The sequence below is a fragment of the Ascaphus truei genome, unplaced genomic scaffold, assembly GCF_040206685.1.
Source record: "Ascaphus truei isolate aAscTru1 unplaced genomic scaffold, aAscTru1.hap1 HAP1_SCAFFOLD_356, whole genome shotgun sequence".
NCBI classification, from domain to species: domain Eukaryota; kingdom Metazoa; phylum Chordata; class Amphibia; order Anura; family Ascaphidae; genus Ascaphus; species Ascaphus truei.
Window position 1 is genome coordinate 178,999 of NW_027456574.1, and position 144,179 is coordinate 323,177.

Here is a 144,179-nt window from a genome sequence, read left to right on the forward strand (position 1 = left end):
ATTTGTGATTTAGCTACTGGAATGTCCCTGTGGTCTGCAGTACCTGAGTATGACCACAAGACCAATAATACTGAGGCTCTAAGAGAACATATACAATATAAAAAGGCGTCTGGTCACCCATAACGTATCACGCCATTTTTTATTAGTTCACGGACAAAATCCACGGGGACTTGCATGTAAAGTTATTGAAGCATCCTCCCCACATTGGAGAGGAGGCTATAAAACCAACCTGCTAGCCAAAAATGGATCAGTTTGGATCTATGCATTAAAAAATCTGGTTGCAAATGGTTTGAACATTGAATTTGATTTAAAGGCTTTATTGAAGGAAGACTGACTGTTGTCCTTATGGACGGGGTCGGTAGTTCACCTATCTTTCTTTCCTCTGTATCGTAATATGTCTGATACCATGAGCAAGTGTGTCCTATAATTAAAGAGCAAGTATAAGTCAAACATATATTTGAATAATATCATTGGAGGCTTTTAGTCTCATATTCGATTTGAATCCAATAGTCTAGATACAGTATATACAAATATAATATCATGTTAGTAAATAAATATATTGGAAATAATAGTATGATAAATCAATACCGACATCTAAACATTTAGGTGATAATTTTGAAAAATACAAACAGTATTGTGAGGTGTATTGAACAACCCCACCATTGGTTAATTTCAAACTTGCATTCTAAATGGACGTATTTTGCTGTTGATACATTACTGTATATGTCTTCTTCAAATAAGTAATTTGCTAGTTTGATACATATTTTTTAGAACTAATTACAGTCATGGCACTTAAGGAAGATGTAAGCCTAATGAAAATGTAAGCACAATGTTAAAATGGTTAAAATTGTATTTCAGATGTTTTTATTGATTTATTTTTGAGATTGCCGTGACCAACTGAGGAAGAGTGTACTGCTGAAATGAATTTAAACTCCAGCCCATATCTTCCATTAAATCTCAATACACTTAAAGGGAAATAGGTTAAAATACAAATTTATTGCACATTGTTTATTTCCATTTCCCAGCATAGATCATTTTAGTTAGATTTAGATGTCCGGAGGTTTTAGTACAATGTGTAAATCATTTGTCAAGTGCACGTGTAGAGATGCACGCACAGGTTTATTGTATAAAAGATGGATTAAAGGGACTACTTAAAACTGAAGTAGCTATCCCTCTGTCATGCAACCCTGAAGAAGCGAGTGAACTTGCAAAACACGTAGCATTAATCCTGGTTGGCCCCGTACAGTCTAAGCAGGTATTCAGCTCATTGACGCTGATATTGACGCGCAGCCTCCTGCTGACTCCCCAAACACCGGAACTGGCTTGGTTCCTTTTCGCGAGATTTGAGAGTTAGAGCAATTGGAGACAGCAAGAGGCAGCAGGAGAATTTTCCGCAGATACCGGCACCTTTCAGCTCCTTCCTTGTGGGGAAACAACTTGCCTTCACCAGCTGGTCTGAGACACAGTAAACCACATTGGATTTTCCAGCTGTCATTGCCACGGTTGAGAGAGGATATTCTCTATTAACATATCCAATGCGCATATCCTACCTGCGTCTCGTAAGTAGGACTCACACTTTACGTAGCGGACCACCACCGGATCTTCAATTGCATTACTCTTTATTGTTGATGTTATTGCATTTTATTATCTAATTTTAAATAAATATACCCCCCCTTTTATCTCTTATCTATCATTTCCATGTTCTGATCTAACACCTCTGAGGCATCATATCTAGCACAAATCATTGTGCTTGCTCACTTACAAAACAGTATTATACTATGTTTTGTCAGTTTTTCTCTCTTTTTATGTGCGTAGACCACAATTACATGAATATCCGTCTGGAGTGGCTAGGACATCGGTCAAAACTCGGACTGCAAACGGTTCTATACAATACATCTGTACAGCAATTAACTATATTGAACTAAGACTAACTATCAGGCGCCGGAATAATTATCTATTTTTGAACAGTGTTAGGGACAGTAGGTAAAGGCCAGAAACTGCATTTGTGTTAATACATCCATTTTGTCTGTTCATAACCTGTTAAGATTCTGTAGTCAGCCTTTTGCTGAAATATAATTTCTAATGTACTCAGCTTCTGCCAAGTTACATTTCCTTTCTCCCTTGCTCAGGATATTGCTAAGATACTTTTTATGCTAAGATGCTTTTTGTATTGTCAGTTTCCTGCTGTTTTAGTCAGTAAACAATAAGACTGGTTCTTTTAGAGAGGCAAAATCGTATAACTTAGTTGCTAGAGACTCAAGTTTTCTTTTCATAACAGACAATAAATAAGCTATGTATTTAGACAGTGCCTGTATTGGGAGAATCACGTCCCAAAATCATGCCACTAATATGTCCTGCCCCTAAAACACGCCTCTAATCCAAGCCACGCCCAAGCCACACCAGGTTACACCTATATTACGCCTCTAACCAAACCTCTCTATTTTTCTGTATAAAATCATTACCCTATGCTTAATAAATTAATACAAAGGAATTTGAAATCTGGCTTGTGTTACGTTTCTTTTCCTTCATTTTCCAGGCCTGTAAGTTCATCAAAATTGGAGATAACAAGTGTCAGTGCGTGCCAAAGGGGGAGTCTGCTGCAGGGTGCAGATGTGTGTATCCAGTTACAGAAGCCTAGGCAGGGAAAAGGTTTCCTTCAGTTCTGGTGTCAAGAAGTGGGATTGGGTCTCACTGGGGTAGGTACGAGATATACATTTTATCCGTATTATATTACCAGTGTCATCCGATCCAGAATGAGACCCCTAAATTTAGTTGTCAGTTTTGGCTTCCAGAGGTGGGAAGTCACAGAGGTGGTGAGTATATATGTAATTTGTTTATATATATGTTGCCTCACCTCCTGTGGGAATTTAAAACCTAAATTGTGACTGTGGATTGGGTTAGAGGCCAGACAAAATTTGTTCACGACTGGACTGTTGTCTCTGATCTAGGTGAATGACCATTGTATATTGTGAAAAGTATAAGAAATGTATTATTATTTATCTGCAATTATTTGTCAAATTAGCTGTTTTTCTATAAGCTACTAATGGGTGCTTACATGAGTAAGAAGGACTCTGGAGAAAAGCCTAGGAATATACAAGTTTTTAAATGCGAGTGTAAACCTAGTCAGACTCATGAGGAATTTGTTGCTCAGACATCTGGTGATTATTATTGTGACCCGTTTGTAGATTATGCAGCAGGTTGTTCTCGGCAAGAGAATAAGGCAATGTATTTTGATAATGGACAACACCGAGGTAGGAAACAAGGGAGAGGGCAGAATAGACAGAGATCTTATGCTGGTCCCAGAAATCAATAGGGAAGAAGAGCTCAGAATAATGGTGCCTGTTTTAACTGTGGTTATTTTGGTCATTGGCAGAGGGAGTGCCCATATCAGAGTCAGAAGCAGGGAACTGCTGCTTCGCCCATGGGGGCTCCGAGTGCAAGTTCCTTTAAAAAAAAAAAAACACGCTACCTTATGTAAAAGAGTTTGTTTTTAACCCTGATGAATTTTTTCCTGAATGATTTCTTGTGTGAAAGATACTGTGGGTCATACTGATTATCATATGTGTATAGGTCGCATCCATGAATTTGCAGATAATTACAAAAAATATGAATATTACTGTAGTTGCTCATGATAATCTAAATTTTAAAAGGTTTTAAAAGGTGTACACCAATTATAGAAAGAAATACATCACAACGGAAAAGAGAGTATATTCAGCAAAGAAGAGATCAACTGGGCTGATATAATGGCCGGAAAGGAATGAAGTTATGCACAACTTGGATATCTTGGTCCAGCAGGACTATGAAATGGTTAACTGTTCTTTAAATAGACTGTGTCATAAGGATATGGGGGGGGACTGAGAAGACTGGATATGAGGAAGGTGGGAGGTCACTAAGGGCCGTGAGTCAACCACAAGGAAAGGATCACAAGTCAGCCATTTTTACCATAGCAGCCATTTTGGTCTATTTTGCCATTCTGAGTAAATGCAGTATGAAAGATGCATGCAAGAAGAATGTTTGTGCAGTCGCTCTTAGCAAAAATTAGCCCCCACCAATTCTCACAAATAGCTGACCCTTAAATTATGTAACGTATTGAGATGTAAGCCATTTTTTTCTAATCTGTAGAAATGTTTAATGTTATATATATATATATATGACTCTATTGGTCACTACAAGGCTCTAGTCACAGAGAAGAGTACCAAGTAAGGGTATTTGTTCTTTAGAGAATAAAAAGGAGGGAATTTTTAGGGACAGTAGGTAAAGGCCAGAAACTGCATTTGTGTTAATACATACATTTTGTCTGTTCATAACCTGTTAAGATTCTGTAGTCAGCCTTTTGCTGAAATGTAATTTCTAATGTACTGCAGGGGGCAGATGTGTGTATCCAGTCACAGAAGCCTAGGCAGAGAAAAGGTTTCCTTCAAACAGATACAATATATACTGTATGTTCAAAAAAAGGGGGGGATTTTTTTACAAAGGAAATGTTTACAGGGATATGCCTAATAAGTAAACATGGGAAGGATGTTGATCCAGGGAGTAATCTGATTGCCAATTATTGGAGTCAGGAAGGAATTTATATTTTCCCTTATAAGGTATCAGTGGATGATATTTCCCTGTTTCTTTTTGCTTTTCCACTGGATCAATATACTGTAAGTATAGATATAGGATAAAGTATCTTTCGTCTAAATTTAGCTTAGATTGAACTTGATAGACGTATAACTCTTTTCAACAACATCTACTATGTAACTATGTAACTATGTAATAGGGCTAAGATCTTGTCTGACAAGGGGAAAACACCTTCACAGCATATTCAATTTCAGATATTGATCCTTAAACATGCTACACAATAAATTTTTCTGGTACTCTTTAAATAAAACTCCTTCAGGGATGAAGGGTCCCGCTACCTCCATGGCTACGAACCCTCTGGCTCCGGCACTCTAATCATGTGATCACTGCTGATCTCTGCGTCATTCCGATGATGTCGCTGAAAGGAGAGGGTCCTTGCGTGCAGATCTACCCTTTGAAAAGTAACATAGTGCCTTGATGTACATTATACCGTACACCCAAAGGGCCCTAATGGGCTTCAACCATATTGAAATGATTGAATGTTTAAAAAGAGGTAAAACAGGAAGTCGCCATGTTGTCTCATTGGTGATGTGATATATGGTACAGGAAGTTATGGGTGTCAGTCATCAATCCTATTTCCCATTACTTTTAGCGCTTCATAAATAAGTGTAACAATGCGCACACCACAAACAAATGATTAAAATGCATAAATATCGGGCGAGATTTGAAGCTCTCTTTTCACCAGAAAGCAATCGCTGGATAAGGCCTTTTCGGAGAAGCGATCATTACGCCGACAGCTACTCACCCATTTGTGAATTTTGCTATCACAGGTAATCGACACTTTCTGAATACCGTGATAGCAATGCTCACAAAAACGGCGACGGGAATTTTTTTATGAACCCTTAGTGCATAGGCCCCTATGGCTTTATGGCATTTTGATCGCGCTGCATGCCCCATCATGCGCGCAGTCACGCTGACCATGGACGTGGCCTAACACAATGTTACTAAATGATCTAGCAGCTGTAAGGAATCAGAGAACACATCCTATCCAGCGTTTTCTCTCCTTACCTGCTTCATCACAGCCCTCTGTGCTGGTTGGTGAGCGTGCGTGTATCCCCGCTCTGTTTACAGAGCGTGCGCGCATGCGCAGCTCTTCAAGCCGTGCCACGGAGCCTAGCTCTGCCCACTGGATGCGCTGTGCTTCTCTCGCACATGGCGCGCTCATGTGATGCCTTGCACCGCACCCCAGCTGCATGGTAGCTACTCTGAGTGCCCCTTGTCTCCTGCAGCCTATTCTGACCTCCACAGAGGCCACGCCTCTGTTCCGCCCCCAGTCTCATTGGTTCCTGTGTGCTACTTAAGATTTTCACTTTCACTTCCTCATTGCTGAGCATAACTCTTGTGACCTTGTGTTCCTGCGTTTGTTTTGCCTTGCCTTGCTTTGCTTGTGCCTTGCTGTGTTCTCTATTGCTTTCCTGTGTACAGACCTGGCTTGACTATAGGACCACCTCTGGATAAGAACCCGGCTTGACTATTGGACCACCTCTGGATAAGAACCCGGCTTGACTATTGGACCACCTCTGGATAAAAACCCCGGCTTGTACATGACTACCCGCACCTCTCAATCCCAGACCTCGGCTTACGGACAATCTACCACTCTCCTGGCTCCTACCCTAGACCATGGCACAATGGACATTGACCACCCCATCGATTCCTCCCCTGACTCTGGCAAGTACTCACACTAATCCACTCTCTACAACCCAGACCCGGCTGCGCAGACTATCCAACCTCCAGGCGTGCTCCCGCTGCTGTGGGTGCGCAGTCTTGTACTTTCCCACCTCAGAACCGGGGTCCCGCCTTGTTCATGGTGAGCGCATGCATTATAGTATGCTCAGCCCAATGAACGTGGACTCCCCTAAGGTGGACCAGGCCTTTGCCTTTATTGCTGAGCGCTTTCAATATATTGAGAATAAGATTGATTCCCTGACGCAAGAGATTTCTTCTTTGTCTGCACGTCAGTCTCAGTCCAGAATTATCAGATCAGCAACTTTCTCTGCTCTTACCTCAGAGTTATCTTTGCCCTTGGAACCCCGTCTTCCCACGCCCAATCGTTATGCGGGTGATCCTAATGGCTGCAGAGGGTTCCTCAATTACTGCGAAATACAAATTGAATTAACCCCATTACGTTTTTCTTCTGATAGAAAAAAGGTGGCATACATTATTGCCCTGCTCACCAGAGACACCTGGGCATGGGCTTCCCCATGGGCATCTGGGAGCTAAGACCGGAGCTTACACAGAACTTTGCACGTTTTAAACAAGAGTTCAAACAGGTCTTTGACACTCCAGGCCGAAAGGTCACTGCAGCCTCCGCTCTGTTTCATATTTCACAGGACAATACATCTGTCGCAAGGTACGCCTTCTAATTCAGGACCATTGCCGCAGAAACAGGGTGAAATGATGAAGCTTTATCGCAGTGCCTCTCCGAATCTTTCACTTCCTCTTGACATTCCAAAACCTATGCAACTTGGAAGTCACCAGCTCACTTCTTCTGAGAAAACCCCGGAGGAATGGAGGTCTCTGTCTCTTCTACGGATTACCTGGGCATCTTGTACTTCGCTGTCCCACAAAGCCGGGAAACGCCAACACCCAATGAGGTATGAGGGGATCTCATTGGGTACTTTTCTTTCTACCCCTTACAGTAAAGAAACTCTACCAACTCGGATAATGCTCCCGGTTACTCTTTATGGTCCTGATTTTTTCGCTCACACTTCTGCCATCATTGATTCCGGGTCTGGTGGAAACTTTGTGGACCAAGATTTCGCCATGAGAAATAAAAGACCCCTGGTGAAAAAACAGGTGCCTGTCGGGTTGGAAGCCATCGATGGATGTCCTCTTCAGCCGGCCTTTATCTCCTTAGAGACTCTCACTCTTTCTCTTTGTACAGTATGCCGGATGGTCACAAGGAGAGCATAAGTCTTGATGTTATTCAGTCACCATCGGAGACTTCCGTGGCTCCAACAACACAACCATCAATTAGATTGGACAGACAAGAAACTCATCCGGTAGGGTCCCCTATGTACCGATTCCAGTATTGTTTCTGTTCAACATATCTGTGTTGTAGATACTCCTAAGCCAGACAAGCCCATTCTTCCTGAGATTTACTCAGAATTCTAAGATGTATTTGATAAGGTCCGTTCTGAAGTCCTTCCTCCTCACCGTCCCTTTGATTGTCCTATTGACCATATACCCGGAGCTGTCCTTCCTAAATCAAAGTCTTATCCACTCTCTATGCCCGAGACCAAGGCGATGTCGGAATATATTCAAGAGAATTTAAAAAAAAGGCTTCATTAGGAATTCCTCTTCCCCAGCAGGGGCTGGTTTCTTTTTCGTTAAAAAGAAGGATGTTTCACGCCGCCCATGCATAGATTACAGAGGGTTTACTAAAATCACCCTTAATAACCGCTATCCCCTACCTCTTATCTAGGAGCTCTTCGACCGTCTACAAGCGTCTACAATCTTTTCCAAACTTGACCTCCGTGGGGCCTACAACCTTATAAGTATACCTCATTGGGATGAGTGGAAGATGGTGTTTAGTACCACAGATGGTCATTACGAATATCTGGTTATGCCTTTCGGACTTTGTAATGTCCCTGCTGTTTTCCAAGAATTTGTGAATGAGATTTTTCGGGATGTTCTCAACAGTTTTGTCATTGTGTATCTGGATGATATTCTTATTTTTTCTTAATCTCTTACTGAACACATCCAACACACCAAACTGGTCCTGTCTCGTCTCCGCGAGAATCGCCTCTACGCCAAGATGGAGAAATGCATGTTTCACCAAACATCTACTTCCTTTCTAGATTATATCATATCCGATTCCGGTCTTTCAATGGATTCTGAGAAACTCAAGGCAGTTCTGGATTGGCCACAGCCGACATTTCTCAAAGCGATTCCTGGGCTTCGCTAATTATTATCATAAGTGAAAGGGTTAAAAGTAAAAGCCAAGCCTCCATCTTGTCAGGAACACCATTTCGGCCTGAACTTTTCCCCTTAACTAAGTGATATATGTACGCAAGAAACGACCTCTAAACATGCAGGCCGTTTCATCAGCTTTCGCTAGTTATTGTCAGACAAACAGCACTGTTCTGTTGTCTGGACACCAGTACTGTGTTTTCTTGGAATCGGCTTGGCCGCAAAGTTTTGCTTACAGAAACCAAGGCTATAGAGATAATGTGTATGAGTGGAAAATTTCCAACTAGACTGTTATTTAGTAATATGCTAATATTGTTACGACTATAATTTATGCCTCTAATTAACACTATTTTCCTGTATAAATAGCATTGCTTTTCCGTAATAAAGTTGTGATGAAGAATCAGAATCTCTGTCTCTTTCTTCATTTCCCGAGCGCTCGAATGTCATCAGATCGAGGTTCAACAGCCAAGGGCGTGGTTAAGTCTCCCCGGGTAGAGCATCACTGTTTCCAGTCACGGCTGGCTGACCGAGGAGGTCCCCAGGCCCATTTTAACTGGCAGGAACCTTACGGTATGTTTATGCGTAATTTTTCTCCACCGTGGCTCCTATAACAGTTCTTACTAAGAAAGGGGCAAATACCTCCTCCAGCTCCCTTTTTATGCCATCCTGACCCCAAACTTCCCTTCACGCTGGAGGTTGATGCATCAGACATAGGCACTGGAGCCATTCTTTCTCAGAGACAAGGTCCCCAGGACAAACTACATCCTTGTGGATTCTTTTCCAAAAAAAAATCCCCTGCAGAACAAAACTACGATGTGGGCAACCGCAAACTTTTAGCTATCAAGATGGCGCTTCATGAATGGAGACATCTATTGGAGGGTACCAAAAATCCCATTTCAATCCTTACAGATCATACAAATTTATTATATATTGAGGGGGCTTGTCGCCTCGGTTCATGTCAAGTTCGCTGGGCTCTTTTTTCCCTGGGATTTAATTACATTATTACTTATATTCCTGGAACTACGAATCTTAAGGCCGATGCTCTATCCCGTCAATTTGTCCCGGAGGACAAGACAGAGGACATCCCTGAAACCATCTTACCTCCTAAATACATTCTTTCACCCAATAATTTTGACATCATGGACAAAATTCTGTCTTCTCCATCACGCGTTCCTGAGGGTCTGGAGGTGCCGGAGGGTTGTCTGTATGCTGCTCCAACGTTCTGAAAAAAAATTCCAGAGTGGGATCACTCTTCTAAATCGGCCGGTCATCCAGGTACGAAACAAACTTTGGATCTAATCAAACGCACCTTCTGGTGGCCTAGCATACTCAAGGATGTTGATGATTTCATCAGAATCTGTTCCGTCTGTGACCGCAATAAATACTCTCGTAACAAGCCTTCGGGTCTGCTTCATCCCTTGCCTCTTCCTGACCGTCCATGGACCCATCTTTCAATGGATTTCATCGTTGAGCTCCCTGTTTCTAGTGGCATGAACACGATACTCATTGTAGTGGATCATTTTTTCGAAGCAATCACATTTCATACCCCGCAAAAGAAAAAAGAAAGGAACAGGGCGCTTCTATAAAGTGCAGTGAAAAAGTGTACACACTAAAATGATAGTATATATCACCCAATAATTGTATATAATAGTTAAATAATCATTCAAATTCAACTCAAATTTTGTGCAAAAATGATAAAACCTCCACCAAATAGTGATTAATAAAGTGATTTATTATATAATGAAGAAAAGCAGCTCTACACCCTTAGTCTGGACTGTTCACTAGTCCAAAGTCGTAGAATTTCATCTTCCTTGTAGGGGGAGCGCTGATGACTCACGAAGTGCAATATATTTAAAAAAATAGAATGAAAAATAATAGTGTAGCCAGTAAATACTAAACCATATCTATCATGTGTAAATGGTCTCACTCACAGATTGGACTATATATAAAAAGTGAATCAGAGATCCTTCTCTCTCTGATGGGAGCCCTTTAAGATTTTCACACAAGAAGCCCTGGATGGATGTCGATATTCGTGTATCCCTCAGTGGGTGATCTCCTGAGAAGTAAAACAAAGAGAGCCATTTTTTTTCACAGGTGATGACAATTGGACAGATGAGAGATACAGAACACTGAGCATGGCAGCAAACGGAAGAGAACCATGAAGTTCATTACTTGAAATGATTTACTTTGGTTAGTTGATTGATATTTAGACCTTTATTGACACCTTAATCTCACAAATTTATTACCACATTCTGTATAAAAACATTCAGATTTTTTTCCTACCCATGTATAGCCGGATATATTCAGTGGTAGAAGAAACAGCCAGAGAAACAAGATGGCCTCTGGGGTCACCAATTAGGATCTGCGACATAATTTCCTGAGTAAGGTTCACCCTGGTGACTATATTGTATGATTCTTGTCCTGGAATTTTAATTTCTCATTGCACTCGGTCTTAGCTTATAGTAAATCTGGGCCTTAGACAGGTTACTGCCAATTCAGCTCATTTGATTTTAAGATTGACTACATCTTTAACGTGCCTCAATGTACATGTTATAGAGCCTTGGGAAGTTCCCCAGGCCAGTCACATTGGGGGTGATGTCTATTTCTTCTGGAGGGAGAGCAGATTTCAGGTTGAAGCTCTGCAGAATGGTAGTGAAGATTAAAAAGAGCTCCATCTTCGCCAGACCCTCTCCGAGGCAGTTCCGCTTCCCTAGAAAAGACAACAAGAAGGTCATACTTTCCGATCTGTGTAGTGAATGGGAAAACTGTTTAGGAAAAAGGCATCTAAAAGGGATATGATTACAATTTACAAGTACAGTATATGTAAGGTCAAGAAAAGGCACCTTCAAGGGAACATCCCAAGTACAATACAAATGGCATGAGGTCGCCCCTTGAGATTAGAGAAAAGAAGATTTCACCAGCAGTAAAGGGTTCTATACAGTGAGAGCAGTGACCATGTGGAATGTATTACTCATGGAGACTGACAGATATAGTAGATATTTTAAGAAACTATTTGGGACCGTATTTGCTAAGCAGTGTTATTCCATAAGACCCCGTCTGGCACTGGAATACAGTTTCTGATGTGTATTTCAAGCTGCTGATCGTGTCATTTTCTGCCCAAAATTCCCCAATCAGCTACTTTGGTACATATAACATCAGCCCCTGTGACTTCAATGGGGTTATAAATTGTCTTCTCGTACCGGAAGGTGTTTTAAGGATTAGCACTGCTTACTGTCCCTGTCTAAAGCGGCTGCCTCCGCGGGTTAAAAAAAAGCCGCGGACGGCGCGCGGCTATCTTTGGCCGTTTTTCCCGCGCCTCGGGCACTTTCAATAATAAGCGCCATTAGCACTTATCTATTGAAGCAGCCGCCGCACGGGAAACTCTGATTCAATCGGAGAAAAGCCCCGAGGTTGGCCCGCATTTAACCCGGCAAGCTTTAGATTACAGTACATGTAAATATGGCTATTGATGTTTTTTACATAGAGGAAAAGTATACGGGGTATGCAGAACCGTACACAACATAAACAGAGCTTTAATACAGGGAGAAATCTGACTAAACAGGATAAAGCATAGGCAGAGTATTGATCCATTTACAGGCGTTAGGAAGGAATTCCTTTACCTTTTGAGACGTACAGATGCAGCTGCCAGTTTTACACCCCTTCCCTTATAAAATCTGTGGCTATCTCGCAGTAACTGGTGAGATGGGTCAGAGCAGGCTGAAATGGCCCATCGGATTAACACAGCGGGGGTCCCTGAGCTTAAATGGAACTCACAGCCCGGTTGGACTCACACAGCGTGATTCCCATTCAGATACAGGAACCCACGCTGTGTTAATCCGATGGGCCCATTAGTCTGGCTGCAGAAATCTCCCAGCGTTACTGCGAGATAGTCACAGATTATCCATGGCAAGTGGTCTAAAACCGGCACCTGCAGCTGTAATTGGCAAATAGTACTGGGATATTTCTTTGATTTAAAGATGTGCAAACTGGCCAAAACTCGGTTTGCTGGGTTCGTTTGAACTTTATAAAAAGTTAGAAACATTTCCAAATATTTTGAATGTTTTTGAGGCAAAACAAATGTACTATTTTGCTTTTTTTTTTAACTTGGCAAAATAGCAGAACTGCAACATTCATATATGTATGCTTTAATAGAAACACTAAATAAGCATGCCGGCAGCAGCTTCACCCTGCCAATGTTGTTTTTTTGTTTCAATTGGAGAGGTGTTCTGACAGTTCTGGCAGTGGGGGGGGGAGAGGGGAGAGGGTTGTAATGTTCTGCCCTGTAAAACTGAGGAGGGATTTTTGGTCACTTAGCTCAGCAGAAGGTGAGGGTGACATTGTAGCGGGGTAGGGGACATGTCCCAGTAATAAAGGGGTCACACCCCAGTTGGCCACCCCCTAACCCTAGTATGGGAAACAAGGGGTTAACTGGAATGATGTTCAGTACTGATTTTATGCCCCTGCTTCAGCACCAAAGGTGTATCCCCAAGTAAATGTGTATTTTCCCCATTCCAGTGTTTACTCCAACACATACACTGGGATCCGGTCGGGAGGGAAAGGGTTGATAGTATTTTTGCGTTTATGGCCCTTTGTTCCCTTTCCCGCCTTTTCAGTCTCCATTTTGCAGTATCTCCATATGTCGCCATTGGAGCACCATGTAAGCCTATGGAGATTCCACAGATTTGGACCCGATAACTGAGAAGACCTGCAGGTGGTGCCTGATAGGAGGAGCGGAACTTCCCCATTGAAAGTGAATGGAGTAATGTCTTTCAATGGGGATTTCTCAAGTCCGACCTCCGGAGACGAGCTGGCAGCCAGCCAGACCGCAAAACCACAAAAGCGGATACCTTTTCTATGAAAGAGCTTGATCTCTCAATTGGCGTGGGAACTAGGCTTCGGTCAAGTTCAACAACATTTAGCGTGAAACTTTTGTTCTAGGGCGATCAGAAATAAAATTATTTTTTGCCCCTAGCCCATAGAAACCCCCTCACTTGACCCCAACCGAGTCCGATAGTCAAGGGTCACGGTAAAGGGTCGCACGCGCCACGGGGGTCGCGCCATTGTCCACAATGGCGGAGAAAGCTTGCAAACACTAAGTGCAAAACGGTAAAAACCTGAAGTCCATAACTCCGGTTCTGTACGGACTAGAGAGCTGGGATTTGGCCACCATGTAGTCCTCGTTCCGGCACGGCAAATCCTGACCCTCTTTGAGCAACAGAACGGAGGCAGGTTAATTGTTTAATGTGGGTTTTTTCCATTGACTTCAATGGCAGAGAAAGGCCACTTCTGCAAAAGGTACATTTAAAGTCTTTATGGTAACTCCGGTTCGGTGGGTCGTAGCGAGCTGAAACTTGGCCACCATGGAGAGTCCCCACCGGCATGAGGGTCTGGCAATTTCCAGCCTGCTCGGCCCAACCGAACAGATTATTTTAATATGTTTGTGTTTTAAGAAATGTACTATATTTTTGTCTGGCATAAAAGCCCGCGAAGGATACTGGCTCTGCAGTTTGTTAATGTTCAGGGGGTGACCAGATGTCTACACCCGGTCTCCTGATCAAAGTCTCCCCCACCCTGTTTGTATATGCTGTATATGGCGAGCAGAACTTAAGTGGTTCTATAGGTGTTATAAATCACCCTTACAGACAAAGGTTTTCCTGTCCAGATCACCTTCTGGCAGATTCAGAGGCGCAACTTCTTTAGTGTGGGGTTACGAAAATGAGACCCCAAGCCAGAGATTGTGCGCATGTGCCAACAACCTGGGGGCATTTACCAAAATGCTTCCCACGTTAGCTGGCACAAGGGGATTGGGTGCAGGTAATTGTTAACCAATACCTGGCACCCAATGTTAGGGTATATTGTAGGGATTAAATCCCATATAAACGAGTGTAAACCCTATGCCCAGTGTCTTCGTTACAACATCTGAATGATACATGATTGCCTGATGAATTGCTAATCCGATCCAGATTACTTCATTGCCATTCCCCAAAGTAAGTGTATATATCCTGTGTGTTATTTGTATATTCTGTGTGTTCATTTTATTCAAGGAATAAACTTTCTTTATTATATTACGGTTGCATTCAATTCAAACCAGTGATTTTGGTGTATATTATATCCCTGCACAAGCTCCCGTGAGAGACATTCTTAGTGATGCTTAGTAGGGCTTGTCCTGGTGAAGGTGAGGTGTAGGAGAGTGGCCATTCCTCTCTGAGATGTGATGGCATTGGGCCTCAGGCTGGTATTCCATCCTGCCCTGAGCCCACAAGCATCACATAGGCATCGTTGGGCCCCCAGAGGATACACCTCCCTGATATGGGATAGAAAGGCAGGAGCAGGACAGGAGCATGTGCCACGTGGAGATACCTGCTCTGCAACACCATCTACAATGCAATCACCGAGACGTCTGGGAGAAGCACCATCAGTAATCCTCTATTTCTGAGTGTTCTTCTAGACATAAGGATCCTACTCTACTGTATGTCTCTGGTGGAGTTGCCACCACCAGCCCCTGAAGCAGGACGTCACCTATACCTTCTCCTAGTTGGCACAGACCTAGGTTTTCTCCACCATCTGCCCCTTCTAGGAGTTCTTCTCCTAGATGAAGTCCTGTCTTAAGTACCTCAGGTGCTTTTTCTGGACAGATAACCCAACTTGTGGACATCTTTTCCCTCCCCTACATTCACCACCACCCCAGAGACAATAGGGACAAGGAGTGAGAGCAAAACAGAGTGAGGAACTGTCCAAAATGCATTCGCAAAAATCTAAACCATTTTCCCCCTAATCACTTGCGAACATGGATTCAACTGCAGCTTTTTTCCTGACCTCATGTAAAAGTTTTGCATCTCTACGTAGCATGGCAGTGACAGGGCCATTTCTAGACCTAGGTAGTCACTTAGAGTGGTAATTCTGTGATCAGGTGCATTGTACAGTAAATTCTTCTGCATTTGATACAATTTTCAAATGACCAGAAAATTGCAGGGAACCCAAGGGTTCCTAGAAACCCTGGTTGAAAAACACAGTTAGGCAAAGGAGGGAACACAGTAATGGTTTTTGGGGGTACGAGGGTGCCATATATTATATCTTTCTTTCTTTGTCCTGTCTAGTTTACAAATACAATTGGTAATTATGTAGAAATAAAATAGGATGCCCGATGAAGTCATATCGGCGAGCATTGCAAAATTATGTATGCACACCTACTGTATTTATTTTTGGGGTATAAGTTAGATTGCTTAGGGCTATTATTTCAGTACCTTTGTGTTGGAGTTGAAACGGATCCGCACCTTAGTTTACTGCTTACCTTGCCTTCCAGACCTGTGTTTAGTCCTGCAACACTTCCCCTGATATTTACTGCAGCCTGGGTTCACTCATTAAAGCAATGCTGTCACACGCCCCTTCTGCTATTGGTTCACTGACCTTTAAATACAGCCTTCCCCACAATGCTTCTCTGCCAAGCATAATCCTTCCTGGATGTCACACGTGTTCTGCCACAAGCCCTAGGCTTGTCTCCTGGTATACTAACCTCTCTAGTTTTCTTCTCTAGTTCCTGAAGCCTGCTGCTAGTCTTCATGCAGGGGCCTGTGTTTCCGAGTATCCTGAGGCCAGCTACTACTCTCTACGCAGAGGCCTGTGTTTCCTGCTTTCCAGAGGCCTGCTGCTAGTTTAACGCGGAGGCCTGTTCCTGACTCCTGTGCTGAAGCATTTGGACTCTCCTGTGTTGACTTCAGCTTCCTGTTTCCTGAGGCCTGCTGACCTTCCATAACAGAGGTCTATCTACTGGTTCCTGGGGCCTGCTGCTCACTCTTCATTGCAGAGGCCGTGTCCTGGTTCCTGTGCTGAAGCGGAGGACTCTCCAGTGTGTACTTCAGCTCCCTGTTTCCTGAGGCCTGCTGTCCTTCCATAGCAGAGGCCTGTCTACTGGTTCCTGGGGCCTGCTGCTCTCTCTCCATTGCAGAGGCCGTGTCCTGGTTCCTGTGCTGAAGTGGAGAACCTCCCGTGCTTACTTCAGCTCCTTGTTTCCTGAGGCCTGCTGCCCTTCCCTTAGCAGAGGCCGGTCTACGAGTCCTGATGTCTGTAGCTCTCTCTCTCCTTGCACAGGCTCGTTGTGGACTCTTGCGCTGAAGCACTGGTTTACCAGTGCTGCCAGGCGGTGTGCCCACTCCGGTCTGCCTATCCCTTCCTGAGACCGGTACCATGGGCCATGGTCACCGCACTCGCAGAATCCGCTCCCGCCCTGCAGCTATTACGCTGAAGCGGGACCTAGTAGACTTCCTGTTACCGAAACTCCGCTCCGATAACGTTTACCCTGTTGTCTCCAATCCAGACCCTGGCCTGTCCACTGACGATTCTGCCTTCTCCAGTCACGACCCTGCTTTGTATGACTACGAACTGCGCATTGCAGAGTCCTTAGATACTCTTTGCTATAAACCCCCTGCTTCAGCTCAAGTTTCTGCTGCCGTGCCCCCTGGAACTTCGGCTAAATTTCTGATTCCAGTTAAATGTATTCTGGTACCAGGTTTTTCCCTAAGCTTGGTCGTAGAGTCCCCACTCCCGGGTATTTTGCTGAACCAGTCTGTCACCACGAGAGCGGTGATCCCTGCTTCTGCGCATAGTCCCCACGTCAGGGAATCTGCAGTCATTTCTGGTTTCCCAGACACTCCTTACCAAATACCCACTTCAGAGACCAGTACAGTTGTGATTGCCCCCCTTGTACTGTCTGTGTTCTCCTCTTCTCAAAGCTTAGGGTTAAAAGCGTACAGTGGTCATTACGCCCCACCTGGGGTTCTTGTTGTGTTCCCAGGAATGTTTGCTGACACACTGCTTTCACTCAAAAGTGACGCTTTTTCATATGTGCTAGCTAGAAGCCTGTACACAGTTTCCCCTCTCTCTGAAATTTGCCTTGTCAGTCCCGCTACTCTGAGAGGTAAAATCCTCCCTTCAGATTCAGAATCTCTTTCTATAGAGGCTGTCCTTGCTTTTGGTTTCCCTGATTTCTCTGCCCATGCAAACCCTCCAGGGATCAGCGTATATGTTGTCACTCCCTTAGTACAGTCAGAGACCACCCTGCCTATATTACAAGTCCTGGTGTTTAAATCTGAGCTATTTAGTTTTCCTGCCCTTGCTAAACCTCAGTCCCTCAGCATTGCATCTAAATGTGCTCCAGCAACCGTTGGGTTACTCTGGGTAAAAATTAAAACTCCTGTCTTAAAGGGTACTTTCTCACACATGTCCAGCAAACCTAGAACTTCAGTGATTGATTTTAAGTCACATCACTATATCTGATTTTCTCACTGGTCAAACCCAGACACCCTCACCATTGACTAGGAGCTCCGTTATCAGAATATTTGCACTAGTAAACATACCTATTTCTGTTTTTGTCATGACAAGCACCCCTGTTGTTAGGGCCCTTGCAGTTTTGGATAAGACTCCTTTTACTTCTAAGGTTTCTGCTATTAAGAGTTTCCACGGTTCCAACTTACCGCTTATTGTCTCTTTAACTCCCATCATTACTCCTCCACTAACCGTCACTGACTCCCAGGCACCAGCTCCAGACGCTAGTTCTCCTATCAGTACCCCTGCAGTGCTAGATGTTCCTGTTATAGATTCTAAGCCTCCAGCTCCGGAGTCTATTCCTCTACTCGCTGCTGCTTTTGTGGTCTCTCAGGTCCCTGTCACTGAAGTACAGCTTCTGATGCTAGCTCCCCTCCCTCTGCTACCCTTGCACTGTCTGATTCTCAAGTTCCTGATATTAAAGCCCCAAAGCCTGTTCCTACTCCCCAGACAATACTATCTCCCACTGAAGGTTCTACAGTATTTGGGAGCTCCACTGCTGATTGCTTCTCTGCCTCTGGGAACCCATGGTTATCCCTCTCGGAACCTTCTGTTGCCCCTGTTATTTCCTCTGTGTTGGAAATACTCAGTACCTATCCCAAGATTTTGGTCTCTAAGCCTGGTTTACTGCTTGCCTTGTCACCTTCCATACCAAATTACTGGAAATGCTCCCACCCACCCTACTGTATACCCTCGCTGACCACTACCTGGGAGACCTCTGGAGAAGTGCCTCTAAAATTCCTACACGCAGAGGTCAGCCAAGACTTTGTCTGTCCCGAAGGTCGCTCTGGTATATTCGATCAACTATCAATGCCGGTTATCTTAAACTCTGGTCCCATTACTAAAGACTGGGCTCCCAGCGGGGGTTCTTCTGCTGTTTCTGCTCCGGAAACCCCTGGTTCTTCACAGCCCTGGATTCCCAAGCCATTTCACGTGGCGAACCATGTACCAATGATGTCTCTACCACCACTCTCATATCCTAGAACAGTACTCGCCAAGGAACTGCTCGTTTACGGATCCCCTTTCCGCCTAAAAAACTTTAGGAACAACTCAATGTCCCCGAGACCCATGGATGGCCCTGTCTGGCCGCAGTTCTCACCGGGGGGTGAGGGTATGCAAAGGAGTGCCCACAAGTCTCTGGAACATGACTCTACTCCTAATCCTAGACAGTTCAGGAACAATTCCAGGTCCCCCAACTATGAGTGGTCTTATTCGCCCGGAGGTCTCACGTGAAGGGGGGGTACTGTAACGGATCCGCACCTTAGTTTACTGTTTGCCTTGCCTTATAGACCTGTGCAGTCCTGGAACACTGCTCCTGATATTTACTGCAGCTCCACCCTGGGTTCACTCATTAAAGCAATGGTGTCACACGCCCCTTCTGCTATTGGTTCACTGACCTTTAAATACAGCCTTCCCACAATGCTTCTCTGCCAAGCATAATCCTTCCTGGATGTCACACATGTTCTGCCACAAGCCCTAGGCTTGTCTCTTGGTATACTAACCTCTCTAGTTTTCTCCTCTAGTTCCTGAGGCCTGCTGCTAGTCTTCATGCAGGGGCCTGTGTTTCCGAGTATCCTGAGGCCAGCTACTACTCTCTATGTAGAGGCCTGTGTTTCCTGCTTTCCTGAGGCCTGCTGCTAGTTTAACGCGGAGGCCTGTTCCTGACTCCTGTGCTGAAGCGGAGGACTCTCCAGTGTGTACTTCAGCTCCCTGTTTCCTGAGGCCTGCTGTCCTTCCATAGCAGAGGCCTGTCTACTGGTTCCTGGGGCCTGCTGCTCTCTCTCCATTGCAGAGGCTGTGTCCAGGTTCCTATGCTGAAGCGGAGGACCTCCCCTGCTTACTTCAGCTCCTTGTTTCCTGAGGACTGCTGCCCGTCCCTTAGCAGAGGCCGGTCTATGAGTCCTGAGGTCTGTAGCTCTCTCTCTCCTTGCACAGGCTCGTTCTGGACTCTTGCGCTGAAGCACTGGTTTACCAGTGCTGCCAGGCGGTGTGCCCACTCCAGTCTGCCTATCCCTTCCTGAGACCGGTACCATGGGCCATGGTCACCGCACACGCAGAACCCGCTCCCGCTCTGCAGCTATTACGCTGAAGCGGGACCTAGTTGACTTCCTGTTACCAAAACTCCTCTCCGATAACATTTACCCTGATGGCTCCAATCCTTACCCTGGCCTGTCCACTGACGATTCTGCCTTCTCCAGTCCCGACCCTGCTATGTACGACTACGAAATGCGCAATCCGGATCAGCCTGCGCGGTCTAAGATCGGTGCTTATACAACCCCACCTCAGCCACGCGGTCCGACCCAGGTTTGTGGCGAGCACAACCGTGACAGGAGTCAGACAGAAATGTTTGATTTGTAATAAATGCACTCTTGCTAACAGCTGTTTGCAATAAAAGTCTATATTCAAATTGCTTTATTTGAAAAGACACGTGTGGAACTCAGTTTTTCCACAACAATTGCATCTTTAAACTGAATAATATGTTAAATCATAAATACAAACACATAACATACCTGCAGAGAAAGGCATAAAAGCGTCACTTTTCTTGAAGCCGCCACTTTCATCTAAGAAGTTCTTGGGGTTGAAATTGTCAGGGTCAGAGAAGCATTCAGGATCTTTTAGCACAGTGCCTAGCATGGCAAACACAGTGGTACCCTGACAGAATGAGAAGACAGACTCAAATTAGGTTTCCTCTTTATAAGGATGGTGGTTAAGAATGTACGCTGTAATCCACCTGCAAAACTCAGGGTTCACACTAAATAGCTTAGTGGGCTAAAGGGTCAGACCAGTGTGACCTAATGGCAGTGACATTTTGTAATGGATAAAAGTGTCCGTCCCACCTAGGACCACAGTGACCCAATCACAGTGGCAGGTTTACTGTAATGTGGGCCACATTCTCCCCCCCACCAGAAGCCTATATACATTTACCATATATAATACCTTATATATACACACCTTATATAATGTTAGTATCTTGCCCCCCTGAGTATGTCCTGTTTTTTCTTAAAAAGTACAAATCTGATTGTGTTCAAAATCATGATTTTCTCAGTCTCTAGAGTCTGAGGTTAGCATAGAAACCTTCCAGACACTTATTATTTCAAATGCATATATCTGCTGAGCCGAGCATCAAAAGGACAAGGAGAGAGACCACTTGAAATAAATAAAAGTATCAAATACAATCAGTGCGGACTGCTGCTTTAAAGTGTCAGACCCATATTGGACAAATATGCCCTAATAACAATGATAGGTTAAATCAGTGGAGCTCAACTCCAATCCTCAAGACTCCCCAATAGTCAAAGACTGAGCCACCGATTAGGCCACCTGTGCTGAATCGTGGATATCATTAAATTCTGACCTGTTGGGGGGGGGGGGTCTTAACTGCAGTTGAGCACCCCTGGATTAAATGGCCACTCCCACGTGTGGTTAAAGTGAACTAATGGCAGTGACCTGTGATGAAAAGTTCAGTCCGCGCTCTGGCTCTTTAAACTTGGAATGTTGATCCCTCTCTGTTCTTTTGCTGCTCTTGTGTTATGAGGTGTCTCCCCCACCTCCAAAAGTGGAGTCCACCAGAAACTCCGACGGCGATACCAATGTTAGCAAAAAAGAAAAAACACAAAAGCGCACCAAGATGAGAGATATATATTGTATTAGCAACAAATAAAAATAATAGTAACTTACATATAAAATTTCTTTAATAATCCCCGATTCTGATGTCTATCACAGGAGTAGGGTATCACATAGGAAATAGATGGGCAATCTCAGTTCTGGGAGATCAGACCCGCGCGCTGGGGCTGTCTCTGTTCTGTCTCCTATCCTCCACGTGTAGTGTTCCTGCGCATGCGCGCTACACTCCTCACCACGCTACTACACGTGGAGGATAGGAGACAGAACGGAGACAGCCCCAGCGCGCGGGTCTGATCTCCCAGAACTGAGATTGCCCATCTATTTCCTATGTGATGCCCTACTCCTGTGATAGACATCAGAATCGGGGATTATTAAAGACATTTTATATGTAAGTTACTATTATTTTTATTTGTTGCTAATACAATATATATATATCTCATCTTGGTGCGCTTTTGTGTTTTTTCTTTTTTCTTTTAATGGCAGTGACCTGTTTCATGATGTGAGGGAGTATACTTTAGCAGACCAAAAGAACCACACCCTAGCTTGTAGTCCTACTAGCTGATTGGAAAGGGGACGTTTAAAAGGAAGACAGCAGATTTCTTCCATGCTACTTTGCTCTCAACCTGTGAGGAAACAGGTTGCAGAGAGCCTGGCTGCGGGGAGAGTCTGGCTGCGGGGAGAGCCTGGCTGCGGGCAGAGCCTGGCTGCGGGGAGAGCCTGGCTGCGGGGAGCGCCTGGCTAAGGGGAGAGCCTGAACTCCCTGTGGTATACCTGGAACTAAGGACTATTGTTTTTGTTGCAGACTGATGCCATTTACTTTTATTGCTTTTTTCTCTGTGCAACTACAACCTGCTACCCTGGTAAGGGAAATAAAGCACTTTTAATTGCAAGAAAGTGGTGTGTAAGCTCTTTCTGAACATACCGACAAGGCCGCTTCCTCACACATGAGTTAAATTGTCAGCCCCATATAGGAACAAAGTGATCTAATAACAGTGACATGTTTAATGGGTTTAAATCCCAGTGTCAGCTCAGCTATCACTGTGACCTTGGGCAAAGTCACGTTATCTCCCAATGGATTCAATGGTAATGTTGCTGTAGAATACTGCAGTACACTCATGAATACTGTACATCAACTAAAGACCTCGTAAGTATCAGGTATCACAACCTACAGATGTAGCAGAAGTTACTGCTCCCGCGTGCACATTACCGTGAGGGGGACGGACAATGTGCCAGTGGAAGCAAACACCATTGTCTTTCTATTAGCCACGTGTGAAAAATGGGCTGGGCAAATGCATTATGGCTGCAAAAATGCCTGCTACACCTGTATGATGAATCAACACTTCTCCAGGACCAAACACGTACAGCTCAGAGAAGATGAGTGAGAGGGGGATATGATTACAAGTTTCAAATACTTTATGGGCTTAAAAAATGTGCAGTAGGGAAGTGCCAGAACAAGTGGTGATTCTCTAAGTTTGGAGGGTTGGAGGCTCAGGGAATATATGAGGAAGTACTCCATAAGTGATTAATGGAAAAGCCTCCAATTAAGTTATAAAGGCTCATTCAAAATGCAAAATTGCCTGAGATAGATATAAAGCTATCCCAAATATGAAAGTGTGACAACTGGGGAGTCACGCAGCCCTCGGTGTGCTCCCCACTCACCTGCAGCTCCGCCGGGTCCTCCCGCGGCACGCAGGAAGCCTCCTTCCAGGACGCCGATTGCCGCTCCACGTGGGCGCGCGCGCACGCCGGTGTCCCTCTTCTAGTGCCGGTCCTGCGGGCATGCCCGGTCACGCGCCCGCAAGCGCAGCCACGCAGAGGCGCGGCCACAAGTAGGCGCACAAGCCTCTTAAAGGCACAAGACCCCAAACTGTTGCTCCAATCAAATGCAGCCTTACTACTGGGCTCTATAGCTCCTCCCCCGGGATCCCTTCTGGACCTATCCCTGTTGCAGCCTGGCCTACCCACACACCCCCACCTTGCTACCCTGCTAATGGACCCTCTCACCTATATATACCCTGCGGTATCACTAACTCATCCGCTGAGCAATGAACCAGCAATCATCACTCTCTGCCTCCCTAGTCCTGTCTTGTCTTGTTTTGCAGTCTTCCTCGTGTACCGAACTGGCTTCCTCTTCGACTCTCCGTACCTCTGGCATCCCGAACTTGGCATACGGCAATACGACTCTCCACACCTCTGGCCCCCCGAACTTGGCATACGGCAATACGACTCTCCGCACCTCTGGCACCCCGAACTCGGCAAACGGTAAACGATTACGTCTCTCTCTCTAATCCCGGACTTGGCTAACAGCACCCACTACAGTGGCGGCCAGCATAAAGCTAATGCGGCTGCCTCCGCGGGTAATTTAAAACCCCGTTCAAAACCGGGCTTTTTTTTTTTTTTGGCGCCGCAGGCGCTGTCATTGTTCAGCGCATTAGTGCTGAATGGAGAAACGGGCCATGCGCGGCCGCAAGATGCGGCTGGCGCGCGACCAATTCCGACGGGAGAATTGAAAAGGCCGGGAGAAATGCGGGCAAGCTTTAGATTAAGCTTGGCCGCAGCAGTACCATCCGTACCTCTCCTGCCCCGACTCGGATACCCAGACCATTCTACTCTCAAGACGTGCGCTTGTGGCTGTGGGTGGCGTTATATCCTTTCCCACCTCAGCACTCGTTTGTGGTGAGCTCGACCTGACATTATGCTCAGTCCAACAAACATGGACCCCGCTGAGGTGGAGCATACTTTAACTTCCCACACTAATCTCTTTGCCAGGCTAGAGACTTATCTGGAACAAAATGATAGGCGGATGGATTTGCTTCAGCAGAGCCTTCATTCCCTTACCGTTCAAGCCCGAGCTTCCAGTCTGGGACCTTCTCCAACGGCCTCAACGTCCACCTCAACTGTCTATACATCTCCTCCGTCTGCTATGGAACCCCGAATTCCGACCCCCAACCACTACGCTGGGAACCCCCAAGGATGTAGGGGCTTCCTTAATCAATGTTTTATTCAATTCCAACTCTCACCCTCTCGTTTTGTCTCTTCAAGCTCTAAGGTCGCCTATATCTTGGCTCTTCTCTCCGACCAGGCGCTGGCCTGGGCCTCCCCCATTTGGGAACAACAGTCTCCCATCACACAGGACATCGACCTCTTCGCCCGTGAGTTCCACATAACCTAGGCAGATCGACCCATCGCCTGATACGCTGTGGAGTTCCGCACCATTGTAGCCGAGACAGGGTGGGACAATGAAGCACTATCTTCAGCGTTTTGGCAAGGGCCTGTCGGAGCCCCTAAAGGATGAGCTTGCGGCGCGGGAACGTCCTACTGACCTAGAGGATTTTATCGCCCTATGCATTCGGATGGACCAGCATCTGCAGGAGAGGAGGACTGAGCGTTCTTGTCATCGTCAACGGGTTTCAAGGTCTCCCGTCCCGTCGTTCGTGTCCCCAGCACCTCTGTCTTTGGACGTCCCGGAACCAATGCAATTGGGAGGGAATAAGCTGTCCTCTGCCGAGAAACAACGCCGGTGCAGTGCAGATCTCTGTATGTACTGTGGCAATGCCGGTCACTTGGTGCTCCAGTGTCCCCACAAGCCGGGAAACACCAAATCCCAATGAGATCCCGGGGAGTCTCGTTGGGAACACTGCCTCTCTCCCCCATCATCAAGGATGTCCTTCCCACCAGGATCCTGCTGTCAGTGACGCTGTCTGGAGAGGGGTTTCATACTCAAGCACTGGCATTTGTGGACTCCGGTTCCGCAGGCAATTTCATTGATCAATATGGAAAATAGCTGAAGCGCTCAAATGCAGGTATATCTCAAAATGATAATAAGCCAGACCACTGTACCAGGTTACTAACAATTGATATAGTACCTATTGTGTCATATAATGGGTACTATCCTCCTGAAGACAGGTGGTGTGTGGTGCAACCCACTCACCATCTGTCTCATCGGCAGGTTCCCCTGAAAAATATGCAAATACTCACATCCTGGTAGGGCAGGCAGGCAGGCTGTGCAGCTACTCAATGCAATACAGGGAAAAGGGAGACCAAAAAGCGCACCAGCACAAATGGAGCAGGAAGAAACCAGGACAAAAAAATGATTAAAAGGGCACTTTAATGTGGCAAAAGACCCATCCAATGCATTTCGAACGTCGCAGCGTTCTTTTTCAAGTGCCCTTTTAATCATTTTTTTGTCCTGGTTTCTTCCTGCTCCGTTTGTGCTGGTGCGCTTTTTTGTCTCCCTTTTCCCTGAATTTCATTGATCAAGCCTTTGCAGAACGGAACAATATTCCACTTACCTGCAAGAGGATTCCAGTGGGCCTGGAAGCCATTGATGGTCAACCACTACAACCGTCCTTCATCACGCTGCAGACAGTGCCTCTTCAACTACAGTTCGTCGGGGTTCATACGGAGACCATTACCCTCGATGTCATCCACACTCCTTCCGTCGAGCTGATCCTGGGCCTTCCTTGGCTCCAACTCCATAATCCTCACCTCGACTGGACCAACCAGGAACCTGTCCAGTGGGGTGCTCAATGTGCCAAAACCTGTACCAGGCTGCCCCAGAAGGTGGGAGGTTTGCGTACCATGCCAGAGGAGGTCAACTCCTTGCCTGTAGTACACTTGGATTTCCGTGATGTTTTCGACAAGGCATGATCCGAGGTCTTACCCCCGCACCGACCTTTTTACTGTCCTATCGACCTGTTGCCCGGGGCAGCCCTTTCCAGGGGGCGATCTTATCCACTTTCTCTTCCAGAGACTAAAGCCATGAACAGCTACATAATGGAGAATTTGGAGAGGGGTTTCATCAGAAAATCTTCTTCCCCAGTCGGAGCGGGCTTCTTTTTTGTAAAGAAGAAGGACGGGTCTCTTCGCCCATGCATCGATTACCGGGGCTTGAATAATATCACGCGCAAAAAACGCTACCCGCTGCCTTTGATTTCGGAGCTCTTCGATCGCCTTCAAGGAGCAACCATTTTTTCTAAATTGGACTTAAGGGGCGCTTACAATTTGGTAAGGATACGCGAGGGGGACAAGTGGAAGACTGCGTTTAAAACCCATGACGGCCATTATGAATACCTGGTCATGCCGTTTGGCCTTTGCAACGTGCCAGCAGTCTTTCAGGACTTCGTCAATGAAATTTTCCGGGACATTCTTAACAAATTTCTCATCGTTTACTTAGACGACATCCTAATCTTTTCTAAGTCCGTCCAAGAGCACATTAAACACGTTCAGCAGGTGCTGTTACGCCTCCGGGAGAACCATCTCTTTGCCAAATTGGAGAAATGCCAATTCCATCTGACGTCCGTGGCGTTCCTGGGATAAATTATCTCTGACTCCGGGTTCACTATGGATCCAGCGAAACTAAAGGCCATTCTGGACTAGCCTCGTCCGACCACCCTTAAAGCCGTGCAACGCTTTCTAGGTTTCGCAAACTACTACCGTCGCTTCATTCGCAATTTTTCCACCACGGTATCTCCCATCACTGCTCTAACCAAAAAAGGTGCAGATCCCTCATCGTGGCCCGGAACCGCCATTCAAGCATTTAATCTTCTCAAGAAGGCTTTCGTGTCTGCCCCGATCCTCACCCACCCAAATCCTAATCTCCCATTTACCCTGGAAGTGGATGCCTCTGATGTCGGGGCTGGCGCCATTTTGTCCCAAAGGACTTCGCCCTAAAACAGATTACACCCATGTGCCTTCTTTTCTAAGAAATTTTCTTCCGCAGAACGGAATTATGATGTCGGAAACCGGGAACTCTTGGCAATCAAGTTGGCATTAGAGGAATGGAGACACCTCTTAGAAGGCACGGAAACCCCAATAACCATCCTGACAGACCATAAGAACCTCCTCTACTTAGAAGGGGCACGTCCATTACCCATCCCAGATTGGCCTTGGAACCATATTTCTATGGATTTTATCATGGATCTGCCCACTTCCAAAGGGATGAATACTATCCTTGTTGTCATTGATCGCTTTTCCAAGCAGACTCACCTTGTTCCCTTGAGAGGTCTTCCGAATTCCCCCAGGCTCGCGGATATTTTCATCCAGGAAATCTTTCGTCTCCATGGTGTGCTGTCAACCACCGTCTCGGACAGGGGGTCCCAATTCATTTCAAAATTTTGGCGAGCCTTCTCTCTAAAAATGGGTATTTCATTACAATTCTCCTCAGGATACCACCCACAGACCAATGGGCAGCCGGAAAGAGCCAATCAAAACCTGTAACAGTACCTTCGATGTTTCGTAACCGATACACAGGATGATTGGGTGGATCTGCTACTTTGGGCCGAGTTTGCCCTCAACTCCCTACGTAATGACTCCACTCAAAAATCTCCCTTTATTGTAAATTTCGGGTTTCACCCATCCCGCTTACCCTCCAAACGTATCACCCGGCTGAAAGACTTATGGAGGAAGATTCAGGAGAACCTAAGAGTGGCCACCGGAAGACAGAAACTCCATGCAGATCGCCTTCGACGCCAGGTCCCAGAATTCTCTCCAGGAGACAGGGTATGGCTTTCATCCAGGAAAATTCATCTAAAAGTTCCCACCATGAAGCTGGCACCCAAGTTCCTCGGTCCCTTCCCCGTGCACAAGAGGATTAATCCAGTGGCTTATCGCCTACGTCTTCCACCCTCAATGAGGATTCCCCCCGTCTTTCATGTATCCTTGCTAAAACCAGCATTTCAGAGTCCTCGTTTTTCCAAGACCACTTCTCCTCCACTCCCTCTTCTGATCCAAGGTCAACAAGAGTACGAGGTCCAGTCTATCCTGGATTCTAGGATCTCCAGAGAAGGAATACAGTACCTGGTCCACTGGAGGGGGTTCGGACCTGAGGAATGCGCATGGGTTCCCCACCGAGATCTCCACACCCCTCGACTCATCTAAGCATTCCATCGTAGGAATCCCTCCAAACCTTGCCATGGACGCCCGGAGGTCGCCCCTGAGGGGGAGGTACTGTGACAACCGGGGAGTCATGCCGCCCTTGGCGTGCTCCCCACTCACCTGCAGCTCCGCTGGGTCCTCCCACGGCATGCAGGCAGCCTCCTTCCAGGACGCCGATTGCACCAGCCTCTTAAAGGCACAAGACCCCAAACTGTTGCTGCAATCAAATGCAGCCTTACTACTGGGCTCTATAGCTCCTCCACCGGGAGCCCTTCTGGACCTATCCCTGTCGCAGCCTGGCCTACCCACACACCCCCACCTTGCTACCCTGCCATTGGACCCTCTCACCTATATATACCCTGCGGTGTCAGTAACTCGTCGGCTGAGCATAGAACCAGTTGTTCTCATCACTCTCTGCCTCCCTAGTCCTGTCTTTTCTTGTTTTGCAGTCTTCCTCGTGTACCTAACTGGCTTCCTCTTCGACTCTCCGTACCTCTGGCATCCCGAACTTGGCATACGGCAATATGACTCTCCGCACCTCTGGCCTCCCGAACTTGGCATACGGCAATACGACTCTCCACACCTCTGGGACCCCGAACTCGGCAAACGGTAAACGATTACGTCTCTCTCTCTAATCCCGGACTTGGCTAACAGCACCCACTACAGTGGCGGCCAGCATAAAGCTAATGCGGCTGCCTCCGCGGGTAATTTAAAACCCCGTTCAAACGCGGGCTTTTTTTTGTTTGTTTGGCGCCGCAGGCGTTTCCATTGTTCAGCGCATTAGCGCTGAATGAAGAAATGGGCCGTGCGTGGCCGCAAGTAGCGGTTGGCGCTCGGCCAATTCCGGCGGGAGAATTGAAAAGGCCGGGAGAAATGCAGGCAAGCTTTAGATTAAGCTTGGCCCCAGCAGTACCATCCGTACCTCTCCTGCCCCGACTCGGACACCCAGACCATTCTACTCTCAAGACGTGCCCTCGTGGCTGTGGGTGGCGTTATATCCTTTCCCACCTCAGCACCGCGGTCCCGCCTCGTTTGTGGTGAGCTCGACCTGACAGAAAGAAACTGAAGGATGTAATAGGCTATAGGGTTGTACGACAGATAGGATCCTAAGCATACTGAGTGGACCAAGTGGTTCTTGTCTGCTATCAAAATCTGTGTTTAGTAAGGTTACTAGCACACACAACAACGTCTTTGCATGGTGTGTCTGTTAATACCAACCTTTGGAATGGTGTAACCCTTAAAAAGAACATCCCGAGTGACAGCCCGCGGGAGACCAAATGGGGCAAGATCACTGAATCTCTGGATCTCATGTATCACTGCATCTGTATATGGCATTTCACTTTTGTCCTGGATGTTTGGAGTTCGATTTTGTCCCACCACTTTGTCAATCTCCTCTTGAACCCTCTCTGTTTGGAAGGAAATAGAACATTAAGGTTGTTGGGAGAAATGTTATGGACCAATCGGAGGAGTTAAGGGGAAGATATAGGGAATTCTTATATGCAGCAATAGGAAGTGTTGTAGGGAGCAATAGACAGCATTAAGGACTGTTAAACAGAGCGGTTTTATGGAGCAATAGGAGGTTATATGGAGTCGTTATATGGTGCAATAGGTGGAATCATGGAAGAGTTCTGTAAAGTAATAGGATGTGTTACATATCATGTTATAATGAAGTATATAAAATTCTGCATCTCTTTGTGTCTTTAGAACTGGGAGTAGATAAATGTTTTTTCTACCACATTTCTTTATAACTAATTTATTGTAGATTACCTATAAACATGTAGCAGGGTAGTCCCCCTCACCTCTGGGGGGAAGCTGATGCAGCTCTTCGGACTCCTATGCGGAGGTGCGGCGGCCATGTTGGTACTTCCAAAGTACCGGAGAGAGGATATCCCCCTCTGGAACAGGATATCCCCTGGAGCAAGGGCAAGGTCAGAACTGTCGGAGACCGCAGAGTGGAAGGTTGTGTCCTGGGAGCCAGTCAGGCTGCCTAGGCCTAGGCTAGAGAAAACCCTGTAGGCCAAAGTTAGGCCCAGAACCACCCTAGCTAAATGTTGTAGGGACACATATACAGGGACGGCGATACCTCAGGTACTTGCCCATTAGTCTGCTTGCCAGCACAGCAATGGAGCAGGTGTTTTGAAGACCCATTTGGGATCCTGAAGTTTTTTTTTGCTGTAAGGGTTCTGTAGGATTATTGTGCACTTTGTCCCTGAGAAAAGTTCCCTTTTTTCTTTTTGTGTGAATTTCAGTTGAAGAGGCTTTTTTAGTTTCCAAAAGAAAACTCTCCACTGTACCCTCTGTAAAGATAGGGAAGACATACAGTATTGCATCTAAGACTTTTCTGCTAAAGCGGAAAATGTTGCTGCAGAGACCAGTGCACTTAACTTTGAGGTTTTTGTAGTGCCTGGATTAACTTTGCTGCTTTTTTTAAAAAATAATTGCCGATTGATTTTCATTTTTAATTAATTATGTCTGGTGTTGGGTAATGCTTTTAATGGTTGTGTTGCCGAGATTTTTTATTATTTCATTTTTTTGTTGGTTACTGTTTCAATTATTTTTTGTTTGTTTTATTAATTCATTGCTTTGATTGGTTAATGGTTTAATGAATTCCTTGTTGTGCTGGTTAGTGCTTTTATTAATTGCATTTGTTGGCTACTGTTTTTATTTCGTGAATTGGGGTGTTTCAGTGTTTTTTAATGTTTTATTATTCTGTGTTTTGTGCATTAATGTATTTTGATTTGGGTGCCCATTGAGTGCTATAGTAGCTTATCAGGCCCATATTATTATATGGGTATGATGTACCACTATACTATTCAATGGGTACACGGTGGGTAGAGTGGGTCTGGGGAGGGTGGTTAGGCCTCCCGAGTGGGTAGCGGGGCAGGGTGGGTTAACCCCTTAATTACTTTCGCGGTTATTAACCGCTAAGGTGATTAAGGGGCTAGGGGACATTAGAATGTATTTATTACTGTATGCATGTTATGTGGCAACGGAGGACAGGGACCTGCAGTATTCTGACGCAGACGCCCTTCATAATGCCAGGGGTAAGTTAAACGGTTTTATTTACTTTATTTATTCTGGATAATGTTGTGTTTAATAATGGGCAAATAATCTATTATCCATATCTGGATAATAGTTATTTTGCCCATTACTGTACTGTATGTGTTTGGTGGTGGTGGTGGTGTGGGGGGTGGGGTGTATTGATTTAAATAGAGGCCATGTTTTATTTTTTTACATACAGGAATGGTACGGCAGGCCTGCGGGGACCACCCGAGGACCCCCAGATGCCCACAGGTACCATCCGGGACCCTGGACACCCACGGGTACCACCTGAGAAACCACATGGGACACCTGCAGGGAATAACCGGTGGCACCACAGCTGTGGGGGCCCCACGGACCCACAGGGATAACCTGAGGGCCCCAGACACCTGTGGGAACCACCCGAAGGCCCCCAGACACACGTTGGGATGACCCGGGGATCCCCAGACACCCGCAGGGACCACCCGTGGACACCGTTGGGGCCCATGGGCACCCACGGGTACCACCTGTAGGCCCACAGAGCCTAGCGGGGACCACCCGGAGGCCCCCAGACACCCGGGTGTACTGTGGGGCCTGCGGACACCCATCGGGACCCCCGGGGACCCCCGCCGGCATGTTGTATTAATCGTGTGTGTAAAATAATAAACCATGGTTTTATGGGGGACATAGGGTGGTGAATTGGTGCTTACTAAATATTTTAATTTTATTTCTAGTGTAGATGAGCAGTGGTCTCCGGAGCAGAACCGCATTGTTTTCAGGTCCAGGGACCCCCTGCTTCCCGAGATACAGGCCCCATTATGGGGTGCTGGTATCTCCTATGCATGGGAATGTCCTGATCATGTGACGCAAGAAATTTCCATGCATAGGAGATACCGGCACCCCATAATGGGGCCTGTATCACGGGAAGTATAGGATCCCCGGACTTCAAATAAACAAGGTTCTGCTCCGAAGACCCCCTGCTCATCTACACCAGGAACTTAATTTAAATGTAAAAATATTTTTATTTCCGGCGAGATTTTCGCAGAGAGAGGCGGATCTCTCTGAAGCAGATACATGTCGCCAGATGAGCCCTTTTCGGAGGGCAAGTCCTATCGCCGCCGGCAACTCGTTATGATTGGAAAGGTTGCTCTCACTGGTATTCGGGCCTTTCTGCATACCGTGAGAGCAACTCTACAAAAACATTGCGAGTTCATAACCCTGCCGATAATTTCTATCGGCGCTTTCTGCGTAGGCCCCTTTGACTAGAATGAAGCAGAGATATAATCACTTTCGCACAATGAAAAAAAAAATCACTGGTTATTCAGCAGTGTTTCCGTCTGAATAATTTACTGCAATATCCAAGAAAGATGTCTCAGGATTCAGTGGGAGCTGGTGGGATCTCCGCCATGGTTGAGCTGCTGGAGATATTTGATTCTGAGCCAGACACAGATGATTACGCCAGCAACAGTGAAGAGATGACCGCACGATGCCTAGGACAATTCGCTGTCAAACTAGTGGAAGATGCGTTTGAGTGAGAAATCTTCTGCAGGGTTAAGGACAATAATTGCCCCACTGACTCATGTGAAGAGCCTGATGTATCCGTTCCTGAGGCCCATGCCCCTGATGTGATGTTAAACGCACCCCTCATGAAGATCCCTGCAACGCCCAATGCACCTGATTCTGATGCTTATGCTTACTCGTGTGAAAAGCCTGATGTACCCATTCCTGGTACCCATGCCCCTGCTATGAAGTTAAATGCAACCTTCGTGAAGTTCCCTGCAATTTCTGAAGTACCTGATGCTGATGCCCACGCTCCTGTGAAGAGGATAAATGCATCTCTCTCAGATTTCCCATCAGCACCTGACATTCACATTGAGTCGGCTTTCCATCGGGACATCCTGCTAAACCTGGAGGGTCGTCCAGAGGATCTGCTGGCTCTTTTGCTCCCGCTGTGAAGACAAGCACAATTTCTTCTGTTTTCCCATCAGAATCTGGTGCGTCCTCTGGCCAGTCTGTGAGCTCTTCTGCAAAGTCCAGTTTACTGCTCATGGATTCTCTGGCTTTTGGGTTGATGCATCCTGACACTCAGAGAATTGCATCCCTCTGTCGGCCTTCTGATGGACTTGTACAGCCTGTGCCTGTGGAGTCCATTCTGTCTGTCAACAAATCGCCAGACATGGGCCACCCCAAATCTGCCTTTAATCAAGGTCTCCCTGCTAAACCTGGAGGGTCGTCCGGAGGATCACCCTGGACAGGGGGGTGTAATGTCAGGAATAGCCCTATAGTGTCCTAAATCTCCCTCTCTCCCAGTTCCTTTCTCTGTCCACCGGGTGTGCTGCTGTTTTCTGTCTGTTCTGGGTTTCCTCTGTCTGTCTGTCTCCTCTTGGTGCTCCTATCCTCTGTCTTTATCGTTTCCTTTTTCCTGTACTTCCTGGCCTTTTTCCTGTACTCCTTCTGTTTCTTCCATGATCTGATCTGACCTGACCTGTTTCTTGTAGTTCTGGTAACATTATTAAAGGCCCTTGCTAGTATAGCCTAGCCTTCCGGCAGCTACTTCTTTTCCCTGGGCCTTTCCTCTGTCAGTCCTGTTAGTGCAGGCAGTGGAAAGGTTCCTTAAGCCTGTGTGTGTATTACAGCCTTGAATGATCTATCAGTATTCAAGGGTGGGCCTAGCAACTTCTGAGGATGTCAATCTGAGGGGTGGATACTGGTTGGAACACACCCTCTCTGTGTGGGCCTATCAGTATCCGGCTCTGGGTTGCTATGAGTCAGAGTTAGAGACACTCCTCAAAGATGATAAATTCTGACATCCTCCTAATATAGTTCAGTTCTGATCTGTTCAGTGACTTCCAGGAATGGAGTAAGAGGAGGAAGAAAAGGGAGCCTCTCCCTCCCACCAATGAGGGGATGGGACAGAAGAGAATTAGGCCTGAGTCAGGGTTCTGACCAGGAGGATAAAGAATAGCATGAGAGGTGAATATACATTTGAAGAAGGCTTGTGCTATGTCCTGTGTAGCAGTTGTGCTTGAAATAAAACATCAGAAAAGACCAGACTGTCTGTTACTGTCTCTGTGTATGGAGGAATGTCAGTAGGGGCCTATCCCCTGAACATCCCCAGAGGATCCCTGCTGGCTGGAGGAGCTGCACCAACTAAGACCCAGGTAACCTGTCCTTCCTGTCCTGTTTCTCCCCACACCACCGCACAGCGCTTAGCCCTCCTGTTACCTACAGGTTTGCACCAGCACCTAGAAGTAGCAGATAGTGGCATACCCACCCCTATCTCACTTGGGGGGGGGGAGGTGGAACAAGGGCTACATTTGGAGGCGCTGCTGAGATAGAACTGCTCCCAGGACAGGACAGGTTTTACCAACAGGACAGGTTTTCAGCAGACAGCAGACACTGCAGAAGTTTTGGGACTTTGTTATGCAGCACAGACAGCAGCAGACAGGCTCTTCAGTTGAAGGAAGATAAGGAAATCTCTCCCTGAAGCTTCCTCAGGGAGGGGGTAATCCAGAAAAGGACCTTTATGTGTTGGGGCGACCCCCTGGTCAGTATGCCAGGGAGTGTGGATACCCTCATATCAGAACTTGCTAACCTGTTTGGCGATTCCTTGAAGCAACACCAAGGAAGCGTGGATGCCCACATACACTTCACAAATAGGATTTGGTCGGGATTCCTTGAGGCACCACCAAGGAATCGTGGTTACCCTGCCTATCAGTAACCTATGAAGAGAATAGGGGACAGGTTCCTGAGGCTACACCGGGGAGCCTGTATCCTATTCCCTGGTGCTGCAGTTGGGGCGATTCCTTCATGCACCACCAAGGAAGCGTGGGTACCCTTCTATACCCCACAACGGAGAATAGCAGCAAGGGGACAGGGCCTCTGATGTGACATCAGAGACCCCTGTGTACTCAGTAATAAAGAGACTATTGCAATCCTGTTCGTGAGGTATTCCCTGAAGCTATACCAGGGTGCGTGGTACTCAAAGAAAAGAAAGACATTGTGCTTTATTTTGTGTGGCTCCTTACTGAAGAAAAGGGGTCATGCATGTGTTCACAAGTCCTCACAAGATGGTGGTTTTGCTCTCAAGGAGACCGCATGGTGCTGGACTTTGTGCTTTCAAAATGGCGGTTCCAGAGAACTGGAGACCGCATGGACGGTAACTACCTCAAAATGGCAGTTCCCGCCAACACCAGGGAAGCCGTGTGCTCTTTTGCAAAAGTTGTATCCAGTTGCAAGCTTTTGCTGGATTACAGTTGGCAAGAAACTGCGCAAACTGCTGTAACCCCTCTTCCTTCCCTTCTCATGATTGGACTATACTATCCACCAGGGGGAGGATCTGGGTGTGCCCAAACGGAGCAACGGGATGTGAGGAGCCAGATGCACGTCCCCTTCAAACACTGGTGATTGTGTATGCCAAGCTGCCTTACTTGCTCCACTATGAGAGAATGTGGCCTAGTATGAACTTCGGGCCAGTGTTCTGAGAAAATTTCAAGAAAGACCCCTGCTATACCGGCAGGCCCGTGCATCACCTCTATTGACCGCTTCTAGAGAGAGAGTCCCACGGAGGTGTTCACGGTTGTACCCAAAGTCTATCGGGGAGATGTGGACATAACCAAAGGATTCTGCCGAGACTCCCACAGTTATCTCGTGCACCACCTCTACTAACAGTCATCCAGAGAGAGAATCCAACAGAAACGTTTGCGGTTGTAACCAGACAGAACGTGATAATTTCCCTGGGTTCTGCCGTGGTCTATCGGCATCTACAGAGGAGTCTGGGTGAGTGCTTTCCCAAACCCTGGCGATATCCCCCTGCCCCAGAGCTGTCCCTCATCGTGTTCGGGGTGCCACTTACTCTGAGTAGCCAACTGTCTGAGCTCCGCGGAGACGCACCACCTTCATACTGCGAGATGCGCTCTTCTGCCGCTATGGTAAGCTTCTCCATGATGGAGAAATCTGCCGAAGGATGAGGCTGATACCATCCCCGAGGTATCTGCCGATACCTCCCACGTACACGATGTCCTGCCGAGCTTCTCTGCTGTCCCGCTGGGAGTGACGTCAGAGCCGCTCAACCCAGTGCCCGAGATCTACACTGACAGCAAGAGTGCTACAACCTCTGATGTACCGGTCGGGGCCTCCCACGCTCCCAAGTTGGCGATCGTGCTACTGGTTCCTGATCCTGAGGCTGACACCACCCCAAATGTCCATGATGCAACGTCAATTACAACTCCACCACCGAGAGAGAAGGCAGCCAAGCCGTCCGGCCGGATGGGTGTAACAGCTGCTCCTACCTCCCTGGTGAGTGCTGAGTCTGCGGACACTTTTTCCTTGCCGTGCCGGGGGAGAAAAGAAGAACAGAGTTTTCAAGGATGCTGCAGCCGCTGTTGCTGCTGAATCTATTGTTGTCATGGGCTGTGGTCTACAGAGCCTTGCCGGGACTGTGGACACTTTTATGGCTCCACTTCGGGAGGTTTCTTTAGTCTCCAGTATACAGGACTATAATGTGCCAGTTCCTCTATATCTTGCTTCTGTATCCCCTGATGCTGTCCACGCTAGTGCACACACTATTACACCTAGGGCATTGTCACCAATAATGCCTGATGTCCCCATGAGTAATGGTGTTGTTATATCTGCCCTGTCTGTCACACCAATGGTAAGGGTATCACCACAAGGGGAGGAGGGTCAGCGCAAGGCTGCAGAACAAGCTGAGAAGAGGAAGAACCCCAGGCCCTGTACCTATATGGAGCTATGTCCGAGGGGTGGTGTAGAGGGAGAAAGGGGGTGGCTCGGTATTAAAGGGGTTGCACCCCATATGGCCATCCCCTGACCTCACCAGAGAGACAAGGGGTTAACTGGACTCCGGTCCAGGGATGAGGTTTGCACCTTGTTATACCTTGAAAATGTATGTTCCCCTGTTCCCATGTTTTCATTATAAGCATGTATTTTAATGTTTTAAAGTTCATTTCTGTATCTCCAGTTCGGGAGGTCGCAGAGAGTTCATATTTGGCCAATATGTGGAGTCACTGTAGGCATTAAAAACTGGCAAAGGTCGACCCACTGAGTCCACCAGAATGGCACTTATTAATATGTGTAGATATTAAAGTGTATATGTATTTTATTTTTTGGATCTGTTCTGAAAATGCAGATGCCATTTGCTAGGCTAATAGCTCATGAAGGCCAGATGGCTGAGTAGCCTAAGCACTGTGATCAAAAAGTAACTGCCTTGATTGTTACCCAATGTCTAGGGATAAGGTATTAGTCAATCAACAAACTCTGTTACCTGAGGGCATGGATTAGTCTGTTAATCTGTTAGTCTCCAGGTTAGATAATTGTTCACCAATAGGCTGTGTTCAATGTTAAGAATAGGGTTGCACAGGTATATAAACTGTGTCAACCCTACAGTTTTTAGTTGAGCTTCTGATACCATCTTGAAAGTCACTGGATTGCTGGAGTTGTGCTGGAGTTATGCTTCTGATACCATCTTGAAAGTCACTGGACTGTTGGAGAATTGCTATTGGATACTTCTCCATCCCCCAACCCTGAGTAAGTGTTATCTTCTTGTCTGTTAATTGTACTATATTGCTGTGTTCACCTTATTTAAGGAATAAATTATATTTTATTATATCTAAGCCTCGTTCAGTTCAACCCAGATATTTGGTGTTCATTATATCTTGTCATAAGCTACCGTGACAAGCTCTATAATTAACTGGTGGCAGCGGCGGGATTGAACTGGACCTGTGTTACAGTATACTGCGGGATACTGTAACAAAGTAGGAACTTGATGGTAATTGCAAGTTCCTGGGACTAAAGATATTGAACACACAGTAGTGAAACAGTTAACACAAGTTGTAACACCACCTCACTGCTGCGACTGAACCATGAGCGAGGCTGAAGGCTCATCCAACATGTGGACCCGAGCTCAGCTGAAGGACAAGTGCCGTGAATATGGACTGCCCTATGAGAACCAGGAGGTCGCAGACATGGTTGACGCAAACGGTGACTATGAAGCCCGGCTTGCAAAGCCTCAGTATACAGCTCAGCTTGCCTTTATACAGCCACCCGGAGATCAGGGAAGGAACCCAGTGCCGGGGCGGCGGAATCTCAGGGAGGGAACGAGTGCACCTCCTGGGAGAAGTGCAACAGGAGGGGTACTGGTTGTTGCGGCTACCAGTCCGTTCACCCCTGAAATGTTGGCACTAATTACTGCATGGGGAGACAGAGGGAAACCGGAGAAGCGGCTGCAGTTTATCACTATGGCAGTGAACAGACCCGCTTATTGCCCCCCTGTCCAACCCAACACAGATGAACTCAAGCTGGACCAGCACAGTCTCACCAAGTTCGTGGAAGGCACTGACCAGATTGACAGTTTCTTAAAGAACTTTGAAACACAGTGTCGGCGGTACAAAGTGCTTCCCCAGCATAGGGTTGCACGTTTGGACCCCTTACTGTCCGGCTTGGCTAAGCAGACAATGATGGCGCTTCCAGATGAGTATGCTGATGACCACGAACACCTGAAAGAACTGTTATTGTTTCAGTACGGTTTTACCCCTGAAGCCTACCGGGGTAAATTCCGGCAGGAGGAGAGGCAGCCCCAGGAGTCCTATGTTACCTACGTGACCCGCATTGCTTTATACGGGATACGCTGGGTGGAGGGCTATGAGGCACGGACTTACCAACGCCTGCTGGACCTCATCTTTCAGGAGCAGCTCATGCAGGAGTGCCCGTCGGCGGTGAGGGCTTGGGTGTACGACAAGAAGCCCAAGACTTACCAGGAGGCGGCGAGGCTTGCAGATGACTATGTGGCCAGCCGAGCCCTGATGACCGCCAAACCAGTAGCCAAGGCGGCGGTGGCGGTGGCACCGGCCAGAAAGTCTGCCAATACCCCCCAATGGACTCAGAGGCCGCCTTCGGGCAGCAGTCCCCCGAAGGCGGGGGAGCTCCGGCACGAGCGCCGGTGCTACAACTGCAACCGCCCTGGTTACATCAGACCAGATTTCCCGAAACCCCTGCGTTCCGGCGGACCCCATCAGGGGCAACGCACCCCAGCTTCGAAGCCGGTAGCCCGCGTGCGGGTAGCTTCCACCAAAGACACCGGACCGGTCATGGAACCAACGCCCAGCAAAACGTCCCATGCAGCACCTGTCGCGGTGCCTACAGCCAGGAATGGAGGACATCTCAGCGCGGACCTGCAGCAGATGGACGGCCGGAGCAGACATCTCACCCCGGTAACAGTCGGTGACAGGCAAGCAGTCGGCTTGCTGGATTCAGGAGCTGCAGTTACCCTGGTCCGACCTGATATGGTCCGGCCAGAGGAATTGATCCCAGGCCCTGGGATACAGATTACTGTGACCGACGGAGAGCCACGTTTTTTACAAGTGGCCAGAATATTTTTGGATTGGGGGGAGGGCCAGGGTGTGCGGGAGGTGGGGGTTTTACCCGGTTTGGATGCCGATGTTCTTCTTGGCAACGATCTGGGACCGATGATCTGCACCTATGAGCGAGTGCCCAAACCCGCTGCAGTGGCGGCGGTTACCCGGATCCAGACAGCGGTAATGGCGGTGGCGCCAGTCCCCCAGCCTTTGGGACCAACGTTAGCGGAGGGCGCAGAGGAGCCCGGGGAGGTAAGCCAGGATCAGTTGCAACCACAGACTGACTTACTGTTTCCCCTCACCCTTCCCCATTCTCCAGACAATTACATGACTGGGGGGTGGCCAGAATTAGGAGCCCAGTTTAGGGAAGCAGTGAAGGCAGACCCTACCCTGGCCGGCATGAGACTTCGGGCGTCCGAATCTCAGTCAGGGGAAGGCACTGAGCACTGCCTATGGTATAAGGGACTCCTGTATAGAGAAGAAGGGAACCCAGGGATAGAGGAGGGATTGACGGGTAAGCGACAGCTAGTAGTGCCCCAGGGGTACCGACAGCAACTGTTACGGGTAGCTCACTCTATTCTGTTAGCGGGACATCAGGGGGTCAACAGAACGCGAGCCCGGTTATTACAGCGTTACTACTGGCCGGGGGCATCTCGAGATGTGGGCAATTTCTGCCGCTCTTGTGATGCCTGCCAGCGAGTGGGTAAGGCGGGCGACCGTGTGAAGGCACCCCTGAAACCCCTACCGATAATAGGGGAACACTTCCAGAAAGTAGCGATGGATCTTGTAGAACCCCTTATGATTTCTAGCAGGCAGGGAAACACTGTGGAGCAGGTGGAGATAGGGGCACAGTTGAGTGCTAGGCAGAAGGGAGAAGCCAGGGACATGCTAGCTAAGTATGGGGCCCTCTTTACTGACATGCCAGGGACCACACATCTCACAAAACACCCAGTGCTCACAGGGGATCTGCAGCCTCTGCATAAGCACACTTATAGAGTGTCAGCAGAGGTCAAGACCAGTATGGAGAGGGATATAGAGGAGATGCTGACCCTAGGGGTAATTACTCCGTCCCAGAGTCCTTGGGCAAGCCCAGTAGTCCTAGTTCCTAAGAAGGACAAGACAAGCCGTTTTTGTGTGGACTACCGCTTGCTCAACGCTGGGACGGTGTCAGATGCCTACCCCATGCCCTGCATGGATGAGTTACTGGATGAACTCGCGGGGGCAAAGTATCTGACCACTATGGATTTGAGCAAAGGCTAACGGCAAATCCCCCTGACCCTGGAGGCTAGGGAGAAGTCAGCATTCATCACTCCAAGTGGCCTCTATGAGTTTTTGGTGATGCCATTTGGGATGAAGAATGCCCCGGCTACCTTCCAACGCCTGGTCAATAGGTTACTGGAAGGGATGCAGAGCTATGCCAGAGCTTACTTAGATGACATTGCTGTCTTTAGTAATTCCTGGGACTCCCATTTAGGACATGTAGCTGCGGTGCTAGATAGGATCAGGGAGGCTGGGCTTACCTTGAAACCCACTAAGTGTATGGTAGGGATGGCAGAGGTCCTGTACTTAGGGCACAGGGTGGGTGGAGGGCACCTCAAACCAGATCCAGCTAAGGTAGAAGCCATAGTTCAGTGGCCTGTTCCAAAAACCAAGAAACAGGTCATGGCATTTTTGGGCACCGCAGGGTACTATAGGAAGTTTGTCCCACAGTACAGCACCGTGGCCAAACCCCTGACTGATTTGACTAAGAAGCAACTGCCTGTGCTTATCACCTGGACTCCTGCCTGTGAAACTGCTTTCCAGGCACTGAAAACTGTGCCTGTGCTTATCACCTGGACTCCTGCCTGTGAAACTGCTTTCCAGGCACTGAAAACTGTGCTTGCTGGGGCCCCCATACTGGCTGCCCCAGACTATACCAAACATTTCCTCATACAGACTGATGCCTCGGACTATGGCATTGGGGCTGTGTTGAGCCAAGTGGGGGACGACGGTAGAGAGCACCCTGTGGTGTACCTCAGCCGAAAACTACTTCCCCGAGAGGTGGCCTATGCCACCATTGAGAAAGCGTGCTTGGCCATTGTGTGGGCACTCAAAAAACTCCAGCCCTATGTTTATGGAAGGGCTTTCACGGTCCTCACAGACCACAACCCCCTGAGTTGGCTGCAGAGGGCATCAGGGGAGAATGCCAAGTTGCTAAGGTGGAGCTTGGCCTTGCAAGAGTTTGAGTTTACTATTCAGCACAAAAAGGGTAGTGAAAACAGCAATGCTGATGGACTTTCACGTCAGGACTATCCCTCTGAGACTGAGTTCATTAAGGGTGCCAGCAGTGCCCCACTCCCCGTTAGGGCCAGTGGGCCACAGGTCACCCATTAAGAAGGGGAGGTTTAGAGGGAGAAAGGGGGTGGCCCGGTATTAAAGGGGTTGCACCCCATATGGCCATCCCCTGACCTCACCAGAGAGACAAGGGGTTAACTGGACTGTGGTCCAGGGATGAGGTTTGCACCTTGTTATACCTTGAAAATGTATGTTCCCCTGTTCCCATGTTTTCATTATAAGCATGTATTTTGATGTTTTAAAGTGCATTTCTGTATCTCCAGTTCAGGAGGTCGCAGAGAGTTCATATTTGGCCAATATGTGGAGTCACTGTAGGCATTAAAAACTGGCAAAGGTCGACCCACTGAGTCCACCAGAATGGCACTTATTAATATGGGTAGATATTAAAGTGTATATGTATTTTATTTTTGGATCTGTTCTGAAAATGCAGACGCCATTTGCTAGGCTAATAGGTCATGAAGGCCAGATGGCTGAGTAGCCTAAGCACAGTGATCAAAAAGTAACTGCCTTGATTGTTACCCAATGTCTAGGGATTAAGTATTAGTCAATCAACAAACTCTGTTACCTGAGGGCATGGATTAGTCTGTTAGTCTGTTAGTCTCCACGTTAGATAATTGTTCACCAATAGGCTGTGTTCAATGTTAAGAATAGGGTTGCACAGATATATAAACTGTGTCAACCCTACAGTTTTTAGTTGAGCTTCTGATACCATCTTGAAAGTCACTGGATTGCTGGAGTTGTGCTGGAGTTATGCTTCTGATACCATCTTGAAAGTCACTGGACTGTTGGAGAATTGCTATTGGATACTTCTCCATCCCCCAACCCTGAGTAAGTGTTATCTTCTTGTCTGTTAATTGTACTATATTGCTGTGTTCACTTTATTTAAGGAATAAATTATATTTTATTATATCTAAGCCTCGTTCAGTTCAACCCAGATATTTGGTGTTCATTATATCTTGTCATAAGCTACCGTGACAGGTGACCCCTCATATATCCCATGGTGGCAGTAAAAATGGAGGAATCTAGCTCCGGATCCGCTCAAGAGGTTGCACCCGTGGCTGAATTTTGCCCATCCCAGCCAGGCCCCCGCAGACATGAGGCTAGTCAAGAGTCAGTTCGTGGCCGCCCGCCTGGTGGCAGAAGTGGCAGCCCATTGGGGGAACCAGCACTCCCGGAAGCGTCGCAGCAACTGGCTGACAACCCAGTGCAGTCATCACAGGCTCATCACTACCAAAAACTAAAGGCCTTTTCAGGGTAATGCCTACTCCATTGGGCGAAGGGGAGTTTGTGGAGTGGAAAGACCATATGCTCCAAGTAATTGATGAATGGTCTTGCTCTGAAGCCGTAAAGAGGCAGAGGATTGTTGAATGCCTGCGGCCCCCTTCTGCCAATATAGTCCGGTTGTACCGTGTGTGTCATGCTGGTGCCGATGCCTATGTCCTGGTTATGGCCTTAACTAAGGCTTACAGCACTAAGGCTGATGACATTGAACTTTTAGCCCAATTCCACGCTCTTAAACAAGATGAGGGGGAAGACCTGTCTGCATTCATCCGATGGTTACAGCTAGCCCTTTGGATGCTGATCTCTAAGAATGTCATTGCATTATCAGCGGTAGACACTGTAATGCCTGTATGCCCGCAGACCTGGCCAGTCCCCAGTACTGAGGTGGGTAAGGGTATAATACGCACCCACAGCAGTGAGGGCGTGCCCTACGTGACCCGCATGGCGTTGCCGGGCCTGGTGAGTAAGGGTTAATGTTATACTTGCTGAGTCCGGGGCGCCAGAGGTCGGAAGGTAGTTGTCCAAGAGCCAGAGTCCAGGGATAGGAGAGAGCATCGTGGTGATGTCCGAAAGCCAAGGTTCAAGGGCAGGAGAAGGCAGCGTAGTCAAAGTCCAAAGCAGAGTTCAAGTTTCAAACCAAGGGAATCCAAACAAGGGCAGGGACAGGAACCAGAGCTGAAATAGACAACGGAGCTGGGCATAGACACTGCACACACAGGAGCTACAGGAAAGCTATGCAGAGCGAGGAAGTAAAGTACAGACTGGGGTTATAAAGGAGGGAGGACAAATAGCAGGAAGGGGTGGAGCAGGGGTTTGTCTGGGAGCTTGGAGGGATAGGTGTGTGAGAGTAGGGGAGGAGACAGGCAGGTAGTCTAGGGTAATGGCCTGTAAGCTCCGAGGGGCGGAACCAGTATCAGGGGAGGATTGGTAAATTGAGCGGGTGCGCGCGCCCTCTGTAACGCGGTCACGTGTGCGCAATACGCGAGTGCCAGAGCGTGGGGGAAACATCGCGGAGGAGGTGCTCGGCTGAAGGGTAAGAGAGGGGGAAGGAGCGGAGGAAGTAGGTGAGGGGACGGAGGTACGCCGGGAACAAGCGCGCACAGCGGGAAAACCGCGCGAGTGCGCGGACCGTGAACGGGAGCGCGCCGAGCGCGCCGCAAGGGAGCAGGACAGGGGCCACGAAGGCAAGGAAAGGGAAGGGTTAGCCGGAGGTACCAAGGTGACAGGGACACGCTGGAAAGAGCAAGTCCATGATCCGTTACAGACACCTACCAAACAATACAGCTATTGCGAGGGGAATTGCCTTCACACCCAATAGCTCTTCTACTTAACTGCTCTATCTCTACGGAGAACCCTTCTAGTTTTGAAGAGTTAATGGATCAAGTGCAGGATAAAGAAGTCATCTTGCATTTCCTCACTCCCAAAAAGAACCGGGAACCCAGGCACCGAGAGGACATGGCCAGCCCCTCCAAGGGAGCTGTGGTAATGAGAGATCCTGGTGAAACTATGACTCAGGAGTCTCCCCGGTCGGCCACTCGGACTCCTTCTCGGGCATCCAGAGCCTGGCTCCTCTCTCTAATTTGGGACCCAAATGCGCTCTTCGCTGTTGTGATTGTGGGGACGAGGGTCACTTAAAAAGGGATTGCCCTCAGAAGGTAACCACTAGGTCAGCAGCGCTGACTTTTGCTACTCACTATAAGAATCAGTTGCCCAGCGGCGGAAAGAGTGAAACACCTTCGACCCCCAGAAAAGAACCCCGATCTGACCTCTCAAGTAGAATCGGTCCTATGTCACTAGTCCGGGTACTGATTGAAGGGATTTACGCTTCTGCCCTATTAGATACCGGTTCTCAGGTAACCATCGTTTACCGATCTTTTTATGATCTCCATCTTCAACATCTGCCACTGGAGTCAGTGGAGACAATGGCACTATGGGCCCTCAACATCCAAGATCACCCTATAGAGAGAGTGATCAAGGTGCGAATGGATATATCCCAGTTTAACACCAATATGACAAACCCTATGGAGGTTGAAGCACTGGTGTGTCCTGAACCCCGGGAACACCCAAATTCTCCCATCATATTGGGAACTAATGCCAATGTGGTGTGATGCTTAGTGCGGGATTTTCTTAAAAAGGCAGGAGAAATGTCTTTGTCCTCTATGAGAATACATCCAGCCTTCGCGGAGGAATGCCAATAGATTTATGCCCAAGAGCGATATGGATGGTTTTTCAATATGTAAAATGGAGTAACAGAGATTCCGCTAGGAGGAGTGAGGCCGTGACTGAAGTGAAACCCTTGGCCCACGTGAACTCTGCATCAGTGCAGGAGACTGATCCTGCATTACAATTCGATTTCAGGGATTCATCCATACCGGCTGAATGGAAGAAACGCCTCCACGCTAAACTGATTGAGAAGAAAGAAGTGTTCTCCACCAGTAAGGTGGACGTGGGTTGTACTAAAAGCGCCCAACACACCATTCATTTGAGTGATCCGACACCCTTACAGGAACGATCTAGGCGAATAGCTCCCAGGGACGTGGAAGATGTCCGGGATATCCTAAAAGATATGAAGGGCGCTTGCATTATAACGAAATCCCGCACCCCCTATTCATCACCCATCGTGGTGGTGCGGAAGAAAAATTAGTTTGGCGTCTATGTGTGGACTACCGCACCTTAAATCGCTGGACTGTTCCTGATTAATACACTCTACCCAGAATTGAGGAGATCCTGTGTGCCTTGTCCGGTAGTCAATGGTTCAGTGTACTGGATCTGTGATCTGGGTACTACCAGGATGCCATGAGCCAAGAAGACCAAGAGAAAACAGCCTTCATCTGTTCTTTAGGATTCTATTAGTTCACCCAGATGCCCAAAGGACTGTGGAGCCCCCTGCCACCTTTCATCGACTGATGGAGTACACCATCTGTGACATGTAGCCAAGAGATTGTCTTGTCTACTTTGATGACATTATTGTTTTTGTGCGGATGCTGGAGGAGCATGAGGAATGTCTACTGAAGGTCCTGGACCGATTGCAGCAGGAGGGCTTGAAGTTGTCCCTTGATAAGTGCATATTCTACCGAACCTCAGTCACTTACGTGGCCATATTGTATCCGCGGAAGGGGTGGCGACCGACCCTGCCAAGGTGGAAGCAGTGGTAAACTGGCCTCGCCCTGAGAACGTGGTGGAGCTCCGCTCCTTTTTAGGATTCTGCGGCTACTACAGGAGATTTGTAGAATGATATACTTGCATCACCAGAGCACTAAATAGTTTGTCATGAGGATCACTGTCAGAAAGCTATGAATTAAAAAATAAGTCTTACCAAAGACCCTGTTCTGGCCTATGCCGATCAAGATAAACCTTATGTGTTGTATGTGGATGCCAGCTTTGAAGGACTGGGAGTGGTACTTCACCAGAAATATCCTACAGGGCTCTAGCCTGTTGCCTTACAGAGTTGCAGCCTGACTCTGAGCGAGAAGAACTACCCAGTCCATAAATTAGAGTTTCTATCACTGAAGTGGGCCGTTGTTGATAAGCTACATGACTATTTCTACGGGATATCATTTGAAGTAAGGACAGACAATAATCTGCTTAAATACATTCTGACATCCACCAAATTGAATGCCACTGGTCACAGTAGGTTGGCTGCCCTATCCAACTACAGTTCACCTTAAAATACAAGCATGGTCCCATGGGGCCTATGTTCTGTAAAAGAGACTGGGACTAAATCCAGCCCTTGAAGACGAAGAATGGGCAGAAATACCTGGTCCCGGGATTCGCGATGTGTTGTACAGTGGCCATATTGGAAGGGAAAGTAACCTTCTCTGAACTTCGAGTTGTGGAATCTCTGGGATGTCGATTCAATGCGCTTCCGGCTGAATATTGTTATGCTGAGGCCCTGTCAATGGCGGGAGGATCTATAATAAGATGAAAGCATATAATTGAAGCTCCGATGCTGGTCCAGTGTGTGGCCCTCTGCGTCGGGCAGCACAAAAAAAGAATCCCACATTGATTAGGTATGCTCCTGGGAATATGCTTGCTCTTCTCATGAAGGAATGTGACAGATTCCAAATAGGCAATGGTCTGCTATACAGAATGGTCCATTTCCATTACCATCTGGATAGGAGACAGCTTGTTCTCCCAAGAAAACTGCAATATTTGGTGCTGAGGTCATTGCATGATGACTATGGACCTTTGTGAGTGTACAAGACGTTCGGGCTCATAAGAGACCTGTTCTACTGGCCCATGGACTTAGTGTGTATGAACATTCTGTGTATAGAGCGAGATTCAAGGGGCATTGGTGTTACGCCGGTGCTGCCCGCAGACCAGACCCGTCCCTTATACTGACGTGGGGACGTAAAGGAACACACACCCGCAGCAGAAGGAGCGTGTCCGGAGTGTGGTGTATTAGGCGTTGCCAGGCCAGATGGTGTTAGCTAGCAATACTTGCCGGTACCGGTTAAAGAAGTTCCGTAGTCGTTGCCGTTAGCCAAGGTCGGGGATAGGAGAATTCCGGAAGGTCGGAGTCCAAGCAGGGTTAGAGAGCCAGGAGTTGACGTCCGCAAGCCAAGTTGAGTCCTGTGTAAATAAAGAGAGAAAGTGCCAGAGTAGACCTCCGCAGTGGAGACTATGTAGAGCAATGAATGAGTGGCAGGACAGGCAATATAAAGTGCGGCTGACCACTAGGAAGAGCAGGCAGGCCTTGAGGAGTGCATGGAGCTGTCCTGGATAGGCTGCCTAAACGAGAATACAGGTGAGCAGTCTTTGAGCCCGATTGAACTTTGTATGTGTGTTGGGGGCGGAGCCTCACTGCAGGAGCAGTGAATAAATTAAAAAGATCTGGCGCGCGCTCTGTAACAGAGGAGGGCGAGCGCTCTGTAACCGAGGAGTGTGCGCGCCCGTGCCCAGCAGCAGCCGTCACAGCTCCAGCCACTTGCGGCTCAGCAACGGCCCGCCAGGGATGAGGAGGGAGTCCCCCAACCACCGAGACCGGAGGGAGCCGACGTAGGGGGCGCCCCGCAGTAGCGGCCGGAATACGAGGTGAAGGGAGGCCAAGGCGCGGCCGCCGCGACCCCCGGATCCTCACAATTGGGAACGTTCTGGTGGTAACCGATCATTATACCAGATATGCACAAGCTTTCCCCACCAAAGATCAAAAGACCATAACCATGGCTAAAGTATTGTGGGAGAGGTACTTTGGTCACTACGGATTGCCCAACAGGATGAACTCTGACCAGGGTCATGACTTTGAGAGCAAAATCATAAAAGAGCTGTTGAAGTTGCTACAGATCGAGAAATCTTGTACAACCCCTTACCACCATGAAGGTGATGCCTTACCTGAACGGTTCAATAGGACTCTGCTTGATTTGCTGGGTATGTTATGAGTCACAGAAAAGGCAAGTTGGAGCAAGCATGTAGGACACCTGGTGCATGCCTACAACTGCTTCTGGCATGAGTCCACTGGTTTCTCCCCCTACTTTATGATGTTTGGAAGAGAAGCTTGACTACCTATGGACATCCATCTGGGAATCTCTACTGATAGTGCCCAATGTGACACACTACCAATACATTAAGAGACTGAAAGCCAATCTCCACAGAGAATATCGCTAAGCTAAATCAAAATTATAAAAGATGATATGACTGCAAGGTGCGCTTTCAAGAACTTCGCCCTGGGGACAAGGTCCCCCTGAGAAATTTGGGAGTGCCAGGAGAACACAAACTGGCTGACAGATGGAGAGTGAGCCCTTTTGAAGTGGAATCCAAGCTGCTGGGATCCCTGTATACCGTATCAAGGTTTTGGAGGGTAGGGTAAAAGTCTAGCAAATAAGCCATTTGTTGCCTATCCCTCAATTAGATGAGAATGATCAAATGGACCCGTCAATAGATATGTCAGATGAGGAAATGGAAATTGCCAAAGAGGATCAAACTCCCAATGAAGAAGGGCCTAATCCTGTTTCTAGCAAACCCATGCCTGCACCATCTGGTTCCACCAACAGGTCTCTAAATCCTGGGAGTCCCGTGTTCACCCCCAAAAGTGACTGTTGCAACAATGAGAATCGCTCTATGAGAGGGCAATTGCCTCAAGGCACTGGAAGCCTCTCCAAGCAAGAAGAAGGGGAAGATATCTAAGGATCGATAGACATGCCGGTTCAAGAACTGAGGAGAAGTAAAAGAACCACACACCGCCCAATCGGGATTGCTTATGACTCAATAGGGCAACTCCACTATGAGTCTCTGCATTCATCTAGAGACAGATTTGCATCTATCCTCTCTGTGCTGACGGAAGTGTATAGTTCCATTTAAGATTGTTATAAAGTTAGGTATATTGTTCATGCACTGTATTTTCAATATATAAAAGTTGTTGGAATTTGGTTTCGCATGAGTGACGATGAGGTTTTTCGCCAAGGAGAGGATATAGCGGGGTAGTCCTCCTCACCTCTGGTGGGAGCTGATGCAGCTCTTCGGACTCCTATGCGGAGGTGCGGCGGCCACGTTGGTACTTCCAAAGGACTGGAGTGAGGATATCCCATTCTGGAACAGGATATCCTCTGGAGTACAGCAAGGGCAAGGTCAGAACTGCCAGAGAATGCAGAGGAGAAGGCTGTGTCCTGGGAGTCGGTCAGGCTACCTAGGACTAGGCCAGAGAGAACCCTGTAGGCCCGAGTTAGGCCCTGAGCCACCCTAGCTGAGTGTTGTAGTGATGGCCATACCTCAGGGACTTGTCCGGTAATCTGCTTGTCAGCGGAGCAAAGGAGCAAGACAAACTGCAGGGGAGGATTCCCCAGATCTGAAGGTACTACCGCACGGCTGCCGGAAGTAAGGAGAGAAGGGATATTGTTGGGAGGCCCTGCAATGTGGGATCACGGATGCTGCTCTTGTTTCTCTAAGAAGGACTCCCTAGTTATACCATTGTAACCAGAAAGGTACCCATTTGCACCACCAATACACAAAGGAGGGTAGTGCTACCCTCATGCATACATTTGGGGATTGCCTTTGCGGACACCTTGTGCTCTTGGGTGCCTGAGGGAACCATGTTAAAAATGGTTTTTGAGGCAAAAAGTGACACTGTGTGCTCATTTGCATGTCATTTCCCAGAATCCTTTGCTGCAGTGGAAGTGCTGTATGCTGGGTGATAATGGGGAAAGGCGGGGTTGCAGACCTGCCTAAGACATGCAGATGAGCATACAGTTGTATTTGCATATTTGCGTTCCTGTGGATGGTTTTTGTCACTTTTTTTACTCACCATAACTTAACTCAGTATTATGGTATAGCCTATCCCATAGCCTCTCATGCATATCCAGTTAAAATCAACCCCACACTGATGAGACCCATCAAGGTCGAAACAGCTGTCTGTGGGTGGTTTTCTGGGTATGCACCTTAACCCTGGCTGTGCTCAAAGCTGTGACCATGCAGCAAGCTTAAGCCTATAGGGAACCATGTTAAAAATGGTTTTTGAGGCAAAAAGTGACACTGTGTGCTCATTTGCATGTCATTTCCCAGAATCCTTTGCTGCAGTGGAAGTGCTGTATGCTGGGTGATAATGGGGAAAGGCGGGGTTGCAGACCTGCCTAAGACATGCAGATGAGCATACAGTTGTATTTGCATATTTGCTTTCCTGTGGATGGTTTTTGTCACTTTTTTTACTCACCATAACTTAACTCAGTATTATGGTATAGCCTATCCCATAGCCTCTCATGCATATCCAGTTAAAATCAACCCCACACTGATGAGACCCATCAAGGTCGAAACAGCTGTCTGTGGGTGGTTTTCTGGGTATGCACCTTAACCCTGGCTGTGCTCAAAGCTGTGACCATGCAGCAAGCTTAAGCCTATAGGGAACCATGTTAAAAATGGTTTTTGAGGCAAAAAGTGACACTGTGTGCTCATTTGCATGTCATTTCCCAGAATCCTTTGCTGCAGTGGAAGTGCTGTATGCTGGGTGATAATGGGGAAAGGCGGGGTTGCAGACCTGCCTAAGACATGCAGATGAGCATACAGTTGTATTTGTATATATATATATATATATATATATATATATATATATATATATATATATATATATATATATAAATCTCAAAGACCCTATTTCCCAGAATTTTTGTATTATGAAGCTGATTGGTGAGAATCACGGGGGGCTATTCATAATGACGTACATGTTTGGACAGGACTCAATAGTCTCCTGGTCTTGCTATTGTTTTTAATATTATATACTGTTCACATAGTATATGGGTTATATGTGAACAGAGATGGAGGATAATTAATATTGTTCCGCCCCAGGACTTGCTAAGGCAGTGGTAAACAAATTGTTAAAGGAATTTATTCCTAGCTATAGATAATATAATATTTACTGTGACAGGGGAATAAAAATTATCTCCCTATGAGACACTTACAGGAAGTATCAGTAGTTCAAAGGAACTAATTATTAAGGATCATGTTATTTGTAATGAAACAATTAGCAAGTATTGTATGCAACTAATAAAAATGTTGCAGTCTCTCCATGCACAGGTCATGGTTGCAGGTCAAAGTTGTAAAGTTTATATTCAAGAACCTGAAAGTGAACCTACTCGAACCTGGAGACTGGGTGATGGTTAAATTGTTTATTAAAGGTTATTTGTATTATTATTATTACTTTTTTTATCTGGTAACTAAACGAAAGAATTACGAAAATAGAACAATTAGGTGAAAACCGGGCGCAACAATCACAAAAAGCTAAAAACACAAGTCCAATTGGAATATACCAGTCCTCCTTGGGGGAAAGATAAGGAATGAAAGTCCAAGATAGTTCAAATCTCACTGTCACTTCTTTTCTGTGGGGTTTTCTTAATACTTCATGCTTGCAGGCTGTGCAGCCCCTGCTTGTGTGACCTGTGTGAGGAGGGGGCAGGGAGCAGTGCTGCCTTCCACCAAGGCACTGAGCGTTGAAGGAGAGATCCGGTAACAACGCAGAGTGTGGAGAGATTCAGCGTCAGCTGTAGTGACCTCACTGGAGGATTAAAGATACCAATCAGTACCTGTTTTCTGCATAATTGCTGTAAGTAGCTAGCTGCTGAGGGAGAATATTCCTAATGCTCAGACGATATTGCGCAATGGTTTTCTGTATTCTATTCTTCCAGAATCCTGCAAGCATGAAGTATTAAGAAACTCCCACAGAAAAGAAGTGACAGTGAGATTTGAACTACTGTATCTTGGACTTTCATTCCTTATCTTTCCCCCAAGGAGGACTGGTATATTCCAATTGGACTTGTGTTTTTTGCTTTTTGTGATTGTTGCGCCCGGTTTTCACCTAATTGTTCTATTATTGTATAGCAAGTCATTGGATAGACTTGTTTCTGCATTTGCTAGGCTGCCATCCCATTGTCCGAAGGGGTTGGGTTGGGATTGTTATCACAGTTATTGATTAGTCACAGATAGGTGTGATGTCACTCCCTACCACTTTTTCTAGTATTTAGTTGAGCGCAGTGTGTAATTCAATTTCTTTTTTGTTAAAGATTTACGAATATGAAAGGGTTCCACATTCTATTATATCTATGTGTGTGGATAGCTGGGGATAGCAGAGGAGAGGAATTTGTTGTTAGACAGCACATAGAGTGGCCCTCGTTATTAATATTATATTTTGTTATATCTGTGTATATATACTTTTAAGTGCCGCAAGAGGAGTGAGTTTTATACTCATACCTATTAATATTAAAGGCTTGGTCAAGATTCAATGTGTTTATTATTTATTTATTATTTATTTGTAAAATATTTTACCAGGAAGTAATACATTGAGAGTTACCTCTCGTTTTCAAGTATGTCCTGGGCACAGAGTTAAGACAAATAATACATGGTTACAAATACAGTTACATAAATGAACAGGGTATACATTATATACAAGATATTGCATGCACAGTTAAAGAAAATATATGTTATGGGCGTATGTAACAGTTACAGACCAGATTAAAATGTGAGACAGCCTTAGATTTGAAAGAACTTAAACTGGAGGTGGATGTGAAAGTCTCTGGTAGGTTGTTCCAGTTTTGGGGTGCACGGTAAGAGAAGGAGGAACGGCCGGATACTTTGTTGAGCCTTGGGACCATGAACAGTTTTTTGGAGTCAGATCTCAGGTGATAGGAGCTGCATGTGGTAGGGGTGAGGAGCTTGTTCATGTAGCTGGGTAGCTTGCCCATAAAGAATTTAAAGGCAAGACAGGAAAGGTGAACTTTGCGCCTAGACTCTAGTGATGACCAATCTAGTTCTTTGAGCATTTCGCAGTGATGTGTGTTGTAGTTGCATTGGAGAACAAAATGACAAATTGAATTGTAGAGGTTGTCAAGTTTGCTAAGGTGGGTTTGAGGTGCCGTGCCATATACTATGTCTCCGTAGTCAATAATTGGCATTAGCATCTGCTGTGCGATACGCTTTCTGAACAGGAGACTTAGTTCCTGTAAAGTACCCCTAGTTTGGCATAGGTCTTGGTTGTCAGGGTATCAATGTGCATCCCGAATGTTAAGTGGGAGTCAAACCATAAGCCCAGGTATTTAAAACTAGTGACAGGGGTTAAGGTGGTGTTAGTGTTGGATCTAATATGGAGCTCAGTCGCTGGAAGCTTTAAGAATTTAGTCTTGGTCCCAAATACCATTGTTACAGTCTTGTCAGTGTTTAAAAACAGTTTGTTTTATAACAATTTGTATAGAAAAGCTTAACTGGCAATGGTTTTATATAAGTTACTGTACAGTTAGATAGACTCCTCAATATAGTGTAGTTTTCCAATTAGGCGGAGCGCTGTGGTGCTCATAAACATGAAAAGAAAGAATATATAATGGTGCAGATAGTACAACAATTTAGAAAAAATATATATAGTCTCTGCTATGGTTGTACTCACAAATGATTAAGTCAAAATAGACATATCAGAGACTCATCTCTCTCTGATAGGAGCCCTTTAATGGAAGCCCCCTCAGGATGGTGTCTTGCTAGAAATTCATGAAGCTTGTAGTATGTAGATAATCGAATGGTCTCCCAGGGATGTATGTAAAGAAAAGAGAAAGCGCACAATAGTATAGTACGATCTAAATTGTATTGTAGCAGTTAAAAGTATATATAATGCACTCACATTTGAAATATAGTATACGTTCGAGGGAGAGGACAGCTGTAGTAAGTTGCAGAGTGCCGGTATCTTCAAGAGCGGCGGAGTTCTTCCGCGTACGTCACGTGTACCCGCGTCACGTCCTGTTACGTCTCAGGTCAGGGCGGAAGAAGCTGCCTGGTGTATCCGTCTCTGTAGGTTTGCCAGCACCTGTCTCGAGTGTTTTCCCAGCTCAGTCACCTCCCACAGCTAATCGATTCAACGCGTTTCGCTGTGGCTTCGTCAGGAATCAGAATCTGATTCCTGACGAAGCCACAGCGAAACGCGTTGAATCGATTAGCTGTGGGAGGTGACTGAGCTGGGAAAACACTCGAGACAGGTGCTGGCAAACCTACAGAGACGGATACACCAGGCAGCTTCTTCCGCCCTGACCTGAGACGTAACAGGACGTGACGCGGGTACACGTGACGTACGCGGAAGAACTCCGCCGCTCTTGAAGATACCGGCACTCTGCAACTTACTACAGCTGTCCTCTCCCTCGAACGTATACTATATTTCAAATGTGAGTGCATTATATATACTTTTAACTGCTACAATACAATTTAGATCGTACTATACTATTGTGCGCTTTCTCTTTTCTTTACATACATCCCTGGGAGACCATTCGATTATCTACATACTACAAGCTTCATGAATTTCTAGCAAGACACCATCCTGAGGGGGCTTCCATTAAAGGGCTCCTATCAGAGAGAGATGAGTCTCTGATATGTCTATTTTGACTTAATCATTTGTGAGTACAACCATAGCAGAGACTATATATATTTTTTCTAAATTGTTGTACTATCTGCACCATTATATATTCTTTCTTTTCATGTTTATGAGCACCACAGCGCTCCGCCTAATTGGAAAACTACACAAGATCTACTTGGACCTGGACAGTCCTCATAAAGGGTGTAGAGCTGCTTTTTTATTTTTGTATTTCACATTATATTTATAAATCACGTTGTATTGGTGGAGGTCACTAATCACAGTTTGTGATAACTATTATAATTTGCACATCATCATCACATATATTATATTGATTAAGTATTAGTCACTGTAACTTCTAGAAGCGCCCGGTTTTTAATTTTGTTTCTGCACATCCTCAATATAGTACCTTATATCTATTTAGAAGATACGTATATATATTCTCATCAAATGAAAGATCAGAGAGATAGTATGTGTGAAAATTATATTTATTCTGTCAAGGATTTCTGTATATTCAGTAATGAAGTAGCAAATAAATATTTAGTTATGATATATGCGAGGGGTTTATTTTGTTTGTTCAGGTTGCCCAAGTCTAGGTACTCAAACTCGACTATGATATATGTAGGCATATCAAATGCAATTACACTATGTATGTAATCTTTTTAATACTACTGGGCAATTACAGAATTTTTATAATAGCTCAGGAGATTTTATTCCCAGTATGTAACTATAAGAGCAGAAATGTTTGTGCAATGGTGGGAGAAGAGTGTTGTATTTATGTACCTGACAATATGGCTAATATTACCCATGATATACAAGGAATAAAAAAAATAGTGGCAAAATTGGAAGATTCTTTGAAAATAACATCTAGCTGGGACTTGGGACTAGGCACATGGTTTAGATCACTGGGAGCGAAACTGGTGCAAGGGCTGATTATATGTGTATGTGTGTTTGTTGTCATATTCATTGTTATCTCTTGCGTTAAAGGATTGATCATCAAGCTGACCGCTCAAGTCATTCCCTCAATTATCCTCCAAGATGATGTACATGAAGAACCGACAGAAACCTCTTTCTGTAACAATACGCTCCTGATGTGATCCAATGACAAATAAATGCTTGTCAGGAGAGGGAAAGACAATTGCGAATGGATATGGAGTGGGTGAGACTCCAAGAGATTGAGGATCCAAACCAAGGGTTAAATCAAGGAAATACCCTCTACGAGGACAAGATACCGTGTTTTCCAAGAATAAAGTTATACATTTCTCACTGAAGATTTTGAAAAGTATAAGAGCAGGGACTGATGAAGTAATATTGCTGAAATGAAGATACTTTTGATATTACTGAAATGGACTGGGGGGGGGGGTTCTTGAGAAGGATTGAATGCAATGTTCTGTTTCCATTTTAACTGATTTGTTATGTCTTTAGTATCCATTTTGTGTGCAAGAAGGGGGTGTGAGTGAGTTTTGCTCACAGTAGATTTACGACTGTGTCTGAAGTAATGCCCACATTCCTGGTGTAAGGTTGTACCTGGTCCCTATAGAGAACTGTTTTAACCAGGTTTTAATGATCTGTAGGATGATTGGTTTAAGAATTAAGGAGTGGTTATTATATTCTGCCTGGTAACCTATTTTGAACAAAGGAATCAAAAATGTATAAAAAAAAGGCTGTTTGGACACTCCCTGGCAGAGTGTCTTATAGACTTTTGAATGTGTATGGTCATACTCTGCAATAAACTTCTCATTATCAAAATTATCCATGTTTGTGAGTTTGCAAACAACGACACTGTGTTCTTACTGCATGTGTAGCTGGAGAGGCCCAGCCAGTAAAGCATATTGTTAACCGCTATTGTGTGTTGTGATTATTTGCTGTATACATATATATGTTCCCATGAGGAGCCATCCCATCTACGCCGGGATCCCCACGGGATGGAGGCGCTGCACATAGCACCCCCAAGCTTCCTATAAGTGGAGGCTCAAGCCTTCTGTGAGCCTGCAGGTTAGCACCATACCGTCCTGTGTATGCAAATCCCCCACAGGTGGAGGGAGAATGAGTGTTACAAATACATCTTACATTTTGACAACTTTGTACCTACAAAAAAACCACTGTGTGTATGCATACACACAAACAAAACCCCATACAGGTTAATACAGTTCTCTGTGATAAAACTGGTGCTGTTTTTTGCCTCCGTCTCTCCCTCCGTGCCACTCATGTCTGTCTCTCGGTGCCACTCATGTCTGTCTCTCGGTGCCCCTCATGTCTGTCTCTGTGCCCCCTCATATTTGTCTCTTTGTCCCCCAATGTCTCTCCCCCTCAGTGCTCACCTCATGCCTGTCTCTCCTTCAGTGCTCTCACATGTCTGTCTCTCCCTCAGTACTCCCTCCATATCTGTTTGTCTTTCCCTCTGTGCCCCATATGTCTATCTGTCTCTCTCAGTGTCTCCCATGCATCAGTCTCCCACCCTCATATCTGTCTCCATCTCTCTATCTCTTTTGTCTGCCTGTCTCCCCCTCTCAGTACCTCTAGTCTGCCTCTCTCTTTGCTCTTGTCTATTCTTCTCCTCTGTCCTGACCTGTGCCTCTGATTGGTCTCCCCTGATTCTGTCCTACCCCATACTCCTCCCTATGGCCCTATCCTTCTTTGTCCCATTTTTCACTTCTGTGTTTGGCTCTTCTAATGAGTCAATGGAATCTGTGGTAGAGTGCGGCACTCCTGAAAGCATGCACCTTGTGCAATAGCACCTGTGCCACTTGCTAAAAGCTGACTATGAGTAGCTTGGTGGTCAGCCCAATATTACATTTTAAGCTCTGCAGGGAAGGTACATTACTCACTGTGACTGCAAAATTCAATGCACAGCACTGCATACACTATCAACACTATATAATTAAAATATTACTTTTAGGAAGACAGCATTAAAAAAACCGAATTATTTCAACTGGAGTTTGCTTTATCATACATGGTTTTTTTATTTTAATTTTTTATTGTCCCAATTTGGCAATCAGAAGAATAACACATTGCCCCTAAGGGGTAGGACAAGGTGTGCAGTGCCTTCTTAAGTTACTTGCCTTGAATTGCTGGGTATCTAAGCAGTAGAAGGAATCCATAAGTCAGAGTTATACTGGTGGTATCGGAAGCAGCAGAGATGATCTGAGCAGTGCTACATAGCAAGTTGGGCATGGTGAATTCTGTGTCAGGATTCTGTTTTTCCTGTTTGAGTGGGAGAAAACAATGGATATCTCTCTCTGCGCATGCGAACGCACACATGGCTCAAAAAAACAACTTGTAGGTTGGAGGTGTTTTGTATAGGTAATGTCTGCCGGTGCTGCAGAATCTCTTCAGAAGCAGAGTTGTCATTAATGATACTTTCTGAAAGTTGTGCCCCCAATTCCTTGCATTGCGCTATTAGGGGGCATGACTTCGGAAAGCAGAGCGGTAAGTGACAGTTCTGTTTATGAAGGTTCCGCAGCAGCCGCCATCTTTAGTGAACCGAAACATTGGATATGATGTTTGTTCATTATAAATCTTTTTGATTGACATTCTTGGAGTACTGAGTCGTTCTTCATACGACCTGGTTTGGGAGAAGTATTTTTTTTAATTTATTTTCATAACATGTGCACATGTAGTCTCTGAACAAATGGAAACAGCACATGGATTCAATAAGTGTGAAAAACTGAATTTACTGTACAAAATAACAACATTTCGGTCCAGTACAAACGGACCATGGTGATAATGAACAAAATGTACAAAAGTTACAGCTGGACACTCATGAAAAACAACGAGAGGAAAAGCCATTTTATTACCCGATAACATAGACAGATCGTCTCTCAATGGTTTATTTGTGTGCAGTGGTTGCTATGCAATCGGCACCTAGGGGCCCTAGCTTTGCTGGCTTTTCCTCTCGTTCTACACTTGTTGAATCTGTGAGCTGCTTCCATTTGTTCAGACCCTTTGAGTGCTCTGGGACGTAGCTACTACATCATGGGTTCTGGTACCCTGGGTGCCTCATTACGTGGGACGTAGCTACTACATCATGGGTTCTGGTACCCTGGGTGCCTCGTTACATAGTAGCTGCGTCCCAAACATTCCTCCTCTTCCGTTCCATCATCAGTGAAGGTGCGATCACATGACCACTTTGGAGAGCGGTCACATGAATGTGTGTGCGAATGGGCACACAATCGGTTAACAAGTGGCACGATTTTTTGGGAGCATCTATTATATACACACATATTTAGATATATATCAACTTAAATCCTTATCTCACTGCCTCAAAGTGGCGGGAAAATGGCAACAGGTGTTCAGGAAGATGTATAGTGGCAATTGTGCAGGTAGGTTTAACTATACTATTGTCACACACCCTTGAAGAAGTCGGCGCAACAGCTGACGAAACGCGCAGGTCTACATCATCCATGTCCAACAGCTGATTGTGGGAGGAGTGCTGAGCAACGTGAGAGGAGTGAGAGTAACATTCAAGTCCATACCAGCTCAACAAAGTGAAAGGCTGCAATTATTTTGCTTGAGGGGCTGAGTCTGGCATCTAGTTTATACACCAGAAGTAACTTTACTTGGTGTTAACCTTTCCTAACGGAAGAATCACAGCTGCTGTGGAGGGGGGCTGATAGGAAGTTAAACAGCGTCTCCAGTGTTACCCGGATCAGCATCACGTGATATCTCCAGCGTGGCATCGTTGGTGTAGCTGACGGAGGATCACGGAGACCCCTTTGGGTCATCGCGGATACACTATCTGGTGAGACCGTTCCTTTACCCCTTGCTGCTTAATTTGCTGACATTTATTATTCCATCTAACAGAAGACACCCCTCAGCTACCAATACTATCTCAATATCCACCTTGATTCTCATACGGCTTTTCTCCACTCCCCAATTGTTGCTATAGTCACTGACTACCATACTAAGTGATATTTCATCTACTACAGCTATCAGTTCCTCATAATAAATCTATTAGACATGTTTTGGATTCACTTCATCATTTTTTCTCCTCCATATGATATCTTTTGAATTGTTTTATTGTCATATATTGTGATACTTTGCATTATTGTATTTGTTTGTATCTGTCTGTCCAGCAACCCAGCCTTTTCTGCTTAATAAATTATCCAGATTTTTGTAGCTATACAGGATTGCGCTTTTTTTCTTCTTTATATATATATATATATATATATATATATAAATACATAGCCGCGGCAGCTTTTATTTTAACACTTCTCAGGGGTGCATTTTCAGAATTCCACCCTCTTCACCGCGTTCATGCCGTATTCATGCTGCATTCATGCCGCCCAGCACCCGCGGTTGATCTGTTTAATAATAATGGTTTGGATTTAATTGGGTGCAATTCTTCGCGTATCCGCCAGGTGGCAGATATCCATGATTTGTAATGAATTCTAATGTGTACATCTCAGTGTACAGTACATGTGCTACAGTAATGTGTCGACTTGCAGGTGCTTAAAAAATACCACAGTGGTCCAATGTGAATTGACCTTAGTACTTAAGAAGTTACAATACTGTATCAATGTAGGCGTTTCATATTAAAAACTCAATGCACAGTGTCTGGTGTCCTATTGTTCAGACAGCTCTGAGATGAGTACACCGCCGCAGTGTGTGTTCAAAAATCCCGAAATAACATACGCTTATTTAATATGGTCCGCAATTAATGCAGCAGACGATAAGATGGCCACAGTTGGTCAAATTTATCAATATTTTATCGAAAATTATGACTTTTACAAATTTTCACCGGATGCTCATGTGTGGAAGCGTGCAATAAGGAAAAAGTTATGTATCGATCCGTGTTTTTTTCGTATTGATCCTGCACCCGGAGTTAGAGGAAGGTATTGGTGTGTTGCGCCAGATTTTTCCAGTATCTTTGATCATGGAGACTTCAAAAGGTGAAATGTCATGGTAAAACCAACTAAAATTCGTCAGTCCCAGGCCAGCAATGGCACAGCGCCGGCGCCAGCTTACAATAACGTTCTGGCGGTCAGTGAAAACCTGGTGACCGGTAACCCTTGCTATCTGTCCCCGCCTGGATACCTGCAGCCTGAGCAAGATTTCAAATACAGATACCAGAAAGCTTGCATGTAAAAAAAAGGTTTCCAGCTGTCACCTGTCAACTACGTGTTGTAACGCTCGGCCTGCCCACAAGCCAGACGAAACCCCGGGACTGAGATGGAAAGGAGTAATACCACACACCTAACAGTAAACGGGGGCACGGCCAGAGTCTGGAAATAGCGTGGATGGTCCTGGTAAACAAAAATAGAAATTATACCGTACTTGACAGCTCCGGCAACGAAGGGTAAAATTCGTAAGCCAATGGTCGTGGATTGGAGAGAGCAGCGTAGTTGAGTGTCCGTAAGCCTGGGCCATAGAGTGGAGAGAGCAGCGTAGTCGATTGTCCGGGAGCCGTGTCCAGGGGTTGTAGAAGTCTTGATGGCAGAAAATGTAGAAAATTCAGCGCTCGTGCTGCAGATGTGTAGCAGATTGGAATTGCAAATCCCCTTGCAGCATGTGCGCGGAGCGTCTCCCCAATAAGCTCCTAAGGCAAGGTGACCCCCAGAGGGGGGCACCTTGGAAGAAAAGAAAAAGAATGCACACAATGCGCACCAGGGATTAATGATGTGAATATTTATTAATTAAAAAGTAACCAAGGGGATCCAACCCCACCTCAGTACATATGAATAAGAGAACCCAGTACAATTAAGGAAAGCCCAACCCTAAGGTTAATGGTTGCTACCCAATTAAACTAAGTCCATCAAACGCATAACACACAGTAGAACAATAAAATAATAAAACGACAGTGTTCAATGTTCAAGATAACTGAATCCTGAAAAACCTATAATAAAGTTAAACAACTGTCTACAAATGGCAGGGGGAGACGGAGACTTACACAAAAGCCCAGAACGGGTGCCGCGGTGAACGTATGAGGATCCAGATCACGCCACCGCAGAGGTCTATCACACCGCCGGGGCCTCCTGCAAACGCCGTCTCAGCCTGTCAAGAACACGCGCAGAATGACCTGTCATGACCTCTGTGCGTTTCGCACAACGTGCTTCGTCAGGAGTTCACGCACAGAGTCACGTACGCGTATTTACATAACCAACAGCCAATAACATGCTTGACTGTGAATTTAAACAGATAGAATACCAAACGTAAGTGTCCTCCCGATTTCTATCTATATTAACATTAGGGCAACACTAATGCCCAAACTTAGCTATAGAATGATGGAAAAAAGAGATAAAAAGAATAAAAAGTAATCGTATATATAAAAACATATCTCAAAATCACATGCAAATCCGATAGATACAGTTATGGACTCAAATGTGGAGCATGCTACATAATACATCTGAAAATATTTAAAAAGTACCAATAAGAACCAAAAAGGAAAAAAAAAAAAATGAAGTAACATATTCAATGAACTTGCCGAGTGGTTAATAAACTGTTACACACATGTATTATTTCAGTAACGGTGCAAGTTCAATTAACTCATTGAATCCAGTGGGGTACCTTGTTTGGAATGTGTAAATACAATATTGTTCTCGCTTTAATAGGAGAAGATCTCTATTACCTTGTCTAATATTGGATGGTACACATTCCAATCCCTTGAATCTAATGCAAGAAGGGTCATTATGATGAACATCATTAAAATGCTTTAGTAAAGGAGTAAGAGGCATACCTTTTGCTAGAGTTTTTGGTATATTTCTCACATTACGTAAATGTTCTAACATACGCATTTTAAATGGTCTCTTAGGCTTACCAATGTACCGCGTCAGAGGAGGCAGAGTCTGAGGCCCGGCGCCAACTAATGGCGACCTGGGTCCGCGCGAGCCCGTAGGGGTGACGCGCTCGACCGGGATGTGCGGGGGTAGCCACCAGTGGCGAGGGACGCTACCAGGGAGCCCGGACGGCCTGTAATAAGGAGGCACTGGAAGCGGGTATACCCGCAGCGCGGATCCTTACAGTACCCCCCCCCCCCCTCGAGGGTCGGACTCCGGATGAACCAACCAAGGTTTGAGAGGAAGTTTTTGATGAAAACGTTTAAGTAGCGATGGAGCATGAACATCCGCATGAGAAACCTAAGAACGATCCTGAGGTCCACATCCCTTCCAGTGGACCAAAAATTGGAGTTTGCCCCTGGAGATGCGAGAGTCAAAGATAGACTGGATTTCAAACTCCTGTTGTCCAGGTACAATGGGGAGAGGAGGCCGAAGAGAGGGATGAGAGAACCGTTTGTCTTGGATAAATGGTTTCAAGAGAGAAACATGGAAGATGGGTGAAATATTCAGAGAGGGAGGCAGTCGAAGTTGATAGGTCACAGGATTAATTTGTCCCAGAATAGAGAAAGGTCCCAGGAACCTGGGAGACAATTTAGGGGTTGGGGCCTTCAATTTGATATTTTTAGAAGAAAGCCAGACCTTCTCTCCAGGAATGAACTTATGACCCTCCTGACGAAGCCTATCTGCTTGTTTTTTCTGCCTTAGCACGGATTTTTGAAGAACTGCTTGAATCCTCTTCCATGACTCCTGTAAGGAAGATACCCTCTCAACGCCTGCTGGAACTCCGGACCTGGAAGAACGCATGGGAAGACGAGTAGGGTGAAATCCGTAGTTTACAATAAACGATGATTCTTGAGTAGACTCGTTTTTGAGAGAGTTGATCGCGAATTCTGCCCAAGGAAGTAACTCAGCCCAATTATCCTGAGAGTCCGAAGAAAAACAACGCAAATACTGTTCAAGGGACTGGTTCATACGTTCAGTCTGCCCATTTGTTTGGGGGTGGTAGCCTGAGGAAAAAAGAAGGGTATTGCCCAACCTCTGGGAAAATGCACGCCAGAATTTAGAAACAAATCGAGTACCCCGATCTGAGACAATGGACCACGGGACACCATGAATGCGGAACATTTCCTTTACAAAAATGTCGTTCAAAGTACTGGAATTGGGTAGACCCTTGAGGGGACAAAAATGAGCTTGCTTGGAGAATCTGTCGACAATTACAATAATGGTAGTCATACCATTAGACGGGGGAAGATCCACAATGAAGTCCATAGAAATGTGACTCCAAGGACGGTCCGGAACCGGGAGAGGTTGTAGAAGACCGGAAGGTTTTTGACGGACAGACTTATTTTGTGCACAGACTGGGCACGAAGAAATGAAGGCTCTGATGTTCTTTGACATGTTGGGCCACCAGAAGGTTCGACAAATCAAATCCTTGGTCTTCTTAAACCCGGGATGGACAGCAGATCTGGAGGAATGGCCCCATTCCAAACATTTGAGATGAAAATGTGGAGCTGCGTAAAGACGACCATTGGGGACTTCCAGCCATTTAGGAACCTGTGTTTGAGATTCCAGAATCTTATCTAAAATGTCAAAGGAAGCGGCAGAGATAAACAATTGGGGGGGGGAAATATTCTCCGGGATATCTTGTGACTTTTCCTCAGTGATAAACTGGCGGGACAATGCATCTGCCTTGATATTCTTTGTCCCAGAAATATAAGAGATGGTGAAGTAAAACCTTGAAAAGAACAGCGCCCAACGAGCTTGACGAGGGCCAAGGCGACAAGAACCTTCAATGTAAGAAAGATTTTTGTTGTCCGTCAGGATCTAAATGGGTTCCCTTGGTTCCTTCCAGGAGATGTCTCCACTCTTGTAAAGCCATCTTGATGGCTAACAATTCCCTATTCCCCACGTCGTAATTTCTTTCTGCAGAAGAATTTTTTTTAGAAAAAAACCCACAGGGGTGTATTTGTCTTCGGGGGTGGTCCTTTGAGAGAGAACCGCGCCAGCTACTACGTCGGAAGCGTCAACTTCCAAAGTAAAGGGGAGGGTGGGGACGAGATGTCGCAGAATAGGAGCAGAGACAAAGACTTTTTTAAGAGATTCAAAGGCCCGAGTGACCTCCAAGGGCCATGAGGATGGATTGGACCCTTTCTTGGTAAGGGCCGTAATGGGTGCCACCAAGGTAGAAAAGCCAGCAATAAATTTCCTGTAATCGTTTGTGAAGCGGAGGAAGCGCTGAATCGCTTTTAAGGAGTTAGGTTGAGGTCATTCGAGTACGGAATTGAGCTTCTCTGGATCCATGGTGAAGCCTTGATCTGGGACAATGTATCCCAGGAAGGTAGTGGAGGATTGGTGAAAGACACACTCTCCATCTTGGCATAGAGCTTGTTGGCCAGTAAGCGAGAGAGCACCATCTTGGTATGACGAATGTGTTCTTCGAGGGTTTTTGAAAAAATAAGTATATCATCCAAGTAGATAATCACAAAAGAGTTCAATAGGTCACGAAAAACCTCATTCATAAAGTCTTGGAAGACTGCAGGGGCATTGCAAAACCCGAACGGCATCACAAGGTACTCATAATGACCGCTGCGTGTGTTGAACGCGGTCTTCCACTCGTCTCCACTGCGGATGCGAATCAGGTTGTATGCTCCTCCTTTGGTGATGGTCAGGGTAGCCTTCAGTTTCCTGTGCTGCTTTGCGGAGACACACTGGGTAATAAGATGTTCCTGCAGCACTTGTACTTCTTTAGCATCCTGCAGATTTTCTTCCTGCAGAGTTTGCTGCTTCTCTTCGGCATTCTGGAGGTGCGTACGCAGACCTTGCAGTTGGTTCTGCAGTCGGTGCTCTGCTTCAAACTTCTCATCTTCCAAAAGTTTCTTTATTTTTTCAAGCTTGTGCAGCTTTTCATTCTTTTTATTGACGTGGTCTGTCAAATCAGAATTTTCTTCTTCGAGTCTTAAATTTTCTCTTTTTACAGGCTATGTAATATTCAGGGCCTCCTTGTAGTCCTCCTTCCATTTATGCACTTCTGCTTTGAGAATCCTGGTCTCCTGGCTTGAGTCTTCCATCTCTAGGTTGAGGATCTGAAGCTTCTACTGAGAGACTTTGAGATCCATATTAAGACTGAGGATAGTTTTTTGAGAGATGTCCAGCTCCTCAGCGAGACTATGAAGTTCCTTTCTAGAGACTTCCAGTTCTGTGCGGCAACTGCTGATCTCTTGGTGTGAGGCATCCAGTGCTATGTGGAGAGTATGAACCTCCTTCTGGGATACGTCCACCTCTGTCCGGACACTGTTGACCTCCTGGTGTGAAGCATTCAGTTCTATGCGGAGTGTGTGAACCTCATTCTGAGAGACTTCCACCTCTCTATGGCACTTGCGAATCTCTTGCTGAAAGACTAATCTCCTTCAGTTCCTCCTCATACTTCTGCTTCAGATTAGCAATCATTCGGTCAGACTTGCTGTTTTTCCACCATGGCGGTATTAGTACCGTTTGCAGTATCTAGCTCAGTCTTGAGATTGTCCAATTCGGTCCTGGCCAAAGAGTAAAGTTTGAGCACATTCTTCTGTACCTCAACATTATTTTTCTGTAGCTCGCGTAAATCATCTTTCTTCAGTTTCAATTGTTCACGGAGCATATCACAGTCATGCTTGGCAGTTTGCTGGACAGCTTCAGGGCTGGTCAAGGGATTGCCACTCACTGGTTCCGGCTCCACTTCCTTGGTATGGTTGGTTCAGGGTTCCTCACTGTTGGCACCGGACAGACACTTCTTTGGGGTACCCGACACCTGCCTTGGGCCCTCTGGATATTTGGTCATTGGCAGGACAAATTCTCAATTTTCTCTAGGCTGCAGGGCATCTCGGACCCCCTTTTTCTACATTGTATCTGCATACGTGTCTGTTCCTTCCACGGTAAGTGAAGACCCTTTTTTTCTTTTTCCACCTTTTTGTTTTGGACGACTCCGTCCCACCAGGGATACTGGGGTCTCCATCTTTATTTGAAACTTCAGCAGCTTCACTGTATCCACCATATTTACCTTGCAGTTTCGTGAGGTGGCGTAAATTTTCAGAGATCTGCTGCTCCCACTCTTGCTCCTGCCGATCACATTTGTCATCATAGAGAGTGGACTTTTCGTTATGTACCGAGTTCAGACACCCCCACCATTCTTGGGGTGTTTTGTGGGTGTGACTCAGTTTGGGTTCCCCATAAGAGATGTCTTCCTCCTTATCAGACTGGAAGGGCCACTCTCCTGTGGGGTAGGGTTCATTACAGGAACGCCAGATCTTGTCCTCCATTTTGGGGCTATCAAGTGTATTTTTCTTCCTGACCTCAGGAGGTGCTATTGCAGCTGTTGTCACTGTATTCGCTAGAAACCCAAATTGTGGTAGTCCTACAGGTGGGCGGACTTTGCTTGTAGAGTTCGTAGCTCTCACAGGCATCTCTGTAGCATTTTTCTTTTTCTTCTTTACTTTGGTATGTGTTACAACATCAGCAGTGCTGTGCACACATTTTTTCTCCTCAGTGATATTGGATGTGCACTTGCTAAGTAAAACTTCTGCATCTTCCTTGGGTCCACAGCGCGCTGCAGTTCCTTGGCTTGTTGAAAACAATAGTCCTCTGGCTGCAGCCCTTTTTCTGGGGTCACGTAGGGGCCATCCTCATTGTCTGAATAAGGCCTGAAGGGACATTGCTCGTGTGGCTGGGCTCTTTACAACAGGAACACATTTTCTTCCCCATTCTTGCAGAGTCTGTATTTGACTTCAGCTGGGTGGCCATTTAAATTCCCAGGGTCTTTTTTTCTTTTCTTTTTTTCTTTTACCAGTGGTGGGGTAGATTCTGGTCACAGCATCAGTCCCTTGTATGGGTGGGTCTCCCAGTCCAACTGTGGCATTGTGGCTTTCTTCAGTGTAGTGTAGTGTGATTCTTTGGTTTTGTTGCTCAGGCTGTTTGCAGGAACTGTATGCAGGCAAAAGCACAAACATTTTCACAGGCAGTCTCCGGGGCCCCTTTGAACTTCAAGGGCCACCTCTCATCCCAACTTCTGACACCATATGTAAGAGATGTATGCAGAGGTACGCAATGGAAACCGTTTAAAGTGAAACTTAAATTGGGCTTTATAGTGCCTGTCCCTTTAACACAGCCAAATTCTTTCAAAATAAGTAAAAGAAAACCTACTCCACTTTGGAGACTATCTACACATGAAGTCCAGCCCTCTTTAACTGGGTGGTTAGCTAAGCTATTTACTAGCCCAAATATATATACAGATATATAACAGTCCCATCAGAAAGTCTTATCTGTTTCTTGTAGCTGTAGGGGAAGGCCGCTCTGCTCTCCTGGGTCAGCACCCTTGTGTGCTAAGGCAATGTCTGTCCAGGTATAGAGGTCTGGTCCCCTTTGTCTTGCTGTCAGCCTGCAGTCTCTTTGCAGCTCAAGACATCTGTTCTTCCTGGGTCCCCAATTATGAGACTAAGGAATCCTCTCCCTGTGTCTCACATGACACTATTTCACAGAGCTGTGATTAGGCAGGTGGAGTTGGTTGATTGCACACCAGCAATTAACCAGCACACTGCTGGACTAGAGGCAAGATCTGAACAGGGATAAGTCCCTGTTACATGGTCCTACTGTAGGTCTTCCCTGGTTGCGGCACCACAACCCCAAGATCGATTGGACAAGCAGTCAAGTGACAGCCTGGGGACAACATTGCCATGGATCTTGTCTTCCGGTATCTCGCACCATCTCCGAGGTTCGGCTACCCACAGAGACTTTCTCATCGTGCCTTCCAGGTCCCTACCAGGACTTTGCTGATGTATTCGACAAAAAGCAGGCAAAAGAGTTACCACCATACCAACCTTATGATTGTGCCATCGATCTGCTCCCAGGAGCCATCCCTCCTTGAGGTTGCACTTACCCCCTTTCAGAATCAGAAACCAGGGCAATGTGGGAATACATTTTGGGGAACCTCCAGCGAGGGTTTATTTGCAAATCAAGTTCCCCCGCTGTTGCGGGTTTCTTCTTCATTTCCCCAAAGACGCTTCTCTCAAGCCATGTATTGATTTATAGAGGCCTAAATAAAATCACTGTAAAATAATCGGTATCCTCTTCCCCTCATCCCTGAACTTTTCGACCGCTTATACCAGGCTATGATCTTCAACCTGTATCTTTGAGGAGCTTACAATTTAATTAGGATCAGAGAAGGTGATGAGTGGAAGACAGCCTTTAATACCAGTAACGGCCACTACGAATACTTGGTCATGCCATTCGGGTTATACAACTGGCCGTATTTCAACATTTCATCAATGAGATTTTCCAGGATCTACTTGGTATATCTGGACAATATCCTTATTTTTTCCAGTTTCTTTGTCCGAACATTGGGCACAAGTTAGACAGGTTCTCCAAAGACTTTGGGCTCACTCCTTTTTTGCCAAGCTGGAGAAGTATCAGTTTCAACAGAAGAAAAATTCCTTCCTTGGATACTTCATCTCTTCCCTTGGATTTGAGTTGAATCGTGCAAAAGTATCGGCAGTGCTGGATTGGCCCCTACCGACAGGCCTGAAACCAACTCAACAATTTCTTGGGTTTGCCAACTACTACCGGCGTTTCATCAGGAACTTCTCCAAGGTAGTTGCACCTATTACAACTCTTACTAAGAAAGGGGCGAATCCCAAGATATGGCGCTCTGAGGCTCTTCTGGCTTTCGAGAAACTCAAGTCCGCCTTTTCTTCCTCACCTGTACTGATCCATCCAGATCCTACGAAACGCTTCATGCTTGAAGTGGACGCATCTGATATGGTAGCCGGAGCTGCTCTTTCTCAAAAGAAGGATTTTCATGGGTAACTCCACCCCCATGCCTTCTTTTCTAAAAAAAAATTCTCTGCCGCAGGAAGGAATTATGATGTTGGAAATCGGGAACTACTGGCTATGAAAATGGCTCTAGAAGAATAGACACATTTACTTGAGGGGACAACTTCTCCCATAACAATTCTGACGGACCACAAAAATATCGAATACTTTGAAGGAGCAAAGAGACTCAGGACGCGTCCGGCGAGGTGGGCTCTCTTCTTCACTCGGTTCAACATTGTGATCTCTTATTGTCCAGGATCTAAAAGCAGGGGACCATCAATCCATCTTCTCAGATCATCTCTACAGTTATATCTTCACTTCTGCAACAGATTTCACTGGCTCAGGCAGAGGATCCCAGTCAACGTCCACTCGTTCGTCCAAACTATTTGTCCCCCCCTCAATTTCGAAGTGAGGCGTTGCAATGGGTTCATAACTCCAATATGTCTGGTTACCCGGGAGTCAGGAAGACGTGATTTCCTTGAATGGATCATTTGGTGGCCACAGATCCACAAAGACGTGAAGGAGTTTTTGGTAGCTTGCGTTGTATGCACACAGACTAAGGCCATACAGCCTTCGCCCGCGCAGAGACGTGAGAAGGCTGTGATGTCACCTGCATGAAGCGGGTACATTTTGTGTCCATGGTAGACGCGCCATGGGGGGCATGCTTAGGGGCGTCACGGAGCTGGTTCACCCTCATTGGGCGAACCGCTCACGTGACCTACCTGTCACGCCAAGAAATCAGTTTTAACTAATTTCTTGCGCATTGCGTTCCCCCTCCTGCTAGCGCCCGCGCGCATCTACCCGGTCTATGGGCATGATCAATGCCTTTAGTCAATGTTATCATTTCCCCCCAATGTGACCAATAAGGAATAGAAAATAGCACACAATCAATTCCAACCCGTTTCATAGCTGTTGCTACTTCATCAGTTTGCTGATGAGCTACGAAACACATTGGAATACATTGTGTATTATTTTCTATTCCTTATTGGTCATCTTGACCATTTTCTAAGCTACATTTCTATCACTTTATTATAGCTGGTTAGCAATATCAGGTATCAATTGCCTTTTTGGCTGCCGGCTGACCAAGCAACGCTGCTGCCTTGAGCTATTCTATATCAGCTGTTGTGGAAGTGCAGGCAATTTTGTCCACACACCTCCATGCTCAGCTGACGGAGACGTGTAGATCTCACTGCGGAGGACAGGAAGCGGGTGCATTTCCTACCGGAGCTGATCTTCATCTGCCACGCTGTGAGTGCCTTCCCCGACGGAGTGATCGTGAGTGTGGGTCATGTGAGGCTGAACTTGCGCCTCTTTCCTCCAAATTTAACGGAACTGTTCATAACACTCAGCTATGCCATCTATATATGTGTGGACATATAATCCTCCGCTAAAGCTTGGCATTCTTCTCCAGAAACCTTAATCCATCTGGTGGTGTCTATGGGAGTCTGGTAACAATGTATCACTGCCATTTCCACTTGTAGCACTTGCCTATGTGCTGTTTTATTACCGTAAATTCCGGACTATAAGCCGCACCTGTATATAAGCTGCACACATTGAATTTTAGAAAAAAAATTATATTGCACATAAATAAGCCGCACCTGAATATAAGCCGCACCTGAATATAAGCCGCACCTGAATATAAGCAGCACCTGAATATAAGCCGCACCTGAATATAAGCCACACCTGAATATAAGCCGCACCTGCACCTCACATCACTCTCCCCCCCTGCACCTCACATCAACCCCCCCTGCACTTCACATCAACCCCCCAGCACCTCACATTAACCCCTCCTGCACCACACATCAACCCCCCCTGCACCTCACATCAAGCCCCCAGCACCTCATATTAACCCCTGAGCACCCCACATCAACCCCCCAGCACCTCACATTAACCCCCAGAACATCACATCAACCCCCCCTGCACTTCACATCAACCCCCCAGCACCTCACATTAACCCCCCTGCTCCACACATCAACCCCCCCTGCACCACACAAAAAGCCCCCCAGCACCTCACATTAACCCCCAGCACCTCACATTAACCCCCCCCTGCACCACACATCAAGCCCCCCAGCACCTCACATTAACCCCTGAGCAAATACCTCTGCCGTCCAAGCAGGAGTGCACCCACGCTCTAGCAAGCAGCAGACAGGAAGTGCCTCAATGCTAGAGCGTGCTGCTACTCTGCGAGGGGGAGAGCAGGCTCGCGGGGGATGGAAAATTCATATATAAGCCGCACCTGAATATAAGCCGCGAGGTTCAAAGTGGGGGGAAAAAGTAGCGGCTTATAGTCCGGAAATTACGGTATGTGTTTATTTTATAGCATTGTAAGAGATGTGTGCAAAGGTAAGCAAAGGAGACCGTTTTTAAGGTGAAGTTAAAATAAGGCTTTATTGCGCCTGTCCCTTCAATACAGCAAAACATATGAAAACAACAAACGCCTATCCCTGTTTAAGGGCTAACTTACTTCCCCAGTCCCTTTCTCCAGGGCTGGAGGGATAATCCCATTACCACCCTATTCCCCAAAGTCTCAAGAGAGATACCTTAAAGCAGGTGGCCCTTCATGTCAGTCTCTGGTAGGTTCCTGGGTCCCCTGTGTCCAGGAATATGGGTCTTTGGGTGTCTGGATCTCAGCAGAGCCTTTCTGCTCAAGACCTCTTTCCTCTTGTCAGCACCCTTGTGTACTGAGGAAAATCTCCCCCCTGTTTCTGGGAACAGGCTTTTTCACAGAGCTGTGATAAGGCAGGTGGAATGGTTGATTGCAGGTGTGCAATTAACCAGCACACTGCTGGATTAGAGGCAAGCCTGTTAACAGGGATAAGACCCTGTCACAAGCATACTAAATAATCTTTTTTGAAGTTTGCGCCCTGGTATATTCCTTACATTGTATTGTATACTTTATTTCTGTACATCATACAAACATCATATAAATAAGTTTAAAATAGCATACATTTCACTTCTGTATTTTTATAATGTGTGTTGGATAAAAGAATCATATCAATAATTATAATATAGTCATTTGTATACAGTAAACAAGATACAGCTCAACCTCGTTATAGCGCGATCCGCTATAACGCGGATCCACTTATAACGCGGTTTGAGCATGGACCCCGAATTTAAAAAAAAAAAAGTTTTAATTTTTTTTCTTGCACACTGCACCAGCACACACTGCACACACTGCACACACACAGGACACTGCACACACAGCACACTGCACACACTCACTGCACACACTCACAGCATACACTCACTGCACACTGCATTCACTCACAGCATACACTCACTGAACATTGCACACACACCACACAACACCACACACACAGCCACCCCTCCCTTCCTTTGGTGTCACAGCCCACCTTTGGGTGCATCGTGGGGCTGCTGGGTGGGGGGAGGAACGTTGCAAGGCTGGTAAATAGGCGCAAAGCAGGGGGGGTAAGTGCTGCTGGGGGGGGGCACCTGCCGCTGCGATGCTGGGCTCAGGGAGAGCCCCCCCTCTCCCTGCCTGTACCTCTGTTGCTGTGGGGGGGATTGAATGGAGCTGATCCCTGGCCTGGACCTCAGAAACAGCTGACATCCCAGCAAAGACTGCGTGAGCTCTCCTCCCACTCGCAGCTTCTCTGCACAGATCAACTGTTGCAGATGCTGGGTAAGTGCTGATGTGGGGGGTGCTGCTGTTGTACTGCTGTGGTGGGGGGGTGCTGCTGTGGTTTTGGGGGGATGCGTGGTGCTATTCGTGCTGCTGTGGGGGGGGAGGAAATTCTGCTGTCGTTGCTGCTGTGGGGGAGGGGGTTGCTGCTGTGGGGGGTGCTGCTGTGGGGGGGTCTGCCGCTGCGACGCTGGGCTCAGGGAGAGCCCCCTCTCCCTGCCTGTATGTCTGCTGCTGTGGGGGAAGATTGAAAGGAGCTGATCCCTGGCCGGGAACTCAGAAACAGCTGACATCCTGTGAGCTCTCCTCCTCCTCGCAGGTACTCTGCACAGATCAACTGCTGCAGATGCTGGGTATGGTTAAGTGCTGCTGGGACGGGGGGTAGGGGCCTGCCACTGTGACGCAGGGCTCTGGGAGAGTTATCTCAGCTCTTCCCCTTCGGCAGCGCGGAGTCCCTGATCACGGCGGCCATTTTTAAAAAAAATTAGCGCAACCCCAATTATAACGCGGTCTGATCGGGTGGCCCCCGAGGACCACATTATAATGGGGTTCAGCTATATATTAACAACTGTACTACAATATAGTATTTATTTGTGTACTGTATACTGTATAAAGCATAATACAATTAAATTGAATATCAGTAGTGTGCATTTGTATACTATAGTTTGGTAAGGCACATTTAATAAAAGCATCAAATAAATAATTACAGTATAATACAGAATTAATTGGTATACTTTGCACAGAACACCACACAAATAACTATAATACAGTAATCATTTGTACACTGTCTTTTTGGGAAGCACTTTGAGGGGGAAAATGCATTATATAAATCAGGGGAGGCCAGCTCTAGTCCTCAAGGGCTACCAACAGGGCAGGTTTTTAGGATATCCCTGCTTCAGAAAAGGTAGCTTTATCACAATGATTGAGTCACTGATTGAGGCCCCTGTGCTGAAGCAGAGATATCCTTAATTAAAATCTGACCAGTTGGGGTCCTTGAGGACTGGAGTTGGCCACCCCTGATATAAATAATTATAATTTTACAAGTCAAATATAATCTAGGTTACAATACCTTGTCCATTTTAATGAGGAATGTGTCAATGTAATGCCTAGGGCTGCTTGGGTCCAGCGTCCGTCTGCTCATCTCCACTCTCTTTTCTATTATTGCTAAGAGGATCTCTAAGTTACGGAATATTTGGTGATGTTTACCGGGAAGATGCTTCATGAGACCTGGGAGCATTTCATACAGCTATGAAGAATAACATGGAAATACAGGGTCAAGCTTCTAAAGTACAACAACTGCACATCGCTGTGCTATGTATCTGCTTCTCATAGGAACCTTCATTAAAGGATCAGGTGACTAAAGGCACAATTCCTCCCAGGACCGATATGGAGCAATGGCAGTGACATGTTTAGACTGTCAAATTCCTTACAAAAGGTTGTTTTCCCTTCGGCTACGTGGGACTGCACCTAGAACATATCTATGTAGTTGTCTTCCTTTAAAAAGAACAAATTCCTTCCTCAATGAAAATGTTCACTTATTTTCATCTTCCGAAGAAATTAATTAAATTAATATTTTCTAGAATTATAGTATAGATACAGTAGGTACATTTAAGAAATAATTGTCAAAGTAATTAACACATGTACTACTGTATTGATGCGGGGAGATGTCTGATTAATCAGGATGAAACATTTGCAGAGTTTTGATGCAGGGAGACTTTTGATTGATCAGGATAAAACATAAGCAGCATATTGATCCAGAAATGTGATTAATCAGGGTACCACATAGACAGAGCATTAATTATTTTATTTCTTTATATTCCTCCGGATTAGAATTTAACGTAACTTGAACTGGATGGTCATGGATGTTTTTGCAACCTAATTACTATGTTTTTATGTTATCACTATCACAGTATAAATATCTCATCCCCATTAAGAACTGTGATTAACAAACTTTTTACATTTGAGGCACATTTTCTGTTGGTTAATTGCCAACAAGCTAATATATATAGTACATTACAATTCTGCCCCCACAAAATAGCACTTACCTGCCCCCAGGCAGAGCTTATGAGCTCAAATGACTCATGAATCACATGTACCATAGACAGTAGCTCCTTGTTGTCATATTCAAAGCGGTCACCGAACATGATAGAGCTCATGATGTTACAAGAGGCAAGGCTGAGATGAACACTTGGGTTGAACATTGTCCCTGGAAGAGATGCAGAGGATTAATCCAATACCAGTGCTTCAAAACCCTATTTTTAAAAGTAGCTATATTTTTATCATGTATATCGCCGTGCTCATGATGTAGGCATAACAAGTAATAGATCCTCCATAACTCAGAGTTATCAATAATAAAGCTCTATCCTGGATCTCATCCTACCTCTCTCATCGTACTTTCAGTGTCTCTTCTGCTAACACCTCCTCCTCCTCTATTGATCTCTCTGTGTGGGAACCCCAGGGCTCTGTCTTGGGACCTCTTCTCTTTTCTCTTTACACACTCTCTCTAGGTGACCTAATAACATCTTTTGGGTTTAATTATCACCTCTATGCTGACGACACACATTTACTTTTCAACCCCTGACCTTACACCTGCTTTACAAACCAAAGTTTCTGAATGTCTCTCTGCTATATCATCCTGGATGGCACTCCGCCGACATAAACTTAACAGGGCAAAAACAGCGCTCCTCATACTTCCTCCCAAACCTGGCCCTACTACCTCCTTCCACATTACTGTTGGAACTACGATCATTCACCCAGTAGCCCAAGCACGCTGCCTAGGGGTCACACTCGACTCCTCTCTCACATTCGCCCCTCACACTCAAATCATTTCTAAAACCTGTCGCTTTTTCCTCCGCAATATTACAAAGATACGCCCTTTTCTCTGTTGCTCGACTGCTAAAACTCTGACTCAGGCCCTCATTCTCTCCCATCTTGATTACTGCAACCTCCTGCTGTCCGGCCTTCCTGCCTCTCACCTGTCTCCCCTACAATCTATCCTAAACGCTGTTGCTAGAATCACTCTACTCTTTCTTAAATCTGTCTCAGCGTCCCCCTTATTTGGCGATTTCTTTGGCGAAGTGATACTTGCCTCATAGGCCTCCGTAGCCCATTACCTAGTCTCTTTCCATCTGACACACAAGTGAGATTTGGCACGAGTTTAGCTTTGACATGGGAGTTGCCTATTTAATAGGGTTTTGTTCAGAATACTGGTTACTCTTTGATAAAGCGTCTACCAGGCGAGAAACGTGCCAGGAGGACCCTGTTACCTTTTTTTGCTATTATGCATATTCAATAAAGCATTTTTTTATTAATATCAGCCTCCAGTCCTATTTCCCCTGCTGTGCTCAGCACCTACCCGATTTTTGCTATTTCTACCTACCAATTAGATTGTAAGCTCCTCCGAGCAGGGACTCCTTTTCCTAAATGTTACTTTTATGTCTGAAGCAGTTATTTCCATCACCTGTTATTTGTTATTTATATGATTGTCACGTGTATTACTGTGAAGCGCTATGTACATAAATAGCGCAACATAAAAAAAGACATACTAAACATACAATTATAAGTATAGTGTACAGAACATTGGATTTTTACAGACATGGTCCCTGACCAGATGAGCTTACAATTTATTTTTGTCATTTTACTCCTACGCTTATCTTTATAGGCTCTCTGATAAGGACAGGATGGGTTAAGGGTAAAGAAAAAACATGGTTGATAAATACTTTTGCATTAGTAGTCTCGTAGAAATGCAATTTAAAATTAAATCCTTAAAAAGATGAAATCAGACAGATCTTTGCTATTGGCATTTGTTTAAGAAAGCCAGGTAGACAAATACATTCTTTACAAAAAGTTGTCTTCTGGTCGGCTGTATGGATTGCACCTCTAAAGCTATTAATGCTATTTGCGATCACAGCCTCCGGTGGCAGTACATTCTAGAACAGTGGTGCTCAAATCCAGTCCTCAAGAACCCCCAACTGGTTGAGTTTTAAGGATATCTGAGCTTCAGCACAGGTGGCTTAAACTGAGCCATTGATTGAGCCACCTGGGCTGAAGCTGAGATATCCTTAAAACCCAAACTTATGTCTACAACACGCTCTTAAGCCAGAGATATCTTGCCCGCGATCTCACAATCTTTGAGGTTTTGGTCAGAGGTCCATCTGTGATTCACTCAAACCGCCTCTAAATCCACAATGTGTCCACTCTGGGGTAACCCCGAGTTTCTCCCAGGTTTCCCAGATAAAGCATTCTCTCAGTGGAAGAAGGCGGGAGTGGAAAGAATTCTCGATATACTCAGCGATAACAAATCGATTCTTTTTGAAAAATTACATGTGGAAAATGGTATTCCGAATAGTAAATTTTGCCGTTTTTACAACTAAGGGCCTATAGCTATAGTAGATCTCCTTTCCCTCCTCTCACGCAGTTCAAAACTCTGTCCCTGGGTCGATCAGTCCAAGAAAAATTGATTCCTCAATTACAGTATATACTTATCTACTCGTTTCCCAGGGAACAATAATGGTGGACTTAAATATATTGCCCAATGAGAGTCGGACCTCAATAAGGTTCTGGATGCGGAGACTTGAGAAGAGATTTGGGGGGCTACTTCTAAATGTTCTATATGCACCAAAATAAAAGAAAATTCTTATAAAGTTCTTATGAGGTGGTATTTAATACCCCTAAAGATTTCTAGGTTTGTTCCGGATTATCCCCCAGTTGTCCAAACGGTTGCAGAGAAACTGCTTCATTTTCACATATGTGGTGGTCCTGTCTGAAGGTTAAGGTTCTATGGACGAGGATCAGGGACTGACTCCAAGGAATTCTACAAATTACTGGTACAATCCTATTAGATTCTTGGCTATTTTTGCTGAATAGACATCTCCCAGACTTGTCCGGAGCCAAAAACAAACTTATTACATATATAGCCGTCGCCACAAGAATTGATTTGGCAGCACTTTGGAAGCAGAAAGATCTCCCTACACTTTCCAAAATAAAAAATAAGGTCTGGTATTTATGTAAAATGGAAAAACTGCCCTGGTTTTGTTCTATAGCCATTCTGGGTCTTAATTAACAGACTTCATTTATATGAATCCGCTCAGCTATGCTATTTTTGCTAATGCTATTTTTTATAGATTTGCTTGCAGGATCAATGTGGTTAGCAGGTATACCACTGCAAGCAAATCTATTAAAAAAATAGCATTTGCAAGCATTGGAGGGTGCTCCAAGCAGATGACTCTTTGGATCTTATCTGTAGAGAGCCACCCAGATTTGTGTATCAAAGGGGTCAAAATTTACAAGACATTCTTATCAAGGCAGATGACAATAAACATTACTGTATACTGCATCGCATTTCTTAAGCATGCCAAAGCAACGATGTTTTAAATGCTTTGGGTGCTCAGTATGTAATAGCCTCACTACAGGCAATGAGTTTTGTCACCCGAGGAATGGTCAGAAATATAAAATCAGAAGCAGAATCACATGTACTTCAACCAACATCATTGATCTAATTAAGTGCCCTTGTGGGCTTTGTATGTGGGCAAGACCAGCCGCATGTTAAAAACAAGGTTTACAGTGCACCGCAGCAAAATTAATGGGAAGAAAGAAGATACAGAGGCGACCAACTTTATTCTAACTCGGCTAGTTCTGCAAATTTCAGAATATCCCGGTGATGTTCGGTTTTGTATTGTTTTCGCCCGGAGTGTATTGCGTTATTTTCCCGGCTGTGATTTAAGCATTTTATTCCCGCTGGCTGCAATACTGCAATGCCGTGTAAAAACACATGGGGGCGTTTGCGAGCTGTTGTCTTTGAAGCCGTCCCCTATAACCCCTAACATACAGTACTGTACAGTTTTATTCATAGTGTACATGTGCAGGGGGTCTCCGGAGCTGAACCGCATTGGTTTCAGGTCGGGGGACCCCCTGCTTCCCGAGATACAGGCCCCTTTATGAGGTGCCGGTATCCCTCTGCATTTAAAGGTCCCGATCATGTGACCGCGGACTGTAAACAAAGCAGAGGGATACCGGCACCCCCTAAAGGGGCCTGTATCTCGGGGAGCAGGGGGTCCACGGACCTAAAACCACAGCGGTTCTGCTCCGGAGACCCTCTGCACATCTACAGTATGAATAAAACACATATATAAATAAAAACTCATTCCTTACCTTAGCGGCTATGTGCTACGGTAACGAAGCAGCATTTCTGTATTTTAATAATATTGTACAGTGAGCAGGGGGTTCCCTGAGCGCCAGAAATTAATGCTCAGGGGACCCCCTGCTCCTGCACAATATTATTAAAAATACAGAAATGCTGCTTCATTACCATAGCGTATAGCCGCTAAGGCAATGAAGGGGTTAACCCACCGTGCCCGCTTTATTGTGGGTAGAGGGTGTGGGTGAAGGGGGTATTTGGCCCTTGGTGTTAGTTTAGGACTTGCGGGGGGGTTGCGGGTGCACTTAACCCCTTCACGACCGTAGCAGTTAATACCGCTACGGTCATGAAGGGGTTAATACCTACCGCTACCCCCGCAAGCCCTAAACAACCACCGTTGGGGCTAATACCCCCTTCACCCACCCCCACTACCCACAATAAAAAAAACTCACACACAGCAGCCGCTCAGAAAATAAATAAATAAATCTAAATAAATAAATGAATATAAATAAATACATTTGAAATACATTTTTATTCATAGTGTACATGTGCAGGGGGTCTCCGGAGCTGAACCGCGTTGGTTTCAGGTCGGGGGACCCCCTGCTCCCCGAGATACAGCCCCCTTTATGAGGTTCCAGTATCCCTCTGCGTTTAAGGTCCCGATCACGTGACCGCAGCCTGTAAACAAAGCAGAGGGTTACCGGCACCCCCAAAAGGGGCCTGTATCTCGGGGAGCAGGGGGTCCCCGGACCTAAAACCAAAACGTTTCTGCTCCGGAGACCCTCTGCACATGTACAGTATAAATAAAACACACACATCAATAAAGAATCGTTCTTTACCTTAGCGGCTATGTGCTATGGTAACGAAGCAGCATTTCTGTATTTTTAATAATATTGTACAGTGAGCAGGGGGTTCCCTGAGCCAGAAATTAATGCTCAGGGGACCCCCTGCTCCTGCACAATATTATTAAAAATACAGAAAAAAGATACCATACTAATCACCCATATTACAGACTATAAACACACTGTGGCCTCATTAAAAATAATGGGGATTGAGCAAATTGAAAAATCTTCTCTGGGAACAGAGAAAGATATGTCCCTATTACAGAGGGAAGCTTTCTGGACTTTTACTCTGGATACAGTCTTCCCTAGAGGACTTAATGATTTTCTGTCCCTGAACTGCTTTTTGAACAGCCGTTAATAAGGAAATGTATGTATTTTGTGCATTTATCTCATCCACAGAAAATTATTGCTGCTGCTGTTGTTCTTACTAACCTTATAAGATTAAGGTATAAACTCTGCAAAAGAAACAAGCCTTCCATATTTTAAACCTTTTATTTTCTTAGGGTATAGTGGCACTGTATGTGTTATTTCACTGATGAGTCTTTTTTTCTCCCTGTATATGACCGTCCTCTTCCAAAATGATGTTCTGTTTGCATGCCAGAATATGTCCACATCCCCCAATACATCTTAGCAAAGAAATCGGAGGACTCGCATAGACGCGCATTGATACCGCGCATGCGCGAAAAATGGATAGACAGCAAGGACAATGCAGGAGAAGAGAGGACAAGCATCTACCAACGATGACATCACTGCATTAAGGATGTCTCATGAGATCTCGGGAGAACACAGGAACCCCACAAGATGGAGGAGCTTGTTGATGACGTCAGCGCGACCTAACACGGGAACCAGATCGGATGCAGAGGCTTCCGGATGACGTCACTGCGACCAGACAAGGAACCAGCGCGCGCATTACACGGAGGACTACAGGGTCATCTGAAGATCATCATGGGATTATTGGGGGTGATTGTGTTAAGTGTATTCACATGAGTTATTGATTATATATACTGGACATTTCTCCTCTTTATGCATGCCAGTCACTTGAAAAAGTCCTCATAGAAGGACGAAATGTTGTGTTTTTTGTGCTACATTAAATTTTGAAAAAAGCCGATGTGCCCTGGATCATCACTTCTTATCCTTTCACCATTATCACCCAGCACACAGCGCTTCCACTGTAGCAAGGACTTCTGGGAAATGACATGCAAATGAGCACACAGTGCCACCTTTTGCTTCAAAACCATTTAACATGGTTCCCAACAGTCCAAAAATATAGTCTTATCTTTATCTGGGGTTTCTGTAGGGGAAGGCCTCTCTGTACTCCTGGGTCAACATCCTTCTGTGCTATGGCAATCACTGTGTCCAGGTATAGAGGTTTTGTCCCTTTGTCTTGCTAGCAGCATACAGTCCTTCTGTGTGCATCAAGACATCTTCTTTCCTTAATTCAGACCAGGTGTGGGCTAAGGAATCTCTGCAGTCTTTCTTTTCCTTGGTCAGCTCCCTTTTGAGCTAAGGAATCTCTCTCCTGTTAGAAACAGTAGACTTTTCTAAGAAACTTAAATGCCCAGGTGGAGTCTGGTTAATTGCCTGCTGCACTTAACCAGATCCCTGCTGGGTTTTAGAGAGAGTTTCTTCAACAGGGATACGTCCCTGTTACAGCTGCGCCAGCCTTTATTCTAAAGCCTCGCACGCCGTACCGCTCTGAATACCGGATCCTGACGCGCTATGTTTTCCAACCGTATAGCAATTGACTCAGGTTTCTATCAGTTTTCTATCAGGCGCAGAATCCAGAATCCATTTATCGTGCGCAGAAAATTGCATTTTAGCATTGTCTGCAATACCATCTAGAAACTCAAGTGGGCGATCGCAAGCTGTTGTCTTAAAAGTCTAATAGCAATTCAACCTACACAGTACAGCCGTACAGTTCTGCAGGTCTCTGTGTGTGTACTGTACAGTAATTGTAATTTGAAGATTTATATTTGAAGCAGAGATAGACGTTACGGGTTCATACTGTATACAGTAGTCTGAGGCTCCTTAGCCAAAACATAAAAAATATGAGGACACATACTGTACTGTATACAGTACAGTCAGGTCTTTTGCACTGTGGTGTACTCATTGCGTCCGTCCAGTTGGCAAATGGGGAAAAAAAGACACAGCACATTTAGTTTTTATTAGGAAACGCCTAAATTGATACAGTAACTTTTTCAGTACCAAGGTCAATTCACAATGGACCACTATGTTTTTTTTAAACACCTGCAAGTCGACACATTGCTGTAGCACATGTACAGTAGTGTACACATTAGAATTCATTACAATTCATGAATATCTGCCACCTGGTGGATACGCGAAGAAATGCTCCCAATTAAATCTGAACCATTATAATTAAACAGATCAACTGCGAATAAACCGCAGTTCAACCGTGGGTGCCGGGAGACGCAAATGCAGCATGAGCACGGGGGATGCATCATTTATTGCGCGTGGAATTCAGGACATGCAACCACAACGCCCCTGAGAACTTTTAGAATTAAGGCTGGCACAGCAGTACATAACTTCCCTGTTTGTGGTAAGCTCGGGCTTACCATGGGCGAAGCCCATCCTTCCACTCTCACTCGAGATATCACTGCGGCTCGAAAGATAGTGGATGGAATAAGAGAACCCTCAGTCTCATGGAGATTGGAGCCCTTTCTCCAGGTTGTTAGTGTCTCTTCCAGAAGGTGCTTGAGATCAGCACTCTTCATTAGCTTGAGGAGGACTTTTTCCAAGAACAGTCTTTGTGTGCGGGGGTCCCCGCGGGCCTGCGGTACCAATGTTGCGCCTCCAAAATTAATAAAAAATATTTATAACTAAATACACCCCCCTAACACATACAATACAGTAATGGGCAAAATTACTATTATCCACATATGCAATAATTTTAAATACATATAACTTTCAATAAATACAGTAAAAACATATTACACTTACATTTTAAAGGCACCCACGATGAAGGCCGTCTTCATCCTCATCTTTATCCTGCCATGGCCCCTCCGATGCTGCAAAACATACACAAGAATAAAAACATCCAATGTAATGTCCCCTAACCCCTTAATCACCACAGCGGTTATTAACTGCTACAGTCATTAAGGGGTTAACCCACCCTCACTCATCACTCGGGAGGCCTACATACCCTCACCCACTAACCCCCCACCCCGTGAGGCCTAACCACCCTAACCCACTACCCAGCCGGGAGGCCTACCCACATACCCTTGGGGCCAATACCCACTCCCTCCACTCCCAGTAAAAACAATAAACTGCCCCACAATAAACATCATTCTATTTATTAAATACATAACCAACCCCCTGTGCCCCCCCATAAATACATGATTTATTCTTTTACATAAGGGGTTCATACCCCAGGCCCACGTGAGTCCCTGGTGGGCCTGACGGGTCACCTCACAGACCTACAGGTTGCCAGCATCATGTTTCACACAGGGTCTGGAGGCCTGTTGGTTGGTCCCGCCAGGCGCCATGGCCCACCAGGTGGTCTCTGCGGGCCACAATTGGGTCCCCACGGTAGGCCCGCGGATGTCTGGGGGCCCCAGGTCAGACCCACAGGTGTCTGAGGGGCCTCGGGTGGTTCCCACGGGGGTCTGGGGACCCACGGGTGGTCCCTACAGGTAAACGGTGCCCCCACAGATGTGTGGCCACCGGTTCTTCCCCACAGGTGTCCCCCGTGGACCCGCCAGCCTGTTACCCGTGAGAAGCCCGAGAATACCTCAGGTGGTCTCCAGAGGTCTCTTGCAGACCAAAGGAACCAACCCTGTATGTAAAAAAAAATAAACCGGACCTATACATTCAATACATCAATCCCCCCCCCCCCCCAACACATACAGTACAATAATGTGCAAAATAACTATTATCCAGATATGGATAATAGATTATTTGCCCATTATGAAACACATAAAACATGCATAAATCAAAACATTAATTTTTAATCTTAAAATCACCACATTGCATGTTACAATAAATCCAGTATCGATTGTAAATATAAACCAACAAACCAGCAGCTACACAAATGTATATGAAATGTCACACATTTGCATTGAGTGTGTACATGATGCAATTAATCTGTGCATCATGTAACACTATGCAAAATATATGTAACAATAAAATACACTATGAACAATGTCCCCTAACCACCAATGCCATCATGAAAATCAAATAGAAACCAAGCAACATCAATACAATTACCATCAATCAATTAATCAATTTCTTAAAACAATTACAATACAATACAAATCAATGATCCAATTCCCTATTCAATTCCTAAAACCAAACCATTGCCAAAACAATTCCAATTCAAAGTAACAACCATCATTCTAATCTAACTACCAGAAATAAGCCATTAAAAATAACCTGTAACTAAATACAAATTACATGATTCACACCAATGAAAAAATAAAGCTGATAAATACATTAGCCATACATGAAAAGAACATAAAAATTAGCAAAACAATCAATTATTATCCCTGTATGTCTATCCATATAGATAGATACACAGAACATACAGGGGCAATAATAGAGCATACAAAACAATGCATTTACATTAGTGAATAGCTTCCCCGGCCTCACTTTTTAACGAACCTGCTTTTTTGAAAAATCAGAACGCAAAGCCATTGAGCTTAGTGCATAGCCCCCATAGTGTAGACCAGGGGTGAGCAAACTTTTTATGCCGAGCCCCCCTTTTCATCCATGAAATTTCTCGGGCCCCTCCTGCCTGAAAACCTTTATTAAACGGTATACCATGTAAATACAAATATGTTTAAATACTTATTTCAACAGCTTGCACTTGCAAAATTAGACTGGGTCCACACTGCCGCTGAGAGCGGTGACATCACCAACTCTCCAAGCATGAGCACACGGTGTTCTGCATAATTTTGCAAGCACAAGCAGGGGGGCATGGATCTGGGCTATTCTGTGTGTGTTTGTGTGGCTGTGAGTGTGTGTGTGTCCGCGTGTGTCTGTGTGTCTGTGTGTCTGTGTGTGTGTGTGTGTGTGTGTGTGTGTGTGTGTGTGTGTGTGTGTGTGTGTGTGTGTGTGTGTGTGTGTGTGTGTGTGTGTGTGTGTGTGTGCGTGCGTGCGTGTGTATGTGTGTGTGTGCGCATTGACAGCTGCTGAGCGTGCGTCAAAGTCAATTTTGTTTGTCTCCCCAATCGCCAAGCTTGGGAGAGCATACGCCCCCCAGTTTGTGCACCGCTGCATTCAATCACAACACCCATACACACACACACAATCACAACACAGACACAGCACACATACTCAATCACAAAACACACACTCAATCACAACCAACACACACACCATACACAATCACAAACACAAACACACACATCACAACACACACTCAATCACAACACACACACACACAATCACAACACACACACAATCACAACACACGCACACCACACACTAATATCACAACACACACACTCATATCAAAACCAACAGAGACAACACCCACTCAATCACAACACACGCAACATCACAACACACACACCACACACACACCACGCACACAATCACACAAACACAATCACAACCAACACAGACAACACACACTCAAACACAGACACAATCACACACAATCACAACACACCACACACATATAACAACACAGACACACACAACATCACAACACACACTCAATTACAACCAACACAGACAACACACACACTCATATCACAACCAACACAGACACAACACATACTCAATCACAACAACACAGATCCCCCAGGTGAAAGTACTACTATTATTTCTGTACTGCATGCTCTGGAGGGCTTTTGGCTGTGTGCAGGGAATTCCCTGCCCCCGCTGCAAGCACAGGGAAGCAGCAGCACACGGAGCTTGAGCTGTTTGGCTGTCCGTGCACTGCTCTGCCCGCCCCTAGGTTTCGCCGCACAGCCTGCGCCCCCCCCTAAATAATTTGGTGCCCCCCAAGGGGGCGCGCCCCCCAGTTTTCACACCACAGGTGTAGATTGTAACGCAAACTTTTATCTGCAGTAAAATAGTGCAAAATCCACTCACATGGTTTCAAAGTATAAAGCGCAGTTTGATCTATGATCTACGCCATCGCCGGAGGTCCTGAAGCGGTCTCTCTGCTCGGTACACTGGAGCAGTCACGTCTCTCGTCTCCCACACTTCCGGGTTCGCGGGAACTCTGGCGATGGCTCGGGATAGGCAGGTTGTGCTGTGTGGAGCCTCCCTCTTAGTGTCACTCAACGCGTTTCTCCACATCCGAGGTTTCTTCATAAGATATTTGTCCATTTCTCCATTTCTCCATATATTGTATTGTATTTTTTTATTCATTTAACTTTGTTTTCATTGGTCTGACAGTATACTGTATGTTATACGTGTATATTCTGTTTTCTTCTTTGTAATTGTTTTTGTATAAAAATTCAGTAAACATTGAGTATAAAAATAAATAAACTGTTGGGGGTCTTGAGGACTGGTGTTGAGCACCCCTTTTCCATAGGTTCATTTTGCATAAGACGGTCCATGCTGGAAGATAACTTACAGCCCATTCATTTGAATCGGCTATAAAGGACCATATATACTACTGTAAGTGGTCTTATAGAAAAGCACTACTTGGAGAATATGGCCCTCTATGAATTCTAATCTTTGTATATGCGCCGGATTGCCAACTTTAATTATTACCCATTTATCTTAGAAACAGACTAGTTTTGTCACGAGAACTGCAGCTACAGTATATTTTTGCATTGATATTTAATATTGAATACGGTGAAAACTCCAGATTTGTATTGCTACTAACAGTGTTCTTTTGGGGAGATACTACACTTGATTGGGTCCCATTGTGTCTACAAAAATTCTTCATGCAGTGTTGTATAATTTGCAAAAAATATATATTTTAATTATGTTAGGTGACAACACCGCTATTGAGGTTTGGGATATGCCCCATATCATATATTGTTGCAATATTATTGAAAGCCAAACCACTGTAAGAGTATTATTTTTACATACAACAGTATAATTCATAGATTAAATGATAGTGTACAGAGCTTCCCAAAAACAGAGCTTTCTTCTTCAAGTGTAGAATAAACATTGAGATTTGGAAAGCTCTGTGTGCTATAACATAGAACGCCAATATTGGTCCGCTAAAAAGATGCTGCACTTAACCAGATCCCTGCTGGGTTTTAGAGAGAGTTTCTTCAACAGGGATACGTCCCTGTTACAGCTGCGCCAGCCTTTATTCTAAAGCCTCGCACGCCGTACCGCTCTGAATACCGGATCCTGACGCGCTATGTTTTCCAACCGTATAGCAATTGACTCAGGTTTCTATCGGTTTTCTATCAGGCGCAGAATCCAGAATCCATTTATCGTGCGCAGAAAATTGTATTTTAGCATTGTCTGCAATACCATCTAGAAACTCAAGTGGGCGATCGCAAGCTGTTGTCTTAAAAGTCTAATAGCAATTCAACGTACACAGTACAGCCGTACAGTTCTGCAAGTCTCTGTGTGTGTGTACTGTACAGTAATTGTAATTTGAAGATTTATATTTGAAGTAGAGATTGACGTTACGAGTTCATACTGTATACATTAGTCTGAGGCTCCTTAGCCAAAACATAAAAAATATGAGGACACATACTGTACTGTATACAGCACAGTCAGGTCTTTTGCACTGTGGTGTACTCATTGCGTCCGTCCAGTTAGCAAATGGGGAAAAAAAGACACAGCACATTTAGTTTTTATTAGGAAACGCCTAAATTGATACAGTAACTTTTTCAGTACCAAGGTCAATTCACAATGGACCACTATGTTTTTTTTTAAACACCTGCAAGTCGACACATTGCTGTAGCACATGTACAGTAGTGTACACATTAGAATTCATTACAATTCATGAATATCTGCCACCTGGTGGATACGCGAAGAAATGCTCCCAATTAAATCTGAACCATTATAATTAAACAGATCAACTGCGAATAAACCGCAGTTCAACCGCGGGTGCCGGGAGACGCAAATGCAGCATGAGCACGGGGGATGCATCATTTATTGCGCGTGGAATTCAGGACATGCAACCACAACGCCCCCGAGAACTTTTAGAATTAAGGCTGGCACAGCAGTACATAACTTCCCTGTTTGTGGTAAGCTCGGGCTTACCATGGGCGAAGCCCATCCTTCCACTCTCACTCGAGATATCACTGCGGCTCGAAAGATAGTGGATGGAATAAGAGAACCCTCAGTCTCATGGAGATTGGAGCCCTTTCTCCAGGTTGTTAGTGTCTCTTCCAGAAGGTGCTTGAGATCAGCACTCTTCATTAGCTTGAGGAGGACTTTTTCCAAGAACAGTCTTTGTGTGCGGGGGTCCCCGCATGCCTGCGGTACCAATGTTGCGCCTCCAAAATTAATAAAAAATATTTATAACTAAATACACCCCCCTAACACATACAATACAGTAATGGGCAAAATTACTATTATCCACATATGGATAATAATGCATTTGCCCATTTTAAATACATATAACTTTCAATAAATACAGTAAAAACATATTACACTTACATTTTAAAGGCACCCACGATGAAGGCCGTCTTCATCCTCATCTTCATCCTGCCATGCCCCCTCCGATGCTGCAAAACATACACAAGAATAAAAACATCCAATGTAATGTCCCCTAACCCCTTAATCACCACAGCAGTTATTAACCGCTACAGTCATTAAGGGGTTAACCCACCCTCACTCATCACTCGGGAGGCCTACATACCCTCCCCCACTAACCCCCCACCCCGTGAGGCCTAACCACCCTAACCCACTACCCAGCCGGGAGGCCTACCCACATACCCTTGGGGCCAATACCCACTCCCTCCACACCCAGTTAAAACAATAAACTGCCCCACAATAAACATCATTCTATTTATTAAATACATGAAACCCACCCCCTGTGCCCCCCCATAAATACATGATTTATTCTTTTACATACAGGGTTCATACCCCAAGCCCACGTGAGTCCCTGGTGGGCCTGACGTGTCACCTCACAGACCTACAGGTTGCCAGTATCATGTTTCACACAGGGTCTGGAGGCCTGTTGGTTGGTCCCGCCAGGCGCCATGGCCCACCAGGTGGTCTCTGCGGGCCACAATTGGGTCCCCACGGTAGGCCCGCGGATGTCTGCGGGCCCCGGGTCAGACCCACAGGTGTCTGAGGGGCCTCGGGTGGTTCCCACGGGGGTCTGGGGACCCACGGGTGGTCCCTACAGGTAAACGGTGCCCCCACAGATGTGTGGCCACCGGTTCTTCCCCACAGGTGTCCCCCGTGGACCCGCCAGCCTGTTACCTGTGAGAAGCCCGAGAATACCTCAGGTGGTCTCCAGAGGTCTCTTGCAGACCAAAGGAACCAACCCTGTATGTAAAAAAAAATAAACCGGACCTATACATTCAATACATCAATCCCCCCCCCCCCCCCCCCCCAACACATACAGTACAATAATGTGCAAAATAACTATTATCCAGATATGGATAATAGATTATTTGCCCATTATGAAACACATAAAACATGCATAAATCAAAACATTAATTTTTAATCTTAAAATCACCACATTGCATGTTACAATAAATCCAGTATCGATTGTAAATATAAACCAACAAACCAGCAGCTACACAAATGTATATGAAATGTCACACATTTGCATTGAGTGTGTACATGATGCAATTAATCTGTGCATCATGTAACACTATGCAAAATATATGTAACAATAAAATACACTATGAACAATGTCCCCTAACCACCAATGCCATCATGAAAATCAAATAGAAACTAAGCAACATCAATACAATTACCATCAATCAATTAATCAATTTCTTAAAACAATTACAATACAATACAAATCAATGATCCAATTCCCTATTCAATTCCTAAAACCAAACCATTGCCAAAACAATTCCAATTCAAAGTAACAACCATCATTCTAATCTAACTAACTAAGCCATTAAAAATAACCTGTAACTAAATACAAATTACATGATTCACACCAATGAAAAAATAAAGCTGATAAATACATTAGCCATACATGAAAAGAACATAAAAATTAGCAAAACAATCAATTATTATCCCTGTATGTCTATCCATATAGATAGATACACAGAACATACAGGGGCAATAATAGAGCATACAAAACAATGCATTTACATTAGTGAATAGCTTCCCCGGCCTCACTTTTTAACGAACCTGCTTTTTTGAAAAATCAGAACGCAAAGCCATTGAGCTTAGTGCATAGCCCCCATAGTGTAGACCAGGGGTGAGCAAACTTTTTATGCCGAGCCCCCCTTTTCATCCATGAAATTTCTCGGGCCCCTCCTGCCTGAAAACCTTTATTAAACGGTATACAATGTAAATACAAATATGTCTAAATACTTATTTCAACAGCTTGCACTTGCAAAATTAGACTGGGTCCACACTGCCGCTGAGAGCGGTGACATCACCAACTCTCCAAGCATGAGCACACGGTGTTCTGCATAATTTTGCAAGCACAAGCAGGGGGGCATGGATCTGGGCTATTCTGTGTGTGTTTGTGTGGCTGTGAGTGTGTGTGTCCGCGTGTGTCTGTGTGTCTGTGTGTCTGTGTGTGTGTGTATGTGTGTGTGTGTGTGTGTGTGTGTGTGCGTGCGTGCGTGCGTGCGTGTGTGTGTGTGTGCATTGACAGCTGCTGAGCGTGCGTCAAAGTCAATTTTGTTTGTCTCCCCAATCGCCAAGCTTGGGAGAGCATACGCCCCCCAGTTTGTGCACCGCTGCATTCAATCACAACACCCATACACACACACACACAATCACAACACAGACACAGCACACATACTCAATCACAACACACACACTCAATCACAACCAACACACACCATACACAATCACAAACACAAACACACACATCACAACACACACTCAATCACAACACACACACACACAATCACAACACACACACAATCACAATACACACACACCACACACTAATATCACAACACACACACTCATATCAAAACCAACAGAGACAACACCCACTCAATCACAACACACGCAACATCACAACACACACACCACACACACAATCACACAAACACAATCACAACCAACACAGACAACACACACTCAAACACAGACACAATCACACACAACATCACAATACACACTCAATTACAACCAACACAGACAACACACACACTCATATCACAACCAACACAGACACAACACATACTCAATCACAACAACCCAGATCCCCCAGGTGAAAGTACTACTATTATTTCTGTACTGCATGCTCTGGAGGGCTTTTGGCTGTGTGCAGGGAATTCCCTGCCCCCGCTGCAAGCACAGGGAAGCAGCAGCACACGGAGCTTGAGCTGTTTGGCTGTCCGTGCACTGCTCTGCCCGCCCCTAGGTTTCGCCGCACAGCCTGCGCCCCCCCCTAAATAATTTGGTGCCCCCCAAGGGGGCGCGCCCCCCAGTTTGCACACCGCTGGTGTAGATTGTAACGCAAACTTTTATCTGCAGTAAAATAGTGTAAAATCCACTCACATGGTTTCAAAGTATAATACGCAGTTTGATCTATGATCTACGCCACCGACAGAGGTCCTGAATCGGTCTCTCTGCTCGGTACACTGGAGCAGTCACGTTTCTCGGCTCCCACACTTCCGGGTTCGCGGGAACTCTCGCGATGGCTCGGGATAGGCAGGTTGTGCTGTGTGGAGCTTCCCTCTTAGTGTCACTCAACGCGTTTCTCCACACCCGAGGTTTCATCATAAGATATATTGTATTGTATTTTTTTATTCATTTAACTTTCTTTTCATTTGTCTTACAGTATACTGTATGTTATACCACCCCATCACGCGAGCTGACCCAGCGAGAACGGCGCCAAAATCGGCTATTTTCCCCGCGGTGACGTCACCAACCCGGAAGTGCTTGCACGGAGGGGAGAGAGAGAATCCAGCTGGCGTGGAGCTCCGCTTTGCTACGGCATTGTATGGGACAGCAGCACACGGTTTACTCTTGTTTTGGGAGTAGAACTTTCAAAGGCTTCCTACCTACCCTAACAGGACCCTGTACCAGAGGCACCAGTGTCCATATCCATGCGAGGACATCTGTTCCGGTTTCCTGTGGCGCTTGGGTAACATTATCCCGAAACTGCTTGTTTTACACCTTATTGATGTACGCACAATACTCACCTTATTCTATTTTATGTCAATATAACTTTTATCACACTATGAGCGTTTTGCGCTGTGTCTTCTCTGTTTTTATATGTTATACGTGTATATTCTGTTTTCTTCTTTGTAATTGTTTTTGTATAAAAATTCAGTAAACATTGAGTATAAAAATAAATAAACTGTTGGGGGTCTTGAGGACTGGTGTTGAGCACCCCTTTTCCATAGGTTCATTTTGCATAAGACGGTCCATGCTGGAAGATAACTTACAGCCCATTCATTTGAATCGGCTATAAAGGACCATATATACTACTGTAAGTGGTCTTATAGAAAAGCACTGCTTAAAGAATATGGCCCACTATGAATTACAATCTTTGTATATGCGCTGGAATGCCAACTTTAATTATTACCCATTTATCTTAGAAACAGACTAGTTTTGTCACGAGAACTGCAGCTACAGTATATTTTTGCATTGATATTTAATATTGAATACGGTGAAAACTCCAGATTTGTATTGCTACTAACAGTGTTCTTTTGGGGAGATACTACACTTGATTGGGTCCCATTGTGTCTACAAAAATTCTTCATGCAGTGTTGTATAATTTGCAAAAAATATATATTTTAATTATGTTAGGTGACAACACCGCTATTGAGGTTTGGGATATGCCCCATATCATATATTGTTGCAATATTATTGAAAGCCAAACCACTGTAAGAGTATTATTTTTACATACAACAGTATAGTTCATAGATTAAATGATAGTGTATAGAGCTTCCCAAAAACAGAGCTTTCTTCTTCAAGTGTAGAATAAACATTGAGATTTAGAAAGCTCTGGGTGCTATAACCAAGAATGCTAATATTGGTCCGCTAAAAAGATATCACAACTGGGAATAAATCTACAGTTCTTCAGGACCAATACTACTAGAACTTTGAAATATGTACATGCATGTAGGATAAATGAGTTTGGGTTCTACAACGTTACAATATATTTTTAAGGGATTTCATGGAGTCACTATACGGATGTGAAGGGTTCCACAGGTCTTGAAGGGTTGAAGACCACTGGCTTACACTATACCATTTTACAACCTTTGAACAATGTACCAACCTTTGGTCTTTCTCAATTCAGATATGAGATACCGAATCTCCTCTTTGATTCGATCCTCAATCCCTCTCTTCCCCATGCCGAAATCCCTCAATGTGACAAGAGTGAAACGGCGCAACTGCCTCCAGCGTTCCATGTTGTCAGTGAAGGCAACCCCTAGAAAAGTATGAACCCCAAGTTACAATTCAATATCTTCTCTACTTCATAGGACAGGATATTAACCTGTTGTAGGAGAACTGCTCATGCTTCACTTTGTCAAATTGATTCAGGAGCTACACAGTCTGCAAGAGAGGCCACGTCAGGTACAACACATGAAAGCTTCTATAATGACGGGAATATGAAGGGCTCAGTGGAAATGTTGCTGCCATGAAGCGGATGATACTGTTTCAAATCCCAGTGTCAGCTCGTACGGACCTTACAGCTCACTTTTGCTCCCTGTACATAAGACATCAAAATGTGATTAATAGATGGCAAACTTTTGGCCTAATCATTAAACTGCAATAAATGCTTTTATGGGTGAAAACATCTGTTTTTTCATGGTCCTGCATATCCTGTATTCTTTAAAGCAGTTATCGCCTAAGTTAATCTATTAATTGGTGTATCTCGCTCTCCAGCAAAAGCCTTATTTTGCGTACCTCAGGAAAGTGGGATTTTCAGATGGTACTGCTGCAAATTGGGCAAATGTGCAAATGAGATGTCAAACCGTGGGATTATTACCCTTTAAGAATTGATTTATCTTCTAAGACATTTCTCTTAAACACTACATCAGGAATCAAATTGTTTACAAATGTGCAGCATGTACAGTAGGTTCTTTCTGACTAACGATGTCTTTTAGATGATGGTTTTACAGTGTACTAAATTGTTTTAGATTTGGGTATCTTTTAATGGGCAAACATACAATTTATTTATCGATGTAATTGTGTTTATATTGCCTTACAACCTCACAAGTCTCCACTTCATGTGTGTAGTCAGGACCCCTCTTACCTCCAGGCTGCGGGAAGGGGACGGCTGTGTGGTTGCTGCAGGGAGATTGTGAACTGGTGAGTGGGCCTCAGGGGCTGCAGACCGTGGTACTGAGGTGGGATAGTATGAAACTGCGCACCCACAGCAGCACAGGCACGCATGGAGGGTGGTTAGTCAAGATCGCCGGGTCTGGGCTGGAGAAAGTGGGTTAGTCTTAATACTTGCCGAGGTCAGAGGTGCCAGGAGAGTAGACAGTGTCCAGAGTGCCGTGGTCTAGGGTTGGAGCCAGTAGGAAGGTAGTTGGTCCGATAGCCATGGTCAGGGATGGAGAATAACAGATGGTTAGAGGCAAGCCGAGGTCGGTAATCCAGAGAGAGGTCCTAAAGTCAAGCCGGGTCGGTACACAGAAGAGATAAGCAGCAGAGGGTTAAAGAACAACAGGAACAAGGCAGGGATGTGGGAACACAAGGCTACCATGAACTACGCTCAGCCAAAGAATGGAAGGAAAGGCTGAGCATATATAGGAGAGCTGGACGAATAGGCCTGAGGGGAGGAGCGGAGGCGCGGCCTCCACGGAAGCAGGGATAGGCTGCAAGATGCAGGAGACAGGTGGGAGAGATTAGTGTTGATGCGCAGCTGGGGAGCGGTGCACGCGTGTCACCAGTGGAGGGGTGGAGCCAGGCTCCGTGTGATCCTTGAAAGCCCTCCATGGGCACGCACGCTCTGTAAGGTGCGTGGGCGGCTGTACAGGAGGAGGCAAGGAGGAAGTGTGCCACGAGGAACGCACTCTCTGACCGCTAGCAGCGGGATGCTGTGCAGCAGGAGGTAAGGAGGGAACACACCGCAGGGGTTGTGTTCCCCGATTCCTTACACCCTGCACCCAAGTACTGTGGGTAATACACCGCAGGTCTTTATAAGCTATACTGTATATGTATATTGTGTGTTCATGGTTATTGTTTTGTACCTTCCAGTAAATACTGTTACCCATAATTTGTGTGTGTATTATTGGGCATATTGTCTTGGGAAGGGCCATCCTACTGCATAAGGATCCCTCTCAGGTGGAGGTGCTGTTAGTAGATACTGATACACACACCCCAGGCTCCCTGTGGCGAAGGATCAGGCCTCCTGTTTGCCACACAGGTATAGCAGCGCACATAGTCACCCTGACAAAGGGGGAAAGGGGGCTACATTTGGAGGCGCTGCTGAGATCCAGACCAGGGGTGCCCTATTTAAATTTAAGATATTCTCATCCAGAGTGAAAATGTCCTTACCCTCAAGCCACAGTGTTCACAAGTTGGCCCTAAGATGCCAAGTGACGCCCAGCCACTTGGTTGCCATTAGCCAAGTTCCGGCATCCCTACCCTTGCCTGACCTGCGCGCCACCCTTAGACAGAAACAGGGGTTTGCTAAAGCCAATATCATAGACATCAAATGGGATGCATCCAAACAGTGGAGTAAACTGTTACTTGACTGTCAAAATGATGTCCCAAAGGACACTGCGCTCCAATTTCTGCCGCCCCCAAAGCTCCACCAGGGGGAATCCCACTCATATACCCCAAACGCTGCATGCAAACTGAAATGATTAGAGTCCTTCCCAGCGTAGCCGAATGTCGGTTCTCTTCACCTGCTTCCTCCCAAGAGAACACTCGCCAGAGCCAGGTTAGCAGTCGGAAATCCGAAGCAAGCCACCTCAGTGCCCGCAGTACAGATGGCCCGCGGTTACTCATAGGAGCCCTGCAGCAACTGACCATCTGTTACGCCGGTGCTGCCTGCAGACCAGACCCGTCCCCTGGGCTGAAGGGGGAGGTAGGAATACACAAACCCGCAGCAAAGAGAGCGTGTCCGGAGTGTAGTATTAAGCGTTGCCAGGCCAGATGTAAGTAATGTAGACAATACTTGCCGGTACCGGGTATAGGAGTAGAATAGTGATTGCCTTGCCGAGGTCAGGGAGCAGAGAGATGAGGAAGGTTGAAATACAAGCCATGATCGTGGGATGCCAGAGAATACGTAGTCCAAGGAGAGCCGAAGTCGAGAGCCAAAGGGGGTAGTCGTACGAGCCATGTCAAAACCTGTAGTAACCGAGAGTACACCAAACACTTCCATACAGAGACTATGTCGAGCGATGAGAGAGGGCTCAGAGATGCTAGATAAGGCTGGGAGACCAATCAGGGATGGGGGCAGGTCAGGAGGACTGCAGGGAGCCTCTCTGGATTGGTGTGGCGGATACAACCCAGATGAACACTGGTAGTACTCTGTTTACACCTGTGTGGTGTACGGGGGCGGAGCATCACAGCAGGAGTGGAGGTAGAAAGGTGGATGCTGGGTGTGCGCTCCGTAAGCTGCATGTGCACGTGAGCAGTGTTGGGGGAGAACACACGTGTGCGCACGGGACGGAGGACCCGCACCTGCCACTGAGAAGGACGAGAAGCGGCGGAACCGCCGAGGGGAGGGAAGCGGCGACGGAGGAGCTGACGGCCTGTGGAGGCAGGTAAGCGGAGGTTGCAATGTGCGCCCTGAGTCTCCCTGAGGGTAGTCTATATGTTGCGCGGACGGTGCTGAGAAATAAGATTCCTAACAGTACCCCCCTCTTCAGGAACAGCCTCTGGACGGTCCTCAAAAAGTTTCTCCGGAATCCTCCTTCTGAAGGATCTAAGAAGAGCCGGAGCGTGAATGTCCTTTAAAGGAATCCAAGACCTCTCCTCGGGTCCAAAACATTTCCATTGTACCAGGAACTGGAGTTGACCCCTGGACACGCGGGAATCCAATAGAAATTGAACCTCATATTCTTCATTATTTTGGATGGTAACTGGATCTGGCTTGCGAGTCTGGTCCGGGAAGAAATGACTGGAGACAAAAGGTTTTAAGAGAGAAACATGAAAAACATTGGGGATCTTCATACTGCATGGTAGCTGGAGACAAAATGCCACAGGATTGATCTGTTCGAAAATAGAAAAAAGACCCAGGAATTTAGGTGCCAATTTTGGTGATGGAACCTTTAAGTGGATATTTTTAGAGGAGAGCCATACCAAATCCCCTGGCCTGTACCTGGGCGCAGAACGACGGCGGCGATCGGCCTGAAGTTTAGCTCTGCGGGAGGAGTCGAGAAGGGTAGTCTGAATCCTGGACCATGCTGCTTGGAGAGAAGAAATGTGTTCGTCTACGGCCGGTACCCCAGAAGGAAAGTTGGAGATGGGCAAGCAGGGAGGGTGAAACCCATAATTTATAAAAATAAAAAAAAGGGCGACTCATGGGTGGCTTCATTCTTAGCAGAATTAACAGCATTCTCCGCCCAAGGAAGGAGTTGTGTCCAATCATCCTGGGAATCAGAAATAAAGCATCTTAGGTACTTTTCCAGGGACTGGTTGATTCTCTCCGTCTGTCCATTGGACTGAGGATGATAAGCAGAGGAGGAGGAGGAAGAGATGCCCAATCTCTTGGTGAAAGTTCTCCAAAATTTGGACACAAACTGGGACCCTTTTGTCAGAAACAATGGTGGAAGGAATCCCATGAATCCGAAAAATTTGATCCGTAAAGATATCAGCAAGGGCGGGAGAGGTGGGCAGTCCTTTCATTGGAATAAAATGGGCCATCTTCGAGAATCTATCCACGACCACCAAGACTGTGTTCATTCCTCTTGATTTGGGCAATTCCACGATGAAATCCATCAAAATGTGGGACCAGGGACGGTCGGGGACTGGTAGAGGCAACAGAAAACCTTGGGGTTTTTGACGGAGTGTCTTGTTCTGAGCACAGGTAGGGCAAGCGCGAGTAAACTCCAAAATATCCTGGGACATTTTAAGCCACCAAAAATTGCGACGAATAAGGTCAATAGTCTTTTTAACACTTGGATGACCTGGGTATTTAGAAGAGTGGCCCAAACTCAAGACTTCAGGAACAAATTTGGGGGGTACGATGAGTTTGTTGTCAGGAACCGCCAAGTGCTTAGGAATGCGTCTCTGAGAATGCATGATCTTATCAAAGTTCTTGAAGGTAGATGTGGCGAGAATCCTCTCCCGTGGAAGGATGGTCTCCAAGGACTCCTCTGGTCTCTCCTCAGAGGAATGTTGTCTGGAAAGTGCGTCCGCCTTTAGGTTCTTTGTCCTGGGAATATAAGAAAGGTGAAAATCGGATCTGAAAAAAAGAGACCAATGAGCCTGTCGTGGACCAAGGCGTCAGGCATTCTCGATGTAGAGAAGGTTTTGTGATCTGTGAGGATAGTAAATGGCTCTTTCGATCATCCAAGAGATGTCTCCACTCTTGGAGAACAGTCTGTGGCAAAACTACTAAAAGCTCAAAACAGAGAGTCACAAAAAATGTATAAAATAAAGTTAATGGTATTGTGGACAACTGAGGAAAACAATGAGGGGGAATAAAAACGTGGGTGTCAATGAGTGTTGCTTGAAGAGGTGACCGAGGACAGCATAAGGCAATGTAGGAGCTCCAATGGACACCGCTACCTGGGATGAATATATACCAGAGAAAAAAATGTAAATACCTCTGTGAATCCCTCTTGTAGCACTCCGTTTTCTATGCCTTGTTGTCCAACTAGCAGCGTAGGCGACGTTGTCTCCGAATCAGCTGCGGCTCTTCTCACCAACTCTGTGGAACTCCCGAGTGCCGGTAGTGCATGCGAACACTTCCGGTCCGTCCGGTGAACGCTCCCCTCACTCCGCTAGGTCCGCGGGAAAAGCGATGGCATACACAGACTCCCATATGACGTACCCTTTTTCTCTCAGTGCGTCTATCCAATCGATAAGCAATGCAGGTAAGAAAGTGGATTGGCGAAAGACTGCAACGTCCAAAAATGCACCCTCAGCTCACCAGATGTCGAGGATTAAAAAAACGTTTTTTAAACTACATAAAAATGAAAAGAGGACAAACAAAGTACAAAAACACACAACCTCCTACGCGTTTCAGGCTCTAAGAGCCCTTTCTCAAGGGGGATAGTTGGGACTGTGAGTTAAACTCCTTAATATAGCCCCTCCTGTGCACTTAAAACGCAGCTTTAATGGATAATCATTAATTGTAAATACATTGGTTATAATCCTAACATCACATACACATGATATAAAGCATCATACAAATCAAAGATCTTAATAAAATACAAAAGGATACATGCATACATTTCATATAAAGTGTGGTAATTAATTAACTATTGAGATTCTAAAGTCAAAAACCTCAACAGTACAAATCTATGGAAGGGACAAAGAAACCCTATATGTTAGAAAAGTAACATACATGTATCATAAATGCAATAGATACTCCAATAAGGTGTAAAAAAAATAAAGTAAATACATAAAGGGACTATGTACAGAAAAAGAATAAGAAAGTTACAAGAGGTATCATATATATTTTGTATAGATGTTAAGTAAAGCATGACATCAATTAACAGTGATCCATGCATCAAATAGTGTATCATCAAAAGAGATAGCATAAACACACTTAACTGTTCATGACATGGTTCTCTTGATATAAAGGATCAGGGATTGTGGAAAACTGATAAATACATTACCTAAGTGGAGGATCTATATAAATCAATTATATTAAAGAAAATATTTCAGATCCCACTCTGTGTTTAACCCCTTTGGGATCAGTGTATCCAATGTAAAGATCCAGTGAGCCTCTGTGCGGTAAAGTGTATTAACTCTATCTCCGCCTCTGTAATGCATAGGAACCTGTTCAATAGCAATACATTTGAAGTTATTGAGAGACCCATCCTAGCATACACTGAAATGTTTGGACACAGGGTGTACACTACCGACACACTTTATTGAAGTGCGACCGGTTCCGCAAGCCGGGAGATTTCCCGGCTTGCTAGTGGCAGCCCCTCGGCGTGCCGCGCGTCACCGACGCGCGGTCACGCGTCATCGGGAGCCTGCGCCCCCTGCACGCGCGTCCAGGGCTCCCCGAGGGAGCCCTGGTGTCCCGCGATGTGGGGGACGGCGGCAGGGGGTTCCGGGGGACCCGGCGGACCCGGCAGCGGGAGTGAGAAAGCCCCGATCGGAAAGCGCTCCTCCGCAGCTTCGGCGCGCGCCCGGCACCCTCCGGCGCGCGCCAGGTTACTGCTGCGGCCGAGAACGGGCAAATGCTCGAATAAACGCAGCAGTATCTGATCCTTTTTTAGGATAAGTCTCATATGTTCAAGTATTCTTAGCTTAAACATACGTGTCGTGAGACCTACATACTTCTTTTGACACCCGCAGATCAACATATAAATCACGTACTCTGTCCTACAGTTTACAAAAATAGAGATATTGTAAGATCTAGTGTTATCTATATTGGTGAACACTTCAGACCGTAAGACATATTTGAAAATTTTGCATCTCCCGCAAGCAAAACACCCGACTAGTTTAGGAAAGAATTCTTTTTTAGTACTTAATCTATCTTTCTAAATTACACTTGGTGCAACCATGTTACCTATAGTCTGTGATCTTTGAAAAACAAACCTAGGTCTGGTTGTGGTACTGTAATACTTCTTAGTAGGGGGTCAATGGTCAAGACTGACCAGTGTTTGTTCACAATATTTCTGATTGCATCTGCTTGTCTGCTGAATTTTGTGATAAAATATGGAGTGTCCATATTAGAACGGTTTACATCATATTTGACTTGAGTTTTATGATTTCTAGTATTATTCTGTTCTATCGATCTACATATAATATCATCTCTGTTCTGTTGAAGTGCATTTTGATATGCTTCTTGTAAGATATCCTTATTGTATCCTCTAGCAAGGAAACGGTTAGTTAATTCAATAGATCTCAATTGGAAGTCTTCCAAGTTTGAACAATTCCTCCTTAGGCGTATGAATTGCCCATAGGGTATACCTTTAAAAAGACCCCGACTATGTCCACTGCTTGCATGCAATAAAGTGTTTTTAGCATTATCTTTTCGAAAAATATCCGTGTGCACCTGTTGGTTTTCAGGGACTTTCTACCTCCATACGCGTGGGACTGCCATGGGCACATGCTTCGCACCTTCCTATGCGAATCTTTTCATGGGTTGGTGGGAAGCGACCCACGTGTTTAGAGATAGGAATCCCTTTCGATATCACATTCACTTTTACCGTCGCTTCATCGACTATCTATTGATCATTTGGAGTGGTACTGTTGAAGAGCTAAATTTGTTTATTGATTACATTAATTTAAATACATTGAATTTGCGTTTTACATCACAGTACCACTCCACCTTTATACACTATCTAGATTTAAAACTTTATGTAGGTCTTGACCAACAGGTGCACACGGATATTTTTCGAAAAGATAATGCTAAAAACACTTTATTGCATGCAAGCAGTGGACATAGTCGGGGTCTTTTTAAAGGTATACCCTATGGGCAATTCATACGCCTAAGGAGGAATTGTTCAAACTTGGAAGACTTCCAATTGAGATCTATTGAATTAACTAACTGTTTCCTTGCTAGAGGATACAATAAGGATATCTTACAAGAAGCATATCAAAATGCGCTTCAACAGAACAGAGATGATATTATATGTAGATCGATAGAACAGAATAACACTAGAAATCATAAAACTCAAGTCAAATATGATGTTAACCGTTCTAATATGGACACCATATTTTATCACAAAATTCAGCAGACAAGCAGATGCAATCAGAAATATTGTGAAAAAACACTGGTCAGTCTTGACCATTGACCCCCTACTAAGAAGTATTACCACAACCAGACCTAGATTTGTTTTTCAAAGATCACAGACTATAGGTAACATGGTTGCACCAAGTGTAATTAAGAAAGATAGATTAAGTACTAAAAAAGAATTATTTCCTAAACTAGTCGGGTGTTTTGCTTGCGGGAGATGCAAAATTTTCAAATATGTCTTACGGTCTGAAGTGTTCACCAATATAGATAACATTAGATCTTACAATATCTCTCTTTTTGTAAACTGTAGGACAGAGTACGTGATTTATATGTTGATCTGCGGGTGTCAAAAGAAGTATGTAGGTCTCACGACACGCATGTTTAAGCTAAGAATACTTGAACATACAGTATGAGACTTATCCTAAAAAAGGATCAGATACACCCTGTGTCCAAACATTTCAGTGTATGCCAGGATGGGTCTCTCAATAACTTCAAATGTATTGCTATTGAACAGGTTCCTATGCATTACAGAGGCGGAGATAGATTTAATACACTTTATCGCAGAGAGGCTCACTGGATCATTACATTGGATACACTGATCCCAAAGGGGTTAATCACAGAGTGGGATCTGAAATATATTCTTTAATATAATTGATTTATATAGATCCTCCACTTAGGTAATGTATTTATCAGTTTTCCACAATCCCTGATTCTTTATATCAAGAGAACCATGCCATGAACAGTTCAGTGTGTTTATGCTATCTCTTTTGATGATACACTATTTGATGCATGGATCACTGTTAATTGATGTCATGCTTTACTTAACATCCATACAAAATATATATGATACCTCTTGTAACTTTCTTATTCTTTTTCTGTACATAGTCCCTTTATGTATTTACTTTATTTAATTATTTTTTACACCTTATTGGAGTATCTATTGCATTTATGATACATGTATGTTACTTTTCTAACTGATAGGGTTTCTTTGTACCTTCCATAGATTTGTACTGTTGAGGTTTTTGACTTTAGAATCTCAATAGTTAATTAATTACCACACTTTATATGAAATGTATGCATGTATCCTTTTGTATTTTATTAAGATCTTTGATTTGTATGATGCTTTATATCATGTGTATGTGATGTTAGGATTATAACCAATGTATTTACAATTAATGATTATCCATTACAGCTGCGTTTTAAGTGCACAGATGGGGCTATATTAAGGAGCTTAACTCACGTCCCAACTATCCCCCTTGAGTAAGGGCTCTTAGAGCCTGAAACGCGTAGGAGGTTGTGTGTTTTTGTACTTTGTTTGTCCTCTTTTCATTTTTAAGTAGTTTAATAAACGTTTTTTAATCTTCGACATCTGGTGAGCTGAGGGTGCATTTTTGGACTTTGCAGTCTTTCGCCAATCCACTTTCTTACCTGCATTGCTTATCGATTGGATAGATGCACTGAGAGAAGGAGGGTACGTCATATGGGAGTCTGTGTATGCCATCGCTTTTCCCGCGGACCTAGCGGAGTGAGGGGAGCGTTCACCGGACGGACCGGAAGTGTTCGCATGCACTACCGGCACTCGGGAGCTCCACAGAGTTGGTGAGAAGAGCCGCAGCTGATTCGGAGACAACGTCGCCTACGCTGCTAGTTGGACAACAAGGCATAGAAAACGGAGTGCTACAAGAGGGATTCACAGAGGTATTTACATTTTTTTCTCTGGTATATATTCATCCCAGTCCATGGAGCTCCTATATTGCCTTATGCTTTCCTCGGTCACCTCTTCAAGCAACACTCATTGACACCCACGTTTTTATTCCCCCTCATTGTTTTCCTCAGTTGTCCACAATACCATTAACTTTATTTTATACATTTTTTGTGACTCTCTGTTTTGAGCTTTTAGTAGCTTTGCCACAGACTATTCTACATTATTGCTACTTGTTTGCTCACAGAGAGACTGCACCACTACAACTATTAAGTAATCTGGATTTAGTAGTATTTCAGCTCACCAGTTATTCTTTTTTTTTTATGCTAATATTCATGATTGTAAAGGATTTTTTCTATTAAAGATTTTTTTATTTTTGACTACACGTAAGTTTTAGATATAGTTTTTCTTTTTTTGAAAATATGGACTTTCAATCTACTGGATACCATTTGACTGCAGTGTGTTTGGATTAATCATTTTGTTAAAGGGACTTTTTTACAAGGAACTCATTTGATTCAATTAACTTTCCCACCAGGCGATAAGATGGATTCAGAAACAGAGACTGATGCTGGTAAAGAGTCTACGCCCAAGACACATTTTGCATTGAATTGCTTTGATCTAACTGATAGACTCAAGAAGGCTAACTCTGTATTGGATAAAGATCATGATTTATTATGTGAAGATGCACAAGATCTGAAGAAATATTTTATGCAATTAGAGAAATTGATTTCACATGATCGAAGGGTTTGGTGGGAAATAACCACACTTGAGAATTATAAAATGACGAAGAGAATCCCAAGAGGTTTAAGAATGAAGAAAACCCCTACCTTTGGTTTTGAAAATGATGAGTTTGAGAGACAGTGGAGGTTAATATTAGATGACTGTTCTCTCAGACTCATTGATTTGATTATTTCCCATAGACAGAAAGAGAAAATTTTGGCTAAAAAAGAGGTGCAGAAACTCCAAGATAAATTATTAGAGTTCACACACATGAATGAATTTACTGAGTTCGATGAAAAATTGGCTGTGAATATTACTAAATTTGAAAAAAAAAATTATGCAAGCCAAACAACTCAAATATGATCAAGATAGACTTGATTACGAACGTAATCAAGTCTATCTATGGCAAAAAACACAGCCGGTTCAAAAAACTCAGAAAAAACAATCTGGTGAATATACAACACAGAGACAAAATAAACCCACTAAATCTATCTTGAAAAAAGCACAAGAACAAAAAATGAGACAACAGAACAGGGATACAACTGATATAGATACTACAGATAATTAATCTGGTGCACATGGGTTGTCCTTTTCAGAATATGATTCACTAGCTTCTTCTACTGAAGAAAGTTCTATAATAGGACACACAAGTAGTAACCCTAATTCCATCTTTATATGCCAGACTAGGTCAAAAAACGGAGAAAGAAGAGATACAAATCCAAAGCCAGACACAGGGGGAAATCCATCGAAAAAGAGACGTCAATAAATATCAATGATACTAATGTTATTAATTTATCCCAACATGTACTTACAATATCAGAACTGCAAGTCTTGGATCTGGGTTTAACATTTGCGCCAGATAAACATTTCGATCTTTTCTCTACAACAGTTGATTTGTTTAAGTTTATTAGAAAGCTTTCTTTGAAAAGATTTTTTAAACAGAAAGAAAACAATGTAGAGAACTCATTTGAAATGTCCAAGATAAGCAATGATAACCATGATGGAACACAGATAAAAAAAAATTGATATAAATAACCAACTTACGTTTAAAGATCATTGTTTTTTGAATGATATGATGGGATTATTAGACGAAAATACACTGCCGAGTGACCCTGATTTGAACTTTTTGGGAAGTAAGCCATCAGGATTGCACAATAAGTCCAAATTCTGTCCAGATAATTTAAAAGGTACAGCCATTGAACTGTTCGGTCAAGCAGTACAGAGAGATTTGCTCTTACTATCAAAAGGCATACAATTTACTAAACAACCCAGAAATCATGATAATATGCATCCAGAGCTGAGAAAAGCAATATCTACCCTTAAAAATAATGAGAATATTGTAATTAAGAAAGCGGATAAGGGGGGCGCGGTCGTAGTTCTGGACTATGCATATTACCAAAGAGAAGCATTGAAACAACTAAATGATAAAACTTCTTATGAAATTCTGCCTTCTGATCCTACGAGCAAATTCCTGTATGAATTAAATGAGTGATTAGAAGTAGGTAAAGATCTCTATGTTCTATCACAAAAGGAGTGTGACTATTTGCATTGCTTGCATCCGATTATCCCTGTTTTTCATCACCTCCCTAAGGTACACAAATCCCTTGATTCACCACCTGGATGTCCAATAGTTTCAAGTATAGGGGCACTGGGTGAACACTTATCGATTTACATTGATTATTATTTACAACCCATTGTACACACCCTTCCCTCTCACTTGTTAGACACTTCACACCTTCTCACGTTGTTCCAACACTATCCATGGTCCTCTGATTTCCTTTGGGTCACTTTAGATGTTTCTTCTCTATATTCTATTATTGCACATACAAAGGGTATTATAGCCACAAGACACTTTTTAGAATTAGATGCATCGCTATCACCATTACACATAGCCTTTTTATTAGATTGTATACATTTTTTACTTACACATAGTTTTTTTTTATTTTCAGGGACTTTCTACCTCCAGACGCGTAGGACTGCCATGGGCACATGCTTCGCACCTTCCTATGCAAATCTTTTCATGGGTTGGTGGGAAGCGACCCACTTGTTTGGAGATAGGAATCCCTTTCGACATCACATTCACTTTTACCGTCGCTTCATCGACGATCTATTGATCATTTGGAGTGGTACTGTTGAAGAGCTAAATTTGTTTATTGATTACATAAATTTAAATACATTGAATTTGCGTTTTACATCACAGTACCACTCCACCTTTATACAATATCTAGATTTGAAACTTTATGTAGGTCTTGACCAACTGGTGTACACGGATATTTTTCGAAAAGATAATGCTAAAAACACTTTATTGCACGCAAGCAGTGGACATAGTCGGGGTCTAGAGGATACAATAAGGATATCTTACAAGAAGCATATCAAAATGCGCTTCAACAGAACAGAGATGATATTATATGTAGATCGATAGAACAGAATACCACTAGAAATCATAAAACTCAAGTCAAATATGATGTAAACCGTTCTAATATGGGCACTCCATATTTTATCACAAAATTAAGCAGACAAGCAGATGCAATCAGAAATATTGTGAACAAACACTGGTCAGTCTTGACCATTGACCCCCTACTAAGAAGTATTACCACAACCAGACCTAGGTTTGTTTTTCAAAGATCACAGACTATAGGTAACATGGTTGCACCAAGTGTAATTAAGAAAGATAGATTAAGTACTAAAAAAGAATTCTTTCCTAAACTAGTCGGGTGTTTTGCTTGCGGGAGATGCAAAATTTGCAAATATGTCTTACGGTCTAAAGTGTTCACCAATATAGATAATACTAGATCTTACAATATCTCTCTTTTTGTAAACTGTAGGACAGAGTACGTGATTTATATGTTGATCTGCGGGTGTCAAAAGAAGTATGTAGGTCTCACGACACGTATGTTTAAGCTAAGAATACTTGAACATATGAGACTTATCCTAAAAAAGGATCAGATACACCCTGTGTCCAAACATTTCAGTGTATGCTAGGATGGGTCTCTCAATAACTTCAAATGTATTGCTATTGAACAGGTTCCTATGCATTACAGAGGCGGAGATAGAGTTAATACACTTTACCGCAGAGAGGCTCACTGGATCTTTACATTGGATACACTGATCCCAAAGGGGTTAAACAAAGAGTGGGATCTGAAATATTTTCTTTAATATAATTGATTTATATAGATCCTCCACTTAGGTAATGTATTTATCAGTTTTCCACAATCCCTGATCCTTTATATCAAGAGAACCATGCCATGAACAGTTCAGTGTGTTTATGCTATCTCTTTTGATGATACACTATTTGATGCATGGATCACTGTTAATTGATGTCATGCTTTACTTAACATCCATACAAAATATATATGATACCTCTTGTAACTTTCTTATTCTTTTTCTGTACATAGTCCCTTTATGTATTTACTTTATTTTAATTTTTTTACACCTTATTGGAGTATCTATTGCATTTATGATACATGTATGTTACTTTTCTAACTGATAGGGTTTCTTTGTCCCTTCCATAGATTTGTACTGTTGAGGTTTTTGACTTTAGAATCTCAATAGTTAATTAATTACCACACTTTATATGAAATGTATGCATGTATCCTTTTGTATTTTATTAAGATCTTTGATTTGTATGATGCTTTATATCATGTGTATGTGATGTTAGGATTACAACCAATGTATTTACAATGAATGATTATCCATTACAGCTGCATTTTAAGTGCACAGGAGGGGCTATATTAAGGAGCTTAACTCACAGTCCCAACTATCCCCCTTGAGAAAGGGCTCTTAGAGCCTGAAACGCATAGGAGGTTGTGTGTTTTTGTACTTTGTCCTCTTTTCATTTTTATGTAGTTTAATAAACGTTTTTTAATCTCGACATCTGGTGAGCTGAGGGTGCATTTTTGGACGTTGCAGTCTTTCGCCAATCCACTTTCTAACCTCCACTCTTGGAGAGCCATCTTCACGGCCTGGAGATCCCTGTTACCCACGTCGTAATTCCTCTCAGCAGATGAGAATTTCTTGGAGAAGTATACACAGGGATGTAACTTGTCTTGGGGCGTAGGTCTCTGAGACAGAACTGCCCCTGCACCGCAATCGGAGGCATTGACTTCCAACACGAAGGGAAGATCAATGTTAGGATGACGGAGGATAGGGGCGGATACAAAAGCTTCTTTGAGTACCTTGAAGGCGTACAGAGCCTCGGGTGACAAAGCAGCTGGATCGGCCCCTTTCTTCATAAGAGCTGGGGTGCCACAATGGTAGAAAAATTACGTATAAACTTACAATAGTAATTTGCAAATCCCAAAAAGCGTTGTATGGCCTTGAGGGTATTGGGTCTTGGCCATTCAGTCACTGCCTGAAGTTTACCGGAATCCATCATAAAACCCTCGTCAGAGATGATGTAGCCCAGGAATTGAGTAGAGGTCTGATGAAAGGTGCACTTCTCCAGCTTGGCGTACAGATGGTGTTCACGGAGACGAGAGAGAACGTAGGAAGTGTGATGAATATGATCCTGCAGATCCTTGGAAAAAATCAGAATGTCATCCAAGTAAACTATTACAAAAATGTTGAGTACCTTACGAAAAACGTCGTTAATGAGGTCCTGGAAGACTGCTGGAGCATTAAATAGGTCGAAGGGCAGTACAAGTTACTCGTAGTGGCTGCTACGTGTGTTGAAAGCCGTCTTCCATTCGTCCCCCTGTCTAATGCGCACCAAATTATAGGCCCCACGTAGATCCAACTTGGAAAAAATCTTAGACCCCTGTAATTTATCGAACAGTTCGGTAATAAGGGGAAGGGGGTAATGATTCTTAATGGTGATGCGGTTCAAACCGTTGTAATCAATGCAGGGTCTTAACGAGCCATCTTTCTTTTTCACGAAGAAAAAGCCAGCCCCTGCTAGGGAGTTGGAAGGGCGAATGAAACCTTTCTTGAGGTTCTCCTGGATATATTCATCCATGGCCTTTGACTAGGGTAGTGATAAGGGGTAGGTCTTGGACTTGGGCAAGCAGTAACCTGGAACAAGATCGATCGGGCAATCGTAGGTCATGTGAGGCGGCAAAAGATCTGACTGTACCTTATTGAAAACGTCCCGGAATTGGTGGTAGACAGGGGGTAGGGTAATCTCATGGACGGTGGTATTGGCCAAGAGTTGGAAAGCCTCGCCTTACCTCGGATTCCAAGTAACGGGGGAGGAGGAAGTCCAGTCAATCTGCGGATTGTTAAGCTTTAACCAGGGAAGGCCAAGGGTAATGGGTGTTCCAGGAGCATGGATGGCATCGAGGACTAAGGTCTCCTTGTGAGGGTGTGAGGTCAGAAGGAGAGGGACCGTCTCTAAGGAGATGTATGCCGGGGTAAGAGGAAGTCCATCTATACCGACCAGTGCGATGGGACTTTTCTTTCTCACGAGCGGTATGTGGTTCAGCCTGGCAAATTCTAGATCCACAAAGTTTCCTCCTGCTCCAGAATCAATGAACGCTGCGGTCGAGGTCTGAAACTTATCGCCTGTATGAGAGATGGGTGTGGTGAGTTTCTTAGGGAGTTCTCCTTTATGGAGGGGACGAGGAGACATGATAACCAGAGAGAGCCCCTCCGTACTCATTGGGTGTTCCTGTTTCCCAGCCGCAGGGGGCATTCCCGGATCAGGTGTTCAGCGGATCCACAGTAGAAACACAATCCTCCGGTATAGCGGAATTGCCGTATAGGTGTGCGGATGCGTTGTACCCCCAATTGCATCGGCTCTGGTGGGTCCTGGGCCGGACGAAGAGGAGTGATAGCACTTGTAACCGCAGGGGTACTGCCTGGAGTACTGAGGAAAGGAGGTTGAAAATTATGAAAGCGAGTGCGCTGAGGCTCGAAGCGGCGTATCTGGATACGTTGATCCACCCGGACTGCTAGTTCGATGAGAACCTCCAATTGATCTGGCCTGGGTTGACGAGCGAGTTCATCCTTGATGGGATCTGCCAGGCCTTGCCAGAATACAGAGACGAGAGCCTCCTGTCCCCAGTTAGTCTTGGCTGTGAGGGTCCGAAACTCCACGGCATACTGCGTCACCGTTCGTCACCCTTGGGTAATCTGTAGGAGAGAAACAGGTGCCATATCCCGGCGCGCGGGAGAATCAAACAGTTGCTGGAATTCAGCCTTAAAGCCGGGTAATTCTGGGTAAGGTCAGAACGTCGCTTCCAGACCGGGGAAGCCCAAGCCAGGGCGCTGCCCGTTAAGAGATTATAAATGTAGGCTACCCCCTTACGTCCAGTATTGAAGAGATAGGGGGCTATTTCAAACTGCACACTGATTGAGGAAACCCTTACATTCTTGCGGTTCGCCTGCGTAAGGCTTGGGGGGTGGAATTTTTACGTCAGAGCTGCTAGCTGCGCTTGCGGGCTGGAGATCAACAGCAGTAGAGGAAGCAGCTGGTACTCGGGCCGAGAGTACGGCGACCTGACGTGTAAGTGCGACAATTTGATCCGCCATGGCCTGGTTTTGCTGAAGCAGATCAGAGAGAAACTGCCTTACTTCAGTCTGGTCTGCGTCTTGTGGGCTCGACATAATGTTACGCCGGTGCTGCCCGCAGACCAGACCCGTCCCCTGTGCTGAAGGGGGAGGTAGGAATGCACGCACCCGCAGCAAAGGGAGCATGTCCGAAGTGTGGTATTAAGCGTTGCCAGGCCAGATGTAAGTATGTAGTACAAGGAGAGCCGAAGTCGAGAGCCAAGTGGGGTAGTCGTACGAGCTGTGCCAAACCTGTAGTAACCGAGAGTACACCAAACCCTTCCATACAGAGACTATGTCGAGCGATGAGTGAGGGCTCAGAGGTGCTAGATAAGGCTATATACAAACACACTGAATGGAGTAAGCACGTTGAAGCTCTGCTGCACACATATAATTGCACCCGACATGAATCCACAGGATATACCCCGTATTTTATGATGTTCGGACGAGCGGCACGACTGCCTTTGGACATCTGCCTCAAGGTATCTACCGATGGGGTACCCAATACGGTGCATTTCAAGTATGTTCAGCAAATCCAAGCCAGCTTACAATGCGCATATCAATTAACGGGGAAAGCCTCAGCTCAGCTGAACACCGGCAACAACGCAAGTGGTATGACCACAAGTTCCGTTATCAGGAACTAAAGCCTGGAGATGCTGTTCTCCTACGCAATCTCAGAATACCTGGCAAACACAAACTGGCCGACCGCTGGCGCGATGGAGCCTTTGAAGTCGAGTCCTAGATGCCAGGCCTCCCGGTCTACTGCATACGAGACGTGAATGGCCATGTAAAGGTCTGGAACAGAAATCACTTGTTGCCCATTCCCCAAGTAGACGACAGTGACCCCGAATCAGAGACAATAGTAAGGACCAGTGAGCCAGAGGGGTCTGAAAAGCAATCAGATCCACAAGATGAGTTCAATCAGGATCCCATGGAAGGAACCTCCCCTGATTCCAATGGAGACTGATGGGCACATCCCGAAGAAGCACCGGGTAATAGGCATGCCCCTCAGGTACCTACACCCGTGCCTCCACCAATCCGACCATTGAATCCCAGGAGTTCAAGTTTTATGCCTAATAGAGACTTTACAGAGACTGAGTATTCACGTAGGGATGGGTCAGGCCCCAGAACTATGACAGACCCTCCTCAGTGGGAACCACAGAAGAAGAGCCTCGCAGAAGCCAGCGAGAAAGACACCCTCCTACTAGAGTGGCATCTGATCAGTTATGGGAACCCCACTATGTGTCTCAGCAGCTGGCTAAGAAAAAGCTGGCTTCCGTTATCAACATGTTTGTTGAATTGCATAATATTATTTAGAGTCTGCATTTGTTAAGTTATATACATGTACAACATTTTCTTATATAACTTTTTCAACCAATAAGGCTTCTGCATTTATAACAGTTAGAACAGTTAGAACAGTTATGACAGTTAGGGCAGTTGGTGAGTCGGGAGCAGGACAGCAAGAGGATAGGTAAGGTCCAGGGAGAAGTGCTCCGCTGGACTAGGCCAGAGTATACCCTCAGGTCCCAGCTAGGCCCTGACCATCTCTAGCCTGTGGTGCTACAGGCAAGGCCCCTCAGATAGAGACGCGCCCCTTAGCCTGTTAGTGCTAGTACCATTGTACTGGTGATGGATGCACACGGTGCGCGTGGCCTGCATCAGGGAACAGTAGAGGTCCTCATCTCAGAGACTATCTAAAGGTGGGACGCCGAGGCGGATGTTCGGTTGAACAGACTGACCGTAACTTGGCCTTACGCAGCGACCCCCGGGGCTGGAGCTCTGGGCATGTATTTTCCACAAGTGCACCAACACATTGTGGGACAGCGCTGTCTCACACTTGGGGTGGGAAACGCCTTCATGGCTTGGACACTGAGACACTGGTGCCCCTGCACCCAAGTACTGTAGGGAATACACCGCGGGTCTGTATAAGCTATACTGTACATGTATATTGTGTGTTCATGTTTATTGTTTAGTACCTTCCAGTAAATACTGTTACCCATACTTTGTGTGTGTATTACTGGGCATATTGTCTTGGGAGGGGCCCTCCTACTGCATAAGGATCCCGCTCAGGTGGAGGCTCTGTTAGTAGATACTGATACACACACCCTAAGCTCAACGTGGTGAAGGATCAGGCCTCCTGTTTGTCACACAGGTATAGCAGCACACATAGTCGCCCTGACACATTGGGACAGGGGGCTACACGTGTACAGTGTTTTATAAACCTTATAGGTCTCTTTTTTTTTAGTTTTCCCGGTCTTTGACATTTAGTTGCAGCTGTTTTGCCGCGACCAGGTTGCACTTGCTGTTTAACCGCCACTTACCTCGCCGCAGTGACATCTCTCCACTGGCCCCATTGCCGCAAATGTAAGACACTAACCTTATCCCTTACCGTAAAAATCCCTAATGTTTACCCCTAGTACTGATGCAACCCCTTACCCTAAAACACCTTATCCTAACCGCTTAGGCTAAAACCCCCTCTCATTCCCCAAACCTGACCGCTAGCTAACTTATCTTATTGGCGATATGGCCGGCAGCTGAGTGTCCAGCGGCTGCGGGGAAGGGTCCCTCATGGCCAAATGTAGAATCTACATTAAGTTTGTGGCTTCCAGAGTTAACCAATGCTCCCCTCTTCACCAGCTTCTCCCCACATGCTCCCCTCCTCCCCCACATGCTCCCCTCCTCAGCAGCTTCTCAACCACATGCTCCCCTCTTCACCAGCTTCTCACCCACATGCTCCCGTCCTCACCAGCTTCTCACCCCCATGCTCCCCTCCTCACCAGCTTCTCGCACACATACTCCCCTCCTCACCAGCTTCTCACCCACATGCTCCCCTCTTCACCAGCTTCTCACCCACATATTCCTCTCCTCACCAGCTTCTAACCCCCATGCTCCCCTCCTCACCAGCTTCTCCCCCGCATGCTCCACTCCTCGCCAGCTTCTCACACACATGCTCCCCTCCTCACCAGCTTCTCACCCACATATTTTCATCTTCACCAGCTTCTCCCCTGCATGCTCCCCTCCTCACCAGCTGCTACCAGCATGCTTCCCTCCTCACCATCTTCTCACCCACAAGCTCCTCTCTCACTCTCTCTCCACACCTGCATCTCTCACTCTTCTCTCTCTGCCCAACGGCATATCTCTCTCTTCTCTCTCTCCCAAGCTGCATATCTCTCACTCTTCTCTCTCTCCCCACCTGAATTTCTCTCACTCTTCTCTCTCCTTCTTCTTTATCTTCCCCCTGGAATCTCTCCCCCTCTTCTCTCTCACCCCACCTGCATGTCTCTCATCGTCTCTTTATCCCCACCTGTTTGCTCTGCTCCTGCCCCCCGCTTCCTCCTTTGCCCTCCCTGCTGCAGACGCCACCAACCCCCAAAATGCACCGTGGGCCGCAGGCAACCATCCCCTAGACCACAGTTTTCCCACTCCTGGTTCAGAGCATTCCAAACCTCACGCATCTGGTCTCCATATGTACAGGACTTTCTATGTCCCTAAGGTCTCTTCTTCATAATTTTCCAAATCTCGCATTTCTCTTCACATGTACATTGTTTTCCAAACCACACCGGTCTATTCTTATGTGCTAAGCTATTTGAAACCTCACAAGTCTGTTTTTCATGTATACAAAGCTTCCCAAACCTCACAGGTCTCTTCATAAATTTTTCCAAAACCTCACAGGTCTCTTTTTCATGTGTGCTGAGCTTCCCAAATCTCACAGGTCTCTTCTTTGTCGCTCCATTAAAGGTGACACAAGTTACAACCAACTCACATATCTCAAGGACCAATACACCTACTGGAACTATCCACTACTAGGTGATGTTTAATCATTGGGGTTGAGGCTGATTTCTTACCATAGTTTTTGTAGGTTCTGTCTATGGTGGGAATTTCACCTCGACCACTGAAATCATCCGCTTAATTCACCAGAGCTTCTTTCACCGATTGGTAACCTTTCAGCACCACCACTCGCCGCATCCCCAAGTAGACCGTAAACACACTGCCATACGTTTTACTCAACTGTAATAACATTGTCAAAGAGCGCCAAAATTAGATTGTAACCTCTGCTGGCTAGGGACCCATTGGATCGGCACTCAGAGTGTATGTTAAAGAATAAAAGATACAGCAAAATCTTATAGTACAGTGTAGCTGGACTCTATTCACTTTCATTGTGCAATCCGTATGGATAATTTTTTCATCCTTATGGAGGATTTCACTGATACTGTAAGTTTTGGCTTTATCTTTTATTCTGTTACATATATTCTTTGAGTGCTGATCCAGCCCCTTGTTGTTCCTGTACTATCTGAAAGCCGGCTGGTGGAGGCAGTGGATCTGGGCACCAATCCATAAGAAATAAGAACATTTTAAGAAAATGCTATTGGTAAGTTCTTTTTATTGTTTTTTTGTATATTATATTTTTTAAGCAAATGTGATTGAGGACTATACAGTTCATGGAAATACTCTGCTGAATTAAGGGGTGTAACAACTATGTAGGCAATTCTAATTACAACATCAGCAGAATATGTGTGTGCGTGTTCAGATAAGAGAATGAGTGGCTCAGTGAGTGAAGACACTGACTAGCACAGAGTTTCAAGCAGGGGAACCTGGTTCAATTCCCGTTGTTGGCCCCTTGTGACCTTGGGCAAGTCACCTTATCTCCCTGTGCCTCAAGCACCAACACATAGATTGTAAGCTCCACGGGGCAGGGACCTGTGCCTGCAAAATGTCTCTGTAAATTGCTATGAATATATAGCAATGATATACAAGAACATATTATTATCTGAGTATTTTGTTCTATATGTACATATGTGCAGGAAGAGCAAGAACATTATTGATGTGGCTCTAATAAGGTTCTCCATCTTTGCCCCTTAGAGCGTGTGTGTGTGTGCATAATTGTGTTATTGTGTGTGCTGGTTGGGCATCATTTTTTTTATGTGTGTTAAGGTGTATGTACTATGTGTGCATCAATGTGCATTAATGAACTTGTGCAGTGGTTAAAAAGCATCAGCTGCTGGCATTAGGGGTCAAATGTCAGAGGTCACCATTAATACCGTTATATGCACCTACAAAACAATTTTCCTGCCTGACTCCTCCGTATAACACAACTCACCTCTATTAATGACTCCACCAGCTTCCCTCTCCTAATCTGTAATAAATTCCCCAAAAATGGAAGAGGTGTCGGTCCTGGGGGCAGATTTCCTCTCCTTCCCCGTGTCTTCAGAGCTGAGTAGAAGAGCAGACAGGAGATGCAGATCACAATAGTCAGCGTTACAGATCCAGTGATATCCATTGCTAACCATGAGCTGAACAATACTCTTCAGATCTTTTAGACGTGTTAACTGTAAGTCTGAGCTGTGAAAAATAGAAACAGTTTAAAGCACACAGTGTATCTTGAAATGCTTCCAATGCTAATACAGTTTCTGGCTTGACCTATTATTCTTGTCTGACTCAGCCCTCATTTTAAAATGTACTGTTTTGTGTTTGTTTAGACACAAAATAAAGTAAGCATCCAAATAAAAAATATTCAGTGCAGTTCAACATAAAATAACGTGTGTGTGTGTGTCTGTGTACAGATGCCGTGTTATTTAAGTTCATTTTGGGCGCAAGGAAACTGCAGCTGAACAGAGGGTTAAGTGTATTTGTGGGGGAGGGGGGGTTGGGTTGGTAAGTGTATTTGTAGGGGAGTGGTAAGTGTATTTTGTGGGGGGGTTGGTAAGTGTATTTGTGGGGGAGTGGTAAGTTTATTTATGAGGGGGTGGTAAGTGTATTTGTGGAGGGGTGGTGGTAAGTGTATTTGTGTGGCAGTGTATTTGTGGGAGGTACAGTAATAAGTATTTGTGGAGGTGGGGGATTTTATTTGTTGAGGGGGAATTATATTTAGGGGGTGGTGGTGTTTGTTTCTGGGGGGGTGTAGTGGTGCCCCCGATGAAGCCACAACGGTGAAACATATGTTGGGCAGGCCAGGCGCTACTACCGGGTGCGCAAGCTAGTCGGAGAGGTCTGGTGCTTTCCTCGCTGTCAGAGCGTTTCGGAGCCTTCGTCATGTGAAGCACAACGCTCTGACTATCTCCTAATTTGTTTATATTTTGAGTGTTAGACCCACAGAGTGTGGTCTAAGAGGGCTATGTTCATTCTTTTTTAAGAGCATTTGGCTATCATATGTTATAGCTGTTCACCAGGACAGACCTATAGGCTCAGCTATTTCTGAGCCTGGTGGTCTGGTATCACTGTGTATGTGTATATAGTGACTGTATTCACAGTACTCCATTTTCAGGCAAAGCCATTGATACACAGAGCTCATTACCCTCTTAACAAACCAACACTCTCATCTACTTAGGAATAGTTGTCGGACGACCTAGAATTGTATTTAATAGCTATTACCATGGTTAGTATAATCATATAACCATGGACATAAATAGTAATCAATAGCTATTTCATTATATACACTGACGTCTTTGACAATAAGCACACAGACACCTCCATCATTTTTAATTTGTTTTAATCATTTGGTTCATTGTATATTTTGCTGCAATAAATATATTTTAATTAACTCATTAATAAATAGTACTTTTAATTCAAGTGTGGGGTGCTCTCTAGTGCGACACTATAGGGAGCTTACTTTCTTTTCTTTGTTCATCTCATTTTAAAATATACTGTTTTGTGTTTGTTCAGACACAAAATAAAGCATCCAAATAAAAATTATTCAATGCAGTTCAACATAAAATCATGTGTGTGTGTGTGTGTGTGTGTGTGTGTGTCTGTTTACAGATGCCGTGTTATTTAAGTTCAACTTTTTATTTTCATCGTTTTCCAAGCATACAGCAGTGTAAAGACATTTTTTGGCCAATATTAGCTGAAGTTGCCACATAACTTGCTGATTCTTTTACACATAGCACATCGACTCAGGGGGTAAGGGTAGTGACACATTGGGGGAGACACATGTGGGAAAAAAAGGGGGGGTAACATGAGGGGAGGGACAGAGGTGGGGTAGGGGGGATGGGAGGGGGGGTTGACCCGTATTCCACAACTTCTTGCAACTCCTTGGAGCACTCGGCTCATGTTGTGCAGCCCAGTGTTGGGCTGTTCCTTCCACGTCACCTCTCTGGTCTGTGTCTGGGGCTCGTACTCCGCCTGTTACCGTCCGGAACGCGTCGAAGGAGAACTCACCTTCCATTATTACAGCCAAATGGTGGCATTGCTCACCCCTGTAATGTCAGTTTGTACCAACCAGGGGAGCCAGACTTTTTGGAAATTTGCGCCAGTGTCGTTGACCAAACTAGTTAACTTCTCCATCTGGCAAATGAACCAAATTCTGCTCCGAATCTTTTCTAACGATGGAGTTGGATTTTGCTTCCACAATGCTGCCGTCTCACACCTCACTGCCGTCGCAAAATGAGCGATCAATTTGTTCCCCGCTCTCGACAGACCCTCTAGTGGCCGATTTAGGAGAAATAGCCAAGGGTCTAGAGGAATTTCGAGGCCCAAGATCCTCTCCAGCCAATTCTGAATCTGTTCCCATATTGGGCGCAGTCGAGGGCAAGACCACAGCATGTGCAGCAGGTCTCCGGGCTCTCCACATTGTCTAGGGCACAAGGGGGAGTAACCCGTGACAAATTTTGATAATCTAACTGGAGTGAGATACCACCTCATTAACACCTTATATGAGTTCTCCTTCAACGTCGTGCAAATCGATGTTTTTGCCGTCGCCTCGAGTATGTCTGTCCAGTCCTCGTCCTCTAAAGTCTCCCCTAAGTCCCTCTCCCAGTGGGTCATGTAGTCAAGACGTGTGTTGGGGCCGGTCCCAGGATCGACTATCTCTCTGTACAACCTAGATGTAAGTCCCAAGGTGTTGTGCCCTCGTGCACAGAGCGATTCGAAATTCGTCACTTGAGGACGGTTCTTGTATTTGGTGTAAAATGCCCGGATCTGGAGGTATCTAAAAAATTCTGTGTTGGGGATACCTTTGTCAGCCTGAATTTGCGTGAATGTTTGAATAGTGCTTATGCCCTCCAGATCCCTCAACCTCCCGTATCCCTTCTGCTTCCAGACTATAGAGTGTCCCTCTTCCAGCCCTGGAGCAAAATCTGGGTTGCCGAATAGTGGTGTCATCAGGGAGTATCGCTTGGTTAAGGCGCATTTAAATTTAGTGGCTTCCCAAATCGAGAGTGAGTTAGTCATTGAGGATAGCGGTCTCGAGATTTTCTTTAACCTAAGTTTTGGGTACCAAATCAGATTCTGAATATCCAATGGGGCACACAGCTCGCTCGCCAGCTTCACCCATCTACGGCGCTCAGGATCTACGTGCCATTGGATAATTTGGCTCAATTGTGCCGCTCTGTAATATGAGAACAAGCAAGGTACCGCCAGTCCGCCTGCTGTTTTGGGTTTTATCAGTGTTGTTGCTGGTATCCTAGCTTTCCTATTGTTCCAAATAAATTTAAAGATCTGAGCCTGCAAGTTACTGATCTCCGCTCTATCTATGGGTATGGGGAGTGTCTGGAAAAGGTATAAGAGTCTGGGCAGAAGGTTCATCTTTACGCTATAAATTCTTCCAATCCAGGAGATACCGAACGTCGCCCATTCCTTCAGCTTCTTTCTCAAAGATTGTAAGAGTTTGGGATAATTTGCCTTATATAGTGTTTTGACCTCCTTCATGAGATTAACTCCCAGGTATTTAATCATCTTGGGTTGCCAATTCAGATTGAAGTTAATCTCTACTAGTTTTTCGGTAGTTTTGGGGAGGTTCAGGCTTAGCGCCTCTGATTTTGATTGGTTGATTTTAAACCCCGAAACTGAGTTGAATTTGTCCAGGAGGTCAAAGAGGTTGGGTAGGGTGACTAGGGGCTTTGACAGTGTCAGGATAACATCATCGGCGTATAACGCGGTTTTGTACTCCTGCGACTGTATGTGGATTCCCGTGATGTCTTTATTACTTCGAATGTGGTTTGCAAGTGGTTCCATGCATAAGGCGAACAACAGTGGCGAAAGTGGGCAGCCCTGTCTTGTACCACTTCTAATTTGCAGTGAGTCTGACGGGTACCCTTGATGGATTACCCGCGCTGTTGGATTTGTGTACAGTGCTCTGATTGCCCGTATCACCGTGTCCCCCATTCCAAATGCTGCAAGCGTGGCATCCAGGTATGGCCAGTCGATTCTGTCAAAGGCTTTTTCTGCGTCTAGGCTTACAATCATCCCCGGGATCTTGTTGGCATTTATGTAATCTATAGTATCAATTATCCTTCTGGTATTATCGGCCGCTTGCCTACCTGTGATGAAGTCAAACTGATCTGGGTGAATCAGCCTAGGCAGAATCGAACTCAATCTATTGGCCAGTAATTTGGAGTAAATTTTAATATCTGAGTTAATCAAAGATATTGGCCGATAGCTTGGACAATTGGTGGGATCTTTGACCTGTTTATGGATCACTGAGATGGACGCTTGCAGCATCATGTCTGAGAAGGAGCCCCCTGTCAAAATATGGTTGAACATCCTCAGCAAGTGCGGGGACAGGATTCCTATATATTTTTTATAATACAAGTTAGAAAATCCATCTGGGCCTGGAGCTTTAGCAGGTTTAAGGTTGACAACTACCTCTTTTAGTTCCTCCGCTGTGAACTCCTTACCTAGGAACTCCCGCTCCAACCTTGTCAGTTTTGGTAGGTTTGCTTTGGCTAAAAATTCGCCTAAAGCCTTACTTGTTTTAGCGTTATGCCGAACCTTCTGGCCATCGTATAGCTTTGCATAGTACGCTCTAAACTCCTCGACTATGTGTTTGGGATTGGCTGTTAGCTCTCCCGTTCTAGTCTGAATCGCATGTATTGTGTAGTTGTGTTGTTTATTGCGAATTTTCCTCACTAGCATGGTATCTGGCGTGTTCGATTTTTCAAAAAATTTCCTCTTTGTCCAACTCAGTTCTTTCTCAGCCTGGGAAGTGAGGAGGAGGTTAAGCTCTATTCTTATGTCCTTCAACTCCTTCAATGTGTCTGAGTTCCCGGATTGGGTATGCTGTATAGAGAGCTCATGGAGCCTCTCCCTTAATGATTTTGTTTTAGCTTCCCTCGCTTTTTTCTTACCCGCTGCTATATTTATCAGGACCCCTCGCATAGTAGCCTTGTGAGCCTCCCACAAGGTGACATGGGATTCCACACTGCCGGTGTTAGCTTTAAAGAATTGTGAGATCTCGGCTTTAATTTGTTGCGCGGTCTCTGGGATCTTTAATAAAGACTCATTTAGTTTCCAGTTTGCTCCAGGGCTGATCAGCTTGATCTGGGAGCACCTCAGCTCAATTGGTGCATGATCAGACCATGAAATATCATGGATCTCTGAGTAAGTGATCTGGGGGACCAGTCTAGCCGACACCAAGAAATAGTCGATCCTGCTGTAGCTGTCGTGTGGGTTTGAGTAAAATGTGTAACTCCGCTCCCCAGGGTGTTGTTCCCTCCAAATATCCACCAGCTGATTCTCTCTGATTCCCTGTCGGAGAGCTGTGACCCATTCCGCTCTGTCTCTATGTCTCGTCTGTGTTCTGTCCATATCTGGGTCCAATCGTTTATTAAGGTCCCCAGCAAGTACTATACAGCCTTCTGCGATCCTGTTTAGGATAGCGAAGAAAGATCTAAAGAACTGCGGGTCGTTCTCGCATGGGGCATAGATTGAGGCCAAGGTCAGTTTACTGTTTTGTATTGTCCCTATCAGAATAAGATATCTGCCTTCCACATCTCTTTTAATCTTATCTATTTTGAATGGGAAGTTGTTGTGTAAGAGTATAGCCACCCCTTTCTTTTTTTCTCTTGCTGAGGCTAAATAAAACTGCCGGTATTGGGCATCTAGATATTTGGGGTTGTGTCTGGCCCTGAAGTGTGTTTCCTGTAGGAACAAAACATCTATCTTCTTTTTCTTATATTCAGAAAAGGCAACCCTCCGCTTCTGCGGACTATTAAAGCCTTTCACATTTTGAGATAACCAGGTTACAGACATTGTGGTGTGTATATATCTGCTTACCCTATTCTGTGCACTGATACTGGTGATTTTGCCGGACGATGGCTGAGATGCCGTTAGACCGCGTGGCTCCGAATGCTCCTGTAGTCGCTCCATGTGGGGGGTCGGGATAGGGGGGAGGGGGATACGCACAAAAACAGACAGGGGAAACAACACAACATGTGGTATAGACAGCATCATAATAGACAACAATATCAACTGTTCTGAGCTTTTACCAGACCTTGCTGGCCTGAGCTCATATGCCCGGGGACCCCGGGCGTCCACCGCACCGTTCATCACTGCAAGGCTCCAGTTCTGGAGGAAGTCCACATTCCCCGGGTCTTGCCCAACTGACCCCAATGTACCCTGATCAGTGTGGTTGAGGCCCATGCCTACCGCCAGGAGAGCGGAGCTACCTCCTAAACCCCCACGCATTATCCTATGTAAAACTAAATACTCTTATAGTGTATACCATTGCGTAACCCTTCCACTCAGCTTTCCTGGGAAACCCAACTTGTTGTAAAACTTCAACTTAAAACTTTATCTGCTTTCCCCCCTCCACACCTTTGTATGGATTCATTAATTAACCTGTTGTGCTAACCATGTGTTAACTTGTTTAACTGCCTATCCTCTTTCCTGTGTTATTATTTGTTTTATTATGTTGTACCCTCTTTTGTAGTTTTACTCCTCCTATGTGTGTTCTTACCTCCTCCTTCCTTTCGGTCGCCCATCTAACTGCGCCCCTCCTAGTCTCTTGTTGTTCCTCTCCCCCCCGGTAAGCTCCTCTTCAAACTCCCCTTCTGCTCTACTTCCCCTCCCCCCTACTCTCCTTCCACCCTCTACCCCCCGCACACTCGTCTTGCCCTCTCTCCCCCCTCTTGTCCTCTCCTCAGCTGCCCCCCTTCTCGTCCTTCTTCCACCTCCCCTCCATCCCCGCCCCCTAGATATGGAGCCTGATGCTCTGTGTGATAGCCTCTTCCGCAATTGCAACCTACTGTAATATGGGGCTGCCTTGTACATCTTGCCGCCAAGCCTCTCCTCTGGCCCCCCTCCCATTGTCTACACACCCCTCCCCCTCCCCTCCGCTGTCCGTCAGGTCCCTCGGCTGAGGAATGCGCGTACCTCTGCCTCGGGTCCCCGACAGTTCCCCTCTTCACTTCCGGGTGGTGCGCTGATGATGTCATATCCGGGCGCCCTGCCTCCGGCTGACGTCAGATCCTGCTGCCTGTGGATCGGGTAAGTGGGGCCTCCCTCTTCCTCCTCTCCTCCCGGAACTCCGCCTCCGCCTCCTCCCCTCCCACCCACTTGCCTGGCAGCAGTCTGTTCGCGCCATTTGTAGGGGCGTCATGTTTACCCGCGAAAAGCTCTCGCTTCTCCCTCTGCACCTCGATGTATATGCAGGAGGCGCCATCTTGGTGGCCATTGTCCCTGCACATGAACACGATATTTCTCCCGCTGCTAGCAGGGGTTCGCCGGCTGTGACATCACAGGAGGATGACTTTAAAGCTGCTTCAAACTGCAGCAACAGGTTAGAAAGAGAAACTTTGTCCCTTCAGCCAGGATCCGTGACATCCCAGGGGGCAACGTGCCGCCCGGTCATCCAGGAGCATCAGGGGTATAACTAGGGGGCATTATCCATGCCGATCCACCCTCCCGACCTCAGGGTTTGTTTTTGTTGTTGTTGGTCTTCCTGTTCTCGGCCGCCCTGCCCACTCGTGTCCCGGAGGTTTCTGCAGTCGGGCGCTGCTCTGGTTGCTGCGGGAGCTTGTCCTTAACTCCTAGGGTTTGTAGGAGTGCTGCCCCCTTGTCCATATGCCGTATGCTGTGGGCTTTGCCATCCTTAATGACGAGGAGTCCAAAGGGGAAACCCCATCTATAACGTATGCCCCTCTCTCTCAGTATTTTTGTAAGGGGTTGCAGTGCCCATCTTCTATTTAGTGTAGTGGGGGATATGTCCTGATAGACAGAAAGCTTCACTCCCTCGAACTGGAGTGTGGGGGATGCCCTTGTGATTTTACTAAGCGCCTCTTTTATTTTAAAATAGTGGATGTGCAGGATGACATCGCGCGGGGGATTGTTGGGAAGAGGTTTCGCTCACAAGGCACGGTGGCATCTGTCCAGTTGTAGCTCGGAAGGGGATTTATCTGGCAGCAGGGACTCCATCCACCTCTCCACAAAGTCCTCGATGTCCGTGACCTCCTCAGGTATGCCTCTCAGCCGGAGATTGTTTCTTCTGTCTCTGTTTTCCCCGTCTTCCTGCTTCTCTTCCAGTTCGAGCAGCCTTTGTTTTATGTGGATTAATTCTTGCCCCGTGTGCTGGTGACACTCCATAGAGACATCCATCTGCTGCTCCAGCTCGTGGGTGCGTTCTCCTATTCCCTGTATGTCCTTGCGCAACCCATCTATTTCACTGCGGAAAAAGTATTTTATTTAATTTAAGAACTTAGTCATGTCCTTCCTTAGGATGGGCTGCAACCCCGCTTCCTCCTCTGGGTCTCCCCTGCCCTGCGTGGAGTCTGTATCAGAACTTCCACCTGCAGACATGGCCATCTCGTCCCTGGCCTTTACTTGCTCTGTGTGCCAGAAATAAGATCTCAGATCCAGAGACTTTCTCTTAGTGCTTTTTGTCGTGGCCAGAGTTATTGGCATAGCCGCCGCTTCTATGCTGCTGAGGGTATGCTTTGCGCCGAGTTTGGGTGGGTTTTTATTGTATTTATTTATATAAATGCGCTGGGGATCGGAGGAGCTCTCAGCTTAAGCTGCCATCTCCCAGTGTCAGGAATCGGCGTTCTTCACGCTCCTCACACAGAGCACTCCCTCTCCGCAGGGAGCCCCTGGACACACAAAACAATCCTGCCATACCGGCCTCCACGGCTCCCCGCCCCTGCCGCCGTCACGGGATCACTCCCCTCGGCGATTCCTCTGTACAGCGCCGCGTGCGCCCACGCCCTCCTGCACGCACACCTGCACCATCCACTGGCTCGGATCACGCGCGTACACGAGTTACGGAGCACGCTCAGTCTGCACACTCTTCTTCCCGTCCCCCAGACCTCAGGCTCCGCCCCCGCACACTGCACGAGCATACTCAGGTTACCAACAAGACTCACCTGGCCTGTTATGCCTGCACCAATCTGCAGTGTCTCCCTGTAGCTCTTCCTGTCCCGCCTCCGTTCCTAATTGGACCTTCCTGCTTTATCTAGCTCCTCTATGCTCTCAGTCTTTGCTTGACATAGTCTCTGTATGGAAGTACTTCTGGATTCTCTCACTGTTTTCACAGGTTCTGACGCGGCTTGTACGACTACCCCCTCTGGCTCTCGATCTCGGCACTCCTTGGACAACGCTCACTCTGGTAACCCCTTGAACATGGCTTGGACTGCGACCTATCTCCACTCTCCACTCCCTGACCTCGGCAAGGCATTCATCACTCTATCTCTACAACCGGTACCGGCAAGTATTGTCTACCTTACTACACCTGGCCTGGCAACACTTTATACCACACTCCGGACATGCTCCCTTTGCTGCGGGTGCGTGTATTACCACTTCCCCCTTCAGCTCAGGGGACGGGTCTGGTCTGCGGGCAGCACCGGCGTAACATTATGTCGAGCCCACAAGACGCAGACCAGACCGAACTTCAACAGTTTCTCTTCAATCTGCTTAACAAAACCAGGCCATGGCGGATCAAATTGTGGCACTAGCACGCCAGGTCGCAGTACTCTCAGACCGAGTACCGACCGCGACCTCGCCAGATGTAAGCCCCCACTCCGCAAGCGCAGTGAGCAGCTCGGATGTAAGGATTCCTCCCCTCAAGCCTTAAGCAGGTGAACCGCAAGATTGTAGGGGTTTTCTAAACCAGTGTGAGGTGCAGTTTGAAATGGCTCCCCATCTCTACAATACTGATCGCAAGAAGGTAGCCTACATTTATAACCTCCTCACTGGCAGCGCCCTGGCTTGGGCTTCCCCGGATTGGGAGCGACGTTCTGACCTTACCCAAGATTACCCGGCATTTAAAGCCGAGTTCCAACGAGTATTCGATTCCCCCGCTCGTCGGGAGATGGCATCTGTTTCTCTCCTCCAGATCGGCAAATGGTGACACAGTATGCTGTGGAATTCCGGACTCTAGCAGCCGAGACTAACTGGGGACAAGAGGCTCTCGTCTCCGTATTCTGGCAAGGCCTGGCAGATCCCATCAAGGACGAACTCTCTCGCCAATCCAGGCCAGATCAACTGGAGGTCCTGATTGATTTGGCCGTCAGAGTGGATCAACGCATCCAGGTACGCCGCTCAGAGCGTCAGCGCACTCGCTTCCATAACTTTCAAGTTCCGTTCTCCAGTACTCTCAGCAGCACTCCTGCTCCCCCAAGTGCTACCACACCTCTTCGTCCTGCACTGGAGTTGCCAGAGCCAATGCAATTGGGGGTACAACGCATCCACACACCGATACGGCAGTTCCGCCACGCCGGGGGATTGTGTTTCTACTGCGGATCCATGGAACATCTGGTTCGGGAGTGTCCACTGTGTCCGGGAAACGGGAACACCCAGTGAGTACAGAGGGGCTCTCTCTGGGTGTAATGTCTCCACGTCCCCTTCATAAAAATGAACTCCCTAAGAAACTTACATTTCCAGTCTTCCTTTCAGGTGATAAGTTCAAGACTTCTACCGCCGCTTTCATTGACCCAGGAGCTGGAGGAAACTTCGTGGATCTTGAATTCGCCAGGGTAAACCGCATACCATTAGTGAGAAAGAAGGTTCCCATCGCACTCGTCGGTATCGATGGACGTCCTCTTACCCCGGCCCACAACTTCTTAGAGACGGCTCCCTTGCTTCTGTCTTCACATCTGCACAAGGAGACCTTAGTTCTCGATGCCATTCACGCTCCTGGGATACCCATCACCCTTGGTCTTCCTTGGCTACAGCTTAACAATCCTCTCATTGACTGGACTTCCTCCGCTCCCATTTCCTGGAGGCCGAGGTCAGGCGAGACTCATCAACTGCTGGCCAATACCTCTGTTCCCGAAGTTATTCTACCTTCCGTTTACCATCAATTCCGGGACGTTTTCAATAAGGTACAGTCAGACCTCTTGCCGCCACACAGGACTTACGATTGTCCAATCGATCTAGTTCCTGGTTACTCCCTACCCAAGTCCAAGACCTACCCCTTGTCGTTACCAGAATCTCACGCTATGGATGAATATATCCAGGAGAATCTCAAGAAAGGCTTTATTCGTCACTCCAATTCCCCAGCAGGGGCTGGGTTTTTCTTCGTCAAGAAAAAGGACGGGTCGTTGAGGCCTTGCATCGACTACAGGGGTTTAAACCACATAACTATTAAAAATCGTTACCCCCTTCCCCTTATTACCGAACTGTTCGATAAATTACAGGGGGCCAAGATTTTTTCCAAGTTGGATCTGCTTGGTGCCTATAACCTGGTGCGCATTAGGAAGGGGGATGAATGGAAGACGACCTACAACACGCGTAGTGGACACTACGAATATCTGGTAATGCCTTTCGGCTGATGTAATGCTCCCGCTGTCTTCCAGGATTTCATCAACGACGTCTTTCGTAAGGTACTCAATATTTTTATTATTGTATACTTGGATGATATCCTGATTTTTTCCAAAGATCTCCAGGACCACATACGCCACACCTCCTACGTCCTTTCCCGTCTCCGGGAACACCATTTGTACGCCAAACTGGAGAAGTGCACCTTTCATCAGACCTCTACTCCGTTCCTGGGGTACATCATTTCCGATGAGGGCTTTATGATGGACTCCGGTAAACTTCAAGCAGTCACTGAATGGCCAAGACCCAACTCTCTCAAGGCCATACAATGTTTTTTAGGGTTCGCTAATTATTATCGTAAGTTTATACGGAGTTTTTCCACCATTGTGGCACCCCTTACTGCGCTCACCAAAAAAGGAGCTGATCCTTCTGCTTGGTCATCCGAGGCCATCTCCGCCTTCGAGACACTCAAGGAAGCCTTTATATCCGCACCTATTCTCCGTCATCCCGACATTGAACTTCCCTTCATTCTGGAGGTCGACGGTTCTGATTGCGGCGCTGGTGCCGTTCTTTCTCAGAGACCCACGCCCCAAGATATGTTACATCCCTGTGCATATTTTTCCAAGAAATTCTCGTCTGCCGAGAGGAACTATGACGTGGGTAACAGGGAACTTCTGGCCGTGAAGATGGCTCTTCAAGAGTGGAGACACCTTCTGGATGGGTCGAAAGAGCCGTTTACTATTCTCACGGACTACAAGAACCTTCTTTACATAGAGAACGCTCGACGCCTTGGTCCATGAAAGGCTCGTTGGGCCCTTTTTTTTCCCGATTCGATTTTCACCTTTCCTATATCCCCGGGACCAAGAACGTTAAGGCAGATGCACTCTCCCGAATACATTCTTCTGAAGAGAGGCCAGAGGAATCTTTGGAGACTATTCTTCCGCATGAGAGGATTCTCGCCACGTCTTCTTTTAAGAATCTTGACAAGATTTTGCACTCCCAGGGTCGCCCTTCTTTATAAATTATGGGTTCCACCCTCCCTGTCTTCCCATCCCCAACATTCCTTCTGGAGTACCAGCCGTAGAGGAACGCATTTCTTCCCTCCAAACCGCATGGTCCAGGATTCAGTCTACCCTTCTCAACTCCTCCCGCAGGTCGAAACTACAGGCCGATCGTCGTCGTCGTTCGGCGCCCAGTTACAAACCAGGGGATTTGGTATGGCTCTCCTCTAAGAATATCCACCTCAAGGTACCATCTCCTAAACTGGCACCCAAGTTCCTGGGTCCCTTCCCTATTTGTGAACAAATCAATCCCGTGGCATTCCGGCTCCAACTACCACCCAGTATGAAGTTTCCCAATGTCTTTCATGTGTCCCTCTTAAAACCATTTATCTCCAGTCATTTCTTTCCGGATCAGACTCGTAAACCGGATCCCATTACTGTACAAAATAACGAGGAATACGAGGTTGACTCTCTTTTGGATTCTCGCCTATCCAGGGGTCAGCTCCAGTTCTTGGTGCAGTGGAAGGGCTTTGGCCCTGAAGAGAGATCCTGGGTTCCTTCAAAGGACATTCATGCCCCGGTTCTTCTTAAGTCCTTCAGGAAAAAGTTTCCAGAGAAACCGTTCTTTGACCGTCCTGAGGCAGTTCCTGAAGAGGGGGGTACTGTCAGGAATCGGCGTTCTCCACGCTCCTCACACAGAGCACTCCCTCCCAGCAGGGAGCCCCTGGACACACAAAACAATCCTGCCTTACCGGCCTCCACGGTTCCCCGCCCCTGCCGCCGTCGCGGGATCCCTCCCCTCGGCGATTCCTCTGTACAGCGCCGCGTGCACCCACGCCCTCCTGTACGCACACCTGCACCATCCACTGGCTCGGTTCATGCACGTACACGAGTTACGGAGCATGCTCAGTCTGCACACTCTTCTTCCCGTCCCCCGGACCTCAGGCTCCGCCCCCGCACACTGCACGAGCATACTCAGGTTACCAACAAGACTGACCTGGCCTGTTATGCCTGCACCAATCTGCAGTGTCACCCTGTAGCTCTTCCTGTCCCGCCTCCATTCCTAATTGGACCTTCCTGCTTTATCTAGCTCCTCTCTGCTCTCAGTCTTTGCTCGACATAGTCTCTGTATGGAAGTACTTCTGGATTCTCTCAGTGTTTTCACAGGTTCTGACGCGGCTTGTACGACTACCCCCTCTGGCTCTCGATCTCGGCACTCCTTGGACAACGCTCACTCTGGTAACCCCTTGAACACGGCTTGGACTATGACCTATCTCCACTCTCCACTCCCTGACCTCGGCAAGGCATTCATCACTCTATCTCTACAACCGGTACCGGCAAGTATTGTCTACCTTACTACACCTGGCCTGGCAACACTTTATACCACACTCCGGACATGCTCCCTTTGCTGCGGGTGCGTGTATTACCACTTCCCCCTTCAGCTCAGGGGACGGGTCTGGTCTGCGGGCAGCACCGGTGTAACACCCAGTCTGTCGCGCATGCGCCTCCCATGTTATTTAAGTTCATTTTGGGCGCAAGGAAATAGCAGCTGAACAGAGGGTGAAGTGTATTTGTGGGGGGAGTGGTAAGTGTATTTTTTGGGGGGGTTGGTAAGTGTATTTGTGGGGGAGTGGTAAGTTTATTTATGGGGGTGGTAAGTCTATTTGTGGAGGGGTGGTGGTAAGTGTATTTGTGTGGCAGTGTATTTTTGGGGGGGTAATAAGTATTTGTGGAGGTGGGGAATTGTATTTGTGGAGGGGGGGATTATATTTAGGAGGTGGTGGTGTTTGTTTCTGGGGGGTGTAGTGGTATCTGTATTTGCAGGGGGTATTTTTATGTATTGAGAGGGAGTTGTGGGGTGCGCTCCAGCTGCAGTGTGTCACCTGAATGTCTCAAGATCCTGTGGCCTGGTCCCAGGCCGCAGGGCACCACATGGCCGTCCGGTCACCAGTGCAACTGTACTGCTATTGTACTAAAGGGGAAGGGATCCGGTCCTGGGTTTAGCTGGAACTCACCATTACAGGGCTATAGAGGTTTCAGGCAAAGCTCTCCCTGAACAGCTATTGGAATCGCCTGGTTCTGAACTCAGACTCCTGTTTATCTTGATGCTGCTTGCTGTGCAGCTCTTCCCCTATTGGCTGTCTATGCTATTTAAGGTCAGCCCTTCCCCCCAGGAAGTGGCGGAGCATAGATCTTCTTGTATGTAACTGTGCTTGCCCTTACTTGGCCTTCTTGTGCTGTCTTAAAGCTTTTCTTATCCTGAAACCTCCTGCATCCAAAGGCCGTTCCTGTGCTGTAAACCCTGTGCTAAAGCTTCCTATCCCCGGCAGACTTCGCCTTCATCGCGCTGAAGCACTTTGCTGAATCGGCTACACTGAAGTCCTCAGTGTTTCTGTGGCCTATCTGCACCCCCTGCTCCAAGTAGCCTTCTCTACGTCCTGTTCCTGTCAGCCTTCCAGGGCCTTCATCGCGCTGTAGCACCTACGCTGAAGTTTCCTAATGCCGACCCCAGCTTGTGACCACGACCATCGCTCCTGTGCCGCATGCCCTGACCCTAGCATGGAATACGTTTACTCTGCCTTCTCACACCCCGACCTGGCTACACACAACTATGGACTACGCAATCCGGACCTGGCTTCGTGGTCTAAGGTCGGTGTTTCACTATCCCCACCTCAGCCCAGCAGTCCGGTCCTGGTTTGGGATGAGCATGAACATTACACTTTCCTTGCAACACTCTGCTGGGGTGACTCAGGGCCTAGCTGGGGCCTACGGGACAAGGACTAGGCCTTGTCCAGGTGACATTGCTCCTTAGACACTACCTGCTGTCTTGCCACCCTCTGTCCGACTGACGCGTGTGCTCCCTGCACGCGGAGGATATCCTGTTTTTTACTTGTGCTCAAATCTCATTGGCTGGGTGGCCCAACGTGGCAGCCCTCCCTCTAGGGATTCTGGGACATGTAGTCCCGCGGCTGCCTGTGCGGAGCTCACCTAAGATGGCCGCCGGACTCTTACCCTGTGCATGCGCACCTCGCAGCACTGCGCATGGGTGATGCTCAAAATGGCCTTCCGCACCTCCCGATTGCACGGAGCTCCGGCCAACTAACCACCAGTTCCCCCGCACCGGAGGCAGGGTAGGGGGACTTGGCTACATACTGTATGTATTATGTAGTCTGGTTCCAGAACATCAACGACCAGGGATTAATTTTGTGTTCAGTTGGAATGTTTAAAAGTGTTATGTGACCTTTCGATGTAACTATTTGTATGTAACCAAAGTTATGTTGTATTTCAACCCACCAATCAGGGGCTGGGTCATATTGAAGACACCTGGCCTCAACTCTCTATTATTGTAGCCTTGTTGTGGCATGGGGTGTAAAAGGGGGGGAGTGAGGCCACTAGCTCCAGTTCTATGTCTCTGGCTGTTGCAGATGTAGAGCTCCAGTGCCGGTCCCAGGCCTGAAGCGCAGTCCCTGCAGGCACTGTGTGGGGAAAAGAACAGGGGACATCTCTTTAGGGAGGTCCCTACGCCTAGTTCTATAGGGTAAACCCAGTTTCCCCAGTTGGGAGTGTGTGTTGTCTATTTTATGCACAGTTGTGAATACCTTTTTCCAATAAATTCAATTTTATCAACTCTGTTGTTCTCTCTGGCGAATTGATCCCTGGTGTGATAGTCCGGTTCTCGGACTATAAACCTATCACTCGGGATAACATCTGCTTTTCAACGCAATGCAAGTGGGTTCTTTTTACTACAACGTTTTGAGATAATCACTCTGAAAACGTTATTATTCTTGCAACCTTGTCAGTGTATATTGTACCTTGTATCTTTTATATATAAAATATATTTGTATACATTTGTATCATTTTGCGCTTCCCTCTCTTCTTGAGATACAGTATATATATTTTATATATATATATATATATATATATATATATATATATATATATATGCAAATATAACTGTATGCTCATCTGCATGTCTTAGGCAGGTCTGCAACCCCGCCTTTCCCCATTATCACCCAGCATACAGCACTTCCACTGCAGCAAGGGATTCTGGGAAATGACATGCAAATGAGCACACAGTGTCACTTTTTGCCTCAATAACCATTTTTAACATGGTTCCCTATAGGCTTAAGCTTGCTGCATGGTCACAGCTTTGAGCACAGCCAGGGTTAAGGTGCATACCCAGAAAACCATATATATATATATATATATATATATATATATATATATATATATTGTGACTGAAACCAGGGGATGGTAATAAATTCCATATATAGGGCTCCCAGGATACTGAACAGTTTCTGTCCTGTTTAGGCTGAACAGTGCAGCCTCATAATACATGCACTCCATCCCACAGTTTGGCAAGTGCTGGAACTGAGGGATGAGCGATCCAGACCAGAGTTTGTCTGCTGCCTGATTTCTGTCACCTGTACTGCTTGTTAGAAATCAGGTACTTAAGACCGATTTCCTATTTCCTCTCCCCTCTCCCCAAGAGCCTGGAGACAGGAAGGCTGCTGGAAGCAGAGAGGGGAAAAGCCTCTCCCCAAACAGGTTAAAACATTCTGTTCTTTTTGTCTAAATCTGCGAAGTTCCTTATTTTGTTGTTGGAAGTGGAAAAGCCACTTCAACCCTGAGTTAGGGAATACCTAAGTTAAGTTATCGCTCAGGTGAGCAGCTTTTTGTTTTGCTGTGTTTCTGTTGTATGCACTTTGGCAGTCTCAGTGCCTGGGACTGAATAAACCAGGCATAGTCTGTTTAAAGGAACAGCACGTGAAGCCTCGTCATTTAACCTACCCTAAAAGACCATGTTCTAACAGTCCCGGACAGGTGGCGGAGCCCCGGAGTAAGCCGTTTGTCAAATATGGAGGAGAATGTGGGCAGAACACTAAAAGGTCTGCGGGTTAAAGAACTTTAAAAAAAAAAAAAAAAAAAATTCCTCTCCAAACAAGATGGAAGACGTGGTGAGTGCGCTGGTACGCAATGTCGTTGTCCAGAAAGACACGAATGAAACCCAGCAACAGCTGTTAATAGCCCAGCAAAAGACTAATGCAAACCAGCAAGAGATTAATGCAAACCAGCAACAGATGAATGCAGCCCTGCAACAGGCGAATGCAACCCAGCACCAGCTATTAATAGCCCAGCAAGAGACTAATGCAAACCTGCAAGAGGCGAATGCAACTCCGCAAATCGCGAATGCAAACCAGCAAGAGACAAACCGCTTGCTGAGAGAGGAGCAACAACGGTTCGCCCAGGGCTTACAGCAGGAACTCGAGATCCTGAAGGGGACTATCAGTAACCTTCCACGGGCAGAGGCAGCCCCAGTCCCAAAAATGACCAGGGCAAGCCACTACCTTCAGAAGATGGGGCCCTCGGATGATGTGGAAACCTATCTTCTCACGTTTGAACGCACGGCACAAAGAGAGGGATGGCCAGAAGCTGAGTGGGCCAGTCTAATCGCACCCTTCCTAAGCGGCGAACCCCAGAAGGCTTACTTTGAGCTAGAGCCAGCCGAAGCTAACGTCTATGCAAAATTGAAGTTCGAGATCCTCGCCCGCCTCAGCGTAAAAACGGCTGTTCGTGCCCAAAGGTTCCACGCATGGTCCTTCACGTTGGATAAAGCCACCCGAAGCCAGATGTATGACCTCATCCACCTCTCTTGGAAGTGGCTACAACCCGAGATCAACTCAGAAAGCCACATCGTGGAACGGTTGGTCATGGACCAGTTCTTGAGGAAACTTCCCTCTTCCCTACGCCATTGGGTCAGTCAGAGTGACCCCCACAATGCAGACGATCTGGTGGCCCTCGTAGAAAGGTACAATGCAGCAGAAGAGCACCCGCAACCCATAGTCGTGGAGCAACCCCACTACCCAAGGTTCCAGGACTCTTCCAGAGACGGTAAAAGGGTACCAGGATTAAGGGGGGCTGAAGAGCGATGACCGCCTTCACACAGCACCAGCAACAGTGGCTTGCACACTAAGGGCAACAGCCAACATGGGGAGCTGAAAAAGGGCTCTAAGTGGGACACAGACTATGTACCTAAATGTGTAAATTGTTATGAGAGGGGCCACACCGCGAAAGTCTGCCCACTAAATGCTGAACCCATGCAATGCAACAGCGTTGAACCTTATTCGCTGTGGTCCCAATGTATGGGCCCTGGCCCAGAGGACCCCTTGAATAACCATCTGTGGGCATTTGTAAAGGTAAATAGTAAGAGGGTTCGGGCACTTCTTGACTCTGAGAGCATGGTCACACTAGTGTCCGAATACCTGTTGCCCATTAAGAAGAAACAGGTAAACAGTTCACAAAGAGTGGCCATTTGTTGTATACATGGGGATAATCACGAATATTCCACTGTTTATGTTTTTTTTTAAACAGAGTTTGGTTCTTTAGATTTCAAAGTGGGTATAGTACCCAAACTGGCACATGATGTGTTAATAGGGACCGACGTTCCCCATTTTCTAAAAATGTGGTCCTTCTTTCAGAATAGCGCCCAGAGTTCAATAGCGGACCATAACGAAGTAACAGAAGAAACAAATCCTTTCCCTTTTTCAGAAATAGAGGTTGACGAGGGCCCAAATAAGAAGGGGAAAAAGGAGGAGTGCTGTAAAATTCCCTTCCCCATGGCTACCTTGGTAGGGAATACCCCAAATCAAGATGTTGAACAGGCACTTACCACCTCAGAACAGGATAAGACCCTCGCTGACCTAGAGGTCAGTCCTGGGAGTTTTAAGAAGGCCCAGTGGGAAGACCCCACATTAGCGGTAGCAAGGGGGAATATACGGGACCAGAATAGTACTCCTGGCCAACTAGATAGGTCACTTGCCTACCCCTACTTCGAGGTAGAGAATGACCTAGTATATCGGGTTGATAAAAGGAAATCAATTACAACTAAACAATTGTTGGTACCACGGACATTCCGTAATGTAGTATTACACCTCGCACATAGTCACCCATTGGAGGGACACCTAGGGGTGGAGAAGACAAAAGAAAAGGTTCTCCGAAGCTTCTATTGGCCTGGGGTCCTGGCAGAAATTACAAATTATTGCTCCTCACGTCCAGAATGTCAGATCACCGCCCCGTTCAAAGCGTACCGTAGCCCATTGGTACCCCTTCCCATAATAGATGTACCATTTGACCAGATTGCTATGGATCTAGTAGGACCCCTAATAAAGTCTGCTAGGGGACATCAGCATATATTGGTAATATTAGATTATGCCACCTGATATCCGGAGGCAGTTCCCCTACGTAGCACCTCTGCTAAAAACATAGCAAAAGAGTTAATAGTTCTGTTTTCCCGGGTCGGAATTCCTAAAGAGATCTTATCTGACCAGGGAACACCATGTATGTCCCAAGTAACAAAAGAGTTATGTAAACTCCTAAAAATCAAGCATCTCAGAACCTCAGTCTATCATCCACAAACAGATGGTTTAGTGGAACGGTTCAATAAAACCTTAAAGAGCATGTTACACCGGGCGGTCGATAGGGATGGGAAAAACTGGGATTGTTTGTTACCATACCTGTTATTTGCCATTAGGGAAGTTCCCCAATCATCCACAGGCTTCTCCCCGTTTGAACTATTGTATGGCCGACACCCAAGGGGCTTACTGGATATAGCCAAAGAGACTTGGGAACACGAGGTTACCCCTTACAGAAGTGTAATAGAGCATGTTGCCCAGATGCAGGACCGCATTGCTGCAGTCCTACCTATAGTGAGGGAACACATGGAAAAAGCTCAAGAAGCACAGAGGAATATGTATAATAAGGGTGCTAGGGTCAGAATTTTTTTTCCAGGTGATAGGGTACTAGTTCTGGTTACCACTGTAGAGAGTAAATTCCTTGCTAAGTGGCATGGGCCATATGAGGTCTTGGAAAGAGTGGGAGAAGTAAATTATAATTTGAGACAGCCAGGTAGGAGGAAACCTGAGCAAATTTACCATATTAACCTACTTAAGCCCTGGAAAGATAGAGAGGTCTTGTTAACCCTCGTACCCCCAGGTCCGTCAGAGAATCGAGAAACTGACCCAGAGGTTAGCATAGCTGAAACCCTGTCCGTTCATCAGAAACGAGAGGTCCAGAATTTAGTGAGAAGAAACAAAGAAGTCTACACAGCCAGGTAGAACTAGCGTAATTGAACATGACCTAGTCTCTGAACCGGGGGTCCGAGTTAACCTTAAACCGTACCGAATCCCAGAGGCCAAAAGAGAGGCTATAAGTTTAGAGGTTAAAAAAATACTAAAACTAGGCGTAATAGAAGAATCCCAAAGTGGGTGGAACAGCCCTATAGTTTTAGTCCCAAAGCCAGACGGTACAACAAGGTTTTTGTAATGACTACCGGAAACTAAACGCGGTGTCAAAATTTGATACTTATCCTATGCCCAGGGTGGATGAACTTGTAGAGAGACTGGGCAAAGCCCGATATCTCACAACCCTAGACCTAACAAAAGGGTACTGGCAGGTTCCCCTCAAAGAAAGGGCAAAAGAAAAGACAGCCTTCTCAACCCCAGACGGCCTCTTTCAGTATAGGGTGCTGCCTTTTGGCTTACATGGAGCTCCCGCCACATTCCAAAGAATGATGGACAAAATTTTAAAACCACATGCTCGGTATGCTGCCGCCTACCTGGATGATGTGGTAATCCATAGTGAAGATTGGCAATCATACCTTCCAAAGGTCCAAGCTGTGCTCGATGCAGTTCGGTCTGCTGGACTAACTGCTAACCCCGCTAAATGCACTATTGTTCTGGAGTAGGCCAAGTATCTGGGGTATTCTATTGGTTAACTCAAACCCCAAACACTCAAAGTAGAGGCGATACAAAATTGGCCAAGGCCAGTTACAAAAAAACAAGTAAGGATCTTTTTGGGATTAATTGGGTACTATAGAAGGTTTATTCCCAATTTTGCAACTAAGGCAACCCCACTAACCGACCTCACAAAAGCAAGAGGACCGCTAATGGTAAAGTGGTCCCCCGAAACCGAACAGGCCTTTAGAAGCCTGTAAGAAGCTCTCTGTGCCCAACCAGTGTTGGTCACACCTGACTTCTCCAAAGAGTTCGTAGTCCAAACCGACGCATCTGAAGTAGGGCTGGGGGCGGTTCTCTCCCAGGAGTCTCAAGGTGAGGAGCACCCCATCCTTTATTTAAGCAGGAAACTAAATCCCCAGAAGAAAATTACTCCATAGTTGAGAAAGAGTGTCTCGCAATAAAGTGGGCTGTAGAGACGCTCAAATACTATCTGTTGGGGAGAAAATTCCGGTTGGTCACAGATCATGCACCCCTTACCTGGATGTGTCAAAACAGAGAGAAGAATGCTAGAGTGACCAGGTGGTTCCTAAGCCTACAACCCTTTAAATTTTCTGTGGAACACAGGTCAGGGCACAAACATGGCAATGCCGACGGGTTGTCAAGGATGCACTCCCTAATATCCATGGTCGCTCATCCCTCGGGGTCTGAGCTGGGGGGGAGGATATGTGACAGAAACCAGGGGATGGTAATAAATTCCATATATAGGGCTCCCAGGATACTGAACAGTTTCTGTCCTGTTTAGGCTGAACAGTGCAGCCTCATAATACATGCACTCCATCCCACAGTTTGGCAAGTGCTGGAACTGAGGGATGAGCGATCCAGACCAGAGTTTGTTTGCTGCCTGATTTCTGTCACCTGTCCTGCTTGTTAGAAATCAGATACTTAAGACCGATTTCCTGTTTCCTCTCCCCTCTCCCCAAGAGCCTGGAGACAGGAAGGCTGCTGGAAGCAGAGAGGGGAAAAGCCTCTCCCCAAACAGGTTAAAACATTCTGTTCTTTTTGTCTAAATCTGCGAAGTTCCTTATTTTGTTGTTGGAAGTGGAAAAGCCACTTCAACCCTGAGTTAGGGAATACCTAAGTTAAGTTATCCCTCAGGTGAGCAGCTTTTTGTTTTGCTGTGTTTCTGTTGTATGCACTTTGGCAGTCTCAGTGCCTGGGACTGAATAAACCAGACATAGCCTGTTTAAAGGAACAGCACGTGAAGCCTCGTCATTTAACCTACCCTAAAAGACCATGTTCTAACAGTCCCGGACAGGCGGCGGAGCCCCAGAGTAAGCCGTTTGTCACAATATATATATATATTGTGACGTCTCAGTCCCAGCGTCGGATCTTTTGTCCAGATTAAAGGCAGGAAACACTGTACTTTCTAAGCAGGTGTTTATTTACAGGGAACAAGGCAGGTACAGGGTTAACTCATAAAACAAAACAGAAACAAAAGACCTAACTCCTTCCAGGAGTACTGACTAATACTACTTAGTCCCTACTAATCGTGGGAGAACTAAACTCTTTCCCCACTTTACCCAGTGAACCTGCAGCAGGTCCCCTTTCAGTCTCTCACAGGGCTGTCTGTGTGATCAGTATAGCAGCAGCATCTCTCATCCTCTCTGTGTCACTCTCAACAGTGACGCCCTCACTGCTGTGGGTGCGTATTATACCCTTACCCACCTCAGTACTGGGGACTGGCCAGGTCTGCGGGCATACAGGCGTTACATTATGCAGAGCCCAACAAATGCAGACCCCCCTGAGGTGGGCCAAGGTGTTTCCGTGGAGCAATTGCAATTTGTAAGTAACCAACTTACCACAGTGTCACAACAACTTGCCGATTTGTCTCTCCGGGAAACCCCAGTTGCCCCGTCACCCTCTGTTCCTGTGGCTATAAATAATCCAGGACCACGTATACCACCTCCCAACCGGTACGATGGGGACCCCCTCGCTTGCCGAGGATTCTTGAATCAATGCGAAGTTCAATTTGAGATGTCCCCCTCCCTCTTCCCTACTGGTCGTACCAAGGTGGCCTACATTTACGCCTTACTCTCTGGCGACGCACTCGCTTGGGCTTCTCCCCTCTGGGAACACAAACCTGAGTTAACCCAAGACTACCCCAAGTTCAGGCATGAGTTTCAACAGGTGTTTGATACACCAGCACGTAGGGTAACTCTACCATCACCCTGCCAATCACCGCCTTAACCAAGAAGGGTGCTGATCTGACTACTTGTTCTCCCGAAGCCATAGAAGCCTTCGAGTTCCTCAAGAAAGCCTTTGTGTCTGCACCCATCCTACGGCATCCAGATACTTCTCTTCCCTTCACGCTAGAAGTTGACGCCTCCGATGTGGGCGCCGGTGCAGTACTCTCTCAGAGATCCACTCCACAGGAAAAACTCTATCCGTGTGGATTCTTTTCTCGGAAGTTCTCCTCGGCTTAGAGAAATTACGATGTTGGGAACCGTGAGCTTCTGGCCATTAAAATGGCGCTCCAGGAATGGAGGCACCTTCTTGAAGGAACCAAGGAACCTATAGCCATCCTCACCGATCACAAAAACTTACTGTATATTGAGGGGGCTCGTCGATTAGGATCCCGTCAGGCTCGTTGGGCACTGTTCTTCTCTCAATTCAATTATACCATTTCTTATATTCCCGGCACCAAAAATTTTAAGGCTGACGCTGTCTCTTGCCAGTTCACCACGGAGGACGATTCCAACGAATCCTCTGAGACTATTCTTCCCGCCAAATGTATAATTTACGCCAATAATTTCGATGTGTTGGATGAAATTAATAAAGCCCAGGCTCACATCCCCAGGAGACTTAGGGTGCCAGAGGGACGCTTGTACGCAGCTCCACGTTTTCGCCACAAGATATTACTTTGGGGGCATTCTTCAAGATCGGTCGGTCATCCAGGCTTCCAGAGGACAGAAGATCTTATCAAACGGACTTTTTGGTGGCCTAAGATGAACAAGGACATTTTCAACTTCACCAGTGCTTGTCCGGTCTGTGCCCAGAGTAAATCCGCCCGTCACAAACCCTCGGGTCTCCTCATGCCCCTCCCCATTCCGGAACAACCTTGGAAACATATCTCTATGGACTTTATTGTAGAACTCCCCAATTCTAAAGTGTACGAATACCATCCTTGTTGTAGTAGATAGGTTTTCCAAGCATTCACACTTTATACCCCTCAAGGTTCTTCCTAATTCAGCTACTATGGCCGACATTTTTTCGAAAGAAATTTTCAGATTACACGGTGTTCCTATTTCAATTGTTTCTGACAGAGGTTCTCAATTAATTTCTAAGTTTTTGCGTGCGTTTTCCCAGAGACATGGGATTTCTCTTCTATTTTCCTCGGGTTATCACCCTCAGACCAACGGTCAAACGGAAAGAATAAATCAGACCCTGGAGCAGTATCTCAGATGTTTCGTCTCCAAGTCTCAAGACAACTGGGTGGATCTATTACCTTGGGCCGAGTTTGCTATTAACTCCTTAAAAAATGAGTCTACGCAAGAGTCGCCTTTCTTCATTAATTTTGGCTTCCACCCTAGCAGTCTTCCCCTCTCCTCCCTCCCTTCCTTCTGGTGTTCCTGCAGCGGATTCTCATTTCTCCACTCTGCAAAACTCTTGGAGAAAGATTCTAAAAACCTTACAAACTGCTGTTCAAAGACAAAAGACGAAGGCAGATCGGCGACGTCAAGCAGGCCCAACGTTTAAACCCGGAGACAGATTTTGATTATCCTCTAAAAATATAAGGCTCAAGACTCCTTCTCAGAAACTGGCTCCGAGATTCTTGGGTCCTTTTAAAGTCCTCGAGAGGATCAATCCGGTCGCATACCGTTTGGCACTTCCCTCCACCATGAGGATTCCCTCGGTGTTCCATGTGTCATTACTCAAACCGGTTATCCAAAACGCTCATTTTACTGATCGTCCTCAAAAACCCAACACTGTCACCATTCAAGGACAACAAGAGTATGAGGTCCATTCCATACTTGATTCCCGTTGGTCCAGAGGCAGATTACAATTCCTTGTCCATTGGAAGGGATATGGACCGGAGGAACGTTCTTGGATACCATCTCACCACATTCACGCCCCAACGCTACTTAGGCAGTTTAGCCAGAAGTTTCCTCATAAGCCATGGCAGGATCGTTTAGAGTCCGATCCTCAAGGGGGGGATACTGTGACGGATCGGGGGACTCGCACTTCCCAGCATGTCCCCATCACCTGTTTCCACTGCCTCTAGCCCTCCCTCTTCCCTACGTCCTCACTCTCTCCCTTCCTTTCCTCGCGGCCGTTCCTCTGCGGCGCGGTTGGCTTACCCTGACATGCTTTATGGTCACATGCGCATTCTCCGCAGTGTGCGCGCACATTCGCGATCACTTGCTCCCCTCCGCGGCACCCGCAGCCCCTGGCGTGTCTCTATTCCCCCAGCCTCCACATTACCTTGCTCCTCCGCCTCTCCATCCCTCTCGTCCCCTTTGCCGAGCACCCCCGCGGCGCTGCGTCCCTTACGCCCCGTGACACGTGCGGTGTCGCGCATAGTACCCTTACAGAGGGTGCGCGCACACGCTCCAGTTATCTGCCGTCCAGCTCCGCCCCCGTGGTTTACAGGCCATATCTCTTAATTATTCCCCTGTCTCCTCCCCTGCTCTCTCAGACCAATCCCTGCAAACTCTCACTCAGCCCTCTGCTCCTCCTCTCTCTCCTATTGGTTGTCCTTCCTTTATAACCCCACTCTGTCCTCTTACTCATTGCTCTGCATAGCTTTCCTGTGACTCCTGTGTGTGCAGTGTCTGTGCCTAGCTCCCTTGTTTGTTTCAGCGCTGGTTCCTGTCCCTGCCCCTGCTTGGATTCCCCTGGCTTGAACTCGTGTACTGCTTTGGATTTGACTACTCTGCTTTCTCTTGCCCTTGAACCTTGGCTTACGGACTTCACTACGCTGCTTTCTCCAACCCTTGAACACTGGCTTACGGACATCACTACGCTGCTCTCTCCAATCCTTCACCTCTGGCACACGGACATTACTATCCGATCTCTGGCACCCCGGACTCTGCAAGTATATGTTAACCCTTTCTTACCAGGCCCGGCAACGCATTACCACACTCCAGGCATGCCCTCACTGCTGTGGGTGCGTGTTATACCCTTACCCACTTCAGTACTGGGGACTGGCCAGGTCTGCGGGCATACAGGCGTTACAATCACTTCCTGACTATACAGGCTAGGCTAATTACCTCATTAACTCGCAGCTGAACAGACCTTTCCAGAAGGATTAACTCTATGAGAGCTGTAAAGTCCCACAACTGCCCCATTCTTGCTGTTAGATGGCAGTGACAGCATCACAATATATATATATATATATATATATATATATATATATATATATGGGTTAAAAGGGCTATTCATTCTGCCCCTGGGAACAAGCATAGGGCTGCCAAGTGTGACAATATGGCACCCAGGTTTGTGACCCAATAACATCCTCACAAATTCTCTTTCTTTCCATGCATCTCCTCCTTTCTTCTGGGGATATCTCTCCCAATCCTGAACCCTGCCTTATTTCTACATGCTCTTGTCCTCGCCTCCCACATGCAACTTCTACTCCTTCTAGTGTCAACCCCTCCAACCTCATACCCATCCCCTGCCACCCTCCGTCCTCTCTCCCTTTCTCCTGTGCCCTTTGGAATGCTCGCTACCTTTCTAACAAGTTCCTCTCTGTACATGACTTTTTTCTCTATCACTCTCTGCTCCTATTTGCTATAACTGAGACCTGGCTCACTCAGTCTGACACTGCTCTGGAAGCTGCCCTCTCCTATGGTGGCCTTTCCTTCTCCCACACTCCGTGCACTGATGGCAGGGGTGGAGGCGTGGGGCTCATGCTTTCCTCTCTCTGCCGTTACCGAACCCTTCCAATTCCTCCATCTCTTGCTTTTCCCTCCTTTGAGGTTCACACAGTCCAAATCTTCTCACCTCTCCCTGTCCACGTGGCAGTCATCTATCACCCAACTACCTCTACTTATCCCCCTTCTGCCTTTCTCTCTCACTTTAAATCCTGACTCTCTTTCTTTCTCTCTTCAGACTCCCCTGTTCTTCTCCTTGGGGACTTCAACTGCCACAATGATGACCCCTCTCTCCCTTGGGCTTCCTGCCTTCTCTCTCTAACCTCATCTTTTGGCCTTCACCTAGACCTGGTTTTCACTAAAAACTTTTCTCTCACCGATTTCTCCATTTCTACTTTTCCTCTCTCTGACCATCACCTAATCTCATTTTCTCTCTCCTGCTTCTCCCCCTCTCCGTCTCCATCTTCCCCTCGTTTTTGCATAAACCTGCGCTCTATTAATCTAAGAGCTTTTGATTCCACTTTACGCTCCTCCCTCTCCTCTCTCAGTTCTGCTTCAGACCCTGACAACCTTGTCAGGAACTACAACTCTGCCTTATCCTCCTCTCTTGATCTACATGCCCTGCTTTCTCTCTGCCGTCCTCGCCTTTCTAACCCCAGACCCTGGCTAAATTCCCACTCACGCATGCTGCGTTCCTCCACTCGCTCCTCTGAACGCCTCTGGAGGAAATCTCATACTTCCTTCACTACAAATCTATGCTGTCCTGTTTCAACTCTGCCCTCTCTCAGGCTAAACAAACCTACTTTTCATCACTAATCAACACATACAAGTCTAACCCACCTAGACTATTTTCTGTCTTTGACTCTCTACTCAGACCACCCTCGGCTGCCCCCTCTTCTTCCTCCATCTCACCTCAGGACTTTGCTGACTTTTTTAAGGAAAAGGTGGAATCCATACGTCAGAACATCCAACACCGCTTCC

At 46.0% G+C, this 144,179-nt stretch overlaps 1 pseudogene; it reads right to left on the minus strand.

The window, feature by feature from the left end:
- Nucleotides 1-10,730: 10,730 nt before the first annotated feature.
- On the minus strand, nt 10,731-116,483 carry LOC142483684 (cytochrome P450 2G1-like; annotated as a pseudogene).
- Nucleotides 116,484-144,179: the final 27,696 nt, after the last annotated feature.